General features: G+C 34.8%; 1 pseudogene; it reads left to right on the top strand.

The window, feature by feature from the left end:
* Positions 1-84,119: 84,119 nt before the first annotated feature.
* Positions 84,120-141,857, top strand: LOC114027605 (annotated as a pseudogene).
* Positions 141,858-144,179: the final 2,322 nt, after the last annotated feature.

The following is a 144,179-nucleotide window of genomic DNA, read 5'->3' as shown; positions in this document are numbered from 1 at the left end:
CAAATGACCAGTTTAAAAAAAAATAATGCACCACCAATGAAGCTAAAATTAAAACAATTATTAGGAGTTATGTTGCTTAATCATACAGCAAAAAAATTACAATGTAAGTCAAAGGGATGAACATTTACAAAATAAAACTTTCCCATATTAATGAAAGAGGAAGTAGAATACTTAAGTAAACTTACCTTAGAAAAAGAATTTGCATAAGCTATAAATAGGCTCCTTAATATAAAATTACCAGAATCAGATGTATTAACAAGAGAACTCTACTGAACATTTAATGGGGAAAAAATCCCAATACTATATAAACTATTTGAAAAAAATAGGTAAATTAGTACTATGAAATTCCTTTTATGTCACAGATATGGTTTTGATACCTAACTTTGGAAAAGCAAAAAACAAAGGAACTATAGATCAATTTGCTTAATATATACTGAAGCAAAAATTTTAAGTAAAATAATAACAAGAAAACTATAACAATATACCACAAAAATCATACAGAGTGATCAGATGGAATTTATATCAGGAATGTAGGACTGGTTCAATAGCAGTAAAACTAAAATCATAATTGTCCCTATCAATAACAAGACAACCTAAATCATGTGTGTGTGTGTATATATATATACATATATATGTGTATATATACATATATGTTTTTATCTTATTTTTAACATTTGAATGCTTGTTTTTTTTCAATTACAAGTAAAATTATTTAACACTTTTTTATATTTTGAATAGCAACCTTTGTCAGTATTAGGGTAGTTGGAGGGAAAAATTATATGTATGTAGATAGATAGATAGATAGATAGATAGATAGATAGATAGATAGATAGATAGATAGATAGATAGATAGATAGATGATAGATAGAAGACACAGGGTGAGTTGAAGATGAAGGGGTCATATCTGGAGAATAAAATTAAGGGGTGAGAGAAGATTATACTGGGAGAAGGAGAAAGGGAGAATTAGAACAGGGTAAATTATCTCACAAAAAAAAAAACAGAAAAGAAAAGGCTCTTACAGTGGAGGGGAAACAGGGGAAGGTGAGAGGGAATGAGTGAATCTTATTCTCATAGGATTTGGCTTAAGGAGGTAATAACATACACACTCAATTGGGTATGTAAATGTCTTACCCTACAGGAAAATAGGGGAAGAAGGGGACAAGAGAACAGGGAGTTGCTAGAGGGGAGGACAGATTGGGAAAGGGGATAATGAGAAGCAAATACTTCTGAGGAGGGACAGGGTCAAAATTAAGAATAGAATAAATGGGGGGCAGAATAAGATTAAGGGAAATAGAGTTAGTTTTTCACAACATGACTACTATGAAAGTGTTTTGCATAACTGCACTTGTATAACCTATATTGAGTTGCTTGCCTTTTCAATGAGGGTGAGTGGGGAAGTAGGAAGGGAGAAAATTTGGAATCCAAAGTTTTAAAAACACATGTTTAAAAAAATGTTTTCACATGCAACTGGGGAATGAGAAATACAGGAAATGGAGTACAGAAAAAAAGATTTGGGTTGGATTCTTTTGGGCAGGACCCACATGTCATGATTTTGGGGTCCCAGCACCCCAAACCTCAATATATGGTTCCCTGACTGGGAAGAACTATGTAATCCCAAATTCTTCTCTAGCAAAGACTGGAAAGTATATAAGCTGCCCCCCCCAAGCCCTTTCTTGCCCTGTGGTTGGAGGGGGTGATTTCTAAGCACCTAGGAAGGCTTCGCTTGGAAGCATTTTTTGGGCTTGACTTCTCAAGTCCCATTAGGTTAGACAGCTACAAGACTGTCTGGAATTCAGCCTGACACTCTCAAGCTCTCAGTCCAGTGGTTCCATTTGAGGACATGGACCTGAGCACACCTTCCTTAGCATAGGGGACGGACTTCCTATCTGGAAGCATATACTCAATCCTCTTAGTTCTCTCAGTGCTAGGGAACTGGGAAAACTTCAAGTACTGTTTTTTGTTTGTTTCTTTTTGTTTTTGTTTTGTTTTGTTTTATTGTTTCCTAAGGCTCATTCCCATATCCTCCTTTAAGGAGGGACGGACTTTCAGCCCACAAGCCCGCAATGGGTCAATCCTCTTCATTTCCTAAAAATTCACCTTTGGGCTGTCTTTTACAAAATTGTCCTGTCCCTCCTCAAAAGTGATTTGCTTCTAACCCCTGCCTCTCCCAGTCTATCCTTCTCCTTCCATCAGCCCCTGCTTTTATTGTTTCTCTCCTTTCCTACTGGGGAAGATAGATTTCTATACCCAACTGATAGTGTATATCATTTCTTCTTTGAGACAATGCTTATGAGAGTAAAGTTCAAGCATTGTCCACTGCCCCTTTTGCCCCTCCACTCTAAAAGCTCTTTAATGCCTCTTTTATGTGAGATAATTTGCCCCATTCTATATCTCTCTTCTACCTTCTCCCAGTACATCTCTTTCTCTCTTTAATATTTTTTTACTTCATTTTATCACAATCAAATCATACCCATGTACTCTGTTTATGTACTAATAATTGCCCTAATAATTATGAAATTCTTAAAAAGTTACAAGTATTATCTTCCCATGAAGGAATGCAAACAGTTTAACCTCATTGAATCCATTATGATTTCTCTTTCATATTTAGCTTTTTATAGTTCTCTTGACTCCTCTGTTTGAAAGTCATTTTTTTTTCTATTCAGCTCTTGTCTTTTCATCAGGAATACTTGAAATTCCTCAATTTGGAATTTCATTGAATATCTATTTTCATTGAATTTCAATTCAATTTCATTGAATATCTATTTTTCCCATAATAATTGTACTCTATTTTGCTGGGTAGTTTATCCTTGGTTGTAATCCTAGATCTTTTGTTCTCTGAAATAACATATTCCTCTGAAATTTAGCTATAATATTTCTGGGAGTTAGCATTTTGGAATCCCTTTTGGAAAATTATTGATGGATTCTTTAAATATTTATTTTATCTTCTGGTTCTAGGACATCACGGCAGTTTTCCTGGATAATTTCTTTGAATGTGATACCTAGGCTCTTTTTTTTTTAAATCATGGCTTTCAGGTAGTCCAATCATTCTTAAATTATCTCCCAATCAGTTTTCTAGGTCACTTGTTTTTCCAATGAGATATTTCACAGTCTCTTATATTTATTCATTCTTTGATTTTCTTTTATTGTTTTTTGATGTCTCATGTAGTCATTAGTTTCCATTTGCTCAATCTAATTTTTAAGGAATCATTTTCTTCAGTGAGCTTTTGTACTTTCTTTTCCATTTGGTCAATAATACTTTTTAAGCAGTTTTTGTCTTCAATGAATTTTTGTACCTTTTTTTTTTGGCTAATTCTGATTTTTAAGGAGTTCTCTTATTCAGTAGATTTTTGTGTCTTTTACCATTTGGTCTATTTTCTTCAATTTTCTTTCGTGCTTCCTTTACCAAGCTGTTCATGATTTCTTCTCACTCTCATTTTTTCCCCCAATTTATCTTCTACCACTTTTACTTGATTTTTAAAATCTCAAGACCTGAGAATATTTATATTTTTCTTTTTTTACCAATTCACATTTTTTTCTTTTTTTTCTTTTTTTCCCCAATTCACATTTTTTTTTTAGGGTTTCATGTAGTTACTTCTATATTCTCTTCTGAGTTTGTCTTTTGATCTTTCTTGTCACCATAGTAACTTTCTATGGTCAGATTATTTTTTGTTGTTTGTTCATTTTTCCAGCTGATTTCTTGAATTTCAGTTTTATGTTAAAGTTCAGCTTTGCTTATGAGATAGAAGGCCCACTCTCCCAAGCTTCAAGTTTTTCATGCTGTTGTTTAGGGAGCTAATTCTGGAAGACTAAAAGTTTTCAGTTCTTCCAAGGGGATATGATTGAATGAGAATTATGATCACTTCTCTCCTTGTCTGTGTGTTGGTCTGTGAATGAAAAAAAGCATTCTTTTCTGCCCTTCAATTGTGACCAGGATCCATGCTCTTGTTAGTCTTACTTCTCAGTGTGAAATTGCAACCTAGAACCCTGTATTAGCAATGCAACAGATTCCTTTTCCCAGTGCCAACAAAGGGTCCCCTGTAATCTCTTTCTCACAAGTCATCTTACCCCCTTACTGTGTTTGGACTGAGAGTTCTGGCAGCCACCACTACCAATTCAGTCACCCCCTCAATGACTGCTTTTGGCCTTCCTCTACCCAGCCTAAGCTGATAAGTCCTGCATTAGACTGTGCTTCACTATTACCCCAGTAAGATAGAACTTTCATGAGACTCCTAAGTTGTCTTGGGCTCTAAAATTGTTTTATCCCATCCTTTTGTTGCTTCTGCCATTTCAAAATTTGCTTTGAAATTTTATTTTAACATTGTTTGGAGGGGAATTGAGGATAGCTCAGGGCATTACCTGTCTTTACTCAACCATCTTGGCTCCACCTCCCCCCCACCATTTTATCAATTGATGCAAAAAAAGATTTAGACAAAATAAAATACCCATTCCTCTTAAAAACACAAGAAAGCATAGGAACAAATTGCACCTTTCTTAAAATGATAAGTACTATCCATATAAAACCAAGAACAATCATTTTCTGTAATGGAGATAAATTATAAACCTTCCCTATAAGATCAGAGGTGATGAAAGAAGGTCCATTTTCACAATTATCATTCAATATTGTACTAGAAATGCAAGCTATAGCAATAATACAAGAAAAGAAACATTCAAGGATTAAGAATAGGCAATGAGGAAACAAAACAATCACTCTTGGTTTAAAAAATATGATGTTATATTTAAAGAACACTAGAAAGTCAAGGAAAAACTACTTGATCAATTAACAACTTTAGCAAAGTAAGAAAATATGAAATACTTGGGAGTTTACCTGCTACAGCAAAGCTGGAAATTACGTGAACACGTTTAAAAAAAACATTTTTTACAGAAAGAAATATCTAAAGAATTGGAGAAATATTAATTGTTCATGATAGGCTGGATAAATATAATATAAAATGCAACTCTACCTGAATTACTCACAGCCACTACTAAAGCAGTATTTTATAGATCTATAAAAATAACAAAGTTCTTCTGAAAAAACAAAAGTTCAAGAATATAAAAAAGAATCAATTAAAAATATATAAATGAAGGCAGCCTAGAAGTACCAGATTTCAAACTATATTAAAAAAGCAGTAATCATCAAAACAATCTGATATTGGCTAATGAATAGAGTTATGGATCAATGGACTGGATTAGGTACACAATACATAGTAGTAAATAACCATAATAATCTAATTTTAGGTGAACCCACAGGTAGATATACCACATATTCCACATATATACTGGGAAAACTGGAAAGCAGCTTGACAGAACATTTCATATTATATAATAAGATAATGTCAAAATGTGAATGTGATTTAGACATAACAAATGACAGTTGCTTTGAAGAGGCAGCATAGAAAAATTTACCTGTCAGATCTGTGAATAAGAGAAGAATTTATTAGCAAATCAAATAGAGAAGGAATCACAGAAAATAAAATTGTTAATTTTGAATACATGATATTAAAGAGTTTTTTTAATCAAAACAAAGCCAGTGAATACAAAATTATAAAAAAAGCAAGAAACTGGAGAAAAAATTACAGCAAATTTCTTTTCTCATGTTTCAAATATATAGGGAACTGATTAAGATTTACAAAAATTACAGCCATTCATTAATTAATAAATGGTCCAGGGATATGAACAAATAGTTTTCAGAAGAAGAAATCAAAGCTATCAGTAATCATATTAAAATTATTTCAGATAACTAATAATTAGAAAAATGAAAATAAAAATAATTCTGAGGTACCACCTCACATCTACCAGTTTGACTAATAGGACAGAAAAGGAAAAGGAGAAATTTTTGAGGTGATGTGGAAAAACAGGTACACTAATACATTGTTGGTAGAGTTATGAACTGGTCTACCCATCCTGTAGAATAATTTGGAACTATGCTTAAAGGCCTATCTAACTGTGCATTTTAGTTGACTCAATAAATGTTTACTAGATCTGTATATGTACACACACACACACACGCACACACACACACACATACACATATACAAAAGTGTTTACAAATACATACATATATACTTCATACACATATACATATATACACATATGAATACATGCATTCATGTATATGTGTGTATATGTATAGCAACTCTTTGTGGTAGCAAAGAATTCAAAATTGAGAAGATGCCACTCAATTACAGAATGGCTGAACAAGTTATGATTTATGATGGTGATGGCATAGCATTTATGTATAAGAAATGATGGGCTAGATACTTTCAGGAAAAAAAAAACTGGGTTAACTTTTCTGCAATAATGCAATGTGAAGTGAGCAGAACCTGAAGAACATTGTACATAGTACAGCAATATTGTAACGATGATCAACTGTGAAAGATTTAGCTATTCTAATCAATACAATGCTCCAATACAATTCTAAAGGACTCATAATGAAAAATTCTATCCACCTTCATAGAGAGAATTGATGAACTGTCAGTGCAGATTGAAGTACATAATTTTCACTTTATTTTTTTTGCTTTTTTTCTTTTGCAATATGGCTAATATGGAAATGTTTTGCATGACTTCATATGTACATTGGATGTGTCATATTGCTTGCTTTCTCAATGGGTGGGGGAGATGCTGGCGAAAGGAAAATTGGAACACAAAATAAAATAAATTGTTAAAAAAATTTTAAATAGCATTTTAAAAAATCTTTAGACATTTTTTTTCAGACAAATCATTGGAAAACCATGCCCTCACTCACGATAACTTAAGAAGTATTTTTTTTAAACATTTAGATTTTTTCTCCATTAAATACCATTTTGCTTGATTTAACCTAATGTTAGAATCTTTCCTTATTTATTTGAATCTTGATTTTATCATACAATGGGTCAGGAGGTATTAGATCTGCAGCTATTAAATTCCCAGATTTGGGTAATTTTCATACTGAAGTATGCTTTAACAACTCATTCACAAAGCTGTCAAGCAAGACAGGGCCAATCTTGGATCCCAGGGCCTCTGTAGGAAACTTTATTCTATATTGACATAAACATTCATAATTCTTTGTCCAATCATCAACAAATTCCAAATCCACATAAATATATTATCCCATCACTTCACTTTTTTTTTCTTATGATAAGTTTCTCAAATGCTTCACTAAAATTTAAGTAAACTATATTTAAATTGTTTGCTGATACACTGTTTTATTATCATATCAAAAAATAAATATAAATAAATAAACCAGCAAAATTAGTCTTTTATGACTTCTTCTCAATTAAAAAGCACCTGGTAACTAAGAAATAGAGTGGTGGATCAGTGGAATAGTTTAAGTATGCAAGACACAGTAGTTAATGACTATAGTAATCTACTATTTTATGAACTCAAAGACCCCAGCTTCTGGTATAAGAAACCACTCTTTGACCAAAACTGCTGGGAAAACTGGAAAACAGGATGGCAGAAACTATGCATAGATCAAAATCTCACACAATATGCCAAAATAAAGTCAAAATGGGTTTGTGATTTAGATATAAAGGCTGATACTATAAGCAAACTGGGAGAGCAAGGGATAGTATACCTATCAGATTTATGGAGAACAGAAGAATTCATGACTAAATAAGAGATAGAGAACATTACAAAAAGCAAAATGGATAACTTTGGTTACATTAAATTGAAAAGTTTTTGCACAAACAAAACCAATGCAACCAAGATTAGAAGAAAAGTAGAAAATTGGAAAGAATTTTTACAACCAGATTCTCTGATAAAGGCCTCATTTCTAAAATATATAGAGAATTAAGTCAAATTTATAAGAATACACGTCATTTCCTAATTGCTAAATGGTGAAAGAATATGAACAGGCAGTTCTCAGGTGAAGAAATTAAAGCCACCTAGAGTCATATGAAAAAATGCTCTAAATCACTATTGATTAGAGAAATGCAAATCAAAACAACTCTGAGGTACCACATCATACCTATCAGAGTGGCCAACATGACAAAACAGGAAAATGATAAATGTTGAAGAAGATGTAGGAAAATTGGAACACTTATACATTGTTGGTGGAGTTGTGAAAGGATCCAACCATTTTGGAGAGCAATTTGGAACTATGCCCAAAGAGCTATAAAAATGTGCATACCTTTTGACCCAGCAATAGCATGTCTTGGGCTATATACCAAAGAGATCATACAAATGGGAAAAGGATCCCTATGTACAAAAATATTTATAGTAGCTCTTTTTGTGGTGGCCAAGAATTGGAAATTGAGAGGATGCCCATCAATTGGGGAATGATTGAACAAGTTGTGGTGTATGAATGTAATGGAATACTATTGTACTATAAGAAATGATGAACAGACTGACTTCAGAAAAACCTGGAAAGACTTGTATGAACTGATGCTGAGTGAAGTGAGCAGAACCAGAATGTTGTACACAATAACAGTTGTGTGATAACTGATGTTGATAAACTTAACCCTTCCCAGCAATACAAGGATCTAAGACATCTCCAAAGGCCTCATGATGGAAAATGCTATCCACAAAGAAGAAAGAACTATGGAGTTTGAATGCAAATCGAAGCATACTATTCACTATTTTTTTTTCTTCTGTTGTGTTTTGTTTTCTCTTTCTGGTGGTTCCTCCTGTTGGTTCTAATTCTTACAACATCACTAATGTGAAAATATGTTTAATAGGAATATATATGTATAGCCTATATCAGATTGTGCACTGTCTTGGGGAGGGAGGTGGGAAGTGAGGGGGAGAAAAATTTAAAACTCAAAAGCTTATGGAAGTGATTGTTGGTAATTCAAAATAAATTAACTAAGAAAATTAAAAATCACCTGGTTCTCTGTATCAATGATCTCTTTTCTCAATCTTTACTAACCATTTTTTTAATAATATGCTTTATATTGTCCAAAATCAAACTCATTGGCCTATCATTTGTAGATTTAATTTTCTCCATTTCTTTTGATAATTGGTACCATATTTTTTCATATCCAATCCCATGATGCTTTTTCCATTCTCCACAATCTTTCTAAGATTACTGACATTGACTTAACAATGACATCTGACAATTCTTCAGTATCTAATAGTTCATCTGGAGCAGGTGACTTGAACTCCTGACAAAAAAAGGAGATGTTTTCTCACTATCGTCCTTGAACATTAGATCCCTACCAGTCCTCTTGTGATTGCTGTTATTGTTATTGCAGACCTTTCTAGTCCAAAGTTCTGAGAAAGAAAACTTAAGCATAATCAGTTGAAATGCATTTCCTTCTATATACAAACAGCCCTATATTAGATTCTTTTTGTTATAGCTAAGGAAAAAACAAGAAAAAGTTAAATAAAAAAGAAAATTAAAAGAACAAATGTAATGAACTTCAACTCCATTTTGACCTTATCTTGCTTTTTAATGTCACATCAATTTCTAGATCTATATATATTTTCTGAACCTCTGAAACATTTTGCATTCTTCCCCTTTTCACTAATCACACAGATATCGCTTTGGTCCAGGCCCTCATCTTTGCTACCCTGGCTTATCACAATAGGTTCTTATTTGGTATTCCTGACTCCAGTATCTCTCCAATCAAATACAATCTGCAAGAAACTGCTGAAGTAATCTTCTTAAAGTGCAGTTCTCATCACATTTTACCTACTCAACAAACTCCAGCAGCTTCCTGTTGCTTCTAGAAGAAAATACAAACTCCATTTGACTTTAAAAGTCCTCCACAATCTTGCCCCAAGGTATTTTTTTATTCTAGTCATACATTACTTCCATTTTCAGATTCTTTTATCTAGCCAGAGAAGTCTTCACGCACTAAACCTACCAATCCCCATATCTATGCATGAGAAAAAGAGGAGATGTATAGTGACACAGCTAGATAGGTTGAAACGGATAGCAAAGTCTAATAAAGATTTGTTATTGTTTTATTGTGGCTATAGTTGTTGTTGTTTTAGAATGAATAGGACTTGGGCCAGACTTGCTATAGAAGAGTTGGCCTTAGAGAGAAGTGACACTTTGTTATCAAAGATTTTACTAAAGAAGAAAAGACTTAGAAATAATGTGAAAGGGCTTAGAGATGATGGAAAGGAAAGAAGGAGTGTATGGAGAATGGCTACTTTTTTCTTAGCAAAATATCTCTATAGGTATTTTGCTGACAAGATGAGGAAGAAGGACCTCTGAAAATTTTAGAGAGAGAAGTTTAGAACAGACTAGAGGGTAAATGGAATATAGGGTCAACTAGCAAGGAGTAAAAGATTGCCTAGTTCCATTTGAGATTAGACAACATTAACCTGTTGCTTAATCTTGTCAATTCAGTTGTATTCCACTTGAAGAGAATCAGTGGAGATAATAGTGGGAGTAATATAGGATTTGAGTTTCACAGTGCTACTCATAAAGGAATGAATCAGTATTTGTCAACAATTTGGATCTGAAGAATAAGAGGAGAGCTAACACATTTGTTTGCATGGTTTTCCTAGGTCTTAAAGTAAATCACTTAAGATTTGTGATTTCTATTCAGAACAGTAACAGGTAATAAGGGCAAAGGTTATGCTTTTGGCAAAAGAAGTGAAGACGATCAAAAGCAAATGATATGGAGCAGCTAGGTGGTGTAGTGGATAAAGCACTGGCCCTAAAGTCAGGAGGACCAGAGTCCAAATCTGACCTCAGACCACATACTTGACACATACTAGCTGTGTGACCCTGGGCAAGTCACTTAACCCCAATTGCCAAAAAAAAAATTGATATCTATCTTAAAAGTTATTTTGATATTGTTAGTCTATTCATTAAGATTTTTCTTTGCCTCCTCCCTCTCCCATTTTGGCCACCCATTTATTATGACATTTATATCATAATAAATTCCCAAGGAGTTTCTTACTTTTTAAAATACGTCCCCAAAGTCCCAATATTCTGTTTCCATGTGCAGCTACTTCTATATAATAGCATATTGTGAAATATGACACAGCGGTCAAATACAAGCTTCTTCTTATTGTTTATCCTTCCTTCTAGAAGAGGATCATGACATCAGGGAGGTGATGCCATGACATGCAGGTGAATTGAATTTAAGTGAGGGAGGGCTGTTCAAAGCCACAAGCCTTACTTTCTCCTCCAGAGTCATCTGGGTCCAGTTGCCAGATATAGATCAGGAAAACTGGAAATGGCCCAGGATGCAGTGAGAGTCCTTGGCTTTTCCAAGCTAAGGTCTTGAACAGGTCTCAGTTTCACCGAGGCAATGTCCATTCAGTGATTTAGACTTAATGAGAAATGAGGCAGAGAATGGCTTCTTTATTTAGTCCAAAAAAAAAAAAAAGATCTGGGAGAGGAAGACATTCAGGGTTTCTGGCCAAAACAAAAATAATTGTGATTTACATTCATTCTGAGTGCTATATTTCAACAGATTGAAAAGAGTTAAGAGAAGTTTGTTTTCCCAATGCTTCATGTGTGAAAACAGTCATTTCTTGATGACTCACTAATGCAGGTGACAGATAAGATTTCTAGACTCATTCTTAAGAGAAATGTTCATATCCATTATTGTAAAAATCTTTCTCAAGTGAGCAATATGAAGATAATCATTTTCATTTCTAGCAATAAATAGGGAAGCTAGTAATGGGCAAGCAAAGTATTATCAGTAATGAAAATACCAATCCATTTGTCCTACTAACATATGACTAATCAATATTGCCCCCTTTATCACTGAAGAATGGCTCCTTTTGGTCTCGATGACCTACATTTTCACAGTAGCTTTACTCAGTACTCTCTTATGTGACCTTGAATAAGTCAGTTTTTTTTTTTTCTGAGCCTCAGTTATTTCATTTGTAAAATGAAGGTGTCAGACTACATGATCTCTAAGGTCCCTTCCAGCTCTAAATCTTATGATCCTTTAACCTGTATTTAATGTTATTTACTTTCTTTAAATTAAATCAGGCATAGTTGGAATCAAACTGTTGATGTGAAAGGCATGAGCTTCAGGGTATTAAGAGTTATGAGAATATAAAGGCTATAGGTTAAACATTTTCCCTCTTGTCAAATAAATTGAATACACAAAGGAGAAACAAAATAAAGGTAATTTAATGGTATTTATATGCTACTTATTCCTTACTTTTGAAATATCCAATACATGAAAATTCTGACAAAAATTGATATGTAAGAAGTGATTATTCATGAAGAATTTTTCATTTCATAGGAAAGATTCACCATAGGTTTTCTTCCTATAGTCAATTCCATCAACAGAGAATTTAAAACAGAAACTGATTTCCTAAAAATGTCATTCTCATGCAATTTTGAATTAATTTATTTTATCCTTATATACACACATGTATACATGTGTTTACATATATGTGCATGTGTATGTATATGTGTATATACACACACACAAACACAAACATAAATATGTAGGTATGTAAAATTTATAGATATATTCTACTTATATTTCTGCATGAGTCTTTGGTCTGTTCAGGCATAGGTAATCATAATAATTAGACCAAGATAAAAACCCTGTGCTGTTTAACATTTTTATCAGCTGAATGATGACATAAATAAAATGTTTGTCATATCTGTAGTTGATATAAAGCTGAGGTAGATAGATAGATAGATAGATAGATAGATAGATAGATAGATAGATAGATAGATATAGAGATAGAAATATATCTACTCCCATAGCACTTTGAAGTACACAAAATTCTTCACATATGTTTTCTCATCTAAGACTCAAACAAACTTGAGGTTAGTACTGCAAATATTACCCTGATTTTACAGGTGAGAAAACTATAAGATTAAATGAATTATCTGTGGTCATACATGTAGGATGTTTCAGATTCAAGTTCTGAACCCAAGTCTTCTTGACTCTAGGTACAAAACTATTCTGTACATCTGAATGAGTCTCAAGATATTGAAAGACTGAATCATTGAGTTAAATATAATAGAATAAAATTTAATATTGATAAATATAATGATAAAAATATGCAATGTAATTCAAAGATAAGGAGCATTTTGCAAATCAGTAATTTGTCTGGAAAGATCTGGAAGCTTGAATGGAATGTGAGCTCAATATAAGATATTTGTGTCAACTGGGAGCTAAAAGAGCCACAGATACTGAATCACAGTGTCCAAGGTGACAAAATGAGAATTTCCTTGACTGCCGTAGTCAGAGTATATCTGGTTTAGTGTATTTAGTTCTGGCCACTACCATTTGGGAAAGATATTAATACACTAGAAAGCATCCAGAATAGGGCTGAAAGAAAAAGCTAGGCCCACATTTCACTAGTCTTACAGCTTAATTGCAAAGGGAAAACAGATGCAAATTAGAAGCATAACAGTAATGGTCAAGACACGACACTATGTACATTGGAGCAAGAGTATGAGAACATAATCTATGACTCCAGAGTTAATATAACCTACCTTGAGTTAATATAAACAGCAAAAGAAGCTCCAATTATCCCAAAGGAAAATTTACATGTGACACTGGGCCATCACTAGCATCATACTTTCTTTGTTCTGTTTCTATATAATATCCGACCTGCCCTAAGGGTGGTGCAGAGAGGTGAGGATTCACCATTCTTTACTACTGCCACTTAAGACCAGTTTCATGAGTAAATTCTTCCAATTAACTCATATAAACCCTAATAAATCTACGTGTATTCCCACACTGGCATGGACTGTCCTTCTTTCTTTGGTATTTTGGTATTCTCTTGAAAGCTTTGCCATCCTACAATTGGCATAATCAGTGCAGAACAAATACTATGTCATTACAATTGATGTAGTTCACAGGATATACAATGTTACATGCTAAATACTATGTGACTCAATTCAGCAGTTATTAAGTGCACATATGTATAAAGAACTATGCTGGGCCATAGAGAGGTAAGCATATGATATTGGCCCTGCTCTCAAGGAGTTTATAATATAATGAAGGAACGTGTGCATAAATATCTATGAAACAACATGGAGAGAAATAAGAGCAAAAGAAAAATAAAGGCAAAGTGCTCTGAGAGATTTGAAAAGAGGGAGATTATTGTGCTTTGAGATATATTCTAGCCAAAACTTTTAATGAATCTAGATTATAGTGGCCCCCGGTAAACTCTCCCTTATTTCCCAAAAGTTTCAGTACTTATGTGGTAGGTTCCTTATCTACCTCAAATCTTGTCCTTTAAATAAGGGATTTCAAGATCCATGTTGATATTATCTCAAATATTCTTAACTTCCCAGTTTCTGAACCTATTTACCTATGAGAATGTAGTCTTCAACTCTAGTCATAAGGATAACAATAACCTTGATTTTGTTGTCACATACAACTTCTTCCTTTTCTTGATGAAGAACTCTGAAATGACTTTATCCAATCATGACCTTCAATCATTCCAACTTTCCTTATTCCTTCTAGACCTGCTCTTTGTCATCAGTGTGATAGACACCATGCACTCAAGAGTACTTTTCCTGTTTAGATTTTTTTTCTGGTTAGATTTTCCTCCCTTACAATCCCAATCCTTTGGTAATCAATTCAATTCTATTCAAGTCTCTACTCCCAAATGTCTTCCTCCTAGTCCCCTAAAGAGTTAATCTATCCATATTAAAACTCCTGCCCTGGACCTGAGCTATTTTTATTGCTGAGTTCAAACTCACCTCCCTCGTTACATCTATCTACCTGGCCCCAAAACTAACAATTCCATCCATCTATCTATTCAGGACATTTTACCATTTATCCTGCCTCCAAATGTATACTATACTCCAACAACTTCTACCTTTCTTTCTGAGCACAGTCATTACAGCATTAATTCCAATAAATCTGGGAAGAGCATTTCAAACAACTGCCCAGTAGTAATCTATGTACATATGGTTTTATTGCTCCTTTGTTATATTTTTAATTCAGTAAGTTTTTTTTATTGTTGATTTTTGTTTTGTTTTGTTTACCTATAGGTGACACCCCAAGGAATCATGCAGTAGTTTTAGTTCTTAAGGATTCTAAGAACTATTTCAGTGGCTGTTGGTGGGGAGAAATTAAGTGTTTTAAGGATCATTCAAACCCCAAATGAAATAGGATCAATCTCACCAAACCACAAAGAAAAGTGGTCAAAAATTAAATGCTATGCCAAGATCTGTCAAACTATTGTTGCATGACAGCCTAATTAATTCTCTAAAATAAGCCAAGATTCTCAGAGGGACCTGGCAGCTGGGGAGTTGTTATTGATTGCTTTATTGTATGGCATAAGCCTCTTGAAGTTAAAAGAACATCAAGAAAAGCAATTTAAACATTGCTAATTATTAGTATGATGAAAAATGTTTGTGAATATGCAAAAATTCAAGCCAATGCAAAGACTGGAGTATTGAGGATTGGAAAAAAATATGCTGATGAAACTGAATTTTCAAAATCATACCAAAATAGTTGCCAGAAGAAGTCCAGATTATCCTATAAAAATTAGGTACCTCCATAAAACAGCAAAGTAGTCAAAGAAAATAAATTTGTACCAGCCAGCTTCCAGTATATGTGGGGATATCCAATAAAAAAATGAAAACACAAACCAGGGCTTTAAAGAGATGTTTGGGAGTTTGTTATTATTGTTGTTTGGTTTGTTTTTTTTCCATAAAACTTTTAGCTGAAGTTTTGAGAATTCATGAGTTCATTAAGTGAAAAAGTGGAGAGAGATGTTCTAGAAGAAAATCTTATGGAATATTTTTATTTCATGTATGAAGGAAAGATGAGGGACCAGAAAAAGAAGATAAAGGAAGAATGAAACATCAGAAACATGAAGAAGTTCTCTGAGAGGCAGAAGGAGAATCACAAGAATGGGAAGAGGGATCATCAAGAAGGAAGAAAGCTTGCATAGTGTCAAATTTTGCACATAGATAAAGCAGGATGAGGACAAAAAGCAAGGCAACCCCTGAATTTGGCAGTAAATAGGTTGTTAGTGACCTTGATTATCAAGCCAAAACACATAGATTTAAAGAGTGGATATGTATTGAGGAAATAGGCAAAGACAATACACATTACTTCTAGGAATTTGGTAATGAAGGTTAGAGTAGATGAAGGACCTTAGTTTTGAGGGATTGATACGTTCAGCGTAATGTCAAATTAATGTTCAAAGAAAAATACATTTAAGTATTTTAAAATAATGGAATTGGTTTTCATGAAGATAGAATAACAACGTACTTTCATTTATAATTTTCTACAGTAGTCCTTCTATATCTTAGGATTTCAAAGTTCAAACAGACTCGTAGGTCACCTAGCCAAACTTGTTCCTGAAGTAAGAGCCTTCTCTGAAACACCCATTCAAAAATGGTCACCAACCCCTTGAAAACTTTCAGAGATGGACTTTCCAATTACCTCTAGAATTAAATAGAAACTCCTATCTTTGGCATCAAGGCTTTTCACAAGCTGACTCTAGCCTAAAAGCTTTACAACTTCACCATACATTAGTTCCTTTCACCCACTCTGTAGTTTAGAGCAAATTGACCTTTTTATTATTCTTCATATAACATTTTAACTGCTTTCTCTGTGTCTATGCACTCACTTCTCTCTCTCCCTCCCCCATTCGCCAACCTGCAATGAACATTCTCCTCTCCTTTTTATCTTAGGAATCCTAGTTTTCTTTAAGACTCAGCTAAAGCACAACCCTCTAAGGGAAGGCTTCTCTAATCCTTTCAATTTATAGTTCCTTCTTACCCCAAAATTACCTTGTATTTATTTTACACATATTTTATATATATTTGTATAAGTAAATTTTGTGTCTCCTCAGGTAGAATGTAAGCTCCTCTTGAGGACAGGGGCTATCACAGTTTTCCCTTAATGTCATCAGAACCTAGCACAGAAATATTATAGGCATTTAATAAATGCTTATTAATTTGTTGGTTGATTGATTGTTACTGCTAGATGGCACAATGGATAGAGTGCTGGACATGAAGTCATCAAGACCTAATTTAAAGTCCAATTAAGTACCTCAGAAACTTAATTTAAGGTCCAATTAAGTACCTCACACCTTAGCATGTCACTTATTCTCTGATTCGGTTTCTTCGTTTTTAAAATAAAGTAGTTGGACCGATGGCTTCTAAGTTCCCCTTCACTTTTAAATCTATGATACCATGACTGAGGAGAAATTTAGTACCTCCTGAGTCAGATTTTGTACTTTTGGGTGGTTCTAATTGTTAGGAAGTTTCTTTTCTCTTTTCCCCTTTATATTGAGCTTAAAACTGCTTCTCTGTAATTTTCACCAAGCTTTTCCATCTTTAAGGTTACAGATCTTAAAATACTTGAATTTTAGATGTCCTACAAGCCCCCTTACCCAGTCTATTTTTATTTATGATGAATCAACTTACCATTATAATCACTTTCTTCTGTATATACTCCCTTGGACAATGTCCCTCTTAAATGTGGTGACTACAACTTAACTCAATAACTCATACTTAAAATTTAGGAAGAACATTATGCTTCTATTAGCATACTCTAAAATCACATTCTTGACTCTGACTGTCATAACACAATACAAATAGAATGCACTACTGGTTCATTAAATCCTCTTGGTCTTAGTCACTCAGATTATCATCCTCTACCCTATATCTCAGTAGTTGATTATTTGAACCCATGTTCAGGTTTTTACATATATTTCTATTAGATTTCATCTCATTAGATATGATCCATTTTTTCAACCTGTCTACGTCATCCAAAATGCTAAATATTTTTCCTAATTTCTGTCATCTGCAAATTTGACAAGCATGAGATCTATGCCATCATTCAATGATAACGATGTTGAAAAATATAGCTCAGCAAAAGGCCCTAAGGAATTCCTTGAGATCTTGTTGAAATTTGGCATTGAACAATTAATCACTTCTCTGGGTCAAATAATTCAACCAATTATGATGCCATTTAATTGTTCTACCATCCCATCTAGGTATCTATGTCTTTGTCCAAGAGAGTATTATGGTAGTTTGATAAATGCCTTACTGAAATCCAGGTATAATGTTTCTGAAACCTTCCTGATTAAGTCATCTTGTCAAAAAAGGCAGTGAAGTCCTGCATGACTTATTCTTCACACAGATGCTGGTGTTTAATTATCATTATTCCCTTTGGCATGTGCTGCCAGACCAGTCCTTCTCAGTTGTAGATGATCTTCAATCCTCTTCAACAATATTATTTCTTTGACCAGTTTTTATTACTGACATATTTGTCAGGAACATCTTCATTTTGGAGGGAGTTGCAACATATTTTCTTTTATTTTTCATTGTTTCATTAAAAAGAGCTCAGTTGTAATGTAAAAACATAATGAATCACCATTCCCTAAAGCTGTGGATTATATCATCCTTTGTTCTTCATTTTCAGTGGTAGTTGATTTTAGAAAAAGTAATTTTTTAGTTTAAATGTTGGTAGCAGCATACTGCTTTCACCTGTGGAAATTTCATTTCTTACCAAAAGACAAACTTGGGTTGCTTTTTTTTTCTGTTGTTAGTGTGGTTTCAGGAAATCTTGCTCTGACATTTGGCAGCATATAATATTCTCCAATTTGAAGACAATTCCGCAGGATTTGCAATGCTGTCAGTTGCTAGATTCACTGCTTACATTCCTTAGTAGGGAATAGCTGGGGGGAAAAAAAGATTTATAAGGAGTAAAGTCAACTTTCCATAATAGGTCTTGACACCAATTGGGGCTGTTTGTATCCTCAGCATATTACATAGTGTGTGGCACATAGTAGGTTTTTAATAAACATTTGCTGAATGAATGACTCAGTGGTTGTAAGGCACCTAAAATGGCTTCTTCCCTGAGATAAGGTACACTTACTTCTGAGATTCTTATTTTTCCCTGAGCTGAGATAGTCCAGTTTATACCTGTTGCTTTAAACTGAGTGCTGATGGTCTTCACCATGACTGATCTTCACTTCTGCCTATGAGACTCACAGATGTAATAAGCCAATAAAAATTTATTAAGCACCTACTTTGTGCCAGAAACTGTGCCAAACATTGGGGATAAATTTTAAAAAAAGGAAGAGAACAAGAAAGGGATGTTTAGACTAGAGAACAAAAATTGACAGGGGGACATTATAGTTACTTTCCAGTATATAAAGTGTTGTCACATGGGAGAGGAATTTAACATACTTTCTTTGATCCCAGAGAAAAAGGGTGGAAGTTTCTAAGAGACTTGTGTTGTCTTTTTTTTTTTATTAAGCTTTATTGATACTGTTAGTGTTTTTATCACAGTCATTTTCAGATATGCAACCCAAGCCAGTTGAACATTCCCTTTTAATAAAGAAAAACAGTTAAGTAAAACCTATTGATGAGGGTGGGATCTAGACACCAAAAAGGAAAAACTATGGACTTTCCTATGAACCAAATCTCTGGCATTCCTCTGAGGCGATAGTCCCATCAACTGGCCTTTCTTTGTGGTTCTACCCAATCTCCCAATTCTCTGTTACCCTTAACCTAGCCTAGACCTCCCTATGCCCCTGGCCACGTCCCACCCTTGATCCTATCTAGGATCCATTCTCTCTAGGCCAACCCTGGAGTTCTATTACCTCATAGACTATGTGACCACTCCTATATCCCTCCCATAGTCTTTCTGTATATAAAGTCTCTCTTGTCTCCATTAAGATACTCTAATTCTTACAATCTAGCCACTGCTCAGATTTTTACAATCTAGCCAATACCTCACTGACTCTCAGATTCCTCAAGATTCTGGTTAATATGGCAGATCTTTAATAAAGTTTGCCTTTGGCTGAAAGAAGGCTTGGGTCAAAATCTTTCAGGCAGGACCCATGTGTCATGATTTTGGGATTCCAGTACCCCAAACCTCTAGACCTCATCACTATCAACACAGCAGCTGTATCATGGAGTATGTGCCACATTCTGCACCTATAGTTCTCTGTTCCTGAAAGGTAGGAAGAATATTTCTGTATCTTTTCTCCAGGACTAGTTTTGATCATTACAATCATACTCTGTTTGGTCTTATTAGAATACTTTTAAATTAACATTAATCTGGCCATTGTGTACACACAAGTCTTATTTCTTACTGTGCCTAATGATCACTGAGCCTTTCCATCTGCCTTGAAGCTAATACCCACATTAGGTGTTGTCTTCCTTTATTAGACTAACAACTCCTTCAAAGAAGAGACTACTTTGCTTTCTATTTATATCCTTATATTAAAAAAGGACCTCCATAGCCTCTCTAGGCATACAAACCAACCTTTACTAAAAGAAACAAAGGTGGGGTCTATAGTCTGCCCTGTATGGTCTGAGACCCTGAGATAGAGAATTCACAGTTATTTGTAGATCTTTGATTCTTGTATGGTGCAACAAAGTCCTCTAGAAGCTGATTCATACAAGATTGCATTTTGTAGGTCATTATATCTCAACTTTTGTCAATCAACAGAGTTTGATCTAAGAAAGACAAATGAATTAGGTTGTCTCTGCATTTCTTTTTTTTCTCAAGCTGGCAACTTGCATGCAACCAAAGCTACAGGCAAAGGCTAAACTCTCTTTTGAGTTGGAGTACACAGTTTTTAAACTCTTCCCACAGGGGCTGAGGTCATTCCATGGAAAGACCTCTTCTATCAGATCCCAACCTCCCAAAAAAAATCTGGCTATCTAGACAAAAAGAAATCTGTCTCCACCCAAGTTTGAGTAGATTAAATTCCCTTCAACTTGGGTGGGGGCTCATCAGGATAAGGAAAGTCTCATCAGTAATTATCCTTTTGAACGAGGTTCTGGTTCAGCAAACACTGCCAGGATCTCAGATATGTCTGGTTTGAGGAATGGTCAATCTGCTTCTTGATCAGATCACTTCACCTTCCTCCTCCAAGAGTAAGGAAGCTGAAGCAAATCAAGGTTGTTAATAGAGTCCTCAACCATTCTACCTTCCCAATTTTCATAACTTTTATACTTCGTATTTTCCATGGTATCTCAATTAGCCCTTTTATGTCACAATTAGTCCTTCATAGGACTTTCTTACTTTTATCATATAGGTATGATTATTATGGTCACATTGATAATATATGCACTTTATAATGATGTAGTTATACTTCCAAGGTTAACTAACATAGGAATTTCCTTAGGACTACATTGTAATTTGGTTGCACACAGTTTTTTTTTGTTTGTTTGTTTTTTAACCTGGGACTACATCTTTACTATAAATCACACAATTATTTCTTATCCTAATGATTACAGCTGATCAAGATGAGCTAGGCAGCATGGAACAAAGCACTCAAGGCACTGACTATTGATCTTTTTTTTTTTTCTTTCACTTAGGGCCAAGCACAGTGCTTTGCCCATTGTAAATGCTTGATTTTTTTCTCCTTCATATATGCATACATACATGCATTCTACATGAAAAGTGCTAAATTCCTAAATGTCTATTACACAGAAAAGGCTACCTCTCCAAAGACAGATCTTGGAAGGAAAATTTTGTTAGTAGATGATGATATAGCCTCCACTGTATGTGATGGGGTTGGGATCTGGGCCCCAGAAAGGAAAAACCCTGGACTTTCCCACATGGCCAAATCTCTGGCATTTGCCTGAGGCTATAATCCCACCAACTGGCCTTTCATTGTGGCTACACCCAATCTCCCCTCCATTGTCTTGCCTCCTTAAGGCCCCAGGCCACTTCCCATCTTTGGTCCTATCTAGGCACCATTTCCCTGCAATTCTATTACCTCATAGACTACTTGACCACTCCAAGATCCCTCCCACAGTCTTTCTGTATATAAGGTCCATCTTGTCTCCATTAAAATGCTGGGATTCTTATAATCTAGTCACTGCTTGGATTCTTATAATCTAGCCACAGCTCAGATTTTCACAATCTAGCCAATAGCCCACAGATGCTCAGATTCCTTAAGACTTTAGCTAATATGATGAATCTTCAATAAACCGTGTGTTTGGCTGAAAGAAGACTTGGATCAAATTCTTTTGGGCAGGACCCACATGTCATGATTTTGGAATTCCCGCACCCCTAATCTCTAGACCTCATCATATGTAATATACACTTTACTCCCCCCACCATGTACAAAAACTATGCCAAATTGTTGTTCCTCACACAAGACACTGCATCTCTCAACTCTGCATTTTTATTTTCTGATCCTTCATGCCTAGAATTCTCTCCCTCCTTGCCTCTGCCTCCTGGCTTCTCTGGCTTTCTCTAAATATCAGCTACCTTCTACCTTCTAAAATAATCTTTTCTTATTCTCCATTAAGGGCTAATGTATTTCTCCTGAAGTTATCATTAATTAATCATTTCTAAATGTTGTTTGTACATGGTTGTTTACATATTTTCTCCCCAATTAGACTGTGAACTCCCAGAGTGCAAGACTATATATTTTTAAAAATAATTCTTTCTTTGTATCCCCAATACTTAGCATGGGATTTAGCACATAGCAGGTGCTTAATAAATGCTTTTCAATTAATTAAATTGACTTGACTCCCCTGCCAGAGCCATTATCTGTTGAAATCTCACTGGAAAAGAAGGTGTAATCTTACAATTATTGATTATAAGTTATGGCATATTTATATATGCATAAAGTATTATTAAAGCAATAATGGGTATAGATTGTCATGTTCAGATAGAAATCAAATGGTGTATCAACTAGTTTTGATCAACTTTTTCTTTTTAAATGTACTTTTAAATTGCCTTCAACATACTGACCTTTTTATATGGAATACTTTAGGGCTATAATGAGGATAGATACTTTTGCATAAAAAAAATTAAACCAACTATAAAATGATATAAAGTATTTCTACTGTCATAGATATTTTGATGTCTGAAAGGAAGAAAAAATAATTTTGGTTAAATGAAAACATGTTAGTGTGTTTAAAATATGGGTTCTTAATTTTGAGTACCATGGATCCCTTGGTTGTCTGATGAAAACTATGGAATCCTTTCAAAATGTCTTATTAAAAATTCATAATTGAAGGAAATCTTAAATTTCAGATACAAGTTAGTAAAAAGAAAATTTAATTTTTGCCATCCAAGTTCATAAACTCCCTGAAATCTTAATCTGAGGTTAAGAACCCCTTATTTAAAGAAATATAATTTTCAGATTGATTCTTTTAGAGCAGTTTGGGACAGAAAGTGAATTGTGGTATAAATATAAAGAATTAAAATTATATTATAAATATGATCAGATATGTATCATTTACATATGTATAGTTTTATGTTTAAATAAGCACAAAATTTTTTATCCATTAAAAATCAGAAAAAATATGAATACAAAAAATTTATTTCAAAACATAAAATAAGATTGGATTATCCTGTTCATATCATTATTGCAGGACACAATGGCTCCTTATATCATTTGCATATATTTGCTTTAAGACTGAAGAGAATAAAACTTTTTTTTAAACATAATACACATGACTCTTCTTATTGATTGATGTATAATTGAAAAAGGACATTTGATTTCTTAGTAGATATTTGGTGAACTTTTAAGTGAACTGGGTGATCCAGAGTGGCAAGAAGTTCTGATATAAGTCTTAGAAAAGTATAAGCAATAGAAGACTGAGGCAATGCTGAAGATTGATAGACCAGGCAGAAGACTCAGAAAGGGTTAAAAAGCAGCTTTGCTGAAAATGTTTGAAGAGACCAACAGCAAAATAAATGACATAAAGCTTCAGCTATGTGATACCCCAAATGGTTAGAGAGACTCAATGCCATTGGATCAGATCTTCTTTTCCCAAACATTGCTCTTGTTTGTCACTCCCCTAGATCTTAAATGAGGTGAAACTGATGAGGTTGGGATCTGGACCCCAGAAAAGAAGAACCCTGGACTTTCCCATATGGCCAAATATCTGGCATTAGCCTAAGGCTATAATCCCATCATTTGGCCTTTCATTGTGGCTACACCCAATCTCCCAATTCTCTGTTACCTTTAACCTAGCCCGGCCCTCCATCGTCTTACCTCCCTATGGTCCCTGGCCATTTCCCACCCTTAATCCTAACTAGGCTCCATTCTCCCTTGACCACCTGGTCCAGGTCTCAGGAGTTCTGTTCACCTCAGCTTACTGACCACTCCCATTCAGATCTTCTTCAGACCCCTCTGATGAGGTCTAGAGCTTTAAGGGTGCTGGGACCCTGAGATCATGACATGTGGGTTCTGCCCGAAAGAACTTGACTCAAGCCTTCTTCCAGTCAAAGACAAGGTTTATTAAAGATCTGTCATATTAACCAGACTCTTGAGGAATCTGAGAGTCTGTGACGTATTGGCTATATTCTAAGAGTCAGAGCAGTGGCTAGATTTTAGAAATGTGAGCATCTTAATGGAGACAAGATGGACCTTGTAAACAGAAAGACTATGGGAGGGATCTAGGAGTGGCCAAGTAGTTTGGGGTGACTGGAGGAGGGGTCTAAGGAAGATCTGAATAGGAGTGGCCAATAAGCTGAGGTGAACAGGACTCCTGGACCTGGACAATGGAGCCTAGCTAGGATTAAGTGTGGGAAATGGCCGGGGGCCATAGGAAGGGTTAGATTAAGGGTAACAGAATTGGGAGATTGGGTGTAGCCACAAAGAAAGGTCAGTTGATGGGATTATAGTCTCAGGCAAATGCCAGAGATTTGGCCATGTGGGAAAGTCCAGAGGGTCTAGATCCCATCCTCATCACCTCCCCCAGTCACCCCAAACTACTTGGCCACTCCTAGATCCCTCCCACAGTCTTTCTGCATATAAGGTCCATCTTACCTCCATTAAGGTGCTTAGATTCTTATAATCTAGTCAAAGGCTTAGATTCTTAAAATCTAGCCACTGCTCAGATTCTTACAATCTAGTCAATAGCTTAACTAATGCTCAGACTCTTTAAGAGTCTGCCCAATATGACGGTTTTCTAATAAGCCTTGTCTTTGGCTGAAAGAAGGCTGGGGTCAAATTCTTTTTGGGCAGGACTCACATGTTGTGATTTTGGAGTCCCAGCACCCCTAAACCTCAACAAAACCAATCAGGAGAAATGCCTGCTGCTCTGTGGTCTTCCTCTTTGATAAGAAGGGAAAAAAATATAAAAGAAGTGAAATTGTTTTGAAGATGCTGAGATTTATGAAGAATCCTGGAGAGTAAAATCAGCCTGGGCTTGTTTACCTTGCTCAGAGTCAGCTTGAGCTGTGATGCTGTGAACTTTGTTTACTAAAATTATATTGAACAACACAGAATCCTGGTAAGTGGATTGCTGGTTGGTCTGGTTTATAAAGCCCATAGATAGCCAATCTGGTAACATTTGCGCTCCTCTTAGAGCCAACTGCTACACAAATTAAATCTGTGATACTATTTCAATACTCTTTTAAGAGTGATTATAAGTTGAAAGAGCTTTATAAATTGAAAGAGCTTTAAATACCTCATTGATTTGAGTATAAGAGAGAAACTGGATTAGCCTAGCTAGAGAGCAGGAAGAATTAACAGACAAGTAATTAGCAGAAAAGTGACTTCTTGTGATGCAAATGTTCCTGATTGTCAAAGGCATCAAAACCTATGTTGCAGACCTATTTGTTAACCTAGCTACCATAAGTACATGAAATTTCCTTCCTATGTGTTTTTGTCTCAGGTAAGGGTATGCACAGTTGTTATCACAGATGTGAACTTGGATGCTTCAACAAGGTTCCTACTTATTTCAAGAATCCAGACCTATCTCTTCAGAGATTGAATGTTGAAACCTACATGTATACTATATTACAAGTGCCCTACAACAGTAATTTTGGAATGCTTAAAATGACATTTGATTGCACTGCTAATTCTTAACAATAACTTTCTGGGACAGATTATTATATTTGATTTAATTTTGAGTTTGGAAACTGAGGCAAAGCAAATGATTTGCTGAGCTATGGCAATCCTTTCCTAGTTGAGTTGTCCTACTGTGATTTAAAAGTAAATAAAATAAACCTTCATAATTATTATTTTTTACTCCAATATGTGAACTAGACTTTTTTTTTCCCAGCACTAATCAGTTAAGTGAGGAGGAAAACTTCATTCAGGGTTGTAGTAAGGTTGCATTGCTTGAGGCCAAGTCTCCTTAAACTGTAAGGAAAAAGTTAATTCCTAGTCTTTCTTTGTGCACTGGTGGCATGTAAATCTGAGACACTCAGAATGACAACAGTGTTAGCTAAGTATTTATTACAAAGCAAATTTTGTGTCTTCTCAACTCCTCCAGTTTTAATTTAGCAATTCCCTGAACAAACTAGCAAGGTCACTCAGGTACAGGGGCTTAGAAACTGTATTGGAGGGGAACTACTTTGCATGCTGCCTGAGCCAACAGAGAAATAAATTGTATTGACAGAGACATGGGGTTTTGCTCATTTAAAAAAAGTAAGAATGCCCTATTTGTAATGGCTTTAGGGGGTATAAGGTATTTTGTATTAATGGAGCCTAATTTTAGATTTCAGCATATACACATTTAATTTTGATACAAGAGATTTTTGCCAGCTAAATAATACAATGAACATTAAATATATAATTATTGAGGATTACATGCTGTGTAACATAGTTTCAGTAATCAGTAAATGAATCATATACAGAAATGTTGTTACATGCAGGGCTTCTGATTTAACAAGATAATTAAGACAATGATAAGTCATTAAATTCATGTATGAAGCATTAGAGGTGGTAATCTCAGAAGTTTGGCCAACTTCCCAAAATATTGTTTATATTTGCCTTATGTGATTTTTCTTTCTACTGTGCCAATAGCTATAGGTAGAAGGATGGTATGGGGAGTTGGATGGGTGTGATGTGATTTAGGGGTTCAGGGGTGCTGGGACCCCAAAATCACAATACATGGGTCCTGTCTGAAAGAATTCAATCCAAGCCTTCTTCCAGCCAAAGACAAGGTTTATTAGAACATCCATCATATTGGGCAGACTCTTAAGGAGTCTAAACATGGGTAAGCAGTGGTTAGATTATAAGAATCTAAGCAGTGGCTAGATTTTAAGAATCTGAACATCTTAATGGAGACAAGATAGACCCTATATACAGAAAGACCATGGGAGAGTGGCCAAGCAGTCCATGAGGTAATAGAATGCCCAAGGGTGGGAAATGGAGCCTAGGTGGAACCAAGGGTGGGAAAAGGCCTGAGTCCATAGGGAGGCAGGACAATAGAGGGGAGATTGGGTGTAGCCACAATGAAAGACTGCAGCCACCAGAGATTTGACCATGTGGGAAAGTACAGAGTCCATGAGGTAATAGAATTACTAAGGGTGGGAAATGTTCTGGGGCCAGAGTTTTTCCTTTCTGGGGCTCAGATTCCAATCCCATCAGGTGGAATTCCTTTGCTCTAACTTGTGACTCTTTCTAAAATTGCTGCCCTAGGAGGAAAGAATGCTGGATCCAGAATTGAAGGAATGCATTTAGAACCCTAATTCTGCCAGTTAATATTTGAGTGATGTTGGAGACATCACTTCACTGCCCTGGGTCATATTTTCCTCATCTATAAAGTGAGGGACTTGTACTATCTAATAGTCTAGGACCACTACTGTTCCTTCCCACTCAAAATCTATGATCTCATGACATAAGCATTGCTTCTACATGCATTTAGATAATGAGCATCTTTTATAATCAACAAATATGCACACAAAACTTAATCTCCACTTCTCAAAGTCTAATCTGATCTGGATAAGGTATTTCAAAGGTTTATTTATAGGATAAATGAGAGGTAATATCAGAAAGACAGCACTAGCAGTAAGGGGGAAGGAGGCACAATCAAAGGCCTTTTGCAGAAACTGGCATTTGATCTGAGTCTTGAAGGAAGCCAGGGAAGTCAGAAGCCAAATACATGGAGGGATAGTATTCTGAGCATGAGGGGCAGTCAATGAAAAGACAAGGTAATGGGCAATATAAAGGCTAGTATTGCTAAACTGCAGAGTACATGATTAGAGAACAGAAATGAAAAAGGTCATGAAGAGATTTAAAAGTCAAGAAAAGAATTTTATATTTGATCCTGGAGGCAATAGAGAATCTTTGGTGGTTATTGAATAGGGATTTGACATGGTCAGACCTACACTTTAGGAAAATTCCCTTAGGACCTAAGTGGAGGATGTGTTGTAGTGGGGTGAGATGAAGCAGAGAGATAAACTAAAAGGCTATTACAGTATTCCAGGATGAGGTGACAAGGGTGTGTATCAGGGTTGTGTCTTTGTGAGTAGGAAGAAGGGCACACATATGAGATGTTTTGAAGGTAGAAACAAGACTTGCCAACAGATTATATATGTGAGGTCAGTGTGAGTATAGGGTTGAGGAAGTGAGCCTGGGTGACTGGGAACATAGTGATGTCCTTTACAGTAATAAGAAAATTCAGATGAGAAGGCTTGTGAGGAAAGAAAATAAGTTCAGTTTTGAACATGTTAAGTTTAAGGTGTTTAAGAGACATCAAGGATGAAATGTTCAAAAGGCAGGTGGTGATATGAGACTGGGCATCACAAAATAAGGTAGTGCTACATAAATATAAATAAATCTGAGAATCATTAGCTAAGTGGGAAAAGAGAAAAAGGTCAAAGACAGAGCCTTGGAGGGACACTCACAATGAAGGTATTAACTGGATGAAGATCCAGCAAAGGATACCTAACATGAGGGTCAAAGAGATAGGAGGATACCCAAGAGAGAGAAATATTGTGAAAATCCAGAGAGAGGAATGTATCAAGGAGAAGCGGGTGATCAATAGTTTCAAATATTGCAGAGAAATCAAGATGGTTCAGGAATGAGAAAAAGCCATTAGATTTGGTAATAAAGATATCATTTGAATTTTGGGGGAAAGAAGTTTTAGTAGAAAGACAAGCTAAACATCAGACTACATAGGGATTAGAACAGACTGAAAAAATTGGAAGCCTTGGTCATAGATGACTTCATCAAATACATTAGCCATGATTTAATTAATTGATTCATTAACTTATTAAGCATTTATTCAGCATTTACTGTGTGATAAACACTTTACTGAATCCAAGGGAGAGTTTGTAGGTGATGGCAATATCAAGTATATGACCATCTTTCTTGGTAGCTGAGGTGGAGTAGAGAAATATATCATGGGAAATGAATAAATTAAAGTTCATTTAGTATGAAGGTAATAGCTGGGTTAGACTAGTGAAAGAAAGTGAGTCAGACATTGAACTCATTGAGGATAGAAAGAAATAGCTACCAGAATCTTGCAGGTGATAAATTTTGGATTCAATGAAGCATGAGGAGAAGATTAACCAAAATGTCAATAATCATTTATTAAGTCCTACTATGTGCCAGGTAGCTTAGATAAAAAATTAGCCTTAGAGTCAGAAAGTCCTAGGTTCAGTCCCTACTTCTAACATAGTAGTTGCATGACTTTGGGCAAGTCAGGTCGACTTTCAGTGGCCCAGACAATTCTCAAATACTATATATCACCCAGAAGGAGCTGGATCTGAAATGGTATAGGACATTCCTCAGCTGGAGATCCTTATATAAAGTTCACATAAAGAAAAAAAAAGTGTTAGGCACTTGTTTAGGAGCTGGAGATACAGAGACAGAAATGAAAGATTCCCTTCTTTAAGGAATTTACATTATATCCACAGAGAACTTAAAACATCTCTTTCCCACCTCACATTTTTCTGATCCCTCTATCAGAATATTTTCTATAATGCTAGTCCCTAGACATTGCTGTTCCAAGATGAGAGGCAAGCAATTTAGGGCAGCAATAAAACACAGCTTTTTGTTTTCCTTTTACCATAGTTCCTGACCTTGGGCCTGAAATATATGTAGCTTTTGGATAGGTACGTATATTGGTAGCCACCAAACAATAGATCTAGCTTTCTGTACTTTTTTTTAATATGGAAACAGAATGAAGTATAGAAGCATTTGACTGAATATTTAAAGAAAGAAATGTTCTTTATTGATAAATTATATTCTATGCCAGAGAGCTTATGGTGTGGAGGGATGCTGTGTTTTTTGGGGGAAGATGAAATTTAAGTTACTAGAATGCTATGCTGTGGCTTACTAAATGAAGCATCAATGTAAAAGCAATCAAACTCTCTCTGTCTCTCTCATATATATATATATATATATATATACACACATACATACATGCATACACACATATTCATATGTGCATATGTATCTGTTGTACATATATGGAGATAAAGCTAAAAGACACCCTAAAGATTGTTTAGTCTAACCCCCTTATTTTATAAATGAGTCAAATGTGGCCCAAAGGAAGAACATAACTTGTCTAAGCTCACATAGCTAGGATGTGAATGGAACCCAGAACTCTTGACACTGAGTCAGGTGCTCTCTCCAGTGTCCTTCACTGCTTCATTTTAATACAAGTTAAAACAGTTGCTCATATAGTGGGGAAGATTCTTCAAATTGCTGCAGCATTTCTTTCAGGGAGCACAAATAAGCTGAGTTGTTAAATATCTCAGTTTCATACCCAGCAATTATACCCACCTACATTTTCCATGCTGATTATACTCATTTTCCACTCTCCCTCATTAGAAAGTTTAAGAAAACTTTTCTGCTATGTCTTTTTTTGTCCCTTTTTTTCTTTTGAGAGATTCAAGTTAGAGTTTCTTAACTGGTGTTTTACTCCTTAGGGTCAAAAGACTCCCTTTATTATATGTCTTTCTTCCTTTTAAATTAACATTAAAAATGTCAGGAATTTCTTAGAAGAATTACCTTTGAAACTAAAGAAACAATTTACTTAAGATGCATTGTTCATAGTGTTTAGTAAATAATAATACTTTTACACCTGAATATTAATAGGTAACAATTTCCCAATGTTTAAAGAAGAATAACTTTAATGAAAATCTTGCAATGATTTAGAAAAAATAGTCATTGTATTCCATTACAAATGTTTCTTGCAATTAACTGTTCCATCTGATGCTATTTTAATTAAATATACAATAGACATTGGGACAATATAATTATGAATCAATTCATATTTGTAATGCTTCCTCTGCTCTTTTCTAAAGTAATTTAATGATCTGTAAATTAAAACTCAATTGCATCCTCATGAAGGAGTGTAAATAAGAACTTTAAAGAAATAGGTTTTAGGGACAGTTAAGAGATGTGAATTCATGAATAGAAATAAATGCCATTTGCACCTCACCTCCAAAGTACCATGAAGGGCAAATTTTTACATTTATACATTTTATAAAATTTGTTTTTAAATAACTACCCTACCCTACAAACACACACCCTATTCTTTCCCTCCTCCCCCAAACTGACCTCGTGTTGTCAAGATTAATCACTCAAGATGTAAGGACAAGTGATTTTGATGATTCAATTGAATGCAACACATTTTTATTACGAGCCTTCACAGAAAGTTTTGAAAGCCTTCACAGAAACATGCAAAATTTATAAAAGACACAATCTGTCTTTGACCTCAAGAAGTCTCACAGGATATAAGGCCTCACACATACAAGCAAATAACTATACAAATTCCTAAATCATTACATTATAAATGCATTTATTGGGTAGAAACGAAGTGTTGCATGAAGTACAAGTAAAGTACAAAGCAAAATTTCAGGATGGAGTTTCCATTTGCATTGACATTTTAGAATGTTTAAGAATTCAACAGATGAAGCTGTTAGTAGTGTGACAAGGACAGTTCACATGTGTGGAATCATATGAGGAAAGACACAGAGCTGGAAATCCTTGGGTTTATTTCAAGAAACATCAAGCAGTGTGGCTTAACTATTTATTGGGTACAGTTCACTCAGGGTAATGACATGAAATAAAACTAGAAAGAACCCAATGATAATAACTCACAAAAGTAGAAAGTGAACTTGTAGGGTATAATGAGGTTTTGCGGTTCAGGAGTGCTGGGACCCCAAAATCACAACACACGGGTCCTGCCTGAAAGCCTTCTTTCAGCCAAAAACAAGGTTTATTAGAACATTTGTCATATTGGACAGACTCTTAAGGAGTCCGAACATGAGTAAGCAGTAGCTAGATTATAAGAATCTGAGCAGTGGCTAGATTTTAGGATTCTAAGCAGTGGCTAGATTTTAGGAATCTGAGCCATGGCTAGATATTAAGAATCTAAGCAGTGGCTAGATTACAAGAATCTGAGCATTTTGATGGAGACAAGGTGGACCTTATATACAAAAAGACTGTGGGAGGGACCTAGGAGTAGCCAGTAAATTGGGGTGAACAGAACTCCTGGGACCTGGACCTTATGGCCAAGGGAGAATGGAGCCTAGCTAGGATTAAGGGTGGGAAATGGCCAGGGGTCATACATAGGGAGGTAGCCACAATGAAAGGCCAGTTGATGGGATTATAGCCTCAGGCAACTGCCAGAGATTTGACTAAATGGGAAAATCCAGGGTTTTTCCTTTCTGGGGTCTAGATCCCAACCTCATCAAAGATTTTCTGTTTTATATAGGTTATAGACTCATAGAATTTGTGAATGAGAGGGGGAATTTAAGGTCATCTTGTTTAGACCCCTTATAGAAGGAGGGGGGAAAAAGTAAAGGAAAGAAAAGCCATATGACTTTAAATCCATAATTTTCTTTTAATGAAATAAACTTTTGTTGATGTATTTTCTATTTTTACATTATTTTCCAATTTGTTATCTCCCAAAAAATTCACAAAAAAAATTTTTTTAATAATATGAAATTTTTAAATAGGAATAAAAAATAGTTAGCAAAACTAATTAGAAATCAAAAAGAATTTTATGTCACATATAGTGTTTCACATCAATAGTATCCCACCTTTTTGAAAAAATGGGAGGAAATCTCTTCTAATATCTTTTTGGGGTTGAACAACCTTATTCTTTATAATTTGCCAACATTTAATTTTGATAATTCTGCTATTGTTATTAGCAATTTCCATTTTCATTGTTGTAGTTGTAAGCTGGTAAAACACAGTGTACTTGGTTTGGTTCTACCCTGCCCCAACCAGGGTATATGTATGTTGGTATGGATGCCTCCTAAGGCCTATTTGACCTGGAATTCCCAGACCTGGAAGCTTTTATGCTGCAGCCCAGTCAGAATTAAGTTTTCTGGTTCTCTACCCCCCATTTCTCATTCCTAATTAGCAAATTAAGATAACACTCTGATTTTAGTGGTCTAGAGTTAGACTACCCAATTGCCTGGCCTTGAAGGTGTGGCAATCTCCTATTATTGCCTCATCAGTTTTTGTCTAAAAACTTTAATTAAGTCTTATTCCTAAGTGGCTTTGGGTTTTCTATTTGGGTCCAAATTTAGTCACAAGTACTAGTTCCCAGTCTATTTAGGAAGCTAGTTAAAATGATAAGGGAGGAGGGTATATACTACCTAAGATGTTGCCCGATGACATTTGTTCTCCCATAACTACCATCCCTATGAGGTAATGTTCCTTTGGAACAGCCTCCTTCCCATTTGCACTAGAGTAGCTATGTACATTGGTTTTTCTAGCCAAGGGGGCAGCTAGGTGACACAATGAATAGAGTATAAAGCCTGGATTTAGGAAGACCTGAGTTCAAAAGCTGTCTTCAGAAATTTACAATCTGTGTGACTATAGGAAAGTCATTTAAGCTCTGTTTGCTTTCCTCATCTTAAAATGGGCATAATAATAGTATCTACCTCTGAGGTTGTTGTAAGGGTCAAATGAGATAATAATTATAAAGAGCTTAACACAGTGCCTAGCACAAAGTAAGAGCTAAAGAATTGTTAGCTTGTTGTTGTTCTGATTACTTTGCTTTGCAACATTTTATATAAAACTTATTTTTTTATGTTTCTTTATATTCATTACATTTAGCATTTCTTACTGCACAGTAATATTCCATTAATCTATGTATCACAATTTGTTTAACCATGCCCCAATCAGTGAGCATCTAATTTTTTTCTAGATCTTTACTGACACAAACACACAGACAGATGCGGCTATAAATATTTTAGAGATATGAGACATTTCCTTTTATATTTCACTTTATTTATTGCAGTATATAGCTAGAAGTATATTCTTTGACCCATACAAAATACCACTACTAGTCTTTGTCCCAAAGAAATCGAAGAAAATGGAAAATGACCAATTTGTACAAAAACATTTATAGCAGGTCTTTATAGAGGCAAAGAATTGAAAATAGATGGAATACTTGTTGATTAGAGAATGACTGAATAAGTTATGATATATGATTGTGATGGAATACTATTGGACTATAACAAATGATGAGCAGGATGCTTTTAGAAAAACCTGCAAAGAATTACATGAGCATTTAATGCAAAGTGAAGTGATCTGAACCAGGAGAACATTGTACAAAGTAACAGCCATAATGTATGATAATTAACTATGAATGGCTTAGCAATTCTCAGAAATACAATGATGCAAGTCAATTCTGAAAGGACTCACTATGAAAAATACTGTCTACCTCTAGAGAAAGAACTGACGGTATCTGAATGCATATCAAAGCATACTTTTAAACTTTTTACATTTTCCTTCTTTTTTTGGTCTGTGTTTTCTTTTGAAATATGGTTAATATGGAAATATGTTTTGCATTTCTACAAATGTATAATCTATATCTAATTGCTTGCCATCTCAGGGAGGGGACACCAAAGGGAGGGAAGGAGAAAATTTTAAACTCAATTTTTTTCTAAAAATGAAAAATTATTTTTATTTGTAATTATATGTTTTGCATGTTATATGTGTGTGTGTATATACATACACACACATATATAATATAAAGAAATTTCAAGGTGTGGGCAATTCAATCACATTATCACATCAACATGAAGCACACCATGATTACTGTAAACAAAATACATGGTCAGATTAGTCCTTATGAATGTTTGTGACAGTACACATATACACCAAGACACAATCTCAATGTCTACTTCCTTGTTGCTTGTCCATTTGATATATCTATGAAATAATGTCATTATGGCCAACCAAATCAAAATATGTTTTATATTTCATAGTTGTGGGAACCATCATATATTTCTACTTTTTGAAAGAAATTTGTAACTATGACAGAAGTCCTCTTTAGAGTTCTTATTCATTATCTTCCTACTGGATAAAAAAAAAGTATGACTTTAAATCTAGTGAAAATATTTCTTATAGCCATGAAACTTGTGGATGTGAAAATAATACATAAAATTTGAAACTCTCTCCATTGTTCAAGTAATAGACTAAAAAAGAAGTAGGACCATCACTGGTTAATTGGGACACAATTAATTTTCCATGAAATAATTCATAATCAAATATACACTCAGTGTCAAATCAGATGGACTATATTGGCTCCTTTGGAGATTACGAAAAAAATGAGTAATATACATATATATGTATGCATGTATATACACACACACACAAATCAGTCCAATGAAAGCCATTACTTTGGGGAAGAACAGAATAGGAAGAGATATTGAATACCCTACGGTGACCTCAACTTGGAAAAGAGAATCCAGCTAACTGTGTACATACAAAGGAAAAAATATTGATTTTCTGAAAGACAATATGGGGAAATAAATTTGATTTGCATAATTAGTTTCATATACTATGTTAATGTATTATATCCCTGTGTATATGTATTATGTTTTATGTATATAGGCATATGTACACACATATGCTGCAGAAATATATACATGCATATGCCAATACTAGTTTGTATATGTAAACATGAGTGTAGATGTAGATGCACATATATACATATTTACATACATATATTTACAAATATACACATGAATGTGTGTGTGTGTGTGTGTGTGTGTATGTGTGATTTTGAGCAAGAAGGGAAGGGACCTTATAGATCATTTGGTCCAATTTCTTCTTTTGCAGATGAGGAGAAACCGGCACCCAGAAAGGGAAATTTGTTTTCCTAACTTCATATAGCTAGAACCAAGACTGACACTTAGTCTCTGGCTTCAGACTCAACATTCTTTCCACTGCTTAGGTTCATAATCAGACTCATTCCTAGACTAGGCCCTCTTTCCCAAACCTTACCCTTACATGTAAATGGAGCCTTTACTGGGCCAACATTTTCAAAGGAATACCTTTGAGTAGTAAGGCTGGCTCTGAGTGGAAGTCAACCCCCCTTCCTTTTTCATTCTTTTTTTTTCTTTTTAATGAAAAAGCATTTATTGAATTTTCATTCCTACTAAGTTCCAAGTGCTATGCTCAGTACTGGGGATGGATGACAACTACCGAAGACAGTCTATGGTCAAGTTCACATTTGGAGGGGGGTTGGGGACACAACATTTTAGAAAGTTCAGCTACTCAGTAAATGAAAAGGCTTTTAAAAGTTCTAAGTCCTAAAAGGCATAAGAATGAAGCAGAGGGGCAGATTGCATGGCCCATACAGACATCTTTAGATTGTCAGTAGATCAGATAATAGTGGGATGCTGTAGGGCATACAAGCAGGGCAAATGATAACACCAGGAAGTCCTTAGAAAGCCATCAAGGCAGATGGCAAGGTTTGTTTCACAGTCCATTTTACCTGAAGGAAAAGTTGGTGACTCCAATTAATCCAATTCATGTGAGCAGTTAAGCAGTTTGGATTGGTTTCTTGGCCATCTGGGGCAAGAGTTGAGCAAGTCAGAGTTCAGTTGGATTTCACAGAGATGAGGACATCTGCCTTTCTTTTATTATTAGTACATGTTAACAATTTCTACATTTGTTTAAGGTATTCATTTTTTTGTTTATGGTATTAAAGAAAAATTAAAATAGCATAGAAAATATGAAAAAGCATATAAAAAAAATGGTCAAAGACAGCCATCTAATACAGTTCCCAACACAAGGGGGGGAAAAGATAAAGAGAAAATGACTTGGAGATTATATTGCAGTGTTAAACAGAGTGACACTTTAAATTTCAACATCTACAAGTATTGATTGAGTCTTCTCACTTCTTTCTAGTTGTTTCTCTGGCTAATCTTTGAGAATCAGCATTGTATTCAACTTTTGAACGAGCAGGTTCATATTTTTTGTCAGTTTATTTTTTATTTTAATTAATTTATTTTGATTTATCAATAATCATTTCCATATGTTTTTGAGTTTAAATTTTTTCTCCTCCTGCTTCCCCATCACCCTCCCCAAGAGAGTACACAATCTGATATAGGCCATACATATACATTCCTATTAAACATTTTCACATTAGTGATGTTGTAAATAAGAATTAGAACCAATAGGAGGAACCACCAGAAAGAGGAAACAAAACTCAACAGAAGAAAAAAAATAGCAAATAGTATGCTTTGCTCTGCATTCAAACTCCATAGTTCTTTCTTTGGATTTGGATGGCATTTTCCATCATGACAGGTCCATACTTTCACTCAACATTCATGTCCCAAGTCATATTATCCAGCGTGGTGAATTGGTCTCTGAACACCGTCTTTATTTTTCCTTTTTTTCTAGACATTTTCTTTCCAGATGTTAATCTTTGATGATTAGTTGGTCATTTGTGCACACAACAAGCTTGTCCTTCTTTTGGGACTTTGTTTGCTCAATTGCTTTGGAAGATGCCTCTAATGATGCTCTTTGATTTGTCTTTTGTCCAGAATGTGTAGCACTTATGTTTGGATCATGGTCTGGTCCCCCAATAGACATCAATATCTCCTTGCTCTCCTTCTCTTCCATTTATTTTTGCAGGCAATAGTGTTAGGGTCTGATGCTTGGTGTGGTTGCCTGTACAGACTTCCAGAGCCTCTAGTCTACCAACCAGTCATAGCTCCTTGGATTGTGTTTACAACTCATCTCCAGTCTCTTCAAAGGTTTGGTGGGAAAAGAAAGTTATTTCCCTTCCATTTTCTCTCCTAGATCTAAAATAAACCAGAATTTTCCATCTGATGATGTGGAAGAGGGAGTGAGGGGCAATGAAAAGCATTCTGGACTTTGTATTAAGAGACCGCCTGGATTTGAATGACAATTCTGAGACTCAATGTGTGAAAATGTGGAAATCAATTGAATTATCTGAGCTTTTTTTTCTCATCTAAAATTGGGGATAAAAATATGTACCTATTTTACGTGCATTATTATTATTATTATTATTATTATTATTATTATTATTATTATTATTAGTGGGGGATGTCTGGGTTTGTGATTTAATTAGTTTAGAAAACTCCTGGGGTAAAAAAATCTGTCTACCAAGGCACATCAGAAATTTCCTACAACTTCCAGTCTTTGAGTTACCCGAGGGCACCAAGAGATGAACTGATTTGCTGATGGTCACATAGCTAGTTTGTATCAGACTCTGAAGCTGAATTTATGTTTTCCTGACTTCAAAGTCATTTATTTATTCACTCCACGAGGTTACCAGGATCATTGCATAATGTATGAAATGTGCTTTATAAACCTGAAAGAACTATATAAATGTCAGTTACTGTCATTATTGTCTGTATAGCTTAAAAAAGAAAACCTAAAGAGCAGCAGTAGGTTGCATTGAAAAATATTTCAGATAGCTGAGTTTGGCTAGTTACCTCCCCTACAACTAACCTGCATTGAATTATTGATATCATTTTCTTCAGGAGAAATTTGACCTCAAAATTTATCCAAAGGGTAGCTGAGTAATTGGGGAAGAAATGAAGGTATAACTCCTTTCTGATTCTACATAAATTTGTTTTAGTTGTCACCTACAGGAAAACAAATAAACAATAGAATCAATTTCATATACCTAGCATTCCACATTTGTCTCTGTATTTGATTCAGGGGATTTTTTTAGGTTAGTGAGTCATGCTAGCATGAGAAGAACACAGAGCTGCATTACAAACAGGCTTGAAGCTTGTTTTATTGAAATATGCTGCATTATGTATCACAATAGAAGCATTCTGGACAGCTGGAAATCTGATAAACTAGGTTCTTCACGGAAACTTGTTTTTCTTTATACATCTACTTCTATCACTCCTTATTCCGGTTCTCAGCAGCCTCAGTCATTACTGGGCCTACACATTTTCATTTAAGTATATTCCCATTGAATCTCAAGCAGTCAAGACCCCTGTCTCTCAAAATGGAATGTCTGCCTTTTTGTACTACATTTTTTCTTCAATGTATCAATTTTAGAGAATGAATATGTTTATTAAGCATGCTTCTTTCTCAAGTATTTGAGAAGACTTATTGGAGGACATGAAGATTTATCACAAAATGTACACCTATAGACCAACTTAAAAGCAATGTAACTGGATTTGAACAACAGGTTAATTTGAAAATAATCATTTTGTAATCAGTTGTTAGACCAAATGAATTATTATTTTTACTTATCAAATTCAATCCAATTGAATTTATATTTGTTTAGTGCCTCCTAAATTAAAGGCACTATTGTAGGTGCTAGTGACACAAAGTCAAAAACAAAAACAACTTCAGTAAAATTCTAATGAGGTGTCTAGAAAGTACAAACTTGAATATGTAATGTACTCAGTACATACACAGTCATTTTATTTTTATTTCATTTTTTGGAGGTAATCCGGGTTAAGTGACATGTCCAGGTTCAGACAAGTCATAAGTGTCTTAAGCTGGATTTGAACTCAGGTCCTCCTTACCCCAGGGGCATTGCTCTATCCACTGCACCACCTAGTTGCCCTTACAGTCATTTTAAAAAAGGAGTAAGAGTGTATTAAAGATTTCCAGAGTTGAAAGAGAAAAAATAGATTAGAATAGATGGGGTACAAGAGATGCTCTCTGGACATGAGGAAATAGCTTGTTCAAAGGAACAAGGAGAGGAAAAGGAAATTCACACTAGATCAGCAACTAACAGGCCAGTTTATCTCCAGTGAAGAGCATGTGAAGGAGGGGGAGTAAAATAAGATTAGAAAGTTATGTAGGAACCAGATTATGTCAGGATTGGTAATGTGAGACATACGTGTCTAATAAGGTTGATAGAGAATATAACATGTATTAATGTTTCTAATGGAGAATTGAAAGCCTAGCAAGGTGAACTCAAGGTTGGAAAAAGTGAAGCAAAGCTTGAATACCTAGTTCTCATTTCCTTTCCCAGAGTAAACATTAGCTCTGGTAAAGAAATGAAGATCATATTGTTTTTGTTCCTTTTTTTTTCCCAGATACGTTAGATTTATTTGGAGAGTTTGTTCCCGGGCTATAATGAAAAATTTGGTTATAATTTCTTTGTGTGTGTGTGTGTGTGTGTGTGTGTGTGTGTGTGTGTGTGTGTGCAAAACAAGTTCTATGTTCTATTACTCTACTGCCCTCTGTTGTTATGTGGTGAAACAATAAGGTAGCCCATTAATTCAATATGCTAGAATGTAATAAGAAATGTTATAATACCTTTTGTTTTTGTTTTTGTTTTTTTCTATTGTGGAAGAAGGCACAAGTACCCAACTCATCTATTCATAAAGTGTTATTAAGTGCCTACTATGTTTTCCAACATACATTTGAAGTGTATTCAAGGCATGTGCAGTAAAGAAAATATAATTTTGATAGTCCTGTTTGCATATGACACTACTTATATTTCTATGTACATTTCAAAATGTTCATTAACTTCAAGAAGTAATAGTAAAGCAGCTGCTGTGTATACAACACTGGACATATAGCCACTTAAGGCAGATGACAGTCATCAGAGGGAAGAATCTAGGTATCAGACAATGTAGTTTTAGGCCTGCTTTTACTACTTACTGGTTCTTTGACCTTGGAAAAGTCACTTTGGCTCTATAAGCTTTAGTATCTTACATACATGATACAACAGTTGTAGGGATAAAATTAGATAACATTTTTGAAAATGTTTTATAAACATGTACACAGGAAAAGGATTATGGAGGTAATGAAAATGATGATAATGATGATGGAATTTGTAATCTGGTTGAAGACAAACACATGAAATAAGAAATTCAAATACCTAAGAGATGACAAACTGAAATGTAACATCATGGTCAGTTTGAGATGGAGATGGGGAGCTTCATGTAGGAAATATCAGCTCTTGAATTATGAAGATGTGTTGGATATAATTAGAGATAGAGGATAAAAGACATTCTAGGTTGTGGCTGTGTGCTTCGTCCGTTCTCTAAGAGGACCATGACATCAGGGAGATGATGATATGATTTGCCATTGATTTTGATTTGAGTGAAGGAGGGCTGTGCAAAGCCACCAGCCTCATTTTCTCCTCCAGAGCCATCTGGGTCCAGTGGCCAGATATCAATCAGGATGACTGGAGATGGCCCAGGATGCAGTGGAAGACCTTAGTCCTTTTAAGCTAAGATCTTTCCAGGTTCTCACTAGAAGTAAGGCAATGCCCATTCAGTGAATAGGGCTTTTTATTGAGGGATGGACCCCTCAATAAAAAAATAAAATAAAATAAAACTGGGAGGGAAAGACCCTCAGGGTTGCTGGCCAGAAGATAAACAGTTACTATTTACATTTGCTCTGAGCCAGAAGGGCCCAAAAAATAACCATTAAGTGGTGCTTGGGCCTATTGTTGTCTAATCCATGAGATCTAAAGTGAATCAGGTTTAAGGTATGATCTTTGGGTCACCATTCAGGCAGCTCAGACTACATTCTAGGTAGAAAAATAAGGAAAGGTATAAATATGGGAATAAAAAGGATTTTTATACAGGATTTTAAAGATAATAGCCTGGTTAAAACAAGTAGGAAAGAGGTTATATTTAATGTTGGAGAGTACTGAGAGATTGGGTAAGGGTGTGCATGTGTGTGTGTGTGTGTGTGTGTGTGTGTGTGCATCTGTGTGTGCAAATGTCTTTGTTGATCAGGAATAGAGGATGTTAGCCTGTAATGCTAGAAAAGAGATTTTGTATTTGATCTGTGTGACATCAGGGATTTTTTTGAGATTTCTTGAGCAGGTGAAGAATATAGTGCAATCTGGCTTCTGATCTTGCAACATGACTAGAACTGTTCTTTTCAAAGGGACCAATAGTTTCTTAATTCTCAAATCTACTGGTCTTTTCTCAGTTCTCATGGTTCTCAAGGTATTTGCTATGTTTGACATTCTCTTCTTTTGGATATTCCCCACTCTCTGTTTGCATGACACAATTCTTTTCTAGTTCTTTGCTTAACTATTTGACTCCTCCTTCTCCATCATTTTTTTTTCTGACTTATCATCCATATACTCCTTAACTATGGATGTTCCCTAAGGTTATGTCATAGAGTCTTTTCTCTTGCTACTCTTACTCATAGTAACTTCACATCAGCTACCTTAAGTTTAATTGTCATTACACACACACACACACACACACACACATACACATGCAGCAGCAGCTAGGTGGCACAATGAATGGAAATTGGGGCCTGGAGTCAAGAAGACCTGAGTTCAAATTTCACCTCAATTTCTAGCTGTGTGCCCTTAGGTAAGTCACTTAACCTCTGCTTTCATTTCCTCAACTGTAAAATGAAGATAATAGTGACACTTCTCAGAATTGATGTAAGGATCAAATGAAATAATACTTGTCAAGCATTTACTATTGTGCTTGACACAAAGTAGGTGCTTTATAAATGTTAGCTATAATCACTATTGTTATTATTATATTAACACATTATTCAGCACCAGTTTCTATCCCCCTAAGTTATAATCCCACATCATCAGATGACTAGTAGACATTTAAAAGTGGATATCAAAGAGACATCTCAAAGTCAACATGCCAAAAATTGATCTCATTATTCTGCATCATCTGCTTATATTTCCTCCAAAACTTTGTCTTCTTTCTAATTTTCCTATTCTTGTCAAAGACACTGTGCAAAGGCACTATTCCTCCAGGATCCCAGTGCTGTAACAGCAGAACAAATCCTGGTATCCTGCCTTGGGGAAGGAAAGGATCACCACTCTTTTTGCTCCAAGTTCTTGTTCCTTCCCCTGAATTGCCCAATGCTCTGAAAAGACCCCATTGCCCAATTCTTCATTCCAATTCCCCCACACAAACCCCAAGTCCCAAATAAAAACTATCTACCCTTTACATGCTTTATCCATAGACAACAAACTTGCTTTCATCCTAAATATATTCATTTTATTCTATTTGCATTGTTTGATCTCATTGAATCCTAGCTCCCTCCTGGTGACCCCTTCTTCCTGATCACTCCTTCCCCCACTGGTTACACTTTTACTCATTCCTCTTGAATCACTGTTTGAGATGAGAAAGCTGGAATAATTCTTGCACCCCATTGCCACTTCCAGGTTCTTTTCATAATACCATCACTCAGTAACCTCTGTATCTTTGAGGTTTCCATGGCCCACCTTTATTACCCAATCAAAATCATAGCAACATATCTAAAGAACTCCAGGGCACTCCCCTTACTCCACCATGAATTCAGTATATGGCACATAATGATTCTCTCCTCCACAACTCATGCCCTCATAGTAGGGGACTTCAACACACATATTGGCACTTCCTCAAACATTAGCTTCCCAGGTCCACAACTTACTCATTCCCCATGATTTATTCCTCCACCTCATTTCATCTAGAAACAAAGATCACTATACCCTTCATCTTTTCATCACCCATAAGCACACTGCCCATGTGATCATGAACTCTGAAATTCCTTTGTCTGATCACATTTTGCTGGATTTCCACCTCTTCTTTTGCCTTTCAATATCAAACTGTTCTTCATCTACATTCTGACTTCCAATTTTTCAGCCCCACAGTTTCTCCCAGGTCTGCAAACATACTGTCTCCCCATTCTCCCTTTTCCTCCATGTCGAGACCTTGGTAAACCAGTTCAACTTTATTCTGTCCTCTGCTCTTGAGTCTCTTGCCCTCTTAACATATCATCACTTGTGCTCTGTCAAGCCTCAGCTTTGGATCATTCCCACATTCTGCTGTATTTGCTCCTACACAAATGTTGGTGGACCCTGACTGAGTCTACTACAAATTTATATTACATTGCATTAACTGGGCCCTTACTGCTCCTTAGCAATCTTTCTACAACTGCCTAATTAACTTAATATTTCACTCATCACAGCAGCTCTTCCAACTATTTTTATTCTTTCTCTTACCTGCAATGATTCTTCTTTCCTCACTCTTTTATCCAGGTACCTTATCTCATATTTTACTGAAGAAATAAATTGAGGTCCATCACAAAGAGTCCCCCCTTCTCCATTTCTCCTTATTTCACTTGTCCCAGATGCCTTTTACCAATATCTCTTCTTTCACTGCTGTCTCACATGAAGAGGTTGTGCTTCTCTTTGCTATAACATGTTTCATCATGAGTCCTTTAGAATTGTGTTGGGTTATTGTGCTGATCAGAGTTGCTAAGTATTTTTAAAGTTTATTGCCTTTACAACATTGCTGTTACTGTGTAGATTGTTCTCCTGGTTTGAATCATTTCATGCTATTTCAGTTCATACTGGTTTTCCCAAATTTTTCTGAAACTCTTCCTTTCATCATTTTTTTATACCACAATAACATTCCATTATATTCATATATCGTAACTTCTAATTCTTTGTCATCAAAAGAGTACTACATCTATACACACACACACACATATGTGTGTATGCCCTTTTCCTGTTTCTTTATTTTCTCTGTCATATAATTAATACTATTGCTACATCAAAGGGTGTGCATAGCTTTATAGTTTCTTGGACATAGTTCCAAATTTCTTTACAGAATCATTGGACTAGTTCACAACTCCACCATTAGTGAATTAGTGAATTTCCTTGCCCTACAAAATTTATCATGTTTTTTGTCATCTTAGCAAATCTAATGAATAGTGGGCCCTCAATTTTTTTTAAAAATTTTTATTTCACCAACTATTAGTGAGTAAGAGCACTTTTATATAGTTATTTATAGTTTTTTGTTCCTTCTTCTTAAAACTGCTTATTCATATTTCTTGAGTATTTATAATTTGGGGAATGAGTTTTATTCTTGTAGATTTGACCTTGTTCCCATACATTTTAGCAATGAGATCTTTCTCAGAGCAACTTGCTGCAGATTGTCCCCAGTTTCTGCTTTTCTTCTTTTTAGATGTTTTGGTTTTGTTTGTGCAATTTTTTTTAAATTTTATGTAATCAAAACTATCCATTTTATCTCATGTGAACCTTTTGATCTTTTGTTTGGTCATGAACTCTTGCTTTATTAATAGGTCTTACAAGTAATTTTCCCCTCCAGTGCATTTATTTGTCTATGATACCACCTGTTGTGTCTAACTGATGTATTAATTTTCAGCTTATCTTACTGTTTGATGTGAGATGCTAGTCTTTGCCAAGTTTCTACCAGACTGTTTTCCAATTTTTGCAAGTTGTTTTTCTTTCAAATAGTGAATTATTGCCCAAATAGCTGTGATCACTGGATTTTTCAAACATTAGGTTCCTGTGCTCATGTGCTTTTGTATATTGTGTAATTTACCTGCTCCAGTGATCAAGATATTTCTTACCTAAGCTTTGTAGGATAGTTTGAGATGTGGTACTTCTAGGTTCATTTTCCTATTTTTTTATTGAGTCTTTTGATATTCATAACTTTTTGTTCCTCCAGATGAATGTGTTATTAATTTTTATAGCTCTAAAGTAATTCTTTAGTAGTTTAATTGGTATGGCATGAATAAGTAAATTAATTTAGGTAGTATTCTCTTTTTATATTGGATCATTCTAGCCATTAGCAATTAATATTTTCCAATTATTAAGAATATTTGCATGAAGAGTGTTTTGTAATTATATTTATATAGTTTCTGTGTGTGGCTTTGTAGGTAGACTGCCAAGTAAATTGTCTGTAGTTATTTTAAATAAATTTTCTCTTCCTAGCTCTTCCTGCTGGGTTTTATTGGCATTATATAGAAATGTGGATAATGTGTATGTATTCCTTTACATTCTTCAACTTTGTTAAAGTTGTTAATTGTTTACATTAGTTTTCTTAATTGAATCTCTAAGGTTTTCTAAGTAAGCCGTCTTATTATCTGTATAAAAAAGTGATTGTTTTATAAATTGCCTATGTATATTCTTTCAATTTCTTTTTCTTACTTTGTTGCTATAACTAGAATTTGTAGTACAATTTTGATGAGCAATGATAATAATGGACATAAGTGCTACAGTCCACATCCTTCTGAAAAAGGTTTGTAGTTTAATAAATTATAGATAATGACTGCTCTTGGTTAAAGATAAAAAATGCTTATCACTTCAAGGAAAGTTTGATTTATTCCTGTACTTTCTATTTTTTTTTAAAGAATGAGTGTTGTATTTCATGAAATGCTTTTTCTTTCTCTATTGAAATAAGAATAAAATTTTTGTTGTTTTTGATACTGAGGTGTTAATTTATGCCTATACTTTTCCTAAAATTAAATCAGCTATACATTCCTGATATATGATCTTCATGACATATTGCTGTAATCTCTTTGCTACTATTTCATTTAAAATTTTGAATCAAAATTCTGAAGGGAAATTTGTCTATATTTTTCTATCTCTTATTTGACTCTCTCTGATTTATGTATCACACAATATTTGTGCCATAGAAAGAATTTAGTAGGACTCCTTTATCTACTTATTCAAATAGTTTATGAATATTAGAATTGACTTTCTCTAAGTATTTGGAAGAATTTGTTTATAAATATATAGGCTGGTTTTCTGGTTTTCTTTTCCCTTAAGAAGCTCATTTGTATCTTATTCAATTTGTTTTTTTTTCTTAGATCGGGTAATTTGAATATTATATTTCCTGTTCTGTTATTCTGAGAAATTTATATTTGTGTATATTTATCCACTTCATTTAGGTTATCAGTTTTATTTGAATATAGTTGGGCAAAATAGCTCCTAATAATTTTTTTTTCCTCTTCTTTGGTTGTGAATTTATCCTTTTTTTTTTCTTTTTTGAAACTAGTAATTTGATTTCCTTTTTTATTCAGATTATCCAATGGTTTATTTATCTTAAAGATTAATTTTGAAATCACATAGTTTTATTTATTGGTTCATTTTTTTTACTTTACATTTTATTAATGTCTACTTTGATATTTTATTTAGAATTTCTATTTTAATGTTTAATTGGGGAGGTACTTTTTTGTTTTTTTTCCAGTTTTTTTTAATGCATACCCAATTCATTGTTCTGCCCTTTTCTTGTTTTATTGATGTAAGCACACAGAGATATAAATTTCTCTTTAAGTACTGCATTGGCTGCATCCTACAAATTTATGTATGTTGTCTCATAGTTGTTATTCACACATACTCTTCAATGCAGTGACACTGGTCTCCATGCCATTCCTCACACAAGACACTCACACTCTTAAATCTAGTCATTTACTACTGTTATGCCTAGAATGTTTTTCCTCATTTCCCACTCTGGCTTGCTTGGCTTCTTTCTAACTTAAATCCCACCCTCTATCTGAAGTCTTTCCCAATCCTTCTTAATTTTAGTGTCTGCCCTCTGTTATTAGTCGCTGTTTAATTGGTTTACAGATTGCTTATACATAGTTCTTTGCATGTTGTGTTCCCCCATTAGATTGTGAGCCTCTTGAAGGTTGGGATTGCTTTTTGGCTTTACTTTTATTCCCTGCTATTAGCACAGTTCCTAGCACATAATAGGCATGTAAGAATTTTGCCTGACTAACTATAAAGATAATTTTCTGATTTTCTGAAAGAGGTTGTTTCTGATTCCTTTTGTCTATTGATGGAATGAAATTTAAAATGAAATTCTTTCCATAACACTAAGGGTAATGTATTATCACAGATAGAACAAAGGACTTGTTTGATCCCCAACAGAGCACTAGGCCTGGAATCAAAAAGACTTGAGTTCAAATCTGGCCTCAGACACTAGCTAGTTATGTAACTCAAGGTAAATCATTTAACCTAGGATTATCTCAGTTTTCTCAATTGTAAAATGGGGATATTAACAGCACCTACCATGCATTGTTGTTATGAGGATTAAATGAGATAATATTTGTTAAGTGCTTAGCATAGTACCTTGCATACAGTAGACGTTATATAAATGCTTAATTCCCTTTCTCTTCCTTTTCTGCAGTTTTGTCACTTTTTAGATTAATTAATGATCTTGGGCAAGTCACTTAAATTCTGCAATTCAGTTTTCTCATTTGTAAAGAGATGGGCCCTGATTATCCATAAAGTCCTTTCCTTCGATGAAATTTTATGATACTTTGATTCATATAGCATACACACACACACACACAAACACACATGCAAACACACACACACACACAGACACACACACACACACACACACAGAGTTTTCCATTCAACAGTCACAAGACCTGGCAGGTAGCGTCATTAGATGTAACTGTTAGACATACAGAAAATCAAAATTGTCAGAGATGGCTTATGAAAAGAGTATTGTTGCTCTTATCAGCACTGAGGATTCGGGACAAACAACCAGAACTTAATTAAAGAATCACAACATTGTTGCAGCTGCCTTTGTGTCTGGGAAATGTCCAGAAAATATTTCCTAAAGAGTAATTGTATTCATGATGAATACAGTTAAAAACATTATAAATGTGGGAATAATCATTAATTTATCCTCTGTTCCTTTCACTCACTGTGTCATTTCAGAATAAATACTGGGAAGATAGTTAAAATTAAGCAGTATGCATACCTATATCCCTCCAAACTGAAAACTTACAGAAATATATTTTGAAAACAAATTATCTTAGTTTATCTTTTTTTTTTAATTTAGTGAGGCAATTGGGGTTAAATGACTTGCCCAAGGTCACACAGCTAGTACGTGTCAAGTGCTTGGTCTGAGGCCGGATTTGAACTCAGGTCCTCCTGACTTCAGGGCTGGTGCTCTATCCGCTGCATCACCTAGCTGCCCCCTTAGTTTATCAAAGCAACCATTTTTATAGGTCTAATTAGCTGGGCACCTGGGATAAATATTAGAAAGAGAGATTATCCTGAAAGCATAGAGACAGGAGAGAAATATTGGGAGGAGAATTGTCATAGATTCAGAAAACTTTTAATAAGAAATTTTGATTGATTTTGTTTTGTTTTGTTTCATTCTTAATATTTTCCACATACTCTGTATAGGACTACTACATAATATTGTGGTCTGATATGAGCTCATTGGGATTGATTGTAGAGGGAGAGGGTTGGATATTGTTTTAGAAATGAAAGCATAATTAATGAAGATAGGCTTCCCACTCCCACACCCACTTTATTTTTCATTACAATTTTAACTTGGTGTTCTTGTATTATGCTTTACTTACTTTGATGTACTATTTTTTTCTTACAATTTAATTAAGCCATCTTTAAGCAGAAAAAACACTTCTTATCGGCTAGATCAGGTTTTAATTTATTACAACTTTTATATCTATAAAAAATTAAAAATCAGTCCTGGAGATTTTTCTTAGTGTTTATCTTCTTACAGTGAGCAAAAGCTTAATTTTCCAAAATAAAATCACCTTTCTTAGTTAATAATTAAAAGAAGAAATCATTTCAAATTAATATTTCTACCCCAAGGCCAAAATTTCTATTTTCATTTTTCTTATTTGTATTCACTAAAGAAAATTATATTAAAATTTATTAAATATATTAAAATAGTCTTTTTTAAAAATGTACTTTAAAATGAGGACTTCAATACTGATACATACAAGTAAGAATCTTATGAAGCAATTATTCAGTCTTTTACATTTTCCCATGATACTTTATCATTGCTAGGAGAAAAAAAAGGGGGGGGCTATTTCAGCAGAAAGTTAGAAGGTAGGATGTGAAAAATAGGAGCAAGGAGAAATAAAATGGGTTCTTTTGGACTCTAGATTTGGTAAAGAAAATTTTAAAAAATGAGTTAAAAAAAGAGTTAAGGATTTCAAGGGTCAGTCTTAAAGTGCTCAAGCTTCAGGATAAGACATTATGTGAATGACAGTACATAGAATTTAAGAGAGTATCATGTGAGTGGAATCTATAAGCAATTTTCATGCTGGAATGAATCTTCTAATTGCAAGGTTTTTTTTTCCTTTCTATTCTCCTTGTTTTCCCTCACACTCCCAGAACCCTCCCCTGCTTATCCTTTTCTAAATTCTAAAGGAGGGTGTCTCCTGAAAACAAGGATGTGAGAAACAGACACATAGTTACATAGGAAAATAAAATACTTCCATTAACATTTGATTGAATAAGACATAACAAGACATTTAAGTGCCTCCTCTGAGTGCCTGGCCCATTTCCTGACATACCATAGGTACATCATAGATAAATGATTAATTAATTACTGGTCTCTGGAGATATACTAGCACCAAAGTACATGGGAATTCATTATAAGCACAGGAGGCTCTAGATTCATAAAGGTTATACCAGCTGAGTGAAAACTCTGTCATATTTTTATAGAAATAGGAGGTATTTGTGTATAGGAGGAACACCCATAAGCTGCTATTGCCTAAGAACTAATTTCCGATATCTAATACTGCGGTTACATATATATAATCTCATCACTAGTTGGTTAGCAACTTGTTAATGGATGCTTTGACCAAGGAAGTACATGCACCAGATTACAAATGTTAAATGGTATTCAGTCCTTTGTGGCTGCCTATAGTTTCTACAGTGGCAAAGGTGGAGTTTCAGAAAGAAGAAAATAAAAGATTCTATGAATGAAACCATTTTTCATCAGCAACAAATTTTGATTTAATGTCTGATATTCTACACATGAAAGAAAGTGTGAATTGTAGTAGATAAAGATACATCCTAGAAATCAGGACATGAGTTTAAGTCCTCCCTCTGAAACATGCTGGCTGTGCAGTCCTGGGCAACTCTGTAAGATTATCATTTGCTGAAAAGTCACTATTCTGCATTGGTAAAAAGAGTTTCCTCCTGTAAGTGTTCCCTCAACCAGTGAAATACCAATACCTATCTTTATGCCTATTCTAAAGGTGAAATCCTTATCCAAAACTAGCAAGTTGTTACACTATTAAAGGATTTGAATTGAGTTATAGCCATATTTACATTTTTGTTATAAGAAATAACAGAAAACAGAAAAATACATAATTGGTGTGAGTAGACTATAGCATATTACTTGTATGCAAGGATTAGTGTAACTGGCAGCTAAGATAAGTAGAATATGATTTGAAAATAACCTGGGCCAATCAAGATAAAAAAAATGAAAGGCAACAAAGAGATAATGTAAATGCTTATCTGCAGAAAAAAAAAAAGCGAAACTACCCTTCATCCTTGCCATTCTTCAGTCACATTCTTTCCACCTTTTATTCCTCTCATATCCAACTCACAATTCCTAGTTGATTCATCAGCAGAGGTTTTACCTTCTAATCACAATTCTCCTCCTTCACACTGGTATGGAGTGAGGGATCAGTAATACACCTTATTCCTCCCACTGTCACTTCCATACTCTCTCTTTCTCTCCTTCACTCAGGAACTTTTCCTCCTTTGAAATAAATTCAAAGAGTTTTATACTCAACCCAAATTATAGTAGTTATATCATAGTGCCCCCTGGGTCATCTTCCCTTGTTTTACAAGGAATTGTTCACCTAACTCACACTCTTCCTCTCCTTTTCATCTCCTGACCTTATGCTAGGGAACTATAATTTCAACATAAATGCTCCATCAAAATCCCTAATCTGCCAATTCCTAATCTTCCTTAAATATTTTATTGTCCACTTTCACTCCACCTCAAAACATCTAAAGATGATCATTTACCAGATTCACTTTTACCCAACTATGCTCTATTTCCCTAATTAAAAAATCAAATATTCCCCAATCTGACCACAATCTCCCACAGTTCCACCTTTTCTTCATCCCACATAGCCAATCAGTTAACAAATCTTACCATTTCTATCTTCACAACATCTCTCAGATCAGACCCCTTTTTCTTCACTCACAAAGTAACCACCTCTGAACTAGATGTTTTCCATAGGATGCAATTTGGTCTCCCTATATCAAAGTTCACATCACTCTAGTCCATTCTATCCATTGTTCTCAAAATAGTTTTCTTTAAGCATCTGATCATGTGATTCCCCTGCTTAATAAATTCTAGTGAGTTCCTATTGATTTTAGGATAGAATATAACCTCCTCTAGTTCTGGCACAAAGTCCCCATTCCCCAAAATATGGAGAAATGAGCAAGACAAACAGTAAAAAAAAATACAATAGATGTATAAGTTCTCCCAAAGAAGAAGAGAATAAATCCATTACAGCTATACCACAGAATCAAATATTTGTTTATTTTAGACAAATTTTTGTCTAACCAAAGCTCCCCAATACTTTGATTGTGAAGTTGATTTTTGTCCACAGAGATGGCTATCCTGCTTGAATTCCATCATCATGTTATTATTACATAGGAATGGTTTTGTCTCCTCTTTACATACACTCAAAATTTTTGTTTATTTCTCTTCTCCTATTGTTATTAGTCAAATTTATAGAACTATGTAAAATAAGTTTTGTTCTTTTGCTCCTTTTTGGTGGGAAAAATATTGTTGTGTCAACACTTCGTATATTTTTAGCATAATTTACTATTGAATTTTTTCCAGATACTTTTTCTCCATCAATTGATAGAAACATTTTGTTTTGGAATTTTTTTTATAATATGATTAATTATGCTCATTGTTTTTATAATTTTGAACTATCTTTGAATTCCCAGTATGAATACATCTTGATTATAGTGAATGTTTTAAATATAAATTTCCTTAAACATTTTGTTAGGAAATTATTTAAAATTTTTGAACTGACATTCACTGATGATATTTGTCTATGCTTCTCTTCTTTTGCTTTATTTTAGGCATCACAACTATATTTGAATCACCAAAGTAATTTGATACAGTGCTTTGTAATTTTTGAGATATAAGTATTAATTGTGTCATAAGAGATTGATAGGCTTTTCCTATAAATGCATGTTCACTAGGTCTCATCATACACCCATTCCTTTGATGGTTCTTTTGAGACTAGCTTAATTTCCTTTTTCAGAAATAAGATTGTTCAAGATTTTGTTTGTTATGATATTGCTTTGAGTATATCACATTTTTTGTAAATAACCCTGTATTTCTTTTGTATTCTTAGTTTTTAATATAAATAAATATGGTAAATTTTAATAATTATTTTAAATTTATTCTCTTTACTGACTTCTGTTTATTTTTAAATGTATTTATCTTGTCTCTTCTTTTTTAATTAGATTAGCTAAAAATTTAGCAATTTTGTTACACTTTTCAAAGAACCAATATTTAGTTTCACTTATCAGCTCTACAATCTTTTTGATTTCCAATTTATCTACTTTTCTTTAACCTTTTTCAGCTTCAGTTTTCTCATCTGTGTTATGTAGACAATTATAGCAACTATGTCACAGAGTAAAATGGAAAGAGCCACAGCTCTGGAATCAGAAGACCTATGCCAATCCCACTTATAATACTACCTGTGACTTGGGTGAGTCATTTAGCCTCCTCAATTTTTTCATTTCTAGAACGAGAAAGTTGGACTAGATGGTCTCTAAAGTCCTTTCCTTCTCTAATTCTATGATTTTATAAAAGTGATATTATGTATTTAAAGGGTTTCTAACTTTAAAACATTATATAGCACATAAATGTTAGCTACCCATTCCAGCTTTTGGCCACAGCCTTCCTTTCTATCTTTATTTTCTACTAATTCAATCCATATGATATATGATCTAACTAAACTATGTGTAGATAGAAATAGGTGTTCTCCAGCATACCCTATACTTTTTTATACCAATTAGTTCATTAAAGAAATATTTATTAAGCATATACTATATGCCAAACACTGTGCAAGGTACTGAAGAGATAAAGACAATGAATGACATTCCCCACTCCCTTCAATGACATTACATTTTATTGTGAGTTGGGGGGAGAGGAGATAAATAACATTAACAATAATAAACAAAGACAAATATCAACAAAATAAGTACGTGCTTCACTTAAGTATTATTCTTCCTCCTGGAATGTCCTTTCCTAGGTATGACAGTTGAATCCCTTCCATACTCAGGGGTCAAACTCAAGTTCTATCTCCTCTGTAAATTGTCTCCTGATGATTCTTGTGGGAATTAGTTCTCTTCCCTGATGTGTAAATATTGTATCTCTGCTACTGGATTACCACTCTGTCTTGTTTTATAGTTTTTTTTTTTTGTTTACGTAACTCCTCTCCCCTAAAACAACAAAACAAATTAAAAAAAAACATAAAACCTTCTAAACTCCATGAGAATAGTGGCTGTTCCATTTTCCTCCATAATGATTTGCATATTGCCTTAAAAATGTTTGTTGAACTGAGTTGAAATATCATGTCGTGGAAAGTCTTTAAAGGCTGGAGAATGATAACAGAGAATAGGTGCGTGTTCATTCATCTTCCAGTTTCAATCATGTTTGTGGTGTAGAGAACATTTGCAGATTACTTTCCCAGCCTAACCTCAAATTCCCCATTGTAAAGGTCAGAGTACACCTCAAAGGTCATTCCTCATATGGATGCTCCTGTAGACTCATCAAATATTCTATAATGAATATTTTCTATCTTCTTCTTTGCTTCAGAAAGTAGTGTTGGAGTTTATGTCATTCCTGATTAAACATATCACATATTCATATTAATGGACCTCAATAATAGGAATTGATCTTAGATGCACAATCTTTCCCAAATCAAATAATTTGGAATGGAGAAAAATTAAGCACACTCAGTGTGAACAACAAAGAGATTTTCAGAAGGATAAAGTACAATATTTAATTGTGTGCATGTGTGTGTGTGTGAATAGACTCAATTTAAGTGAACATCAGTACTTGTATATTTTAATAAGACTAATGGAAAATTATACTCATGATCAGAAACACAAATTAGAACTTGCTGAAGTGTTGTGTACTTGAATGCAAATGTCTCTCACATTGTAATGTGTATGACTGAACTGCTCAGTTTTGGCAAGAGTGGAATGCTGATCATTGATTAAAAGAGTTCTTCACATTTGCTTTGGATAAAAATAAAATTTCTATGTGAGATAAAGCCAGGGTTTTGGATGATGTAAGTTTTTCTCTGGTACCAAGGAGAAAAATCAGATTTTCTTGGAGAAGTCTACAGAGCCAAAGATGAGATCATCAGACTTAGATTTCACATTCTATAAGCTAGTAAACAATAGCTGAGATCTTGGCTTGAAGGCTATATTATAGGTAGAAGAAACAGAATATTTAAACATTTTATGCCAGTTTTAATGAATACAACTATAATGACATAGTTGAGAGCTCATATCTACATAACAATGGAAAATAATGTTTTAAAAGTGAAAAACTACTTAAATGTGACGATTTTGCAATTCATTTCTACATCTTTATTTTTTAAGTTTAATGTTGACTCAATCTGATATTATTTGTCATTAACAAGTTGTACAAACTTTGCAGATATGCTGTGCCTCAGCTTCTTCATCTGTAAAATAAGACAGTTAGATTTAATGATTGCTGCTATCCTAAAATCTCAGAATCTCAGAATTAGTAGGAACATCAGAGATCATCTGGCTCAAACAACCAACAACCAGTAACCACCACAAGTTTTCTCCCTGACAAGCTCTAGAATTCAGCAACAGTTCAATTCTACTACCATTTTTTTCTCTTCCTGCCCAACTTTTTTTTCTTTTGTCCTAGATTGTATACTCGGTATCTAAAAAACTAATATCTGAAACTAATTGAGGGATGAAGTAATAGAAGTCCAAACAGTAGCTAAACTCAATGAAGAAGTTCTTTGGTGGAACAACCAGAAGGTATAGACACTAAAAAGTAGGATTTGGAGACAGAAAGACCTGGTTTCAAATTCTACCTTTCCAGTTTTACTGGATATATGACCATTGACTCACAAATTTTCTAAGTCTCAGTTTTTTTTTCCCATTCTGTAAAATGAGGATAATAATATCTATAGTTATTCTATTAGCAACATTGATAGTGTGAGGTTAAAATGAAATGCTTACAAACGAGATAATGTTTGTATTTTGAAAGGATTACAGCACCATACAAATGTCAGCTATATTATTATCAGTTAGATTCATCATAATGTATACTTCCTAACAATTAGAAATTACTTGAAATGCAATTGGATGCCTTATGTCATAGTGAGTTCCTCATCAATAGAAATGTTCAGTCAGTGGCAGCTAGGTGGCTAGGTGGATAGAACACTGGCCCTGGAGTCAGGAGGACCTGAGTTCAAATTCAGCCTCAGACACATAACAATTACTAGCTGTGTGACTCTGGGCAAGTCACTCAACTCCAATTAAGCCTTATCAAAAAAAAGGTGTTCAGTCAGAAGGTAAATGACCATTTGTCAGGGATGTTTGCATTAAAGTTCCTCCACTGGGTGAAAGGAGGGACTAAATGACCTCTGAGGTCTTTTTTTCACTTTCTTTTTTTAAATTCATTTTTAGTTTTCAACATTTACTTCCACAAGATTTTGAGTTCCAAATTTTCTCCCCACTTTTCCTCTACCCCCACTAAAAGACAGCATGCATTCTGAATACCCCTTACCCTAATCTATCCTCCCTTCTATCACCCCCTCCTGATTTTCATCTCGCCTTACCCTTCTATTTTCCTGTAAGGCAGGAGGGATTTCTATACCCCAATTCATGTATATCTTATTTCTAGTTACATGTAAAAACAATTTTTAACATTCATTTTTTAAAACTTTGAGTTTCAAATTTTTTCCCTTCCTCCCTCCCCACCCACCCTCATTGAGAAGGCAAGCAATTTGATATAGGTTACACATATGTAGTCATGCACAACACTTCCATAAGTCATGCTGTGAAAGACTAACTATAATTTCCTCCACCCTACCCTGCCTACTATTTATTATATTCTCTCCTTTGACCCAGTCCCTCCTCAAAATTATTCGCTTCTGATTATTCCCTCCCCCAATCTGCCCTCCCTTCGATTATTCCTCTCTCTCTTATCCCCTTTCCCACTATTTTCTTGCTGGGTAAGAAAGATTCCCAATCCCAATTTACTGTGTATGTTATTCCTTCCTTAAGCCAAATCTGGTGAGGGTAAGATTCACCCACTTCCTCTCACCTCCCCTGTCTTCCTCTCCATTGAAAAAGGTTTTCTTGCCTCTTTTATGTTAAATAATTTACCCCATTCAATCTCTTCCTTTCTCCTTCTCTTAATACAATCCTCTCTTATCCCTTAATTTTATTTTTTAGATATCATCCCTTCATATTCAACTCACCCTGTGCCCTCTGTCTATATGTATATTCCCTCCAACTACCCTAATAATAAGAAAAGTCTCACGAGGTACAAATATCATCTTTCCAAGTAGAGATGTAAACAGTTCATCTTAAGTCCCTTATGATTTCTCTTTCCTGTTTATCTTTTCATGATTCTCTTGAGTCTTATATTTGAAAGTCAAATTTTCTATTCAGCTCTGGTCTTTTCATCAAGAACACTTAAAAGTCTTCTATTTCATTGAATGTCCATTTTCCCCCCTGAAGAATTATAATAAGTTTTTCTGGGTAGGTGATTCTTGGTTTAATCCTAGCTCCTTTGACCTCCAGAAGACCATATTCCAAGTCCTTTGATCCCTTAAAGTAGAAGCTACTAAATCTTGTGTTATCCTGATTGTGTGCTCACAATACTTGAATTGTTTCTTTCTGGCTGTTTGCAATATTTTCTCCTTTACCTGGGAACTCTGATATTTGGCTACAATATTACTAGGAGTTTTCCTTTGGGGATCTCTTTCAGGAGGTGATTGGTGAATTCTTTCCATTTCTATTTTCCCCTCTTGTTCTAGAATATCAGGGCAATTTTCCTTGAGAATTTCTTGAAAGATGATGTCTAGGCTCTTTTTTTGATCGTGGCTTTCAGGTAGTCCAATAATATTTAAATTATCTCTTGTGGATCTGTTTTCCAGGTCAGTTGTTTTTCCAATGAAATATTTCACAATGTCTTCTATTTTCCTTCCTTTGGTTTTAATTCCTTGGTGTCTCAAAGAGTCATAAGTTTCCATTTGCTCCATTCTAATTTTTAAGGAATTCTTTTCTTTTTTTTTTTATATGAGGCATTTGGTGTTAAGTGACTTGCTCAGGGTCACACAGCTAGTGTTATATGTATGAGGCTGGATTTGAACTCAGGTCCTCTTGACTCCAGGGATGGTGCTCTATCCATGGTGTCACCTAGCTACCCCAAGGAATTATTTTCTTTAGTGAACTTTTTGACCTCCTTTTCCATTTGCCCAATTCTGCTTTTTAAGGCATTCTTCTCCTCATTGGCTTTTTGAACCTCTTTTGCCATTTGGTTTAGTCTATTTTTTTAAGGTGTTATTTTCTTCAGTATTTTTTGGAAGTCTCCTTTACCAAGCTGTTGAATTGTTTTTCATGATGTTCTTGTATCACTCTCATTTCTCTTCCCAATTTTTCTTCTATTTCTCTTACTTGCTTTTCAAAATCCTTTTTGAGATCTTCCATGGCCTGAGACCAATTTATATTTTCTTTGTTGTTTTCTTCAGGATCACCACCTAGGTTTGTGACTAGGTTTGAGATCCAAACAAGAGAATCTTGCCTCAGCATCAGCAAAGGGATGTCTGAAATTCCCTTCTGATCAGCTGATTGATCTCCCCACTGACTGAGGGCCAAGAGTTCTGGAAGTAGCTGCCACTGCCACCCTGGGGCTGTGCCAGGGCTGGGGCCAGACCATATGCCTCTCTCACTCACTTCCGATAGATCTTTCCTACTGCCCTTCTAAGTTGTCTTTGGCATTTGTGGATTGAGAAGTCTGGAAACTGCCACAGTTGTCAGTGATATAGTCTCTTGAGGCCTGCTCAGGGTTTGCTGGAGCCCCATCTTTGCTGGGGCTCTCTCCCAGCCCAGTGCAATGGATCTTTTCTATCAACTATCCAGGTTGTCTTGAAATGGAAATTTGTTTCACTCTGTCTTTTTTGTGGATTCTGCTGCTCCAGAATTTGTTTAAGTCATTTTTGTAGGTATTTGGAGAGGTTTGGAGGAAAACTCAAGCAAGTCACTGCTTTTACTCTGCCATCTTGGCACCACCCTGTTCTGAGGTTTTTTTCAACTTTTAGAGTCTATCATTCTAAACACAATATTTCCATAAGCAAAAAGAACTCAAATTTAACTATATCTAGGCTTGAAAATTTATTCAGAGATGCGAAAGGAAGGATCATTGCTGCTTTATTTGAAAAATCAGATATGTAGATACTCAAAGAGACATTTACTTGCTAGAGAAACTTTTTTATTGCTAGCATGTAGTTAAGCAATGAAAAAAAAGTTTAACTGAGATATTTAATTCAGTGGTTCCATATAAATATGGACAAATACACTTCTCTGACAGAACAGAAAATTGGTACGACTCTGCTTAATGACTAAGTTAAAGGTACAATGTTTATGAATTAGTAAAGAGGGTAAGGAGCTCAATATCTTTCAAATGTAGATTTCAAAATTTTATGAAAGATAGAAGAAAGAAAAACATGCCAGAAAAATAAGTGTGAGTAGGGAAAGAAGATATCTCTAGGAACTGAAGCTAAATTCTCAGATCAAGTGAACAAATATGTAATGAGTTAATCCTTTGTTATCAGCACTTTGTCATTGTGTGATGGGTATGAAAAGTTAAGTGACATATCCAAAGTCACACAATGTGTTTCTGAGGAGGATGGAATATAGTAATAATAGTAATAGCAATAACAACAACAATAACTTTTATAAAGTACTTACTATATGCTAGGCACTGCACTAAGTATGTTACAATTATAATCTCGTTTGATCCTCACAACAACTCTGGGAAATAAGTGCTATTATTATCCCAAAGTTACACATGGGAAAACTGAAGCAAAAAGAGGTTTGTTTTTTTTTTTTAAGTTATAGCCCAGAGTCAAAGAGTTAGTAAGTGTATGAGGCCAGAATTGCACTCAGATCTTTCCTGATTCCAGGCCTTCAACTCCATCCACTATGCCACCTCACTGACAGGACTCTATGTCTTAATTCACTATACTAACTTAGCTCCCAATGAAAATATCAATTTTTTTTTTAAAGATAGGGAAACAAGGATTAGAGACCTTGCCTAAGCTCATGTTTCTAGCAAGTGGTGTAATCAAGTCTTGAATCAAAATATCCCTATTCTACACTCACTACTCTTTTCATTGTCTTGAAAAAGAAAAACAAACAATATATGGTTCTTACCCTCAAGAGTCTAAGGTTCTTACACTCTTATTTCTTCTTTTCCCGGCTAAAGACCTTTAGGACCCAGGTGGCTTTAAAACATACTACACATAGTGTTGCAATATAATAATGAAGGAATACATTTTAAAGATGCTTTGGTAATCTCTCTTTCTAAAAATAGATTTCCCCCCCACATCTCACAGTGCCTAAAATTTCCCTATTAGAGATTAATTTCTCTTGCAAAAACATTGCTCTCTAGGCTGATTATTTTAATTAAAAATATACATAGGAATTATAACAAATGAAGACAATAAGTTATTTGTGTTTCAATGTGAACTCATTTTTCATATCACTGTATACTCCTTTTGAGGAATATTCAGGAAAATGGGAGTGGCAAGTGGAGTGATCCTGCCTAACAGCTCTTGAGTCCAAGGATTAGTCTACCTTCTACTCCTAAGTAAATGAAAAAATAAACAAACAAACAAAAAAAAACCTATTATCTGATCCTACATCAAGGGTAAGAAATGAGAGACTAAAATAATAATTTTATAAGATAGTAAGGTTGATCATGATGTTGATTCAGTCTAATGATATTATAGAACATACCCCTTTTTTAAAGGCATTGTAACAACTCTCCATGGAGAATCAATGCACACACATGAATTTCTGTAGGGACACTATGACCCCCTATGATTCATTCCCAATCACTGGGGCCACCTCTAAGATGAATGGAGTAAATTTTTATGAGGATAGCTACCCATTCCCATTCCAAATCCACTTCCATTTGTTTTAATAACAATAGGCAAAGATCTATCTCTTTATCTCATTTGTGCTTATGGACAGGAATGGAGCAGATCAGAATAATCTCTATGATGAGGGGGAGGAAATGTAAGTAATGTTGATTTATAAAAGAAGGAGATGGCTTGACCAAGTAGTCTGAAGCTTCTGAATCTCAAATGCCTGATGCTTTCTCCTCATCTATTCCTTTTTTGAGCAAAGGTCAGAGACCTGAGTGTTCACTCCTGAGAATGGACTTCTTGTTCCCCTGCAGCCAAGGTATTGATGTATAAGTGTTTGGTAAAGGTAGACAAATGTTTGCAAATGACCTGAGAGGATAAATTTTAAGATGAACTTTTTGAACACAGGAGGATACATCATTAATTAGCTTAAATTCTTGACTCCCAAGGTTTTAGAGTTTGGGCACCAGTGTAGCAGGAAAAAAAAATATTTTGAGCAGCATGCTTCTTGGAAAAGCATAAGCATCACCAGCATAGGATTTCTTAGTAGCTAAAGTTATGCCATGGGATAAGAGGTCTGAACCATGCAAGTCCCATCATTGCCCTGAATTTCTCAGGGAGTGTGGAAAAGGTGATTCTTGTCTAGCAACCCTTCAAACAATATTTATTGCCTTGGGAGGAATCTATTCATCTACTTAAACATTTTATTTCTGCATTTGTTAATGGGTATTGTAAATCAATTGTGTCTTATGTACTTTCTGAAAGGTGGAAATCAATTGATCAATAAGAAATTATTGTGTCTACAATGGGCCAAGTACTGCGCTAGGTGCTGGTGATATAACTATAAAAATAAATGAAATAATTTCTACTCACAAGTAGCTTATATTCTATGAAATAATGATCATCCTATAACCGGTATTCAGTTAGTGGACCGAGTGCCTAGGCAGGAGTCGGAAAAGCTGTTTTCTGACAGAAGTTAATCTTGTTTGGTGAGTGACAGAAAATCACTTAAACTACTAAATCTAGCCAGCCAGAGTCTATGTTTCACATTCTAGTCAACCATCTATCCAGGCTACATACAGACCAATAATTTTGCCATCATCACACACACACATGCATGCACACATACACACATGCACACACACACACACACCACTCTATATTTGACCTCTTGCTCTTGCTGTGGTAATAGCAATTAGGTAAATAATACCTTTGTTACAAGAATAGGAATGAAAATTGGCTCCACTCACAAACTCTGTAGATGTCCTATCCAAAATTCCTTTTAATGACCATTACCTGCACCTTCTGTGTTATATCCTTCCATATAAACATAAGTTCCTTCAGGGCAGGTTCTAGCTCACTTTTGTATTTGTACCCCTGCACCCAGCACCATGCTTAATCCTTTTATGTACTTGATAATTCATCTCTCTCTCTCTTTCTCTCTCTCTTTCTCCCCTCTCTTTCATCTCTCTTCCTTCCTTCTTTCCTTCTTTACTACATTTAGGAAAACTTGGACACAGGCTACAGAATGAGTATATTTAGAGATTTTCTCAGGGGAGGCAATGAACCAAAGAAAGAGAAATTTAGCCTTTAGCATAAGATCATCAGAATTAAAACTGGCCTGCATGAACCCAGTTTCTGGGGCTTCCCAGTCTATGGGACACACTTCAAATTAGGAGAACATTATAAATTAGTATAAACTTTATATAATATGTTTTATTTATAATACTGTGCATTAAACATAATGAAGGAGGTATTGAAACTCACTAGGAGTTATAGTGTCTAATTCATTATAACTGTTCATTTAAGCCTGTTTATAATGGTTCATACTGTAAATAATCAAATTTCATTAAATGATTATCTTATATAATGAACTCATCAAAAATTTGACATGTTCAGAAATGGGAAGATTGGTTTGATTAAATCTGAGCCTTTTACCCAGGTATTCTCCATAAAGAATATATCTGAATGCTGATACTTGTGCAGCTTAAAGAATACTTTGATCTCCAATATGACTGAACTTCAAAGTGCATTCCTTATTTGCCATAGCATTCCTAATAACAAAGATACTTAGATGTTAGGATAAATCGTGGTCCAGAGCTTAAATTATAGTCTTCATGTTTTTGTTTTTGTTTTTATTTTGATATCCAAATCTTGTCAAAAACCTGCATTTGAAAAGAACTTGATTGTATCAATCCCTTAGTTATACTTTTGCATGAAAGAATGTATTCCTTAAATGTGACATCATTTATCTCTGTTTTCTAGTACATCAACATGTTTCAGCAGTTTTCTTTGCAAATGTGTAATGCATCTTAAGATGCTAATTAAAGAGGTGTTTTATGCCAGTGAGGAAATTAAAACACATCAGCTTTCATATCTAATTATCAGGCAAATGGGTGAAGGTTTTCATTACATTTTTGCAGGTCCAGTTCCAAGCATCTCTAAGGTACTGATGATTTTACTAAACTTTAACAGGGTCCTGACATTAAGAAAGGGAAGATAATATGTTCTATTAATTTCCTAGGGGATAAAAATTTTCCTGTGTAATAAGGGAACTAGTTGATGAGGTACCATTCTTATGCACAATATTCCCTTTCTCCTGCATATCCATATGCAAGTTTGGTGAGCCAGCTTACTTTTGAGTAGGTGCATGCATTTTCTAAGTTTTCTTCTGGTTCATTGCATGGTGATGAAATTCATTTCAAATGGACAATGAGCTAGAACTGAATATGCATAAAAAGACTTGAATGGAGAGGCCCTCTTTTTCCTTATGAAGAACAAAGCAAGTGCTACTGTAGACCTCTGGATAGATGGAGAAGTGTCAAAGAGAGTAACAGCAGAAAAGATGCTGTTTGTTTGTTGTTCATCCTTTGTTCTCAAAGAAGACCAGTGAGATCATAAAGTGATGTATTGACTCGCAAGTGATTTGGATTTAAGTGACAAAGAGCTGTGCAAAGTCATCAGCCTCACTCTTTCCTTCAGAGTCATCAGAGTCTAGTGGTAATACATAAATCAAGATGACTGGAGATGGCCCAGGATGTAAAGGAAGATCTTGGCCTTTTTAAGCTAAGATCTTTCCCAGATCTCAGTCTGTCTGAGGTAATACCCATTCAGTGAATGAAGTCTGCCTTAGAATTAAGACAAAAGATAGCCTAGTTTGCCCTCTCAAAAGAATCAGTCTGGGAGGGGAACATCTTCAGAATTTCTCACCAGAATAGAAAACAATTGCTATTTGCCCTCACTGTGAACCATCAAAGCTCAAATAATGAGCAAGTGAGGCTTGGGATGGGACTTATTATTGTCCAATCAGTAAAAATCAGAGTGATTTGGGTTTAAAGGAAATAGTCGAGTAGCTTCATTTGAATCACAACGGGCTTTTTCAAAGTTTGATATTTTTTTTCAGAGCTCTATCAAAGAATCATAAATGAAAATACAGGAGGGAAAAGAGTTAATTGTCCCAGCTTTTTGAAAAGAATAATGATAGAATAAATAAATAATAAATAGGGAAGAAAAAAATCTAGCGCCCAAACCCCAAGATATCTTATAAAGTATAAGTAATCAAAATTATATTACTTTAGACATAACATACATGTAAGAGTATTACTCCCCATATGGACAGAGGGACAAGAACAGGAGGAGAAAGAGGAGGAGGAGGAGGAGGAAATAGCAGCATTGTCCTACTGAAACTAGCCAGTTCCATCCCAGCTACTACTACTCACAGATTGTTGTTCATCCTTCATTTAAAAAAATCTTTATTTTTAGTTTTCAACATTCATGTCCATAAGATTTTGAGTTTTAAATTTTCTCCCCCTCCCATGTCCTCCGCCCTCTCCCCCTGAGACAGCATACAATCCAATATAGGCACTACATACACATTGATGTTAAGCATATTTTCCCATTAGTCATGATGTAAAGAACAATTAGAACTAATGGGAGGAATCACGAAAATGAAGCAATAAAATAAAACAACAAAGGAAAAGGAGAGCAAATAGTGTGCTTCCATCTGCATTTAGTCTCCATATTTCCTCCTCTGGGTGTGAATAGCAATTTCCATCATGAATCTTTCATAGTTGTCTTAGATTCTTATGTTACTGTGAAGAGCCAAGTCTATTAAAGTCAGTCATCCCATAATATGGCTGTTACCGTGTACAGGGTTCTCCTGGTTCTGCTCATTTCACTCTGCATAAGTTCATGTAAGTCTTTGCAAGTTTTTTTTTTTAATTCTGCCTGCTTATCATTTCTGATAGTACAACAGTATTCCATTACATTCATATACAACAACTTGTTTAGCCATTCCCCAATTGATGGGCATCCCCTCAATTTCCAATTCTTGGCCACCACAAAAAGAGCTGCTATAAATATATTTGTACATGTGGGTCCTTTTCTCATTTGTATTTCTCTTTGGGATACAGACCTAGAAGTGGTATTGCTGGGTCAAAGGGTATGCACAATTTCATAGCCCTTTGGACATAGCCCCAAATTACTTTCCAAAATGGTAGCATCATTTTACAACTCCACCAACAATGTATTAGTGTTCCAATTTTCCCACATCTACTCCAACATTTATCATTTTACTGTTTTGTCATGTTAGCCAATCTGATAGGTGTGATGTGGTATGTCAGAGTCATTTTGATTTGCTTTTCTCTAATCAATAGTGATTTAGAACATTTTTTCATATGACTACAGATAGCTTTAGTTTCTTCCTCTGAGAACTGCCTATTCATATGCTTTGACCACGTATCAACTGGGGAATGACTTGTATTCTTATAAATTTGATGTAATTCTCTATATATTTTAGAAATGAGGCCTTTATCAGAGACACTGGTTGTAAAAAGTATTTCCCAGTTTTCTTCTTCCCTCTTAATCTTGGATGCATTGGCTTTATTTCTGCAAAAACTTTTCAATTTAATGTAATCAAAATTGTTCATTTTGCATTTCGTAATGTTTGCTATCTCTTGTTTGCTCATAAATTCTTCTCTTCTCCATAGATCTGAAAGGTAAACTATTCCTTCTTCTAGTTTGCTTATAGTATCAGTCTTTATATCTAAATCATGTACCCATTTTGACTTTATCTTGGTATGGGGTGTAAGATGTTGGTCTATGCCTAGTTTCTGCCATACATTTTTCCAGTTTTCCCAGCAGTTTTTGCTAAATAATGATTTTTTATCCCAGAAACTGGGGTCTTTGTGTTTATCAAATAACAGATTACTGTAGTCATTGACTACTATGTCTTGCATATTTAACCTATTCCATTGATTCACTACTGTATTTCTTAGCCAGTACCAATTAGTTTTGATGATTTTGAGGATGCTACTTCATTTTTGAAGAGGACCAATGACATCAGGAGGATGATGTCTTCATTTAAAAGTGAATTGGATTTAAGAGAGGTATGCATTTTTAGACTGGAGATGGCCCAACAGCAGGAAAGAGACTGTCTTCTGCAAGGAAGAAAGTAAGTCATTCTTTGGCATTACCACATTGAGAAATAAATAAAATTAGTTGGGACATTTTTAAGGTAGAAAAGAACCACTAATAGTCCAGAAAATAATTCCTGCATTGAGGAGGGGGAGAATGAATTGTAGTAATCACTTTAATTATAAATAAAATGTACTTTATAAAAGAACTGCTATTAATTTGTCAATTGGAATTGCAAATTATTAACAGATCAACTAATATGGGGGCATATATGAGGGAGCTTATAGGAAATATTATTATAATGTATTGACAAAAGATGTGGACCACTGGAAATCCAACCTGCCACTCTGAGTGGTGATTGGAAGAAAGTGTCACAAAATACACACTGTATTTGAAAGAATATAGTTCCTAAGTACCTTTGTATAGGCCCATATATACACCATGCTTACTACTCATACAAAATTTACCCTGGTATGGGCCCTGGGAAAACATCAAGAATACATCACTGTGGAGACAAGGAGAAAGGAGTGACCATAACACCAGAAGTATGGCCATCATTCACATCCACATCCCCCTGGAAGTAGGATTCTACCCTGGGACTCTGGGCTCTGAAAGATGAACTTTTATGTTCTCTTGCCTGGGATCAGGCCTCAATGTCACTTCTGAGTATTTCCAAATTTTGCTTCCATGTGGGTACCCATCTCCCTCTTTAGTTTACCTTTATGTGTTGCCTTCCCTTATAGCACACAACTTACTGGCAGGTATTACCTTCCCTGCTTGTAATTTGTATTCTTAGCACTTAGCATAGTGCCTGACACTCAGTTTTTTTTTTTTTAATTCATTCAGGGTGAAAAGTATTGAATTAATCCATTAAAAATTTGGAAATATTTGAAAATAGTGGAATGGTTTTTCCCACTCACTTTTGGGATGCAGCATCTGACAGATACCCAACTTTCAAGTAGCTACATTGAAAGACTCAGGGATAGGAGAGCTGGGGATAGAGTGAGTTGTCTTGGTATATTTGCATTGCACCTTTTAAGAAAAATTACGTGGAAAAAAGGAAGTGAAAAAAGAATATTCACATTCTTTTAAAGAGGAATAATTTATACTGATTACCCCCTCCTTTACATGGATCTTCTGAATTGCTAACCTCAAACTGAGACATTCTCTGTGTTAGTATTCACTCAAAACATAGTTTATCAACTCCCACCAATATTTGTATGCTGACGTGTTTAAAGAATGCATTAATACAAGGCAAAATATATTAAATCAAACAAAAGTTAAGGGAGAAGAAAAGATCCCTAAGTCTCCATAGAAACAGGGTATACTATTCCACATTTTACTACATGACTAGGAGATATGTCACACATAGAGAATACATGTGACCAGAATATGGAGACCATAATCATAGAGATACTTAGCAAAGGCATCTATATGGCAGTAAAAACTTGCATGTTTCATGATGTAGGACTACTTCTGGTGATGTCACTAGTTGTGATATCACGATACTATCTAATAAGTTTCATGTACTCTCTACCGGGTTTGACATAACCATTCTGTGCTTTACATATCTGCTGATCTTGTGGTTCTCTGCTATCAATTTACAACCCTCAAACCCTCAATCACTTAAAGACTATTTGTTGCTCTCTGTGATCATCTGTGATATATTTTATCAGCTGGTAAACCTCTTTTCAGCAAAGAAGGACTAAAACAACTTTAGTTCATTGTGTACTGATACAAACTATCATACATATTCAGGCAGCCAAAGGCAGAAAACTATTTTATATTGTTAATTCCTAACTCCTTTCTCTGATGCTAATTCAAAGTCCCATGCCCAAGTTATCTATCTTGGGATCAGAACATTTCTTTTAAACTCTGTCAAATCCTAAAGTTTTAGAATGTACAACCAAAACAAAACTCATAGGCCCTGTGTGCTTGTTAGTTTGAGAAGTTTCTCTTTGATTTCCATATTGATCTCTAATTGGCATGTAAAAAGAAGGCTAAAAACAAGAACAAAAGAGCTGGGTAAAGATGGAAGATGCATTTACTTTTGTTTTAAATTCTTGGCTTTGTTATGAATATCTAGTGACAACAACATCTCTAGCTGTTTAATATTCCAACTAGTATACAAGTGTTAATGTCATTAGAATACTAGGCCAGAAAGTGCATTTTTTTTCAGCTTAGTAAAATGAGCTTTTCATTGTAGAATGATAATATGGGAGAAAGACAGACAGAAAGAGGGAGAGGTAGGGGAGAGGGAGAGAGGGAAAAGAGGAAGGAAGGAATGAAAGAAGGAAGAAAGGAAGGAAGGAAGGAAAGCAAGAAGACAATTAGAGTAGAAAAAAAAACTAATGATGGAAACTCAGAATAAATCTTAACAAATCTAATAATGTATTGTAATACAAAAAAAGTAAAAGCACAAATTATTGTATTATCATATAAATGGTCATAATGTATCATGTCCTAATAATACACTTTTAAAGAGATGACATTTTTATCATTTTGTTAAAAGAATTTGTGAAATATGCTTAGACAATAGGGATGGGAGAATATCAAATTTAGATTTTAGTTCAGTTCTAAAATTCTGACCTGTCATTTTAGAGCAGGACTCCAAATATTTCAGTTTCCAATTTTGTTTCACCTCAAAAAATAATTTACTTAAGTTTTTTTTCCATGTTTAAGGATATAATTGTTTATTCATTCAACTCAAAATATTTGCATCCCAGAATGAGATGAAAAATATATTCAAAACAGCTTTTAAAATTATGAATTAATTAAAGTGTTTTCCCCCATAAAAAGTTATTTAAATTAAGGAAAATGATATTACACTTTCCAGATCACAATTTCCATTGAAAGCTGTCAAAGTATTTTATGAAAATTAATTGTTTAAGCTTCACTGATCCTTAATGGGATGAAATAATTTTCAGTTTAAATAGAACAGTTTTGTCATTATTAAAAAATCATAAAAATATTTGGGGATTATGTTTTTGCTACTTAAAATGAAATAGATTTTCTTGACTGTAAACTACTCTGAAAAAAATCAAGTAGATTTATTTTTTTTTAAATTGACATTGTCTTTAAGTCAATGAGGCTATGAATTGCTTGTTTATAAAATTTATAAAAATTATAAAATTATAAAATTCTAATGGCTCCAAAATGCATAAACTTCTGAAATACTCTGACCAACTTTCTTGGTTAATTTGCATACTTAGAGAGCATTTTTCTTGCTAGTGGGACTTTCCAAATCTAGGTAAAAGGAGCATGATATTGTATGAAAAATGTTGAATTTTGAGTCATTAAATGTGGGTTCAAAAAGTGCCTTTCAGTAAAATTGAAAAACAGGGCAAGACACTTTACATGTCAGAATATCAGTTTCTTCATCTGTAACATTTTAGTAATTATAATTGTTTTGTAGCTTTTAAAATGTATTATTTATTTTAAACAATTTTAATTGAGTTATAAATTCTCTCCCAACCCTCCCCCACCTGCTAAGAAGGCAAGAAAATATCAATTAATTATACATATGAAATAATACAAAACATTTCTCTATTAGTCACGTCACAAAATAAAGCAAAAGAGTGATAAAATTATGCTTCAATTTGCACTGCAAGTTCATTAGTTCACTCTCTGGAGGTGGATAGCATGTTTTCATCATGAGTTATTTGAATTGTCTCAAAACACTGCATTCACCAGAGTAGCCAAGTCTTTTACAGTTGACCATTATAACATTGCTGTTGTTGTGCACAATAATCTCCAAATTCTTCTCATTTTACTTTGTGTAAGTTCATATAGGTCTTGCCATTTTTTTCCTGAAACCACTTACCTCAACATTTCTTATAGAACAATAGCACTCCATCATAGTCATATGTCACAAGTTATTCAGCCATTCTCCAGTTGATGAGCATTCCCTCAATTTCTAATTCTTTTCCACCACAAAAAAAGCTATTAAGAATATTTCTGTATATATAAGTCCTATTCCTCTTTCTTTGATTTCTTTGGGATATAAACCAAGCACTGGCATTCCTTGATCAAAGAGTATACAGAGTTTTATAACTCTTTGGGCACAGTTACAAATTGTTCTCCAGAATGGTTGTCACAGTTCACAAATCCACTATTTGTTAATGTACCTACATTTCCTCATCCTGTCATTTCTGATAGGTATGAGAGTGTATCTCAGAGTTGTGTTAGTTTACATTTCTCTAATCGATAGTTATTTAAAGCATTTTATATGACTATAGATAGCTGTGATTTCTTCTATTGAAAACTGCCTGTTCACATCCTTTGACAATTTTTTCAGTTAGCAAATGACTTGACTTTATAAATTTGACTCAGTTCCCTATGTATTTGAAAAAATGAGGCCTTCAGCAGAGAGCTGATATAACAGTTATTAATAGTACTTCATCGTCTGTGGTATCTTTTAGCAAAATGTAGTTTCTCTTTTCATCTTTCTTAATTAGGTCTATTTTTGCGTTTACTTTATATGAAAACATGATTGCTACCCTTGCCTTTTTTTCATACTTCAGCTGAAGCATAATAAAATTTACTCCAGCCCTTGATTTTAACTCTGTGTGTTTTTGTGTTTGAAATGTGACTCTTATTAACAACAAATTGGTAGATTCTGGTTCCTAATCCATTCTACTGTGTGCTTCCATTTTATGACTTAGCTCATCCCATTCTCATTTCCTTCATAATTTTTTGACATATATTTCTAAACTTTTTTTAGATCATGGCTTTAAGGTGTCCAGTAATTCTTAAATGATTTATCCTTGATCAATTGTTTTTTTCAAAGAGATAATTAACTTCTTTTTTCATTCTTTTGACTTTGTTTTATTGTTTCTGGATACCTCATGTAGTCATTAGCTTCCACTTGCCAGTTCTAATTGTAAGGAATTATTTTCTTCAGTGACCTTTTTTTGACTCTTTTACTAGAAAAACCTGGAAGGACTTACATGAATTAATGCTGAGTGAGTAGAACCAGGAAAACATTGTACACAGTAACAGTCACATTGTGTGATGACTAACTTTGATAGACTTAGCTCTTCTCAGAAATACAAGGATCTGGGGCAGGTACATGGCACAGTGGATAGAGCACTGGCCCTGAAGTCAGGAGGATCTGAGTTCAAATTCAGACCAAACACTTGACGCTTACTAGCTGTGTGACCCTGGGCAAGTCACTTAACCTCAATTGCCTAAAAAAAAAAAGAAAGAAAGAAATACAAGGATCTAAGACAACTCCAAAAGACTCATAATGGAAAATGCTATCCATATCCAGAGAAAGATCTATGGAGTCTAAATGCAGATCAAAGCATACTATTTGTTCTCTCTCTTTTTTTTGCTTTTGTTTTGTTTCTTCTTTCTCTTGGTTCCTCCCATTAATTCTAGTTCTTCTTTACAACATGACTAATGTGAAAATATGTTTAATAATAATGTATATGTAAAGCCTATATCAGATTGCACACCATCTGGGGGAGGGGCAAGGAAGGGAGGCAAAGAAAATTTAAAAGTCAAAAGTTTATGGAAGTGAATTTTGAGAGCTAAAAATAAATAAATTAATTAAAAAAATTCTAGGATTTTGTTTTTTGATCCACTCTGCTCTCTACTTCCATTTTATGAGATAGTTTATCCCACTCACAATCACAGTTATGATTACTACCTATGTATTTCCCTCCATTCTATTCTTCCTCCTGCCTGTATTCTCTCTCCTTTCACCCTTTCCCCCCTCACCAGTGTTTTGCTTCTAGCTAGCACTTGCCCTGATCTGCCCTCCCTTCTGTCAGTCTCCACCCCACCTTTTACTTGATCTTCTCCCCTCCTACTTCCCTGTCAGATAAGATAGATTTCTATATTCAACTGATGGTGTATATAATTTCCTCTTCGAGTCAATACTGATACAGTAGTAAGGTTTAAGTGATGGCCATAGCCCACCCTCCCACCTTCCCCTCCATTGTAATAGGTCTTTCATGCCTCTTCATGCAAAATAATATAGCTCATTCTACTTCTCCCTTCCTTCTCCACCCATTGTGCTCCTCTTTCTCATTACTTAATTTTTTTATGTCGTTCTCTCAAATTCACCTTATACCCATACCCTCAGTCTATGTATATTCCTTCCAGCTGTACTATTAGTGATACAATTTTTAAGAATTACAAGTATCATCTTCCCATATAGGGATATAAATAATTTAGCTCTATTGAACCCCTTGTGGTTTCTTTTCTCTTTTTACCCATTTTGCTTCTCTTGTTTCTTGATATTGGAGGACAAACTTTTGGTTTAGTTCTGATATTCTCCTCATGAAAGCTTGCAATCCTTCTGTTTCATTGAATGAACACTTTCTCCCTTGATGTATTATGCTTAATTTTTCTGGGTAAGCAAGTTTTGGTTGTAGTCCTAGTCCCTTTGCCTTCCAGAATATCTTGTTCCATCACCTTCAGTACTTTACTGTTGCAGCTACCAAGCCCTATGTAATCCTGATTGTGACTCTCCAATATTTGAATTGTTTCTTTCTGTCCATTGGGAGGATTTTTTCCTTGACCTGATAGTTCTGAAATCTGGCAATAATGTTCCATAGAATTTTTATTTTGGGCTCTCTTTCCTGAGGTGATGGATGGATTCTTTCAATGCCTATTTTACCCTCTGGTTGCAGGACATCAGGGCAGTTTTTCCTTGATAATTTCTTGAAAGATGTTATATAGGTTCTCTTTTTGATTATACCTTTCAGTTAGTCCAATGATTCTGATATTTTCTCTCTATGATCTTTTTTCCAGGTCAGTTGTTTTTCCCATGAGGCATTTTACATTTTCTTCTATTTTTTCATCTTTTTGAATTTGTTTGATTCTTGATGTATCATAGAATCATTAGTATTCACTTACCCATTTCTAACCTTTAAGGTGTTGTTTTCCTCACTTGACTTTTGTACTTTCTTTTCCATTTGGTCAATTGTACTCTTTAAGGAGTTGTTTTCTTCAGTGGATTTTGTGATTTCCATTTCCATTTGGCCAATTCTACTTTCTAAGCAGTTTTCTAAGCTGGTATCACTTTTTTTATTCATAATTCTCTTCCATCACTCTCATTTCTTCTCCCATTTTTTCTTCTGCCTCTTTTATATTATTTTAAGCTCCTTTCTGAGTTCTTCCATGCATTCTTTCTGGACTTGAGACCACTTCCCATTTTTCTTTGGGGTTTTGCCCAAAGGTGTTTTGATATCGTTGTCCTCTTCTGGTTTTGTGTCTTGATCTTCCCTGTCTCCATAACAACTTTCTTTGATCAGATTCTTTTTCATTGTTGTTGTTCCCTCCCCCTCTTCTTTTGGCCTTTTTTCCCCTTTCTTTTGATTTTGAGCTGTGCTCCTGTAGTGGAAGTGGCACCATCTCAGGCTTCCTGTGCCAGTGGGTGCAGGCTCTAGCTATTTCCCTGGTATTGTGCTGATGTTACCCTGAGGCCTGAGGGGGATGCTCATTTCTGGTGCTTTGCTAAAGAAGTGGGGTGGGAGGTGGCTGATGCTTTTAGAAGCTGTAGAGGTCTTGCTGCTTACCTGTTGCTGAGCTGGGATCACAGTGATGTGTCCTGAGGCCTGATGAGGTGTTTCTGCATTTCCCCAGGTCTACATGGAAGCATGTGAAGGTCTGGTTGCTGGACAATGCCTGTATGCCTAGGCCTGTGATGAAGCACCAGCAGGGCTGGCCTATTTTCTTGTCATGCTGGAAGATGTCTGTTTGCCCTGGGCTGTGCTGAAGCACATGTTTATTGCTGCTGTTGGAGTCTTCTCATTCCCCTGGCTATGATAAGGCATATGGGGCATCCCGGTATTGGTGTTTGCATGCTCCACTACACTGGGGCTCAGTAGCTCCCACTGGTTTCCTGAAGTAAGGCTTGCTGTTGATTTGCTGGGGTGCTTCCTGTCCTGAATGCACTCCCCTTTTATCCAAGTGAGACAGACCTTTCTTGCTGATCTTCCAATTTTCTTGGGCTAAAAGATTGTTTTTCCCCCTCTTTTTGTTGGTTCTGCTGTGCCAGGATTTGTTTTGGGATGCTATTTTATGGTTGTTTGGAGGTGAATATGGGAGAGTTACATTGATGTACTGCTTACTCACCATCTTGGCTCCTGCAAGTTTGAGATTTGTATTTCTCAGATATTGAATTGTAGAAATCATTTTTCTGAATCTCTATCACATCACTTGATCAAATGGATGCACTGAAAATATGCAATATCACAAGGTTTTTATTTTTCTTTTACTGTAGTCCAATGACATACTCAGCCATAATGTTTTAGATTTTGTCTCTACTTTCTTCAAGTCCCCATTGGATGTCCCCTTGAGTGAATTTCCTAATAACAAGATGTAGCTGCAGCAAGAATATATACATACACGTATGCATATACGTATACATTTGTGTGTGTGTAACATACCTATTTGTCTATAGTTATTTGTGTGTGTGTATGAAAGAAGAAGAGAAAGAGAGAGAGAGGGAATACATAAATTTAGAATATGCAAAAAAAATCTGCTTTATTTTCTCAGTAGTTTAGGATATGGGAAATGATGTTTCATTTTAAGTGTCAACAATATAATTTCCAAATCTGTTTATCTTTTTAAAATGGAAAATTGTTATACATATATACATATATGTGTGTGTATATGTGTGCATATATAAATATTCTTATCTGTATTGTCAGTTAGATGACCAATGGTGTGATATATCCAGCTTGTACTAACTTACAAACAAAAATTGTTGGAGGCAAAGCCAAGATGATGGAGTGGTAGAAAACAGTACAGTGAACTCCTTTTCAGAAACTTTTCCAAATAGATCAAGAAAATGTACTAGATCAAATCATGATGGTGAAACCTGGAAAAAAGTAACATGGAGTCATTTATCCAGCCCAGTTTGGAATCAGGAAAAAGATGGGGAATTGTACAAGCACTGTGTACTAGGCTGTGTCAAAATCCTGCTCTGGGAGTAGCCTTCCAGTGCTCTAAAAAGCTGTGTACTGGGGTAAAAGGCGGTCCCAAAGTAATACAAATCACCATCAGAGCAAGGCCAATGCACTGCAATGGCGAGAGATGTGAATTGGTAGTTTTGTTCATCATTACCCAATACTGACTCATACATCTAGCTTGAACTGAGAGAGGGAGATACACAAAGCAGTGCTTTTACTGGAAGGGCCTTGGGCTATCAATGAAAAAAAAAAGGTGAAATTCAAAAGCCAGCAGCAACAACAGCAGAAGCAGTTGTGGTGGTGGTGTGGCTCAGATTCAACATACAGAGAGAGGTTCTCTCATAGCAATCATCCCAGTCTTCAGAGAAATCACAAAGGCAGGAATCCCAGATGACCAGGGAGCTTAAAATTCTGCCACTCTGAGCCAATAGAGCTTTCTAGATACAAGAGTGCCCCTCTTGTGGCAGTCTACTCTGGCACAGACCTAAAACCAAGTCAGGAACTGGTAGGTAGCTCAGATCATGGGAAATTATCAAAATTTGCCCTGCTCCAGACCCCTTGCCAGGCACTGAAATTTTGCAGGTCCCCAACCAGTCCCTGTGATCCTGTAATAATACAATACTCAATACCACCACTTCACAAGAAAGCAGCAACAGGACATCCCAGGACTTCCCTCCAGGAATGTAGTAAATTCCAGTCCTAATATCAAGTCCAAAGTTGGGAAGTAGACTAGAATAAAGGGCAAAAAAAGGGAGAACCTCACCATAATAGTGAGCATTAAGGTGGCAGGAATTCTCAAAACATAAACATAAGAAGATAATGATTCTAAAAATATCTACAAGCAATTAGAAAAAAAACTTCAGCTTGGGTACAAACTCAACTAAAATTCTTGAAGGAGATGAAGTAAAATGTAATTTTTTTTAATAAATGAAATTAATGTTTAAAGAAAAAAATGGAAAAGAAATGGGAGCCATAGAAGAAATAATTTGAAAGAGAATTAATAGTTTGACACAGGAGGTACATAACCTTGCCCAAACATCAAAGTCCCTGAAAATTAGAATGAACTAAATAAAACCAATGACTTTATGAGGAAAGAAGAAATATTAAAATAAAGTCAATATTAAAAAAAAATCAGGAAATATAAAGTAGCTCATAGCAAAAACCACTGATCTGGAAAACAGATGAAAAAGATGAAAACTTGAGAATCATTTGTTTATCTGAATGTTAGGATAAAAACAAAGTACCTAGACATTATATTTAAGACTTAAAAAAAAGAGAAAACTGCCAAGATCTCTTAGAACCAGAGGGGAAAGTAGAAGTAGAAAGTAGAAGTAAAAGTAGAAGTAGAAGGTACTGTTTACCTTTTGAAAGAATTCCAAACTGTAAACTCCCAACCTCATCATAGCCAAAATCTAGAACTTCCAAGTCAAAGAAAAGTTCTGCAGGTAGCCAGAAAGAAAGAATTCAGGTACTGAAGAGCCACTGTCAAGATCACACTTGATTTAGTAATGACCACTATCAAGGAATGAAGAAAACAGAAGATAATATTCCAGAAAGTGCAGCAAAGGGATGTACAGCCAAGAATATGTACCCAGCATAAATGAGAATACTGGTACAGGGGGAAAATAGACCTTTCATGAAATGGAAAACTTTTAAGTATCCTGATAAAAACACCAGAACGCAGGAGTGAATTAAAAAGGATAAACTGTTTATATTCAAATACAAGAAGATGACAGATGTGTCACCACTGAAGTGATCATCATTGATGTTCATAGAGGAGTCCAATTAGACTAGACCTGGCATGGTTTTGTTAGGCCTTAATGATCTTAAGAAAAGAATGGAAAGAGAAGGGATAAGGAATACATTGTTGGGGGAGGAAAAGGAAAGTTAGGGAAATTATATAATTAGGGTACACAAGTAGATTTCTACATAAACAAGGAAGAGGGTATAGAGGGACACAGCAATCACTTGAACCTTACTTTAATGTGACATGGGCAAAAGAAGGAAGAAAAGACATACATATGCACACACATACACACACCACAATTGGGTAGAGAAATACATTTTACTCAAGAGAGAAATATATGGGAAAGACAAGGGAGAGGGTGTATTAAAAAGAGGGTAGATTAAATGAAGGATTAGTCTGTAAGCAAAATAAATTCTAAAACATTTTACCACTTTTGAGGTGACAAAGAATGGGAATCTGAGGAGATACTCATAAATTTGAGAATAGATGAAAAAGTTATGTAGTAGAAATGTGATTAAAAAAACTATTGTGCAAAACTCTTCTCTGTATAATGACCAACCAGGATTCCAGAGGACTAATGATGAAACATACTAGTTACTTCCGGATAAAGGGATGAAGACTCAGAATGAAGAATGAGACAAATTTACTTCATACTTGGCCAATGTGGAAATGTGTTTTCAATGATTGTGCATATTTGCCTTTTGTTTTTCTTGTGTACCAAAAGAAAGTGAAAAGGAAGATTTTGCCAGATTAAAACAAATTGTATATATATGTGTATATATATATATATATATATATATGTATATACTCCAACATACAACTGGGGATGATCGAGATATTTGGCAAGGTATTTTCCATTGACTATTGATATAACAATGATGCTCTTATGTTACAAATATTCCAATATACCATATTCCAATACCAACAACTCAACTATACCATGTGGGTTATAGTAATCTGCAATTTGATCAACCAATGATCACAATTGAAAAATCATACTATGTGCCAAGTATGGTCTCAGTCCTAGGGATACAAATATGAAGTATTAACAGTTCCTGACCTCAAGGAACTTATATTCTAATCAGAGTGACATAAGAGTTTAGGACGATCCATTGACCTGCCTTTTCAAAAAATCAATAATGGTATGGTTGATTTTTTTTGTTATTGTTGTTCTCAGCAAAAAGCGGAAGGGGGAGGAGGAGGTCCATCAATGGAGGCATGGAAGGAAGAAGATAATAAAGCATGATTGGGTGTCTGGGACTGACTAGATATAAAGACCTTTCAGCAATCAGCATAGTCAAAGAGTAGAAACTGGAAAACATTACAAATATTTACAATGGTCTTGAAAAAGAAGGGTCAAAGAACAAGGAAACAGACATGATACCTCAAATGCTGCATTGCACTAGGAGACTGAAAACCTAAGTTATCTTGCATCTGCCACTAACTAGGGATATAGATACAAATAGTTCTGCCACTAATCCTTCTTCCTGTTATTTTCCTCGGGGTTAATTAAAAGGATTGAGGCAACATGGTATGGTGGAAAGTGCACTGTTTTTATAGAGTCAGAGTATATTTAAATTAGGTTCAAATCTTGCCTCTGGCTCTGATTACCTTTGTGACCTTAAGAATTTCATGTAACTTCTTTGGGCCTCAGTTTTTTTGTTTTTTTTTGTTTGTTTTTTAAAATTATGGAGTTTGGAGACTAGGGTCCTGGAAATTAAGGTTGTAGATTTAAGAAAGAAATTTCAAGGTAACAATTTCTGGCTTCATTTCATATAATATATAATGAAATGGGTCAGATCTATAGTCAGGTGATGAAATGTGAAAGCGCTAATGTTACTAAGTAGATGAGGTCTTATTAGTACTAAGCCCTCAAAGTCAGTCATACATGAATCTGAAAGCTGAATCCTCCATTAGTGTACTATTTCTTTCAGTTCCTTTCTCCTTTTTATAGTAAGAAACACCAAGGCAAACATAATAAAAGAAACAAGGGAGCACAGCAGGGTACATATGAAAATAGATCCTGTGGGCTATCTTATTTTTAGCTATCTCTTCACTGAAATGTAGTCACCCACCAATTCCTTAACTCCTAAAGATATTTTGAAACAATTTTGTAATAATTAAATTAACAATATCTCCATCCTCACACCCCTGTTCTGTAAGCAAGATCAAATAAAGGAAATAATCTCCCCTTTTCCAGAGGAGGAAATACTAAAGAGTCATTGTTGAAAGTCACATGGTCAACCATTGCTTAACTGGAAATAAAATTTAAGTGGTTACTGAATGCTCAGGCCTTGAGAATACTTGGTCAAAGACAGACATCCAAATCTACACTGTCTCCTCCTAGGTCCTTGGCCCAGCATATTAAGTCCTCTTCCAGAGGTACTTCACAGGGACAACTTAGAAAATGTGTTTGGATATTATTTCAGTAAATAAAATTTTAAAATGAAAAAAGCCTGATGTCGAGGAAGATTCTATTTTTTTTTATGGGAATAGATAGTATCTAAGTACTTTTCAAGCAAGGGGCTCAGACATTGTGACAGAATCACAAAAGCTTTTCTTTTTTTTTCCAAAATATTTTTATTTATCTCATTAAATGTTTCTCAATGACATGTTTTTTAAAAAAATCTTAACCATTTTTTAAGTTCCAAATTCTCTTCTCCCCTCTCTCTCCTCACATCTTCCTGGTAAAACAAGAAATTTAATATAGATTATATATACAAAGACATACAAAATATATATTTTCATATTAGCTATGTTGCAAAAGAAAACACAGACCAAAAAGGAAAAAAAAAACAGAAAAAAATGTTAAAAGTTTTAATCAAGTGTGCTTCAATCTACATTCAGACTTCATTAGTTCTTTGTCTGGAGGTGGATAGAATTTTTTCATCATGAGTCCTTTACAATTGTCTAGGATCATTGTATCAATGAGAAGAGCAAAGAAATTCACAGTTGATTATCATACAATATTGCTATTACTATGTACAATGTTCTTCTGGTTTCACTTTGCATCAGTTTTTGTTAAGTCTTTCCTGGTTTTTCTGAAAGTATCCTGCTAATCATTTCTTATAACACAATAGCATTCCATTACAATGATGTACCACAACTAGTTCAGCCATTCTGCAATTAATGGGTGTTCTCTCATTTCCATTTTTTGCCACCACAGAAGAGTTACTATAAATATTTTTGTACACATAGGTCCTTCCCCCGCCCCTTTTCTTTTGTCTCTTGGGATACAGACATAGTTGTGGTATTGCTAGGTCAAAGGATATGCAAAGTTTTATAACCCCTTGAACATATTTACAAATTGGTTGAATCAGTTTACAATTCTACCAATTCTGCATTGGTGTCCCAATTTTTCCAGCCTCAGACACTTACTAGCTGTTTGTCCCTGGACAAGTCATGTAACCCTGTTTGTCTCAGTTTCTCCATCTGCAAAATGAGCTAGAGATGAGCTAGAGCAACCAGGGTTGCTGTCAATCTGGGTGCCTGCCCTTTCTCCACTGACATTTCTGAAGCTGAGAATTAAGCTGGAGATTCTATGTCAATAACATAATAAAAAAAAGCAGCATACCCTATTGTCTACAATTTTTTTGATGGATAGGAAAACAAGGAATGATTTGTGTTTTATAAAAATGTAAACTACACTAATATCTTCGCCAAGAAAACCCCAGTCATCTTAAGTACCACCTCTTCCATGAAGCTTTTTGTTTAAATCACACTAACTAGAAAGAATCCCTCCTTCCCTCAATTTCTCAAAAATTCTATTTGACTTCTCCTGAATAGCTATTCATTGAAAAAAAAATTCCTTTTCTATCATCTTAGCCAATCTGATAGGTATGATGTAGCACCTAATAGTTGTTTCATTTCGCATTTCTTTAATCAATAGTGATTTAGAAATTTTTTTGGATAAGGTTGTAGACAGTTCTGCACAGCCAGGTGGTGAAATGGATAGAATCAGAAGAATCTGAGTTCAAATCCAGTCTCAGACACTTAGACTAGATTTTGACCCTGGGCAAGAACCCCTGTTTTCCTTATTTTCCCCATCTGTAAAGTTATCTGTAGAAGGAAAAAGCTAATGACTCCAGTGCATTTGCTCCCCCCCCCAAAAAAAACACAAATGGGGTAACAAAGAATCAGACAAGACTTAAAAATGACTAAATGACAACAAATAGATAACTTTGATTTCTTCTTCTGAAAATTGTTCATATCTCAATACTCTTTCCTTTCACCAATGTTCACCCTATTCATTTCACCACCTAGTTGCCCAAAGCTATTTATTTGGATTTTTCTCACTACAGCCAATAAATTATAACTACAATGGGGGAAGTTAATTTTCTCCCTGGACCCCACAGTTTGCATAACAAATCTAATACTATGAATCCAAAAATGAATTTACAACACCAGCTCTCATGGACATTTACTTTTGGAAGCACTTCAGAAGTAAAAATTATAAGATTTCACAAATGTTGTTTTCTAGAACTCATGGGTATATTTGATTGAAAATCATTTGAAAAAAGATTATATTGGCCATAGAAGGTAAAGACTAAATCTTACTATTTAAATTCAACTTAATTAAATTCAACATATTATTATGAAGTGCCTACTATATTCAAGGCACTTAACCCACAGACAAGGATACAAAAATGAAAACAAATGAGGCTTTGACTTCTAGAGGAGTACAGTGTAAAAGGAAGTTGGGACATGGACAAAAATTAATTCTAATAGAATTGAGAAAATGAATAGCTATTCAGAAGAAAAATAGAATTTTTGAAAAATGGAGGGAAGAAGGGATCCTTTCTAGTTAGTGTGATTTAAAAAAAAGCTTCATGGAAGAGGTGGAACTTAAGATGACTATTGAAAGTGATGAGGGATTTGAATAGATAGATATGGCAGCAGAAGGAAACCATTCCATGAATAGGAAACGGTGTGCATGCAATGACCCAGAGATGAGAGAGAGAGAGCAATATGACATTAGAAAATGATAAATATACAAAGGGAATTTAGAGCATTGAAGCAAAATAAGATGGGAAGAGGTAGACTACCAAATTATAATACATAATATGTGTATGTGTATGTATACATATATACATACAATGCATGAATACACACAAAAACATACATGTATACATGCATATGCATATGAATATTTATAGCTACTTAGCTAAGATAGATAGATAAATGATAGATAGATGGATAGATAGATAGATAGATAGATAGATAGATAGATAGATAGATAGATAGATAGATAGTTTTAGGGTAAAGAGTAGTGGTTGCAAGAGAGCAAGAACCTAACCTGGTTAAAAACCAGAGCACAGACTGCAAAGCCAGAGATCACACTTCTTCCTGGATCACATTACCTTAGAAACACTGAAAATTAAAAGGCCCTCAAACTAGGTGCAAAAATAGCAAGAAATGAAAGCTTGAAGCTTAGGACAGGGATCTTCCCCATTCCTCCCACACCCAGACATTAGCAAAGGTCAACTCAAACATAAAGTACAAAATCAAGAAATAGGTTGGAAAAATTAGCAAATAAACAGAGGAAGACAAAGATATAGAACATCTACAACCAAAGTTTCAAAGAAAAATATAGCTGGGCTACAAGACCAAAAATAATTTCTTCTTTAAAAATATTTTTAAATGAATTAATTTATTTTTAGTTTTCAACATTCACTTCCACAATATTTTGAGTTCCAAATTTTCTCCCCATCTCTCCTCTCTCCCACTCCAAGATGATGTGGACTCTGAATACCCCTTCCCTTAATCTGCTCTCCTTTCTATCACCATCCCTTCTTCTCCTATCCATTTCCCCTTCTATTTTCCTATAGGGCAGGATAGATTTTGATACCACTTTGCCTGTATATCTTATTTCCCAGTTGCCTGTAAAAATATTTTGTAACATTCATTTTTAAAACTTTGATTTCCAAACTTTCTCCCTTTCTCCCTCCCCACCCACCCTCAATGAGAAGGCAAGCAATTTGATATAGGTTATACAGGTATATTCATGCAAAACATTCCCATAATAGTCATGTTGTGAAATACTAACTACAATTCCCTCCATCCTATCCTGCTCTCCCTTTTATTATGATTTTTCCTTTGACACTGTCCCTCTTCAAAAGTGTTTGCTTCTGATTACCCCATCCTCCAAGATGCCTTCTCTTTTATCATCCCCCACTCTCTTATCCCTTTTCCCCCTATTTTCCTGTAGTATAAGATAGATTTACGTACTCAATGGAGTGTGTATGTTATTCCCTTCTTAAGGCAAATCCAATGAGAGTAAGATTCATTCATTCCCTTGTACCTCCTCACTCTTCCCCTCCACTGTAAAAGCTGTTTCTTGCTTCCCTTCCCTTCCCTTCCCTTCCCTTCCCTTCCCTTCCCTTCCCTTCCCTTTTTATGTGAGATAATTTACCCCATTCTATCTTTTCCTTTCTCCTCCTAGTACAATTCTCTCTCCCTCTTTAATTTTATATTTTACATATCATCCCTTCATATTAAACATGAGTTACAAATATAGCCTTTCCATGTAGGAATTTAAATAGTTCAACTTTCATAAGTCCCTTATGATTTCTCTTTCCTGTTTACCTTTTCATGCTTTTCTTGAGTCTTGTATTTGAAAGTCAAATTTTCTTTTCAGCTGTGGTCTTTTCCTCAAGAATGTTTAAAAGTCTTCTATTTCATTGACTATCCATTTTTTCCCCTGAAAGATTACACTAAGTTTTGCAGGGTAGGTGATTCTTGGTTTTAATCCTAGCTCTTTTGACCTCTGGAATATCATATCCCAAGCCCTCTGATCCCTTAATGTAGAAGTGCTAAATCTTGTGTTATCCTGATTGTGTTTCCACAATACTTGACTTGTTTCTTTCTAGATGCTTGCGGTATTTTCTCCTCGACCCAGGAGCTCTGGAATTTGACTATAATATTCCTAGGAGTTTTTTTGGGGGGGATCTCTTTCAGAAGGTGATCGGTGGATTCTTTCAATTTATATTTTACCCTCTGGTTCTAGAATATCAGGGAACTTTTCCTTGATAATTTCTTGAAAGATGATGTCTAAACTCTTTTTTTGATCATGGCTTTAAAGTAGTCCAATAATTTTTAAATTCTTTCTACTGAATCAATTTTCCAGATCAGTTATTTTTCCAATAAGATATTTCACATTTCCTTCTATTTTCTCATTTTTTTGGTTTTGTTTTATAATTTCTTGATTTCTCAAACAGTCATTAGCTTCCATTTGCTCCATTCTAATTTTTAAGGAATTATTTTCTTCCTTGAGCTTTTGGACCTCTTTTTCTATTTGGCCAATTTTGCTCTTTAAGGCATTTTTCTCCTCATTGGCTTTTTGGACCTCTTTTGCCATTTAGGTTAGTCTATTTTTTAAGGTGCTATTTTCTTCAGTATTTTTTGGGTCTCCTTTAGCAAGCTGTTGACTTGTTTTTCATGATTTTTTTGCATTACTCTCATTTCTCTTCCCATTTCTCCCCTCTACTTCTCTTACTTATTTCTCTTACACTGACAGTGTATGTGTTGGGGATCAAGCAGCTGGTCAGAGGGGGACTTTAGGAATCTCCTTGCTGATGCTGAGGAAAGATTATCTTGCCTTCCGCATGCTTGGATCTGAGTCTCAGTCCTCGGTGGGGGTCCTGAGGTGAGGAGGAGTAATGGCATGGCAGAGCTTGTGGTGGCAGTGGAGAGGGAATCCTCCTCACAGTTCCAAGGCAGAAAAGAGTGCTTGTGGTCACTCATAGCCCAGAGCAAAAGCCAGGATAAGAGTAAACACCTCTCCTTTGATCATATTACCTTGAAAAATTGAAAATTTACAGGTTCCTAGAAGTATCTCTGAAAACAGCTGCACAAAACTCCTGAAGCTTGGAACAGTACACTCTCCACACTAGAAGCAGAACTGCACTTTAAGAAAGAGTTTAAAAAGTCAAGTAATCAGTTGGTAAAATAAGCAAATGATAAAAAAAAACTCTAGAATACTCTAGACTATAGAATTTTACTTAGTTTACAAGGAAAATCAAAACATACAACCAGAAGAAGATAGCAAATTCAATGCTCCTACATTCAAAGTATCCAAGAAAAATATGAATTGGTCTCAAGCCACAGAAGAGCTCAAAAAGGATTTTGAAAAACAAGTAAGAGAAGTAGAGGAAAAATTGGAAAGAGAAATGAAAGTGACTTAAGAAAATCATGAAAAATGAGTCAACAGCTTGCTAAAGGAGACTCAAAAAAATACTGAAGGAAATAAAACTTTAAAAATAGACTAACCCAAATGACAAAAGAGGTCCAAAAGGCCAATGAGGAGAAGAATGCCTTAAAAAGCAATTGACCAAATGGAAAAGGAGGTCCAAAAGTTCATTGAAGAAAATAATTCCTTAAAAATTAGAATGGAGCAAATGGAAGCTAATGACTCTATGAGAAATCATGAAATTATAAACCAAAACCAAAAAAATGAAAAAAAAATTGAAGATAATGTGAAATATTTCATTGGAAAAACAACTGACCTGGAAAACAGTGTTGTGAAAGAATAATCAGAACAAAAGGGAAAAACCATGAGAAAGAAAACAAACAAACAAACAAACAAAAGAAAATAGTATGTTTCAATTTGCATTCAGACATCAAATTTCTTTCCCTAGATGTATATCATATTTTCTACCATGAGTCTTTTGGAATTGCCTTAGATCCTTGCATTTCTGAGAAGAGCTAAGTCTAATAAAGTTAGCCATCACACAATGTTGCAGTTACTGTGTACAATGTTTTCTTCATTGTGCTTACTTCTCTCACCATGACTTCATGCAAGTCTTTCCAGGTTTTTCTGAACTCCTCCTGCTCAACATTTTTTTTTTTTATGGAACAGGAATATTCTATTACATTCATATGCCAAAACTTGTTCAGGCATTCTGAAACTGAAGGGCATCCCTTAAATTTCCGATTATTGGCCACCAGAAAGAGGGATGCTGTACATGTTATTGTACATGTGGGCCCTTATCTCTTTTTTGTGATCTCCTTGAGATACAGCCCTAATAGTCATATTGCTGGATCAAAGGGTATGCATGGTTTTATATTCCTTTACACATAGTTCCAAATAACTCTCCAGAATGGTTTGATCAGTTCAAAACTCCACAAACAATACATTAGTGTTCCAATTTTCTGACATCTCCAACATTTATCATTTTCCTGTTTTGTCATGTTAGCCAATCTGATATGTGTGATGCAATACCTAAGAGTTGTTTTGATTTGCATTTCTCTAATCAATAGTGATTTAGAGCATTTTTTCATATGATTATAGATAACTTTAATTTCTTTACCTCAAAACTGCCTGTTCATATCCTTTGACTATTTATCAATTGGGGAATGACTTGCATTTTCATACATTTCATTCTGTTCTCTCTATATATTTAGATATGAGGCCTTTATCAGAGATGCTGGTTGTAAAAAATATTTCCCAACTTTCTGCTTCCCTTCCAATCTTGATTGCATTGGTTTTGTTTGTGCAATTTTTTAAAATTTAATGTAATAAAAATTATCCATTTTGCATTTTATGATGTTCTCTGTCTCTTGTCATAAATTCTTCCCTTCTACATAGATCTGACAGGTAAACTATTCCTTGTTCTCCTAATATGCTTATACCATCACCCTTTATGTCTAAATTGTGTACCCATTTTGACCTTATCTTAATATTTGGTCTGAGATATTGGTCAATGCCTAGTTTCTGCCATACTATTTTCCAGTTTCCCAGCAGTTTTTGTCAAATAGTGAGTTCTTATCTGAGAAACTGGAGTCTTTGGGTTTATCAAACAGTAAATTACTACAGTTATTGACTACTGTGTCTTACATACCTAACCTATTCCACTGATCAGTTACCACTCAATTTCTTAGCCATTACCAAGTGGTTTTGATTATTGATCTATAATAATATAGTTATATATCTGGTACAGCAAGGTCACCTTCCTTTGCATTTTTTTTTATTAATTCCCTTGATATTCTGGACTTTTTGTTCTTTCAGATGAATTTTGTCATTTTTTTCTAGCTCTATTAAGTAATTTTTTAGTAGATTGATTGGCCTGGCACTGCATAAATAAATTAAGGTAGAAATATCATTTTCATTATTTTAGCTTGGCCTGTCCATGAGCAAATGGTATTTTTTCCAATTGTTGAGATCTGACTTTATTTGAGTGAAAAGTATTTTGTAATTATTTTCATAGAGTTACTGAATTTGTCTTGACAGGTAGATTCCCAAATATTTTATATTGTCTGCAGGAACTTTAAATTATATTTCTCTTTCTATCTCTTGCTCCTGGGCTTTGTTAGTAATATATAGAAATGCCAATGATGTATGTGGGTTTATTTTTATATCCTGCAACTTTGTTAAAGTTGTCAAATTATTTCAAGTAGTTTTTTTTTTAGTGGATTATCTAAATATACCATCATATAATCTACAAGGAGTGATAGCTTTTTGTTCTTCTTTGCCTATTCTAATTCCTTCAATTTCTTTTTCTTCTATTATTGCTAAAGCTAACATTTCTGATGCAATATTGAATAGCAGTGGTGATAATGAACAACCTTCTTTTGCCTTCATCTTACTGGAATGCTTCTAGCTTATCTCCATTACATATAATGTTTGCTGATAGTTTTAGATAGACACTACTTCTCATTTTAAAGAAAACTCCATTGATTCCTATGCTGTCTAGTGTTTTTAATAGGAGGGGATACTGTATTTTGTCAACAGCTTTTTCTGTATCTATTAAGATAATCATGATTTCTGTTAATTTTGTTACTGATATGGTTAATTATCTTGATGTTTTTCTTAATACTGAACCAGCTCTGTATTCCTTGTATAAATCCCACCTGGTCATAGCATGTTATCTTCATGATAAGTTTCTGTAATCCTTTTGTTAATATTGTATTTAAAAATTTTGCAACTATATTGATTAAAGAAATTGGTCTATAATTTTGTTTTTCTATTTTGGCTCTTCCCAGTTTAGGTATCAGCACCATATTTGTTTCATAGGAAGAATTTGATATGACTCTTTCTTTGCCTATTTTTCCAAATAGTTCATATAATATTAGAATTAATTCTTCTTTAAATGTTTGGTAGATTTCACTTGTAAAATTTTTTCCTAGGGAGTTCATTGATGGTTTGTTCAGTTTCTTTTCCTGAAATGGGTTTATTTAAGTATTTTATTTCTTCCTCTCTTAATCTGGGTAATTTATGTTTTTGTAAATATTCTTCCATTTCACTTAGGTTGTCAGATTTATTGGCATACAGTTGAGAAAAATAGCTCCTAATGATTGTTTTAATTTCCTCTTCATTGGTGGTGGATTCATTCATTCATTTTTGATACTGGTAATTTGATTTTATTTAATCAAATTAACCAAAGGTTTGTATATTTTATTGACTTTTTTCATAAAACCAACCCTTAATTTTACTTATTAGTTCAATAGTCTTCTTAATTTCATTTTTATTAATCTTTCCTTTGATTTTTATAATTTATGATTGGGTATATATTTGGGGATTTTATTTTTTTTCTTCTATCTTTTTTAGTTGCATGCCCAATAAATTGATTTCCTTTTTCTCTATTTTATTCATGAAGCATTTAAGATATAAAATTTCTTCTAAGAATTGCTTTGATGCATCCCATGAGTTTGTTATATTCTCTTATTATTGTCATTCTCTTGGATGAAGTTATAGATTGTTTCAATGATTTGTTGCTTGACCCACTCATTCTTTAAGATTATATTATTTAGTTTCCAATAATTTTTAGTCTATGTTTCTATGGCCTTTATTTCATGTATTTTTTTTTTTTTTTGCATTATGATCTGAAAAGGATGCATTTAATATTTCTGCCTTTCTACATTGGACTGGGGGGTTTTTATGCCCTAGTACATGATCAGGTTTTTTTTGTTTGTTTGTTTGTTTTTTTGTAGGAAGGTATATTCCTTTCTATCACCATTCAATTTTCTCCAAAGGTCTAAATATCTAATTTTTCTAAAATTCTACTCACCTCTTTAACTTTGTTCTTGTTTGTTTTGTGCTTAGATTTGTCTAGTTCTGAGAGGAGGAGGTTGAAGTCCTCTACTAGTATAGTTTTACTATCTATTTCTTCCTGTAACTCACTAATTTTATCCTCTATGAATCTGGATCCTATGCTACTACTTGGTGCCCATATGTTTAGTATTACTGTAACTTCATTGTCTATGGTACTTTTTAGCAGGATATAGTTTCCTTCCTTATCTCTTTTAATTAGATCTATTTTGTTTTGCTTTGTCTGAGATCAGGATTGCCACTCATGCTTTTTTCTTTTTTCACTTCATCTGAAGCATGATATATACTGCTCCAGTCTTTTACCTTTACCCTGTGTGAATCTCTCTGCTTCAAACTTGTTTCTTGTAAAGTAGGATTATGGTTTTTAATACAATCTGCTATCCTCTTCTGTTTTATGGGAGAGTCCATACCATTCACATTCACAGTTATGATTACTAACTGTGTCTTTCTCTCAATTCTATATAGTCCCATTTATGCTTTTCTTTCTCTTTTCTCCCTTTCCTTCCTCAACAATGGCTTTTTTTTCTGATCACTGTCTCCCTCAATCTGCCTTCCCTTCTAGTAGCCCCCTCCCTTTTCTTTCCACTTTCCTTTACCATTTCCTATAAGGTCAGATAGGTTTCTATCTCCAATTGAGTTTGTATGTTATTCCCTCTTTGAACCAAATCTGGTAAGAGTTAGATTCAAACAATGCTCATCTCCCTCCCTTCTTTCCCTCTGCTGTAATAGGTCTTTCTGCCTCTTCATATGATATAATTTATCCTTTCTGTCTCCTCTTTTCCTCTTCTCCCAGTAGAACTCTTTTTCAACCTTTAACTAATTTCTTCATTGTCACATCAAAGTCAACTTACACCCACACTGTCTATGTATACACTTTCTAAATGTCATAATAAAGATACATTTCTCAAGAGTTACAAGTATCATCTTCCCATGCAGGGTTGTAAAGAGTTTAACCTTATTGAATAACATAGTTTTTCCTTTCCTGTTTACCTTTTCGTGCCTCTCTTGATTCTTGTATGTGAAGATCATATTTTCTGTTGAGCTCTGATCTTTTCATCAGGAAGGTTTGGAAGTCCCCTATTTCAATGAATATCCATATCTTCCCCTAAAAGATTATACTCAGTGTTACTGGGTAGTTGATTTTTGGTTGTAATCCAAATTCCTTTGCCTTTTAGAATATCATATTTTAAGCCCTTTGATCATTTAATGTAGAAGCTGCTATAACCTGTATAATCCTGATTGTATTTCTAAGATATTTGTTTTTTCTTTCTTTCTGACTGGTTGCAATATATTCTTATTTATCTGATAATTCTGGAATTTGGCTACAATATTACTTGCAGTTTTCATTTTGTGATCTATCTCAGGAGGTATTAGATTTATTCTTTCAATGACTATTTTACCCTCTGTTTCTAGGATGTCAGGGCTTTTTTCCTTGATAATTTTTTGAAAGACATTGTCCAGGCTCTTTCTTTGACCATGATTTTCAGGTAGACTAATGATTCTTAAATTATCTCTCCTGGATCTATTTCCAGGTCATTGGTTTTGCAAATTAGGTATTTAAATTTTTTTGTTGCTATTTTTTCATTCTTTTGATTTTGTTTGACTGATCTATGATGTCTCATAGAGGCATTAGCTTCCACTTCCAGAATTCTAATATTTAATGAATTGTTTTCTTCAGATAGCTTTTTGTACCTATTCTTCCATTTGGTCAATTGTATTTTTTAAGGAATTGTTTTCTACAGTCATTTTTTGTTCTTACTTTCCCAAATTGCTGACTTTCTCTTGCATACTTATATTTTTCCCCCAATTTTTCTTATTCTTCTCTTTTTTTCACCTTAAAAATCCTTCTTGAACTCTTCTAAGGAGGCTTTTGGGGCTTGATACCAGTTTGTATTCACCTTTGAAGTTTCAAATGTAGGTATATTGACAACATTGTCCTTTCTGAATTTGTGTTTTAATGTTCCCTGTCACCACAGTAATTCTCAAAAGTCAATGTTTGTTTTTGCTTCTTGCTCATCTTGTTTGCCTATTCCCTGGTTTTTATAGTTGAATTCTCCTGCTCGAGCACAGAGGCCACTGTCCCAAACTTCTTACATTGGGGACCAGGGGCCTGCTCACTGCTTTTGTGTGCTGAGTCTTCAAGTACTGGCAGCTGGAGGGTGTAGTGGTCTGACAGCTTACCTGTTGCTGAGCTGGGGTTCTAGTGGTGGTGTCTGGCATGTGCTTAAGTCAGGTGGTGTTTTTTCTGCATTTCCCCAGTGCTACAGTGAAGCACATGTAGGTCTGGCCACTGGAGGACACCTGTCCATCTGGGACTGTGCTGAAGCATGGGGGGATCCATTGCTGGAGGACACCCACTCACCCCAGGTGGGGCTTCACTAAAGCACAAGTGATTGTCTAAGCAAGAGTCTACCAATTTCCCCAGCTATGCAAAGGCACATGGGGATTACTAGTGTTAGTGTTTGCCTGCTCCACCATCCTGGGGCTCAAGATGTCCTGATGGTTTGCTGAGATGAGATTTGTTGCTGGCATGCTGGGACACTTCTTGTCTGGACTGTGTCCCCCTTTTACCTGAATGATACAGAACTTTTTTGACGACCCTCCAAGTTTGCCAGTCTAAAAGACTGCTCCATACCATCTTTCCACTGACTCTGTAGTTCCAGGATTTTGCCTGGGGTGCTATTTATTTTTATTTTTTTTTTTTTTTTTATTTTTAGAGGTCAATATGGGATAGTGACAGCAATTTACTACTTACTCTACCATTGTGACTTCTAGAAGTTTGTCTATAGTACATTTTAGCAAAATATAGTTTGTCTGATCATCTCATTTAATTAGGTCTATTTTTGCTTTTGCTTCATATGAGGTCATGATTACTACCCCCTGCCTTTTTTATTTCTGCTAAAGTATAATAGATTCTGCTGCAGTCCTTGGTTTAACTCTCTGTGTGTCTATTTCAAATGTATCTCTTATAAACAACATATTGTTGGATTCTAGTTTCTACCACATTTTGATATCCAATTCTGTTTTATGGATGAATTTGTCCCATTCAAATTCAAAGTTATGATTGCTAACTGTGTATTTCCTTTCATCCTACTTTCTTCTTTTTATCCTTCTCTCTCTCCTTTTATCTTGTCCTTCCTCCAAAATTTGTTTTGCTTTGCACCACTCCATCCCTTAGTCTGAACTCCCTTTTATCACCTCCCTATATCTTTTATCCCCTTCCCCTCTCTATTGGTTAAGATAGATTTCTATATCCAACTGAGTGGTGTGTGTTGTGTGTGTGTGTGTATATATATATATGCATGTATGTTTACATACATATAGGCACATATGTATATATGTGTATGTATGCATATATACATACATACATATGCATGTGTGTGTATCCCAACACAACAAACTCACACTGATGCCTCTAATATTGCCCTAATAATGATAAAGTTCTTTGCAACTCCATTTATCATCATTCCATATAGGAATGTAAGCCATTTAACTGTATTAAATCACTTATGATTATTCTTTCAACCCTAACTTTTTATACTTCTCTAAATTTTATGTTTGAATGTCAGATTTTTTTCTCGATGCAAGTGTTTCCATTAGGAATGTTTGAAAGTCCTCTATTTCATTAAAATATCTATTCCCCCTCCCAAAGGATTACACTCAGTTTTGTTGGGAGGTTATTATTGGTTGTAATCCAAACTCCTTTGCCTTCCAGAATTTCATATTCCAAGACCTCTGATGCTTTAAGTTGGAAGCTGCTAAAACTTTTGTGATCCTTGATGTCGCTTTATGATATTTGATTTTTTTTGCTGGATGCTTGCAATATTTTCTCTTTGAACTAGGAGTTCTGAAATGTGTCTATAATATTTCTGAGAGTTTTCACTTTTTGATTTCTTTCAGGAGGTGATTGATTATTTCTATCAATTTCTATCTTTATCTAAGATATTGAGACCATTCTCCTTGATAGTTTCTTGAAATATGATGTCTAGGCTTTTTTTTTTTTTTTAGAACATGACTTTCAGGTGGTCCAGTAGTTCTTAAATTATCTCTCCTCAAAGTATTTTCCAAGTCAGTTGTTTTTCTTATGAGATATTTCACATTTCCTTCTATTTTTAATTCTTTACACTTTGCTTTAATTTTTTTTGATGTATCACGGAATCATTAACTTGCACTTGCCAATTCTAATTTGTAAGAAATAATTTTCTTCAGAGAGCTTTTGGACCTTTTTTTTGCCATTTGGTCTACAATTTTTTTTTTTTTAGTGAGGCAATCGGGGTTAAGTGACTTGCCCAAGGTCACACAGCTAGTATGTGTCAAGTGTTTGGTGTGAGGCCGGATTTGAACTCAGGTCCTCCTGGCTTCAGGGCTGGTGCTCTATCCACTGTGCCATCTAGCTGCCCTGGTCTACAATTTTTTTAAGGAGTTCTTCTCTTCAGTGATTTTTTTTTTTTGCCTCTTTTATCATTAGGCAACTTTCATTTTTAAAAGTACTATTTTCTTCAATTTTTTCATTTTCCCTTTTAAGCTGTTAATTCTCTTTTCATAATTATCTTTCATCACTTTCCTTTCTTTTCCTAATTTTTTTACTCTATACCTCATCTCTTTTTCAAATTCTTCTAGAAATTCTTGGGTCCAATTATCATTTTCCTTTGAAGCTTTAGTTGTAGCTGTTTTCACATTGTTGTCTTCTTCTAAGATTGTATCTTGGTCATCCCTGCCACTGTAATAGCTTCTTTTTTTGTAAGGTAGTTGGGGTTAAGTGGCTTGCCCAGGGTCACACAGCTAGTAAGTATTGTGTCTGAGGCCAGATTTGAACTGAGGTCCTCCTGACTCCAGGGCCAGTGCTCTATCCACTGTGCTACCTAGCTGTTACTGAAAGAGGTTTTTATGGTCAAGTTCATTTTGTTTTTGTTGTTTGTTCATTTTTTCAGCCTATTTCTTGACATTGAACTTTTGTTAAAATAGGGCTCTGTTTACCTGGGGTTGAGGAGGTGCTGTTCCAAGCTTCAGGTTTCTTCATGCTAATCTTTTTAGAGCTAGTTCTGAGATTTTACAAGTTTTTGGTGTTGCCAACATAGTGTGATCTGAGGAGAGGTGTGGTCACTGCTCTTATGATATGTGTTCTGGCATTTACTCAGGAAGGGCCCCTGATCCCTCGCTGCTATACATGTAGATGGACAGGTTGACACACATATTACTAGAGCCACTTCAGTGTTTGGGACAGTCCAAAGGAAAGTGTGGGAAAGATGTTTTAGACCACCTAAGAAACTGAAGATCTACAGAGTCATTTTTCTGACCTCATTATATTGTGTCATGAAATCTGGACAGCATACCAGTGACATACCAGGAAACTGAATCACTTCCATTTGAATTGTCTTATTAAAATTCTAAAGATTGTCTGGCAAGATAAGGTACCAGACACTGAAGTTTTTTTTTTTTCCAGTTAAACTGCTAAGCATTCAAACTCTTTTACAGAGAGTACAATTCCAATGCCAAATGTATGTTTGACTAAAAGACTATTTTACAGAGAACACACACAAGGCAAGTGCTTTTAAGAAGCATTTTTGCATTATGGGGAAAGAGAGATTTTTTTGTCTTAGAGTTGAAAATGACTTTGTAGTTACTTTTTAGAACCCATTATCCCTAAACTTAAGGTATCCCTGATTGTTTAACTTTAATTTTTTCTCCCTTATTCCCTGACACATAACATCTATTCAGTTTCTGCTTGTTGTGTTAGTAACAAATTTCATCCTTCTAATTATCTATGAGAATGATGTATTAAAGTGATTAATACCAAAAGCTGACATAGGTGCATAAGCTTACTACCAAATCTAACTTGTCACTATTGTACTAAACCTATTACTCACAAAGAGTAGCTTAGATTTTGGGAGTGAATGTTACACAGTGCCTTCTTTTCCTTGCTACTCATGCAACTTCCTTTCATATGTGGGGAGTTTCTTCCACTGCATATATAACTTTACCTCTGTATTTAGAAATTGACAATTTTACCCTTGCTTTATTTCTGTTTTGATATCAAAACACATTTTAATTTGTGTGACTAAGTGCTCAATGAGTTATAGGCAAAACAAAAATTGGTTATCAATTTTAGACATTTGCATAAGAAATTAGTGTAATGATTTTAAATTGCATTCCATGAAATAACTCACAACTTTTTCCCCTTATATGAACTGTGATGACTACGTATTAGAATAGTCTCTGCTATTTAATATAGAGCTGCTATTTAGAAAATTTTAAAATATATATGTATATTCAATTAGACTTCATACCTAATTAACCTAGAATTGCAAATAGTTTTTTAAATAACATTAATATTCAAATATTTTATTCAATGCAAACAATTTATTTTATTCTATTCCTTTCATATCCTAAAACCTCTTCTTACTCTTCTGTAATTCACTTTACTTAGAGAACACAAATATCCAAAAGGAACAACATATTATGAGTCATCCACAAACATATTTCCATTAATGAAATTAAAAGATCAAATAAGTAAATAGAAAGAGAAGAAAGACAATTCATTGTTTCTTTAAGGCCCGCTGACCAGTTTTCAAAGCCTCCTTTTTTTTTTAACTTCAGCAGTGATTCAAAGGATCTCTTATCTCTTCATGAAAACTTCCTTCCAAAGGTGCAGACCAGAACCCATACAAATCCATATGAATTGTCTGCTTTACCTCAACACCATGTCTTCTCTTCAATTTTTAACAAGAGATCTTCCCAACTTGCTGGCATCTTGCTCTAGTTCTCTTGAAATTATGTAGTTACCAGTATAGCACAGAGGATGCCTATCAGTTCCCTCTTACTCTGGCTTGCTACATTAACAGCCATTCTCCTTTTATGATTATTCTTTGATGAAATTCTTTATATCAGTTCTTGAACATTTTATTATTAAGATGCTACAGTTGGTGAATAGATTGCACAATAGATTTCTCCTTTGGTCTTTGAGTAACCAGACACTGTGATTTTTTGGAAGCTATGGTAGTCATGAGATTTATTCACATAGAATCACTATATGAATATGAATGCTATAAAGTAAAATTTGTGTGACTGTTTTAGGGAACTGAGAGTTCAGCACCACTGAAAATTGTGCATCATTTCACATATTCAATCCAGCCTACTTTATCCTATTGAATTTTGGACCAAGATCATTGCTCATTTTCAGGTTCTGAGATATTAAAAATAAACACAGATGACGCAAGAGTTTTTCCATTTCTCTATTGTCTCATCAAATGCCCTACAGTGACAAATCTGTACATTAGTAGTCCCTATGGTAAATTACTGCTTCTGCTTTAGTTATCTTACCTTTAAAAAACATAAAGCTATGATGTACTCATTGTAGTTATACTTTGTTACTTAGTATCCTTTCTAAATATTGATCAGAGGCCTTAGTTTTGTAGGGAATCCTTTCGTTATCAGAGATCAGAATCTCTTGTCATTTTTACTTCCTGTCAATTAGTTGGGGGAAAGTCTACATACAAATACTGGAAGGAGTCCTGGCCAAGATGACTATGTGAACTGAGGCAGTCTGATTAGCATACCAAAAAAAAAACTTAAAAAACTAAAATCACACCAAATCAATGAATGATTAAGAAATATAATAAGAAACTGCAGTAAATGATTTCTACATAAGAAATGCACAAAAAGTCAGCCAGAACCTTATGGACAATAGGATTATGGGCTACTAGCAAAGTCAGTGCTAATATAAGTAAATAAGTCCACAGCCTCCAAGTGAGACCAAAGAAGGGACAATGACTTGTGTAGTGTTCTGTGTTCAAATGAAGCAAAAGTGAAGAGGGTCACACAAGAAAGCCCTGGGTAGTTGGAAATTCACAGAAGAAACTTTAGAAGTCATCAGTAGCAACAACAACCAGTTGGGGTGAGATAATTCTCAGGTAAGGATATTCAGGACTCTGAGATTAGAGGTTAGTAGAAGCTTTGAAATACAAAGATAAGAGTTAAGGAAAACTTAGAAAGATAAATTTATTTGGGCAGTTAGAAGGGGATATATCAGAATTCAATGCCAATGTAACAATGAGAGAAGAGTCCAGAAGTGTCCCTTCAGAATATTAATACTTTCAAAGAGTATTTATGGAGTTAATTTAAAAAAAAAAACAGAAGACTAGGGGCAGTATTGCTTCAATTTTGAATGCTTTAAGCAAGGAAAGAGGAGCAAAGGTAAAATTAACATGGTAGTGTGGAATACAGCATGATGGAAGTGGAAAAACGGTGTTTCTCAGACTGAAGTGTATGAGAATAGTACACATACATGGAAAAAGGGGTAGAAGAAGTGAACAACAGAATAACCTCACTCTTATCTGAACTAGATAAACAAGGAGTGAACTAACACACTCACAGTTTGGTGTGAAAATACATCTTACTCAACAGGGCAAAGGGAGTTGGGTGGGTAGATAGAGCAGAAATTAAAAAGGGAAATAAGGTCAAGTGAAGTGTAGTCACAAGCAAAGCAAACTTTCTGATCCACTGAAGTAAGGATTAAGGGGGGGAGGTAGAATTGGAATCTAAAGGGGTGCCCATCAATTGGATAAATGATAAAAAATTTGGTAGATGAATGAAATAATGGAATATACTGAGACATAAGAAATGTTAAAAAAAGGAGATTTCAGAGAATGCTGGTAAAACACTGATTATTATCCTGTCTCCCATTGCCTGAAGGCCAGGCACGTTACATTTCACCTTTCCCCTAGGCTTCTCCAGGAGAGAAGTATATAGTCACTGCCACTGGTTCTATCCTTCACTTACTGTATTCTTCAAATTTTAAGAATCCCTGCAACTCAGGTCCATTTAAACTCAACAGCAAGATTGGCTTTTACAAAAGAATAACAATACCTCATAGGTATAGCAAGACTAAGTACGTATATGTGTGTATTATGAATATATATATATATGTGTGTGTGTATTATGAATATATATATGTTCATACATATAAAATGTGTGTGTGTGTATGTATACACACCTACATATCCACAAATTCTCCCTTCAATATGTGGAAGATACAATTATAGCACCTTAGTCTCTGGGGAAAGAAGGAGGATCAAGGTCACAATTTAACTCAGTTTCTATATATCATGGTCCTACCAGGTTCTTAATCCCAAGTACTGCGCTTCTATCCATGGAAAAAATGTACTGAGAGTCTGGAGAAAATATTTTCTCACCAGAAAAAAAAAGTAACCTAAGTTATCAAAAACACCGAGCTACAGGATTTGGGTAACCAGACACTAATTTTTTGGAAGCTACAGTAGTCCATGAATTGTATTCACATAGAAACACTTAATAAAAATGAGTGCTAAAACAAAAAGGTTTTGTCATTTTTGGGGGAAGTGAGAGCTCAGCGTTACTGAAAGTCATGCACCATTTCCCACATGCAATACAGTCTATTTTATTCTCTTGGATTCTGTGTAAACAGAGACTCTCAGTCTGCAATTTATAAGATTAGCCCTCTGGTTCTATCTTGAATGAATTGTCCACTATTTTAGAGACCCCTCAGCCTGCCCAAAAAAGATATTCTGATGAGATTAACTACAGAGAAAACAATCCCACTAGAATAAACCTGATCTTTGTGACTCCTAAATGTCAAGATTAACATATTCTCCTCAAGTGACATACAATCCTTCCTAGATCACTGTCATATTGTGGCAGAGGGGCTTGTGTAGTTCAATGAAACTATGAGCTATGCTGGGCAGGATTACCCAAGACAAACAGGTCATTGTAGAGAGTTCTAACAAAAGGTGATCTACTGGAGAAGGAAATGGCAAAGCATACTAGTATCTTTTAAAAGGATAAAAGATATGACACTGTAAATGAGACCTGCTGGTCAGAAGGTGTCCAACACACTACTGGGGAAGAGCGGAGGACATCTACAAGTAGCTCCAGTACTAAAGAAGTGACTGGGCCAAAGTTAAAAGAGAGTTCAACTTCATATGTGTGTGATAGTGAAAGAAAAGTCCAATACTGTAAGGACCAGTATTGCATAGGAACCTGGAATGTAGGATCTATGAACCAAAGTAAAGTTCATTTGGCCAAATAGGATATCGAAAGATTGAACATCAACATCTTGGCTGTCAGTGAACTTATATGAATGAGAATGGATGAATTTAATTCAGGTGAGCACTACATATACTACTGTGGGCAAGAATCCCTTAGAAGAAATAGAATAGCCATTAAAGTCAATAAAAAGGGTGAGAAAACCAGTATTGGGGTATAATCTCAAAAATGACAGAAGCATATCTGTGAATCCAAGGCAAATCACTCAACATCACAGTAATACAACTCTATGCTCCAACCACTGATGGCAAAGTTGTTCAGTGCTATGAAGACCTACAACATCTTCTAGAAACAACACTAAAAAATGTCACATTCATCATAGGGGATTGGAATGCTAAAGTGGGAAAACAAAAGATAATTGAAATAACAGGCAAGTTAGGCCTTCAATTACAAAATGAAGAAGAGGAGAGAGTACAGTTTTATCATGAAAATTTACTGGTCAAAGCAAACATTTTTTGTCAACAATTCCAAAAGTGACTCTAGATGTGGACATCATAAGATTGTCAAGATGGATACGAGACTGATTAGATATTTTGCAGCCAAAGGTGAAGAAGCCCTATTTAGTCAATTAAAACAAAACCTGGAGCTGACTGTGACTCAGATGATAAGCTTCTTATTGCAAAATCAGATTTAAATTGAAAGAAATAGGGAAAAAATCATCTTAAACATATGAATATGAAGGTGATGAATAAATTTAAGGAATTCCATCTGGTAAACAGAATGTCTGAAGAACTATGGATAGAAGTTCACAATATTATACAAAAGAGAGCAACAAAAAATGTCACAAAGGAAGAGAAAAGCAAGAAAGTAGTATAGCTATTTGATGAGGTTTTAAAAATAGTTGAGGAAAGAAGGAAAGAGAAAGGGGAAAATATTCAAATGAATGCAGAATTCCAGAGAATAGCAAAGAGAAATAAGATTTTTCTTAAATGACCAATGCAAAGAAATAGAAGAATGCAATAGAATGGGAAAGACAAGAGAACACCAGGAAAATTAGAGATATCAAGGGAATGTTTCACACGAAAATGGGCATGAGAAAAGACAGTAGGAATTTAACAGAATAGTTTTAGTAGTACTAGATCTTAAACTATATTATGAAACAATAATTATCAAAACTATCTGTTACCAGCTAAGAAATAGAAAGTTAGATCAATGGAATAGATTGGACATAGATTTTACAGCAGGAAATAAATATAATAACTTGCATTAAACAAGTGTAAAGACTTAAGATTGTGGGATAAGAATTCTTTATTTGGTGAAAAATTGTTGGAACAACTAGAAAGCAGTATGGCAAAATATTTTATACCATTTACCAAGATAAGATAAAAATGAATACATGACCTAGATATAACGAGAAATTTTACAAGAAAATTAGAACATGGAACATACTTATCAGACTTACGAATAGGTAAAAATTTATGAACAAACAAGAGATAGAGGGAAAAATTAGGTATAAAATGGATCATTTTGATTACATTAAATTAAAAAAGATTTTGTACAAATAAAACAAATGCAGCCAAGATTAGAAAGAAAGGAAACAATAGGGGCAGGATTTATAGACAGTTTATCAGACCTTTGTCTTATATCTCAAATATATAAAGAACTTTGTCAAATCTACAAGAATACAAGTCATTCCCAATTGTTGAATGGTCAAAGGATATGAACAGGCAATTTCCCAAGGAAGAAATCAAAACAATTCAATCATATGAAAAAAATGCTCTAAATCATTATAGATTAGAGAAATGCAAATTAAATCAACTTTGAGAGTCATTTTACACCCACCAGATTGGCTAAAATGATAGAAAGAGAAAGTAACAAATGTTGGTGGAGATGTGGAAAAATGGAACACATTCATTTTTGATGGAATTGTGAACTGATCCAACTATTTTGGAAAACAATCTGGAATTATGCCAACATAGTTATTAAACTACCTACACCCTTTGACCCAGCAATACCACTACTTGGTCTATTTCCAAAGATGATTAGGGAAAAAGGAAAAGAACCTTTATGTTCTAAAACTTTTATAACAGCCCTCTTTGTGGCGGCAAACAACTGGAAAATTCAGGGATGCCTATCAGTTGGAGAATGGCTCACCAAGTTGTGGTACATGATCGTGAGGGAATACTATTGTGCTATAAAAAATGATGAGCTCAATGATTTTATAAAAAAGATGGAAAGACTTGAACAAAATAACCAAGAGTGAAATGAGAAGAACCAAGAAAATGTTGTATACAGTAACAGCAATGTTGTTTTAAGAACAACTTCGAGCAAATAAATTATTTTGTCTATTATGAATACCCAAATTACTGTAAAGGCCATATGAAGGAAGACTCTGAATTCAGAGATAGAACTGATAAATAGAAGCATGTATAGAATGATTTTATATACGTGTGTGTGTGTGTGTGTGTGTGTGTGTGTGTGTGTATACGACCTATTTGTATCTAATGACAGTCATCTGTAGGGCAGAGGAAAGAAAAAAAGAAATTTACATGATTATTTTGTTGTATATTTGAAAGGAATAACAAGTTGTACATAGTAGATGTACAATTTCATATGCAATCATCTTTTTTATTGTACTATGTCATGGAAGTTGTTTTTTTCCATATATTAAAATAAAATAACTCTGGGCATTTTCACTAGTTTCTACATCTCTTCCACCTCAGCTGGAACTCTCTCCTTCCTCATCTCTGTCTATCTTTTTTTTGTATATATTTTTGTTGTTATTGTTGTTTTCTGTGTTGTCTTCCCCGTGAAATTGTGAGTTACTTGAAAAGATAGGCTATATTTTTTGCCTTTCTTTATATCCTCAGAACTTAGCACCATACTTGGAACATAGTAGGTTCTCAATAAGTGCTTGTTGTCTGGCTAAGAATTCAAAACAATGTGATGACCAATTACGTCTCCAGAGGACCTGGGATGAAATATATTAGTCACCTCCTTAGAGTTAGATGGACTCAAAGTGAAGAAAAGGACATATATTTGTCACATGGCCATTGTGTGAATTAGTTTTGCAATATTATGCGTGTTTGTTATAAGTATCTTTTTTTAAATTAAGATGGGGAAATAAAGGGTAGAAATTGTGGTGCCCAAAAAAGAAGATCATTTAAACATTTTTAATTGTTTTATGCATAGAACAGAAGGAAGTTCAGAACAAATACAGATATGCAAAATGGTTTTGAAATATGTGGAATTTGTTATATTTTTCTTTAGAAAAACAAGTGGCATGAAATTGAAACATTATTTTATGGATACCCTTTGTGTTTTGCTGTATATATGAAAATACTTGTTGTTTTTGTATTTAAGTTCAGGATAAAAAAATAAAAATCCAAGTAAAGGGATTGTATAATCTTCTTGCCAGGTCACTACAAGGTTTAATGTCCTTAATTTTCAATCAGCACTTCCATAAAACTAACTGGAATCTTTTTATTTAAATCTTGACACAATGCTTAGCATATAGTAGGTATTTAATAAATGACTGCCTGCTTGTTGACTGTTGGCTTACTGCTACATGAAGTTAATTTGCTCTTATCTATTCAGAAAGCAAGCTAAAAAGTGCAAATCATAAGTCTCTGGGTAATTAATTGTCATGTACTCTATATTTAAAAGCTAATATTCAAATTGTGCCTACACAAAGCAAGGCATTCAATAAAATGTTTTGGGGTTGTCGTTGTTTTAATGTGATTGTTTAGAAACAACAAATGCAGAGAGAAGTTATCAAAATGCTTCCAACATAGAAAAATTATTAAATTCTAAATTGAACACTTGGAATCAGTATACTAGAATTCCATTTCAATTCCATTACTTACTAGTTGTATGACTAGTCACCGTTTCATCTTTCTGGTTGTCTCTCTCTGAAGCAAAAAAATATAAAGGCCAGACTACACGATCTCTAAAGTTCCTGCCCATTTCAACATTTTATGACTCCATTTTCCCCCTTTTCAACCAAATATATTGATATTACTCTCACAAAACCTACAAATTTGCTTCTCCAATTTTATAAGCTAAATTATTCACTTCCTTTCATAGAACTAAAGATAAGTGTAGGGGTTTAATATGCTGCCTTGCAAATCAATTATTTTTCACAAAAGCAATGGAAATGTTAAAAATAAATATGGGTAAAATTGATTCCTCTCATTCCTACATATTATGAATAATTTATTAAAATTTAATGGTTTGTAGATTTCATAATTGAATAATTTGTATTATTTACATTTTCATACTGAGATTATCCAAAAGAAGCATCCCCTCATTTGAAAAAAAAATTTTTTGACAAAATATGAGAAACTAAGTAAGCAAATTCTGTTTAAAAAAAAAAAAGTATTAAAGGGGAAGGAAAGGAAACCAATCTCATTGTATTACAGTTAAAGGCAACCCACTAAAGCTCATGAGCTTGCCTTCAGATTTAATTCTAGATGTCCTTTTCCTCCTGCACACGTGAATAAATAGTAAAATGATTTCCGTTAGCTAGATCTCTGGTTTAAGCAGAAATGCAATCATCGTGGTTTCTAAGTGTTGTGTGTACACTCTCTAACTCAATTTTCTCAGCATTATTTAGACATGCTTACTGCTTAAACCTGATAGGAAGCCTTCCTGCCCATACCAATTAACCTAACCCTGCAATTTAGTTTTACCCAGTCGGCCTTGAATCCTCCCTTGTTCTCCTCTGTGCTGCTTATTCGAATTAGTTTGAATCGTTTCCCAGAAAGTGTTTATAATCTAAAAATTGTCTTAATCTCTCTGGTCCTATTTTTCCTGCTTTTTAATTTCCCATGGGACCTAAGTGGATTTCCAAACTTTTCAGTGCATCACATGGAATGCTACTTTTTAAGTACAATTTGCTTTTGAGTGCTGCTTTTTCAAAGCTGCAGCAAAAAGGCAATATGGGCCAAGCGCTAACAAAAAACCCTTCTCCTTTCTCATCTTGTGATGGTGTTTTCACTTTCCAGGAGGGGAAGCAAGCCCTAAAATGGTCCTCTAGCTGCACAAATAATGCCACCTTTTGATAGATTTAGACATTACTGAGCATGAAAATAATTAATGAACAATTCTGGGGGTTTAAATTGCACCTTGAATAACAAACAATTGTGGCAAATTAGGGAATTGTATAAATGAGTGAGTGAAGTTTGACATAAGCCTTGAGAACTGGATGGAATTGATAATGAATCTGGGTACCTGAAAATATCAGTTCCTTTTCATAATACCTGGGATTAAAAGCTATTAGATTATACTTTCACCAAAATAATTGTGGTTGAATGCTCATAGATCTCTTTGCAACTTCTGAAGAGAGAGAGAGAGAAAGCAAGAAGAAAGCATTTATTAAATGCGTACTATGTGCCACACAATATGCTAAGTACTAAGTCTATACAAAAAAAAGTGGGGGAGGGAGTCCCTGTTCTCAAGGATCTTATACTCTAAAGGAGGAAAGTCAATACATAAAAGGGAATTGGAAGGAAGGTGGATGGAGGAGGAAAGAACTGGAGAATTGAGTTAGGAATGAAGTGAAGCATGGCTGGGGCCCCTTCTGAATTAGAGATCTAGGCAAGTAGTCATCAATAAGGAGAGTTTTAAGTGGCAATTGATTGCCATTTTTCCCAGATTTTGAAATTAGATATCAACTAATTGCTTAAATGACACTCCATGGGTGAGCTGTGGAAAATAATTAATTTTTACTCTAAAGATTTTGCATAAAAGAAACACTAGCAAAATGATTCTATCATATCGGAGGCTGCATGAGGATGTGATAATATATCCATTTTTTTCCTTGTAGTATCTTATTTAAGCAACATATAGTTCTAGATTTGGAATTAGGTTAGCTCTGGGTTCAAATTCTGCCTTTGCTTCTTACTAGCTGTGTAGCCATGCACAAGGTCTGACCATGGTATTGCTCCACTTAATAAACTCCAATGCCTGTTTATTACTTTCAAGATCATATATAAAGTCTTCTTTATATGAAGGGCAAATATATTTATTTTACAATTTGACCTTTAAGATTCTTCAGAGCATATACTTTCCTATCTTTCCAGCCTTTTCACACTTAATACTTTTTTTTTGGAGTTTTTTTGGGGGGGACAATTGGGGTTAAATGACTTGCCCAGGATCACACAGGTAGTGTCTGAGGCCAGATTTGAACTCAGTTCCTTCTGACGTCAGTGACATACTTACTTTGAATCAATCTGCAATCTAGCTACACTGGCCTACTTGCTATTCTCATGCATCACTCAATCTCCTAATTTAATGTTTGTCCGGGGTGATACTCATGTCTGGAACGCTCTGGCTCCTCACCTCTACACCTGCATTCCTGGATACTCAAAAAGCTCAGTTCAAATGTCATCTTCTCTAGGTGGGTTTTCCTAGGCCTCCCAGTGACTTGAGCCTTCCCTCTGAGGTTACCTTCCCTCTACACTGTATTTATCTTACATATACTTTTTTGGTTACATTTTCTCTCTGCTTATTAGCATGTAAATTCCTTGAGAGCAAAGATTGTTTTTTGTATATTTGTCCTACTTTATCATTCTAATTCTTAGTGTAATGCCAGCACGAGATAAGCATTTAATAAGTACTTATTGCCTAACTGATTGATTAAATCCTCCTGAACTTCATTGTCCTCATCTGTATTGAGGCTAAAGACAGTAGTGATCACCTTACAGAGTTGCTGTGATAATATAATTTTATAATGTTACTATGCATTAGGGGCATAGTGAAGAGAGCACCAGACTTAGACAAAGGAAGTCCTGAGTTCAAATATGACCTTCAACACTTACTGTGTGACCCTGGTCAAGTCACTTAACCTCTGCCTCAGTTCCCTGATGTATAATATGGACATAATAATAACATTTACTTTCCAGGGTTGTTGTGAGGATAAAATGGTATAATATTTATAAAGCACTTTGCAAAATAAAAAGTGATATATAAATGCTAGCTATTAAATGCTAGTTAACATTATGTAAAATGCTTTGTAATCCTTAGGAATGTTAAAGAAATAATTGATGTTAGTATCATTATTAATAATAAGTAATACTAATAGCTATTTGATGTAACTTTAAGTTTCTAAATTTTAAAAAATCAAAGTTCAAGAAAGTGAGGCTTTTTGTTTTCTTTTTAAAAACAATTTTCTTCTTGGCTCTTCTGGCATGCAAAATGACACTAATCTACAGTTCTCTTTTCAATGGAGAGCTACATGTGCCAGCATCCAAAAGTGAATCAACCGACATCCTGTGAGCTAAAATTTCCTCTGAGAGCAATTGCAACATCAGGAATAAATGTGCATCTACTGATGCCCTTGGCAATAATACCCACACTTAAAATATGCAAGAGAAGAAGTGATTCCCAAATGGTGTGAAATATTCTTTCTGTACATTAATTATTTGCACTTCTTCACAAAAAAGCATTGCAGATGAAAAGTTCCCTCAAAGGATGTTTTCATGAATAACAATCAGAGCAGAGCTCCCTGCTGAAACTAAGATTTTATTCATCTCTCTCTAGCGATTTTATTCATCTCTCTCTAGCATTAAAAAGACCAAACTTTAGAATTCAGGGCTTGATGACATTGATTTTTTTTGGTAGACTGTTTGGAGAACTACATATGTCTGCAACTATAGGGCAGGAAGTTAAAGGACAGTGGATTTCATTTTTCTTGACATCAACATTATTCAAAAGTCAAGGGAAAATAGCAAGATGAAAAGATGCTATTTGATAGCTACTATTAAATAAGCATATTTTATATGATTATAAAATGAGAAACATGTGGTACATAGGGCATTGATGAGTGGCTAATTTTACACATCCACTTTGAGTGTATTAAAGAATTCATGCGTCAAGTTGATAATACAATTTCACATCTTTTCTCTAATTTCAATACCATTTAATTTTTTTTTGTTCAGACCTAGATATTGTGACTTTTTCGTATTTGAAACCTCTTCTACCAAGTACAAATTAGCCACTCTTCAAACATGTGCTCTTAGACAGCTGTGTGGGGACACTGAGAAGCTAAGTTATTGCCCAAGGTCAAACAGAGTATAAATCAGGACTTGAACTCAGGTCTTCAAAGCTTTGAGGCTACCTCTCTATCTTGTATTACCTCTCACGACTTTCATATACACTTGAAATATAGTAAGGAATATAGTGGAATAATAGTGAAAAAAAATTGAGAGACTGAGGTTTTAATGATAGTTCTGCTACTAACCATCTGTGTGACCTTGAATAAATCATTTCACTTTTCTGGATGTCAGTTTTCTTACCTACAAAAATGATAGGGCTATACTAAAAAGTTTCTGAGGTCTAATAAATAAAATTTACCATTCTATCTTTCATCCATAGCTTACATACTTGTTAGAGAGAAAACATTAGGATTTGTAACTCAATCAGTATGAATATTCCTACTTACACTAAAAATAAAAACCCATCCATGTCTTTTCAACTTATTAGATTCTTGTCCATGTTCCTCAATATAATGCTCCACAGAACATGATCACCATCTGGATGTCTTCTTAATCATTTTTTTTTTTTTTTGTTTCATGGATAGAGTACAGCACTCATACCTTTTGTTAATCCTAATTCTCACTAAATTGGTGGTCCATGTCTTACTTCAATTATATATTTCCACAATAATGGTCCTAAAGTAACATCTTAAATGAAGATCACTCTCACAAGAGGCAATGTGTTATAGCAGAGAGAGAGAGAGCATTTTCCTTAAAGCTAAAGAATGCCTGGCTTCACATTTCAACTCTGACATATATTGACTGCGTGACTTTGGGCAAGTTGCTTAACCTAAAGATCTCAATACATTAAGTTGCAGAGAAGATGTTTACTTGAATTGACAGGGTAAGTTTCTTCACTTAACAATTCCCTGTGAAATCACAAGCCGATTTCCTATCCATCATCTTTTTTCCCCTCTGGATCACCTGAACTCTGGTTCTTTATTGGTATTTAGTGGTATTCTAAGAGTTTCAACCATATTACATCTCCAGGAAAACCTTTGCATTAAAAAGATGGATTTTGGTTCTAGATAGCAGCTTGGAATAATTAAAGGCACTGAACAATTAACCAAATGCAATCCAGCTCACTTTCACCTTACTTCTTAGTCCAACTCATCAATCTATAGAGTGTATCTAGATATATGCACTAATGTATTAACTCAATGAACTGGACATCCAATGCCATACTACATTGTCTGGCAGTAGATATTTTTATCAATTCACATTTTCTGTATGATTGTTAAGTTTATCACTTTTGGAGGATCATGGACCTCATTTAGAGGCTCCTATACTGGCATAAGACTTTACACCTTCAACACAATTCCTTCTTTTTTGGAAGGCAATTGGGGTTAAGTGACTTGCCCCGGGTCACATGACTAGTGAGTATCATGTGTCTGAGGCCAGATTTGAACTCAGGTCCTCCTGAATCCAAGGTTGGTGCTCTACCCACTGCCCCTAGCACAATTCTTTACACAAACAACAGCATGTGGGTCACTTCACATTTTACACAGAATCCCTCTTCTATATATTTAAACAAGATGAACTTATGGAAACACAGAATCTGAGTTCTACCTGTACCTCAAGAAAACTCTGTTCCATGGTACACTTTAAAGTGATCTAACTTCCTCTTGGAGAACTTTAGTAAGGAAGAATCCACTCCTTCCTAAATCTGTCCCTTTCACTTTTCAACAACTCTAAGAGCTAAGAATTTGGGGTGGCTCACCTTTACATTGAGCCTAAATTTCCTTCTCTGCTACTTCTACCTATTATTCATTGTTCTATCAATTGGCATCAAATTAAGGAAATTTTATCCTTCATCTTTATGATATTCACTCAAATACCTAAAAACAACTAACTCATTCCTTCTCAGCTCTCTCTCCTGTAGGTTCTAGTTCCATCAAGCAAGTGTCATATGACAGATGTAAGTTTAAAGTAAGGAAAATCTTCCAAATAGTGTTAGAGATAGCCCAAAGTGGAATGGGTTACCTCAACAGATAATAAGTTCCTCATGTTCAGAGCTGTTGGGTTTTGTGTTAGTGTGTTTGTTTGTTTGTTTGTTTTTTTCAAATGGTTTAGATGTGCATTTCCCAGGGATGTTGATGTAGGAATTTTTGTTGAGGTGCATATTAAACTAGATGTCCTTTGATATCCTTTCCAGGTCTAAGATTTTATTATAATGTGACATGTCTATGGCATTCCCTAGCATTTGACATTTTCATTATTATTACTATTGCTGTTATTATTATTATCATTTTCCTATCAATGTTTTAAATACTTTTATCTACAGAAATACTACTTACTCTACCCCTTCCCAAAGTTTAAGGAATAGAAGCATTATTGAAGTGTAGTGGATAGAAGGTGAGCCGTGGAATCAGGAAAAGCTGGCTTTAAATCTCACTTATAATATACTGGCTTTGTGACCATAGACAAGTCTTTAAACATTCAGTAGTCTAGGCAACTAAGAGTATGAATCACTGATCTGCCTGAATGAAAGGGACTTCACAAATTAATGGAATTTCAATTCTTAACCAAATACATATTTCATGTCCCTTTCATCCCTCCACTTCACAACATGTTCAGTTACCATTGCTGTGAGGTATCTGGACTGGGGGTAGGCAATGAAGGGGGAAGGTCATGTCTTCCATCTCTGTATGATTCATCTGTCTCATCTGTTAAGTCCCTTAATTGGCTGCTAGAAACCAGAATAGTTGGTGTTTCTGCATTCCACGATTAGGAAAAAAAGGAAGTACCTTTACGTTATAAGACCTCTTCACTTCTGTACTTCTGCACAGGTAGCAAGATGTGATTTCAGTGAAGGGTGGAGAACAAGAATCTAATAATAATAATAATAATATATGAAATTTCAATCTTTTAATCATATGAACACATTTTAATTTACATGCTTCCTTTTTATACCTACCAGTATGTATAAGGAGAGGAGAGATAAAGGTATTTTGAGGGGTAGCAGTTGAATTTCTGTATTCTTTCTCCCAAGTATCTTCTCAAATGATGGAGAATATGATGATCATGGACAGCTAGATAGTGCAGTAGATAGAGTGCCAGCCCTAGAGTCAGGAAGACTCATCTTTCTGAGTTGGAATCTGGCCTCAGATACTTACCAGTTGTGTGACCCTGGGCAAGTCATTTAACTCTATTTAATTCAGTTCTTCATTTATAGAATGAACTGGAGAAAGAAATAGCAAGCCACTGCAGTATCTTTGCCAAGAAAACCCCAAATAGGGTTACAAAGTGTTAAACCGATTTAAAAAATAACTGTACAAACATGATGATCACAGTCAATATAGAAATGTAGACAGCAGAAACAGCTGAACAAGGTATCTGAGTATGTGTTATTAGTAAATTGTGAGTACATAACTAGTTTGATATTTGGTTAGATGCATGCTTCAATATTTCAAAGAACTGTTATTCAATTGTTGTGGATTTTTTTTCTACCAATTCACATTACAACCTTTCCCTTCAATAACTTAGAAGATGATCTCCAAGAATTGTTAAGGCCCCAAACAAAAGCCATCATTCAATGGCCAACATGGGAGTGAAGCTCTTATAATATAATTAATCTCTTTCCAAATAAAAGATAGCTAAACCATCACTGAGCCCAAGTGAGGTCATACTATGCATAAAACAAAGTAAAACAATGTAAAGCTAATCAACATCATCCTAACCTTGTACTAATTCAGTTTAGCTTTATTTCCTTGATAATAAAAGTAATAACATTATTAACTTCATGATGTTCATCATGCTAGGTTCTGGAGCTTTTTGTAATGTATATAGTTTCAAGATCTGGAGCTATTCCTACCCAGTAACTTCATCTCTGACTCTCTGTCTTTGTCTCTGTCTGCTTTATTCTCTACGTTGTTCTGTCTCTATCCATAGATAACATACATACATACATACATACATGCATTTGTTGTTGTTTAGTCATGTCCAACTTTTTGTGTTCCCATTTGGGGTTTTCTTGGCAAAAATACTAGAGAAGTTTGCCCTTTCCTTCTCCAGCTCATTTTGTCAAGGAGCAATAAGGGAAGATTCTAGGAAATCTTCATGAAGAGGGTGACAAGTTAACTGAGTGTGTAAATGAGAGGATTTTGATTGCAAGCATATGAAGGTAGTAAATACCAGGCATAGAAGACAGCATGTTTCATTGTACAGAAGTGGAAGGAGATAAAGACTGGGGAAGCTAGCAGCTTGATTTTACTACAATTCCCAATGCATAAAGGGAGGTAGTCTGTAATTGGCCTAAAGTGAGTTGGAATAAGATTGTACAGAGTTTTAAGTGCATGTCTAAGAAGTTTGTGTTTCATTCTATTGGCGATGAGGAGCCAACTTACTTTCTTTTTTTTAGCAGGGAAGGGGCACATCCAAGCCTGTTTATTAGTGAGATTATTTTGTCAGCTGTGAGAGATATACTGGAGAGAACAGATTGGAGACTCTAATGAGGGCCTTAACTATGGGCAGTGTAATGTAGAGGAAGACATGGATATGAGAGAGCTTTCAGAGATAGAGTTGACAGGAGTCCTTAGCTCCTTTGGATTTAGTGATGGGGAAGCGGAAAGCATCAAAAGATGTCCCAACAATTTCAAGCCTGGATTGCTAGGATGATAGTGCTATCAAAAGAAATAAGAAAATTGGGAAGAGAAAAAAAAGTTTTCAAGGAAAAAATTAGCTTAGTTTTAGATATATTGAGTTTGGCAGGACATACATGAGGAGATATCCAACAATACATTCCAAAGAACAGTATTATCTGGGAATATATTTTCCTAGGCAATTGGAATCACATTTAATCCCATCACTTAACCATTCAAACTAGAGTAGTATCCTTATTCAGAGGACTCAGCTTGTCAACAAATGTTTTAGGCTGTTGGGGAATCACCAAGGATTCCCAGGCTTGTTTTCCTACAATGTTTTCCAAGATGCTAATGCATACTATTCTAGTATCAGCTACAGAGGATATAAGCCTCTGTTTTGTCCCATCTAGGTTAACTCTTTTCAGAGTGCTTGAATTATTCCATGCTCTTCATTACATAGCTGTTTGAATACTTCTAGGTCTCCTGCTTGCATAATGGCAACTATATTGTTATACTTCCTTTTTTTTAAAGTTTCTTAATTTATTTATATTTAGTTTTCAACGTTCACTTCCACAAGATTTTGAGTTCCAAATTTTCTCCCCATCTCATCCCTCCCCCCATACTAAGATGGGGTGCATTCTGAATACCCCTTCCCCTAACCTGCCCTCCTTTCTATCTCCCCCACATTCTCTTATCCCCTTTCCCTTCTATTTTCCAGTAGGGCAGGACAGATTTCTATACCCCATTGCCTGTAAATAAGAGTACTTTTATTTATTTATTTAGGCTAGGCAATGAGGTTAAGTGACTTGCCCAGGGTCACACAAGTAGTAAGTGTCAAGTGTCTGAGGCCAAATTTGAACTCAGGTCTTCCTGATTCCAGGGCTGGTGCTCTATCTGTGCCATCTAGCTGTCCCTTTTTAAAGAAATTTCTGCTAACATTTACTATGACTAACCTCAGTGTGGTTTAAGATTTTTTTCACACTGATTCAGTAGAAAATGAGCAACAACCATAACTGTTCTCACTATTCTAACTGTTATCTTCTCCTCCATTGTCTCCCTAGTTCTATTTAATGTGAAAATTAGCATATACTTTTCTACTTTTGTCTAGTAAAGGCTTTCATATCCAGATGAACTATTCATAATGCTGAAACAGTATATGCTTCCCTTTCAGTTTTTTAAGTTTTATACATTTTTAGTTTAGTAAGTTTTAGTTTTCCTCTTCATTTTTTAATATTTATCATATAATTTAGCTATTTCATAATCAAATATGAAACTGTCAGATTACCAGGATGTTCATGAAGCGAATATTCTGTTTGACCCTATAGGGCAGAGCAATAGGTGGAAGAAATTTTTATAAAGGCAGACGTAGGGGCCAAGTAAAAGTGGGGGAAATCCTTGAAAAAAGACCTTTCAAAAAATGAAACTGTCTTCAAAGGTAGTAGATTGCTTCCTTATCTCTTTATTACAGCCTTCAAGAAAATGCTGAATGATAACTTGTTGGGGATTGCATAGAGGGGGTTCTCAATCAGATGTGACTTGGACTAGATATCCTCTGAGGTTCTGTCTGACTCTGGGATTCTGTGAGGTAAAGCAGATGTTGCTAAATGTGGGACCAGTGCTCCTGAAAGAGGTCAGGCCTGGATTATGTATACTATCCAGCCCAGTACACTGAAAAGTATAGATTAACTAGTCATCCACAGAGAAGTGATAACTGAAACAATTGGAATAGATGATATTGTCAGAGCAGATAAATTAGAAAGAGGCTGAGAACAGGATCTTGGAGGACACCCACTTAATAGAAATGAGAAAGAAAGTGAACCAGTGAATGAAATTAAGAAGTATCTACATGGATAGAGAAATAGGAAAGAAATATCCCAGACCTTAAAGATCATTATCTAATGGCTGGAAATTGCAGAAAAGATGTGTGTGTGTGTGTCTGTGTCTGTGTCTGTGTGTGTATGATGTATATAATTTCAACAAAAGGAAAAACTCACTAGTAATTAGAGCTTCCCAAAACTGCAGTGGTAGTGAGTTTGCTGGGGAGGTGGTAGACTTGCCCTAATTAAAGATCTTTAAGAAAAAGGCCCAATGTATATTTGTCAAATATGTTGTAGACAGTTTTTCAAGTATAGGTTGGACTAGATGTCCTGTGTGGTCTCTTTTAACTCTAAGATTCTGAGATACTGTCAGGAGAGGGTAAGGAGAAACAATAAATATATTTTTAACCATAAGATGAGTGATAAAGGGAGATTGCAAAGGATAACCACAGTCTTCACAGTGAAGTGGTATCTTAAGTCATCTGCTGAGTGAAGTATATGGGGATGTAATTGGATATGGAGAATTCTATGTTGTGGTCATCTTTCTGATAGTATCTGAGGTAGAACAAAGTCATATTTATGGAAGCTGAGGAGCTTGATGAACTAAGAGAACTTAATGTTACAAGGAACATCAACAAGAAAGCCCCAAAGACAATCAGACACCAAGGATAATGGAAGAGATTAAGGCAGAGAGGAAGAATGTCAGCCAAGGTGACAATATCATTGGGGGAAGGGGGGCACAGTGGAGGTTGGGATAGCTTTGGAGGTTGGAAGATGGTAGCAACAAGGTTTAGAAGAGAGTCCCTTCAAATTCCTTATACCATGATTCTAGGTGACTTAATACTGAAGCTGAAAATGACCATTGATTTTTCAATCACTAATTGAACCTTTCTAACACTAACTAAAACCTTTATATATCTTAACTGTTTGGACAGAGAAAATTTTTGGCAACTTCTTAAGCATATATCTGAGGCAGCTAGTGTCTCACTGTATAGAACACTGGGCCTGGAGTTAGGAAGATCTAAGTTCAAATCCAGCTTCAGATACTGCCTCTCTGTGTGACCCTGGGCAAGTCACTTCTGATTGACTGGCAACAGCAAATCACTCCAGTATATTTGGCAAAAAATTCCAGGGACAGTTGGCCCACACAATCAAGAAAAGTCAGACATAAGTGATCCACTGAACAACACCAACAAAAAGCACCTATCTACTAGTGTCAATATCCCTGTCACCCTAAAGATGTAAATAGAATCTACTGTTTCTGCTCACCCAACCCTGTGTCTCCCCTTTGGTTCTTATACAGAAGTCTCATTTGGTGCACTCATTTCAATATTAAGTCATATGATAAGGATCTGAAATGAATTAGGGAGCAGACATTGCTCTGCATTAACCTCTACCCCAGCATGGTGAAGGCTAGGATTTTTCCATTTTTCCTTTCATGTAACAGGAAAAGCTTTAAAACTTTCTTTCTTGTCCTTAAGATGCTGGCTCCTCTGGTGAGGCAATAATAGAAGAATAAATTGTTGAAAGTTGGAAAATTCTTCTCAAAATTAGGCAGATTAATTGAAATGAGAAAGAAAAGTTAAAATACTAATATCTAAGTACTTGTCTCACCAATTTTGATGAAAATTGAGACAATTGAGAAAGAAAGTTAGGCTTCTGAGCCTGAAGGACTTGGCAAGATATAATGTAGATTCCTGCAGTCTTATGACATTGTTCTAAAAAGGATATAACATACAGTTGATGACTAATTATGCCACTGTCTGAGTAGTTTTTGTAGTCTTGCTGTGCCTACACAACATCTGTCCTTTGTACTAAAGTAACCATAATACATCTGCTGACAAAGGCCCATATGTGTAAATGCATTCATTTGTGTGCATGTGCATAGCACACTATTTACAGTTATGTCTATCTCTTTCCTCTCATTAAAAGACCAGGAAGAATTGTTATTTAGATTTAAATGAATTACTTTTCAGGATACTTTCATTTTCAAATATGTATGTTTGCTAGTTGTTCCTTAAATAAGCCATTTACTATGTGTTGACTGACAGATTTCATATCACATTGACTGAAAATAATTATTAGAATATAAATTTGCTACTCCTCATTTCAAATGCAGATAAACTATGAAAATAGTGTGTAGGTAATGAGAATGAGTATAAGAGGCACTTTAAAAATTAGTTTTGATATTCATATGCCTGGGAAGTTTTGAATATAATCTTGAGTGATGTTAGGGAGGACTATCAGACTTTAGGGAGCAGTTTCCAAGCTTAGAATCAAGCAATTTTGCCACTGGCTACCTCCTTAGTCATGATCATTCTTGTCTTTGTATCTTTCCCTATGCTATTATTACCCAGAACACTTCTACCCCAACACACATCTCAATTTCACCTATCCCTAAATCCAAGTCATTTTTTAAATTCTAATTCAAATCCTATCTCCACTGTGAAACATCTCATACTACCCCTAATTAATCCCTTCTATCTACTATATATTGCTAAATGCTGACTTTGCAAAGATAATGTACTCAGTCCCTCCTAGGAAGAGGCCTTGGAAAGCTGCTGTTACTGAAGAAAACTTGTCTCATTACAGCCATCCTGAAGACAATTCCCTTCAAATTTCCATAGTCTAGCCTAGGACAACATTTACTATCGTTGGACCAGTAATTAAAGTCTTTACAGCTGGGAAGAACCCGCCATAGTCTTTGCTCCACTGGCATATGTGAATTCAGTTTACTACTATACTACTATGTGTAATTTGTTTCAGTGTCCTTTGCTTTTTATCAAATAAATCAGGGTTATTTTTTCTTCCATACAAGAAAGTTCCCATCTCTGACATACACACAAGCCTCCTCCATCTCCCATTTTCTGGTTTCCGGAAATTCTATGATAATAGTTATCTGAATGGTGAATGGGATGGTAGGAGTGAGACTGGAGGACTCATCTTTTTAATCTCTCTGTAGAATACAGAAATTTGTTAGGTAGGTAGCACAGTGAATAGAGCACTGGTCCTGGAGTCAGGAAGACCTGAATTCAAATCTGGCCTCAGATACTTCCTAGCTATGTGCCCCTGGGCAAGTCATTTAACCTCTGCTGCATCAGTTTCCTCATCTGTAAAATGGGGATAATAATAGCACAAACCTCTCAGGATTGTTGTGAGGATCAAATGAAATAATGCTTTTAAAGTGCTTAGCCTAGTCCCTGGCACAGAGTAAATACTATATAAATGTTAGCTATAAGAACTGGGCTGCTACTGAGAAAACTACTTCACTTGGACGGAATGTAGCAATTCTATATTATTTCTGTAATACCCAGAATATTTATAATTAAGATGAATATTAAAAAAAACCATTCTGGATAGATAAATATTAATACAAATATTCAATAATAAGATAAATAAATATTAAGACCAATCTTGACACCAGAATCTAAAAGAATTGAGAAGGAAGTAAGAATATGCATCTTTTAAAATCAATTGCTCTATGCCTGATGCCAAAGACTAAAGACCTTTCACTAGGTATGGGAAAGTGAGAGTGAGCAGTCAGTACATTTCAGAAAGGTGGCCAGAGACTGTACATGATCACAGCTTTCATAATAACTTATTCTGATTTAGAGCAGCATACATATTATATGACCCTAGATCAACACTTATTAACATTCTCACCCACTACTAGGGGAAAAAGGCCCAAGGGCAGGGTTCAGTTGAAAGCATGTCTATTCTGATGTCAGAGGCCCTCTGTTCATCTTCCACCTCTGATGCATATGAGCTATGTGACTTCAGGCAAGACATTTATTCTTCCTTATCTGAAAAATAACAGCATTGAACTAGATTCACACTGATATCTCTTCCATCCTTAGATCAATGATCATTTAATTCTGTGACCAAACATAATGGTACCACATTGCCTCGTATCCTTAACTATTTTTTCTTTGTATTCCTTATCTCTTTCTACCATGTACATATAGGCTACTTTGGTCAAACATACTGTCTTCTTCCCTTTATTTGTTTCTACTTAATGGCCTGGCAACAGTCTTGCTACAACTAGACATACCTGACTTGAGTATTTGTTTTGTTTTGTTTTCCCCCTAGCAGTATAGTAAGGTACTATCTTGTATTTTCTTCTGTGTCCATGTGCCCACAGTGTCCTATTCTCTGATAATTTCATAAAACATGCATATTCTCTGTCTCTGTTTCTGTCTCTGACTCTGTCTCTCTCTGTGTCTCTGTCTCTGTCTCCATCTCTCGGTCTCCCCCCCACCCCACACAAACATCCAGCTTCAATTATCATTCTTTGCTTCTAAATAATCTAATTTTTTAGGAAATGTATCTGACAAGACTGAAGGCCTAGAATACACATGCTACTAGATAGTAAGATGCCATCAGAGACTTAAACATTCCTTGGTTGTCCAACAAAACATACAAAAAAGACATTTAGCATTTTGCCCCCAGCCATTCAAGATGTAAAAATACTAGTTAAGAAAGTTTCCCTAGTTTGTCTAGTGAATAACTTGTGAAACTGTTAATCAGGAAGAAACTGATTACTTTTGCCATCTAATTAGTGAAACAAACCTTCACTTAGCACCTTGTTTTTGGAATATGTCAGCACTTCATTATGCAGATATTGGAAACTGTGATACAGTTGCTATGGATACGACAAGCTTCCCATAGGGAGTTTTGAGTTTAGCTGACAAATCTAGATCACACAGAATACTAATAAAAGCAAAAAAAAATCATCTTAACAGTAGTTTTTCTAAGAACAGACATATGTGAAATTACATAGTTGAAATAATTCAGCTGTAATGACTGTGTGTCAACAAAGAAATAAATTCCTTTTAAAATATATCATTAGTGCCCACTTTTAGATTTGTTGTTTTTTTTTTTCTTTGGATAAAAATCATTTTTGTGTGGGACAAACTCAGAGAAAAACCCCTGTTGTTTCAAAATTTATTGATCTTATAAATGGATGAATTTTGTTAGAAGTTGCAATTAAGTCAATTAAGTTAAAGACAAAAGAGCAAAAAAAATAGAATAACTGTGGGACAACTGGTGAATTGGAAATAGACACCCTTTTGAATTCATCTTATATGGTGAAGAAAACTAGCAGGGATGTACACTAACAAAACAACATGTTAAATACCATAGTTCAGTTTCATAATAAGTTAAACTTCATTCCATAGTGACCTTATTTTAAGAAGTTTTTGTGGCTTAAAATGTACATCTGTTTATGTATTTTGCAATAATAGACATACCTGTCTATTAGACTGTGAACTTCATGGAAACAGGGATTATCTTTTGCCTTTCTTTTTATCACTAGCACTTAGTACTATGCCCAGCATATAGAATGTACTTAATAAATGTTTGCTGACTAAGTATACTGTATTTGAAGTATTTGGGATATTAACATTCAATTAATAATCACACTGCTTGGCTCAGATTCTTAAAATCTAGCCACTGCTCAGATTCTTATAATCTAGCCAATAGCTCAGTCATGTTCAGATTCCTTCAGAGTCTGGTCAATATGGCAGATGTTCTAATAAGCTTTGTCTTTTGTTGAAAAAAAATAATCACACTTTTTCTGTCATCTCATCCTCTGCTGCAACTCAAACCCTTAAAACCCACTTTTACACAAACACTCTTGCACCCTGAAACAATTAAATGAAAAGTTTTATTGCATCTACTTCCCTACTCTTAGTATAACAATAACAGCACATCAATATTTCAATAGATCCATGACCATATCAGTGAGAGCACTCTCTCAACTGGTGCTCATTGTAATTCATTCATGCCTTCACATACTGCATCCACATCACCCATTTGTTTTTCTTTAAATTTTCCACAAAGGACACAGCCAATGCACTTAATGTATATCTTCAATGAGTTATTTTAATATTATCTTCCTTATACTTTAGTTTTCAGGGTGATATGAATTAGGTGAATCTTGCACCAAGTTCTCTATAGGTATATATATCCCTCTTCTTTCTTTTAATGTTTGGAGGAAATACTATACATAACATCTTCCAATCCTCCTCTACAATATTTTTAAGGTGTTCTTCTCCTCATTGGTTTTGTGGACCTCTTTTGCCATTTGGGTTAGTCTATTTTTTAAGGTGCTATTTTCTTCAATATTTTTTGGGTCTCCTTTAGCAAGTTGTTGACTAGTTTTCCATAATTTTCTTGCATCACTCTCATTTCTCTTCCCAATTTTTCTTCTACTTCTCTTCCTTGCTTTTCACAGTCATTTTTGAGCTCTTCCATTGCCTGAGACCAATTCGTATTTTTCTTGGAGGCTTTGGATATAGGAGTTTTGACTTTATTTTTTTTTGAGCTTTGACTTTATTGTGTGGATTTAAAAACCTACCTTTGACACCTATTATTCAAATAACTTAACAAATTAGGTGAGTAGGCAAGTCTCTAAGATCATAATTTACAGGTGAGATGTAAAGGAAGTTTCTATGGTGATTTCAATATACCAGTGAAATCACATCTTGAGATAAAAATAAACCCTAAACAATCTATGTGTACCATTTAAGTAGTCAGTAAGCTTTTTATATCATTCAGTGTCCATCATTTCAAGTAAATTAGTGAATACCCAGATAAATATTTGTTTAGTTTGGTGGATCTTGTAATATTCTTTATACATTTTCTCTACTTCTATTTCTATAGTAGATACTTCTCCATAAAGTAAAATTATCTTCATGATCGCCTTTTTTCTTTTCTTCTTCATGAATACTGGAAGGTGAGATAACCAAGAATCCTATGGGATGATCATTTTTGTCATCTTTACTCATTATCCTTATGATGTATGATGCATTAGCAAATCCAATATGAAGAAGAGTAGTGAAGTGACTTGTCCAGAGTCACAGAACTATTAAATATTGGGACCAGATCTTTTGAATCTAAAACATTTCCTTTCTCTTCTCTACTACTCCACTATATCTGTGAATTTGATGTAAATTCACAAAGTTTAGAACATCTTAGGCACAATAGGATTAATTTAGTTTTTGAGGTTACAGTATGATATAAAAAAATTACAGGGTCTATCTATGGAAATTAGGTCAGCTGGGGAGAGAGACAGAGAAGCAGAGACATAGACTGACAAAGAAGGAGAGACAGACACACAGAGACAAAGACAGATGTAAAGAGATAAAGACAGAGAGAGAAGCAAAGAGTTACAGAGACAGAGAGAGACAGAGACAGAGATAGAGGAAGAGAGCCAGAAACAGAGACAGAATCAAAGAGATGAGTAATTTGAAAATTTTTGACATGCTACTGTTTATTTGTAGAATATTTTCAGAAAATATTCTATCATATTTTTGTTAAAATCATGTGTATGTTTTGTTCATTCAGTGACAACCTAGAAACCTAGCACCTTCCTATATTTCCAGTCTTAGCATATTTCCTCATGATCCAATCATACCAATATACTTGCTCTTCCTCACAAAGGATGCTCCATATCCCATCTCTGTTCATTTTTACTGGGTATTCTGCATTCCTGAAATGCTCATCTTCCCAATCTCCAACTCTTACAATTCTTGACTTCCTTGAAACTCATTTAAAGTGCCATGTCTTCCATGGAATCTCTTTGACCACACACCAGGGTGTTAGTGCAATGCATTCTAACATTCCCTACCCTTCATTGTCTCTTCCATTGGGATTTTAGACAGTTTTTTTTATTCATATTCTCAACATTTAGAATAGTGTTGGGCATATACTAAATGCATAATAAGTGTGTGTTGATTGATTGACCAAATAGTCATCCAATTTATATTTAGAAATACACATTTATATACACATATATAATTTATACCATGAATAATATAAAATGATTTATACCCTGTACAACATGTTATGACATTGAATATATAGTTCAAGTAAAATTGTCATTTGTATTATATTGGCCCTGCCTACCCATGAACAATTAATATTTCTCCAACTATTTAAATCTTATTTTATGTGTATAAATTTTTAAATATAGTTTTTATATAGTTCTTGGGTTTGTTTTGGCAGGTGTACTCCCATGTATTTTATGCTGTGTACAGTTATTTTAAATGAGGTATCTCCTACCATACTTCTTGCAGGTTTTTTTGTGTGTGATATACAGGAATGTTGATGATTTTTATGGATTTACTTATATCCTGCTACTTTGCTAAAAATTATTGTTTTAACTAAATTTTTAGTTAAGTCTTTGGGATTTTCCAAGTATATCACCATATCATCTGTGAAAAGACAATTTCATCATCTCATTTTCTATTCTTATTCCTTCTAATTTTTTTTCTTCTCTTATTGCTATTGCTAGGATTTCCAATACATTATTGAATAATAATGGTGACAGTGAACAACCTCGTTTCATCTCACTGGGAAGGCTTCTAACTTATCGCCATTACAAATTACAAATTATCCCCATTACAAATACTTGTTGACATTTTTAGGTAAATGCTTTTTATCAAGTTAAGGAAAAATCCATTTATATCTATACTTTCAGGTGTTTTTAATAGAAATGAGTATTGTACTTTATGAAAAGCTTTTTCTGCATCTATTGATATATCATGACTTTTAAACTCTTATTATTGATATAATCAATTATGTTAATCACTTTTCTTATGTTAAACCATCCCTGCATTCCTAATACAAATCCCATTTGGTCATAATGTATAGTTTTTATAATATGTTGTCATCTTTTAGCTAGTATTTTATTTAGAAATTTTTTTATCAATATTCATTAATGAAATTGGTCTATTTTCTTTTTCTGTTTTTACTCTCCCTGGTTTAGGTATCAGGATCATATTTCATAAAATGAGTTTGGTGAGATCCTTTCTTTGCCTATTATTTCACATAATTTACTTAATATTTGAATTAGTTGATCTTTAAATGTTTGAAAAAATTCCCTTGTAAAATTTTCTGATCCTGGTACATTTTTATTAGGGAGTTCATTTATGACTTATCCAATTTCTTTTTTCTAAAATAGGCCTATTTACATATTTTATTTCCTCTTCTACTAATTTAAACAATTTATACCTTTGTAAATATTCTTCCATTTCATTTAAATTATTAAATGTATTGGCATATGGGCAAAATAACTCCTTATAATTGCTTTAATTTCATCTTTGTTAGTGGTATATTCGCCTTTTAATTTTTAATACTAGTGATTTAGTTTTCTTCTCTCTTTTAAAAATAAATTTAACTAATAGTTTATTTATTTTATTGTTTTTGCAATAAAACCAACTCCTAGTTTTATTTATTAATTCAATTTTTACACTCAATTTTATTAATCTCATCTTTAATTTTTAGAATTTCCAATTTAGTGTTTAATTTGAGATTTTTAGTTTCTTTTTCTAGTTTTTTAAATTGTATATCCAATACATTGTTCTGCTCTTTCTCTATTTTATTGATGTAAGCATTTAGAAATATGCATCTTCCTCTGATTACTGCCTTAGGTGTATCTCATAGGTTTTGATACGTTTTCTCATTTTTATAATTCTCTTTAATGTGATTATTGATTGTTGCTATGATTTGTTCTTTAATCCACCAATTCATTGCCATGAACTGCTGAGGAAAAGGTATATTCCTTTTAATTCCCATTCAGTTCTCTCCAGATATCTATCATATATAGCTTATCTAAAATTCTATTCATTTCCTTGACTTATTTGTTATTTATGTTTTAGTTAGTTGTATCTAGTTCTGAGAGGGGAAGATTAAAGCTCCTCCCCCATTATAGTACTGTCTATCTCCACCTATAATTCATTTAACTTTTCTCTTCAAAATTTAGATCCTATAATATTTGGTGCATATAGATTCAGTATTAATTTTGCTTTATTGTCTATAGTACCTTTATCAAAATGTAGTTATTTTGTTTATCTATTTTAATTAAATTTCTTTTGCCCTTAACTTTGTCTGAGGTCATGATTGCTTATGGTAACTTAGGTTAAGCTGAAGAAATAAGATGGATGGTAGGGGTAATGTCTTAGACAATAGTAATGCAGGTCCAAAAAATAAATTCTATAGTACAGGGAAAACAAAACAAAACAAAGGAACAACACCAAAAAACAAAACAAACAAATAAACAAAAAAAAAACCTTTGTTGCTTCTAATGCACAAGTTTGTGGTCCAATCTTGATTGGGTCCTTACTGTTGCATATCAATCTTTTTATTCTACTCTGATTTACTTTCTTTTATGCATGTTCCAAGACTTCTTCTTTCTTCTAATGTTCCTATAACACCCCTACCAACTCCTCTCCTTCAGTATAGGGCTTTGACTCCTACTTTATGAAAAAATCACCTATTTACCACGAACTACTTTTCCTGATCACAATACTCCTCTACATCTTTCTCAACTCCTTTGTTTCATTCTATTCTCTGAGGCAAAGAAGGCATTTCTTTTTACCAAGACTAGGCCATCTACATGTTCCCCTAATCAGATTCTCTCCTATCAACTCACAGAGCTTGCAATTTATTATTCTGTTTCTCTGTCTCTGTCTGTCTCTGTCTGCCTCTCTCTCTCTCTTTCTCTTTCTCACACACACACACACACATACACATCTGATCTCTTCTTATTTACTAACTTATTTCCTACTGACTATAAGCATTTATAAGACTCACTCAGCCTTAAAAATCTTCAATTAAACGTTCTAACTTTTCAAAAACCAATCCGTTTTCTTTCATTTTTCATAGTCAAACTCCTAAAAAAAGTTATCTATCCATGTTGGATCCACTTTCTCACATATATTCATTATTCAACTCCTTGCAATATGAATTCTAGAAACAATTCTAATGAAACTACTTTCTCCAAGTTTTCAAGTTATATCTTTAAAAAGTTATATATCCTGTCATTTAAAAAAAATTCCCTCACTTGTTCTTTCTATAGCTTTTGAAACTATTGACTTTTCTCCCTTAATGAATGATGTCTCCTTCTATATAGTCCAAGATGTCACTCATTCTGGAATCTCTTCCTACTCATTTGACTGGTTCTCTTCAATACATTTTGTTGCATTATAATCTATCTCCCACCTTCTAAATATAGGTGGCCCCCAAGGTTCTGTGTTGGCTTTCTTTTTTCATCCTATCCAAGCTTTTTCACTTGATATTCTCATCTACTATTATGGATTCAATTCTAATTCCTACACTATTAGATGAGTTCTACACAGACAGCCCTGATTTCCAATCCCACATTGACAACTATCCACCTAGCTGATCTATTTATTCTTGAACTCAACACACCAAAAATGGAACTCAATATTTCCTACATGCACACCTATTCCCTCCTCCAAACCTCCCTGTTAAAAATACCACAAGCTCCCAGTCACCTAGGTTAGTACTACCATGTTGCCATGTTCATAACTTCTACTTCAATCCCTACATCCAACCAGTTACCAAGTCCTGTTGGTTATACCTCAGTGATATATCCCACATTTGTTTTCTCCATTCTATCCATAATGTAAACATCTTGATTTAGATACTCAACTCTTCTTTCCCAGGCTCTTAAAATAGCCACCTAACTTGTCATTTGATTTTCATGCTGTCTTCTTTCTAATCTATCCTACACATTTAATGCACAATTCTGATCACATCATTTCTCTAGTAATACATTCATACACACACATACATACACACATAGGTTGTTGTAGTTGTTCAATCAATAATGTCCAACTCTTCATGACCTCATGGATCATACTGTTGATGGGGTTTTCTTGGCAAAGATTTTGGACTGGTTTGCCATTTCCTTCTCTAGTATACATAAATTAGATAGATATACTTTTAACATATACACACACACATGTATGTTTGCATGTATGTGTGTATGTATGTATATATATGTATGTACATATATGTATGTGTATATATATACATATATATATCTATATTCAATAGGCAAGGAGGAGCCATAGATGGACAGATAGATAGTAGATAGATGTATGTGCTCTAAAAAGATAATATTTTTACCACCTTCTGCTTCTTTTTCAACCATTCCAACACTTTTAGAAAAGGATATCTCACAACACTTCCTTACTTCTTCTTCCTGGCTTCCCTGTCTTTCCTTGAGGCTCAGCTGAAATGTGACCTTTTGTTGGACCTTTCACGGTCCCATCCATTTCATATATGTGTGTACACACACATGCACACAGATGTATATACATACACACTATACACATGCATGCATATGTATATGCATACATATAGATACACACGTGTATATATATATAGCTCCCCCTTGCCTGTGTGTGAATATTCATATATGCATACATACATATTTATTTTTATGTGTGTGTGTGTGTGTGTGTGTGTGTGTGTGTGTGTGTGTACATTCTCCTTGCCTATTGACTAAGGTGCTATAGCCCAACACTGAAGAACCTCCACAGTGAGTCTCTACGCTACTTCTCCAGGCTTATTTCCATTTCATGGAAAGTGCATTGCAGCTAAACTGAATTTCTTCATGATCTGGCATGACTAGATTAGACCTTTCCTGTATCTCAGTCTATTAAAGAACATTTTTCTTTCCTTTAGAGCTATTGGGTTTTCTTGATAGCCCTGATCAAATTTATTTCTGCATCCTCAAGCTGCCATAGCATGTTTCTGGACATTTTATCTGCACTTACTACGTTTTCCTTAATTTTAGTTATTCATTGCAATAGCCTACTCCACCCTACCCCCATTAGATTGTGAGTTCCTTAAGAATAAGATCTCTAGCATCTATATCTTTACATCTTTAATGCCAGTTGTAGAGTCTTCAACATCAAGTATGCTTAATACATAATTATGAAGGTCCTTAATAAGTGTTTGTTGAAGTGAATTCAGTGCTATTTTGAGTTTCAAAGAAGTGGTCTCAATTTTAGATATCCTGATGCTGCATACTCTATTAAAGTTCACCAGGAGACCCCTTCTTCCTCTGCCCTCCCCCACCTTCGGGAATACAGCAGTCATGGTAGCTTAAAGAAATGTAGTAATTTAAGATTTTGTGCATGACTTACTTAGAAGTGGTTGAGCTTTAAAGTTATTGTTATGCCACCTACTGTTAAACATTCATCATATCTTACATTCACTCATCATGGAGGAAGTTTGGTAGATGATTTGAGGACATGTTCCCATATAGGATATCAGATTTGTGTGTGTACAGATTTGTTTTCTGTACTAAACTGATCACAAAATTTGTATTCACGATTTTATTTAAATATAATATGAATAAAATAAATATCTATAAAAAGTGCATTTGAATAATGATCTACAAAACTCACATAAAAATCAGCAATATACTTTTATTCCCTAAGTATATTCAAGGATGTAGGATAACACAATACATCTCTGAATGTCATAGTTGGAGAGTTCTGTTTATCTTCTACATAGATTTGAGGTTTTTGAGCTGTAGAAGGATCCATGGATAGCTTAATTATAACATATTTTGCTCCTTCCCTAGTAAATGATACATCAGACTGTCCCTAATAACACCCCCAACCACCAACTTAGCAACATTCTTTACCCTTTCCACTCTCTCAGAATTGCCTGCCATACTAACTTATTTATTTGGGGTTATTAGCCTTAAAACAGACCCAAGGATTTAAGGTTCAAAGAATAAAATCATATTATGCATATGTAAGAAAAATTTTAAAAGACACATAAAATAGCTTCTCTACTACTGTCAAAGCTAGGGGGAAGGGTTATACTTGGAATGGAAGTTATTCACAAGAAATCATACTGACAGAATGCAAAAGCCTGAAAATGAAAGGAAATTCTATGCAATCAGATATAAAACAGGCTAAGACTTTTTTTTTTTTAATGGTAGAGTGAGACTCATCTTTACATTCAGGAGGAGAATTCTGGCTCAAAGAAAGGAAACCAAAGCAATGCAAACCAAAAGATGCAAAAATGATTTCTATACCACACTGATGCATATCACATTTCTGGCATATCAACATTTTGGTGTTGTTTAGTTTGCCCTTACTAGGACAGTATACAAAGTTGGAAAATAGGGAATTGACGTTTTAGGAGATGTTATAACTCCAGGTTGTAAATCAAGCAGCTGCTAAGCAACATTTAAAGTGCTGTCAAGAATCTCTTTATCTTCTGTCAAGATCATTTTCTGCATTTTGTACATTTCATTCAGAATGACATACTTAGGCAACAGCAAAAACTGAATAGACTACCAATGATATTTAGTGTAGATCCTGGGTGATAAAATAACTACTCTGCACACTGCATACTGACCACATTTGTTTAACAGAATCATTTAATCTGAGATTAGGGTATAATTACTGACTATTCCATAGTCTTTTCAAGGACCTTTCCATGAAGTTTAGGCAAATATGTACCTTATGACACCCTTCAACCCCATCATCTTCCCTAAGACTTGGATCAAAATTCATCTTCTCTCAAAATCCTATGAAAAGATGCAAATTAGAGTTAGGTCAGTGAAAATAGAAGGCAATTAATCACTCAGACCAAAAAGTTAGGAAATCATATTTGAAATACTTAGAGAGCCATCAAGAGAAATAATATACATATACATATGTATATGTATATACGTAATATGTGTGTGCTTGAATTAGTAGATCACTTAGATAACTGATTTTAAAAAATCCTACTAGTTTTCACTATGTGCATCAATCATCTTCCTCCTAAAATGTCAAGAGTTGAAGTTATGAGATTAAGAATAAAGAATTTTATGTGTTCACAATGTTTGCTAGACATATTTAATCCATTTGAGTCCTTTTTATAATGCCTAAAAACAAAAGCAAAACATATAATGAAATCTACTGATTATACAATTTAGTTAGGTAACAGTAAATAGACCAAGGGGAATCACGACTTGAAAAAATAGTATTTTCCAACTGTGAGACTACTATAGAAAGTCTAAAAATTACTATGAAATAGAATTGGCTCTAAGGGACCTTACAGGAAATATCATCTCATTGAGAAAATGCATGATATAGTGGATAGAGTACTGGACTCAGAGTCAGTAATTCAAACTCCACTTCTTACACTTACTGGTCATTTGACCTTGGGCAAATATCTTAGCTTCTTGTGATCCTCAGTTTCCTCACCTATTAATTGGGGTTATATAACTTAAAAGCCTTTAAGATCCCTTTTAGCTCCAAATTTATACTCTCTGATCTTAGACCAACTCTCTCTTATTTTATAGATTCAGAGTAAATCAAAACAAAAACAAAATAAGCAAAAAAAAAAAAAACCTGAGGCCCAGAAATGGGAATTCATTTGCCAAATGTTATGCCAATTATAAGTGTCAGAGCAGTGGTGTGAACAAAGATGTCCTGACCTTAAATCTGGAGCTCTCTCCATTTACTATAGCCCATTTTATTGCTGTTCCAAACTTTATTGTTATTATTGTATAGAACTCTAGGTAGAAAAACTCCCTCTTCTAATGAATGACTGAAAATTATATCTACCTACCTGTGGTATGGATGGGTCAAAGGGAGTGTATTTATGATTTAGTGATGATTGTAGCATATTTCCAAGTTATTTTCTAGCAGGATTTGTTCTTTCTCATTTTTACTGCTACCACCTTTGTTTTGGCACTTCTGCTTGCATCATTGCGATGGCATCTAACTGATTCCTTCTTTCTCTTTTCCTTTTCCCCTCAAATGCTTCCTGAATACTATAAGCATATTAGATGTAGGGATTAGACCTGTATTTTCATTGGTATAGAGAACTACTGGGTGAGGAAACTCCTTCAACCAATACAGGCTGATACCTCTGCAATTTAGTATTCAAGTATTGATTGAGAGTATTGAGAAATTAGATAACTTGCTTAAGGTTAGAAAGCCAATGTTTGTCAGAGGGACTTAAATTTAGGATTTCCTGACTCTGAAGCCACTTCTCTGTTCACGATGTCATGCTGCCTCTCATCCTACAACTATAGGAACTTAGAAGAGCAAAATGCCAGAAGGAAATCAAAAGGAATAAAACACTGATACTGCATCAAAGTGATTCACCGCCCCCCATAATCACATTCCTAAAAAGAAACAGAAATCACATGACATTCTACTGAAATACAAGCCTAGCTCAATGATTTTCCATGCTGAGTCAAGTCTGAATCCTTTTAGCTTTGGTGTGAAAGTGAAAAATGAACATATGAAGGAATTTATGCAGTTTAATTTGTTTCTCCTAATTTAATCTGTAGATGTTAAAATCCAGGACAAAATGACATATTACTGTGCTGGGGATAGCTTAATAGAATTGTCCTTGCTCCCTGGAAGAAGTTATGATTATTACATAGGTTATCATTCCTTTGACCTATCAAAATTTAGAGCTTGATTGGTTTAAGTATTTCAAAATGCAATGACTGAGGGATTGCTTTCTTTCCAGATTTCATGGTACACACTCTCTCTGTCTCTCTTTCTCTATCTCTCTATCTCTATTCTGCACCCCCTTTGTCTATCCTTAGTGTCTATGTTTAAAGGTTTGCATATAATGCAAAAGTAAGAAGTAGAAAGCATATTCAGCAACTTCTTTTGGTAAAAGGAAAGAGTGTCTGCAAATGGTTCTCTGGGGATTAGACTTTCCTTGAAAAAGATCCCACAGACTCAATCAAATGAAAGTAGAAATAAATTACATTGATGGATCAAAGAATCAAAGGAGAGCAAAAACCAAGAAAAAATTGTTTTAGGAAATGGTTTGGAGACCTAACAAAGACACACAAATTTTCCTCAATGAAAAAAAAAACAAATAAGCACAATATATAACCAACATGTTATCTGGGTCTTAATTTTTTGCATTCATTTTGACCCCAACCAGTTTGATCAATAAGTAAAACAAAATAAAAGTGATGTCCTATTGGGAGATTTTAAAAGTTCCCATCCATCAACCATTCATAAAGGCATTTCATTTTCACTAATCTTTTGTTACAAATATAATCTAGCCTAGACTCCCTGCTCTGAATTTCCTTTGACTATTTTACTATTTGCACTTTGATAAAATAGAAAGTAAATAGAAAAATCTTCATCAAATACATTTTCATTCATTATTGATTGTTATTTGTCCTTCTCTCAAAGAGGATCATAATATCAGGAGGGATAGTGAGGCAGGGCTGTGCAAAGTCACCCTCACTCTTTCCTCTGAAGCCATCTGGGTCCAGTGGCAAGATATAGATCAGAACAACTGGAGATTATCCTGAATGCAGTGGGAGACCTCGGTATTTATACATTTTAATTCATATTAATTAAGCAGTCAATATATGCAGAATTTAGATTGAGGGAACAGAAATATAGTATTTATACATACAAGCTATATTCAAATGGGAGGATAGGCCAGTTCCATGGTCACAAAATCTCAGAATTTAAATAGAAATAGAACTCTAGGTTTTAAGTTCCTTGAAGGCAGGGACGATTTCATTTTAGTTTTTCTATAATCAGTGCCTAGAACAATATTCTATATATTAAAAGTGCTTATTAGTACTTGTTAAATTGAATTGTACAGATTCCATCTCAGTCATTCTGTATTTAGACATAAAATCACTATAAACTTTGATGCATCTTATGTAAAAGAGTGTCTCTTTTTTTAATTCATGAGAATTTATTTTCTCCTTCTATCTAACCCCTTATATTGTGAAGGAAATGGGAGAAGGAAGCCATTGTAACAAACATGCATAGTTAAGCAAAACAAATTCCTGCATTGTCTATATAAAAAAATTGCCTATCTTATTCTATATTTTTATCATCTATATCAAGAGGTAGAAAGCAGAATTCATCATTAGTCCTCTGGATTCATTGTTGGTCATTGCACTGATCAAAATCCTTAGATCTCAAAATTATCTCTCATTACAATGTTGCTGTTATTATAGAAATTATCCTCCTGATTTTACTCACTATGCATATCGTCCCAGGTTTCTTGGGAATTGTCCATTTCGTAATTTTTTTTCCCCTCATATTTGTATTCATGTACCATAAATTGTTCAGCCATTGATATTCTGTCCCCTCCCCCCTTACAAGTTTCCAGTTCATAGAAACTACAAAAAGAGCTGGAAGAAATAGTCGAATACATATGAGACATTTTTCCTATTCATTTGATCTTCTTAGGGTATAACCCTACTAGTGGAAACACTGTATCAAAAGGCATTCACGGATTAGTAGGTGTTTATGTGTAGTTCCAAATTGCTTTCCAGGAGATCTGAACAAATTCTGGACTCTGGCAATGGTGCATTAATCTTCCTATTTTCCCAAAGCTTCTGCAACATTATTTTGTAAATTTTACCAACTTTGTTAATTTTCTAGCTACAAGCTAGAACCTCAGCATAGCCTTAATTTGCATTTCACTAGTTATTAATGATTTGGAATGTTTTTTACCTAGTTCTTGATAGCTTGGATTATTTTCCATTGAAAACCACCTGTTCATATCCTGTAATCATTGATCAATTAGAGAATGCCTCTTATTCTTACAAATTTGCTGAATTTTTTTCAGTTACCTACTTTCCTGTCTTATTGATATAATAGCATATCTAACACTGATATAACAGCATATTCCAAAAATGATAATAATAACACTAGACATTTATTTTACTTATGATCTTGTTGAAAAAGGCTCTTCCATATGTCCATTACATGTAATTCTGGCTATTCATTTTATAGAGTTGCTACTTATGATATTGAGGAAAATTCTACACATTCCTAATTTTTCTAGTATTTTTTGAAATTTGTTAAAATGTAATTTGTTTATTTTAAACTTTTTTTCTTTTTAAATTTTTAGTCCCAAATTACCTTTCTCTCTTTCTCCCTCCAACTCCTCCCCCATCCACTGAAAAGGTAAGAAAAAAATGATATCAATTACACATGTGAAATCATTTAAAACCTATTTCTATATCAAACACATCACACAAAAAACAAGAAAAAAAAGAAAGTGAGAAAATTGTATTTCAATTTGCACACAGATTTCATCAGTTCTTTCTCTGGATGTAGATCATATTTTTTTTTATCATGTGTCCTATTTTACATCATATTGATCAGATAAATTAACTTTTTCACAATTGATTATCTGTTAATGTGCATAATGGTTCTTTTCACTGTACTTTGTTTCAATTCATATACAGGTTGCCCTTTTTTTTCTGGAACTACCTCCTTCATTATTTCTTATAGCACAATAGTATTCCATCACATTTATATGATATGACTTGTTCAGCCATTCCTCAATTGATGAGCAGCCCTCAATTTCCAATCCTTTCCAAAAACAAAAAGAGCTGCTACAAATATTTTGGTATATATAGGTATATGGTACATTTTTTTTTTCTTTGATCTCTTTGGAATACACACCTAGTGGTGATATGGCTCAAAAGGCATACACAGTTTTATAGCTCTTTGGACATAGTTCCAAAATGTTCTCAGATTGGTTGGACCAGTTCACAAGTCCACCAACAATTTGAGTACTTATTTAGCCTCATCTCCTCCAACATTTGTTATTTCTGATAGGTATGTTTTTTTTATTTTTATTTTTCTAATCAATAATGATTTAGAGCATTTTAGTATGACTATAGATAGCATTGATTTCTTCTTCTGAAAACTGCATGTTCATATCCTTTGACCATTTATCAATTAGAGAATGGCTCTTGTTTCTTTATGAATTTGACTCAATTCCTTATATATTTGAGAAAGGAAGCTTTTAGCAGAGAAATTTACTGTAAAAATTATTGATATTTCATTGTCCATGATACCTTGTAACAAAATGTAGTTTATCTGTTTATCTCTTTTAAATAAGTCTATGTTTGCTTTTGCTTGTCTGAGATCATGATTATTTCCCCTGCCTTTTTCACTTCAGCTGAAGCATAATAGATTCTGCTTTAGCCATTTATTTTAACTCTGTGTGTGTCTTTTTGTTTCAAGTGTGTCTCTTGTAAACAACATATTATCAGATTCTGGTTTCTAAACCATTCTAACATCTGCTTCCATTTTATTGGTGAAATCATCTAATTCACATTGAATTATGATTACTGTTTATTTTCTTCCATTCTATTTTCTTCTATTTATCCTTCTCTCTTTTCTTTTAATTCTGTTCTTTTTCCAAAAGCTGTGTGGTCTGAAACACTGAATCCCTTTATCTGCCCTCCATTGTATTATCACCTTCCATATCCTTTATCACATACTCTTCCTCTTCCCTTATTGGGGAAGATAGATTTCTATGCCCAACTGAATATGCATGTATGTATGTATGTATGTACGTGTGTATGCATGTATATAAATATACATATATGCACACATACATATGTATTACATATGCATGTGTGTGTGTGTGTGTGTGTGTGTGTGTGTGTGTGTGTGTGTATTCCTTCCTCTTGGAACCAACTTTGATTAGAGTGAGGTTCAAATATTGCCCAGTAACTCTCTCCCCATTTCCCCCTCCACTATAAAAGTACTTCCTTGTATATTTCTTTCATGTGAGAAAATTTTCCTGAGTCTACCTCTCCCTTCCCCTTTCTCCCAGTATATCCCTGTTTGTCACTCTTTCATTTTTATTTTGGAGATCATCCTAGCACAATCAACTCATACCCATATGTGCTATTTATATAGAATCTTTCTAAATGCCCTATTAATGATAAAGTTCTTAGGAGTTATAATTGTCATCTTGCAATATAGGAATATAAACAACTTATCTTTTTTGAGTCCTTTATCATTTCTCTTTCGTGTTTAATTTTTTATGATTCTCTTGCATCTTATGTTTGAATGTGAAATTTTCTCTTCAGCTCTGATCTTTTCATCAGGCATGCGTAAAAATACTCTATTTCCCACAATACACTCTTTTTTTTTGCAGAGTAGCTTATTCTTGTAATTCTAGCTCCTTTGCCTTCTGAAATATCATATTCCAAGCCTTCTACTCCTTTAACTTGGAAGATGCTAAATCTTGTGTAATTCTGATTGTGACTCCATGAGATTTGAATTGTTTTTTTCTTCATTCTTGAAGTATTTTCTCTTTGACCTGTGAGCTCTGGCATTTGACTATAATATTCCTGGAAGTTTTCATTTGGGGATCTCTTTGAGGAGGTGATGAGTGGATTCTTTCAATTTCTATTTTATCCTCTGGATTTAAGATATTGGAATAGTTTTCCTTGATAATTTCTTGAAATATGCCATCTAGACTCTTGTTTTGGTCACAGCTTTCAGGTAGCCCAATAATTCTTAAATTATCTCTTCTCAATGTATTTTCCATGTGAATTGTTTTTCTTATGTGATAGTTCACATTTTCTTCTACTTTTTTCATTCTTTTGATTTTTTCAGTGTTTCTTGATGTCTCATGGAGCCATTAGATTCCACTTGCCCAATTCTGACTTTTAAGGAATTATTTTCTTCTGTGATGTGTTGTAATTCCTTTTCCATTGGGCCCACAATTTTTAAAGGAATTCCTTTCTTTAGCAAATTTCTATGCTTTTTTTTTTTTACCATTAGACCAATTCTGTTTTTTAAGGTATTATTTACTTCAGTATTTGTGTGCCTCTTTTACCAAGCTGTTAATTCTCTTTTCATAAATTTCTGGCATCATTCTCATTTCTTTTCTCAATTTTTGCTCTGCTGCTTTTATCTCTTTAACTTTTTCAAGAATTATTGTTGGAATAATGTCCAGTTAGTATTTTCTTTTGAGGCTTTGGCTGTAGCTACTGTAGCAGCTTTTTATGGTCAAGTTCTTTTTCTATTGTTGGCTCATTTTTGCAGCCTATTTCTGGACTTTGAACTTGATGGCTCTGCTCACCTGGGGGTGAGGAGGCTTTGTCCCAAGTTTCAGGTTCTTTGTGTTGTTTTTTTGAAAACTAGTTCTGGGGATCTACAAGTTTTTGGTGTTTCCAAGATAGTGTGATCCAGGGAGAGGTGTGGTCACTACTCTCTGTGTCTGCATTCAAGTTTTTATTCTGCTTCATGCATCTGCCAATGTTAGTACTCCTCTTCATTCTGGAACTACAACCCAGAACTGTGTATACATAACGGAGTTAACAATTATTGATAGCTGCACCCAATGCCACCAAAGGGTCCCCTTTCATCTGTTTCTGACCAGTTATTTGACCCCTTTAACATCTCTGGGCTGAGTACTTCTCACTGTTGCAATTGCCTCCAAGGTCTATTGTTGGCATTGCTTCTCCTGCACTCTGAGCAGACTCTTACCTGTTGTTACAGATCTCTTTTGCCAAACTCCTAAGTTGTGTTAGCCTGAAAAAAATTTCTCCCTCTGGCCTTTTGTTGCTTCTGCTGCTCCAAAATTTGATTTGAAGAGTTATTTTAAAGTTCTTTGGAAGGGAATATTGGGAGAGTCCAGCTTGGTGACTACTTCTAACCCATCATCTTTGTCCTGCCATATCCTAGTTGCTGTTTTTTTTTTCAACAGAAATGTGTTGTATTGTCAAAAGCTTTTATTCAGAATAGATATATGTATGTGAGTGTATGATACATATATATATACATATACACAAATATGCATACATATACATATGTATATATATATATGTGTGTGTATATATATATATATGCTTATGTTTTTTCTTACTCCTGTTATTATTGTCAGGTATTATGTTTATAGTTTTCCAAATGCCGAACCAACTCTGTATTTCTACTAAAAAACAATCAACCTGGTTATAATGTCAAATAAAAGAAGATGATGAAGGATAACAAAGGCTAAAGTCAAATTAGTGAATGTTTTATATATAATCTTTCAGATTCATGATGAGCATAATTTTCCGTGGTCATCACAACTTGCCATTTCTGTGTCAGACCATAGAATCTTTCTTTGATAACAAAGAAGATCAAAATATACAACCAGAAGAAGACAACAAAGTCAAAGCTCCTACATCCAAAGCCTCCAAGAAAAATATGAATTGGTCCCAGGCCATGGAAGAGCTCAAAAAGGATTTTGAGAAGCAAGTAAGAAAAGTAGGGGAAAAATTGAGAGTGATGCAAAAAAAATCATGAAAAACAAGTCAACAGCTTGCTAAAGGAGACCCCCCAAAATACTGAAGAAAATAACACCTTAAAAAATAGCCTAACCCAAATCACAAAAGAGGTCCAAAAAGTCAATGAGGAGAAAAATGCCTTAAAAAGCAAAATTGGCCAAATGGAAAAGGAAGTCTAAAAACTTTCTGAAGAAAATACTTCCTTCAAAATTAGAATAGAGCAATTAGAAGCTAGTGACTTTATGAGAAATCAAGACACTGTAACAAAAAAAAAAAACAAAAGAATGAAAAAATAGAAGACAATGTGAAATATCTCATTGGAAAAACAACTGACCTGGAAAACAGATCCAGGAGACAGAATTTAAAAATTATTGCACTATCTGAAAGCCATGATCAAAAAAAGACTCTAGACATCATTCATCTTTCAAGAAATTATCAAGGGAAACTGCCCTGATATTTTAGAACCAGAGGGCAAAATAGAAATGAAAAGAATCCACTGATCTCCTCCTGAAAGAGATCACCAAAGGAAAACTCCTAGGAATATTGTAGCCAAATTCCAGAATTCCCAAGTCAAGGAGAAAATATTACAAGCAGCCTGAAAGAAACAATTCAAGTATTGTGGAAACACAATCAGGATAACACAAGAGTTAGCAGCTTCTACATTAAGGGACTGGAGGGATTGGAATATGATATTCCAGAGGTCAAAGGAGATAGCATTACAACCAAGAATCACCTACCCAGCAAAACTGAGTATAATCCTGCAGGGGAAAAAATGGTCATTCAGTGAAATACAGGACTTCCAAGCATTCTTGATGAAAAGACCAGAGCTGAATAGAAAATTTGACTTTCAAATACAAGACTCAAGTGAAACATAAAGAGGTAAACAGGAAAGAGAAATCATAAGAGACTTATTAAGGTTGAACTGTTTACATTCCTGCATGGAAAGATAATATTTGTAACTCATGAGACCTTTGTCAGTATTAAGATAGTTGGAGGGAAATAAATTATATGTAAATAGATAGATAGATAGATAGATAGATAGATAGATAGATAGATAGATAGATAGATAGATGGATAGATAGATAGAGGAAACAGGGTGAGTTGAAGATGAAGGGGTGATATCTGGAGAATAAAATTAAAGGGTGAGAGAGGATTATACTGGGAGAAGAAGAATGGGAGAGGTAGAATGGGATAAATTATCTCACATAAAATAGACAAGAAAAGGCTTTTACAGTGGAGGGGAAGTGGAGGGAGGTGACAGGGAATGAGTGAATCTTATTCTCATTGGATTTGACTTAAGGAGGGAATAACATACACACTCAATTGGGTATGGAGATCTATCTTACCCTACAGGAAAATAGGGGGGTGGGAAGGGGACAAGAGAGCAGGGGAATGAAAAAGTAGAGGGCAGATTGGGGGAGGGGATAAACAAAAGCAAACACTTCTGAGGCAGGACAGAGTCAAAATGGAGAATAGAATAAATGGGGAGTGGGATAGGATTAAGGGAAATATCCTTAGTTTTTCACAACATGACTACTATGTAAGTGTTCTGCATAACTACACATGTATAACCTGTATCAAGTTGCTTGCTTTTTCAATGAGGGTGGGTAGGGAGGGAGGAAGGGAGAAAATTTGGAATCCAAAGTTTTAAAAACACATGATAAAAAATGAAAAGAGGAAAGAACCTACATGTACAAAAAATATTCATAGCAGCTCTTTTTGTGGTGGCAAAGAACTAGTAATTGAGGGGAGGCCTATCAATTGGGGAATGGGTGAACAAGTTGTGGTATATGAATGTAATAAAACACTATTGTTCCTTAAGAAATGATGAGCAGGTGGATTTCAGAAAAAACCTGGAAAGACTTACATGAACTGATGAACAAAGTGAATAGAAAAACATGGTGCACAGTAACAGCAACATTGTGCAATGACCAACTTTGATAGACTCAGCTTTTCTCAGCAATGCAATGACCTAAGACAATTTCAAAAGACTCATGATGGAAAATGCTATCAACATCCAGAAAAAGAACTATGGTGTCTGAATGCAGATGGAAGCATACTATTTTCTTCAGGCCCACAGGCTAAGGGGGAATTGAGTAACTGATCAGAAGGGGATTGCAGGGATCTCTTTGCTGGTGTTGAGGCAAGATTCTCTTGCTTTGCCCGTCCTTAGATCTAGGTCACAGTTCTGGCGATCCTGCGGCAAGGAGGAGTGCTGGCTTGGTGGAGCTTGCAGTGGTGGTGGAGATGGAAACCTCCTCACAGTTCCAAGGAAGAAAAGAGTGCTTTTGGTCACTCATAGACCAGAGCACAGGCCAGGAAGGAAGTAAACACATCGCCCTTGATCATAGTACCTTGGAAGAACTGAAAATTTACAGGTCACTTGAAGTATCTGCAAACAGCTGCACAAAACCCTTGAAGCTTGGGACAGTACTTTCTCCACACTAGAAGCAGACCCCTACCTTAACAAAGAGTTTAAAACTCAAGCAATTAGCTGGAATCATGATCAAGCCTCATAGAAAAGTCATAATATAGAATCTTTTTTGGTGACAAAGAAGATCAAAACATACAACCATTAGAAGAAAAAAAAAGTCTTACATCCAAAACCTCCAAGAAAAATATGAATCAGTCCCAGCCCATGGAAGAGCTCAAAAAGGACTTTGAGAAGCAAGTAAGACAAATAAAGGAAAAAATGGGAAGAAAAAAGAGAGTGATGGAGTGATGCAAGAAAATCATGAAAAACTAGTGAACAGCTTGCTAAAGGAGACCAAAAAAATACTGAAGAAAATAACACCTTAAAAAAATAGACTAACCCAAATGGCAAAAGAGGTCCAAAAAGCCAACGAGGAGAAGAATGCCTTAAAAAGCAGAATTGGCCAAATGCAAAAGGAAGTCCAAAAGCTCACTGAAGAAAATACTTCCTTAAAAATTAGAATGGAGGGGACAGCTAGGTAGCACAGTAGATAGAGCTCTGTCCTTGGAGTCAGGAGGACCTTAGTTCAAATCTGGCCTTAGACACACAACACTTACTAGCTTTGTGACCCTGGGCAAGTTACTTAACTCCAATTCCCTTATCAAAAAAAATAAATTAGGATGGAGTAATTGGAAGCTAGTGACTTCATGAGAAATCAAGACATTATAAAACAAAATCAAAAGAATGAAAAAATAGAAGACAATGTGAAATATCTCATTAGAAAAACAACTGACCTGGAAAATAGATCAAGCAGAGATAATTAAAAATTTATTGGATCATGTGAAAGCTACAATAAAAAAAAAAAGACTAAACATCATCTTTCAAGAAATTATCATGGAAAACTGCCCTGATATTTTAGAACCAGAAGGTAAAATAGAAATGAAAAGAATCCACTGATCTCCTCCTGAAAGAGATCACCAAAGGAAAACTCCTAGGAATATTGTAGCCAAATTCCAGAGTGCCGAGGTCAAGGAGAAAATACTGCAAGCAGCCTGAAAGAAACAATTCAAGTATTGTGGAAACACAATCAGGATAACACAAGATTTAGCAGCTTCTACATTAAGGGACTGGAGGGATTGGAATATGATATTCCGGAGGTCAAAGGAGATAGCATTACAACCAAGAATCACCTACCCAGCAAAACTGAGTATAATCCTGCAGGGGAAAAAGTGGTCATTCAGTGAAATAGAGGACTTCCAAGCATTCTTGATGAAAAGACCAGAGCTGAATAGAAAATTTGACTTTCAAATATAAGACTCAAGAGAAACATGAAGAGGTAAACAGGAAAGAGAAATCACAATTGACTTCTTAAGGTTGAACTGTTTATATTTCTACCTGCAAAGATATTTGTAACTCAGGAAACCTTTGTCAGTATTAGGGTAGTTGGAGTGAAAAAAAATTATATGTATAGAATAGATTGATAGATAGAGGCGCAGGTTGAATTGAAGATGAATGGGTGATGTCTAGAGAATAAAATTAAGGGATGAGAGAGGATTATACTGGGAGAAGGAGAAAGGGAGAGGTAGAATGGGGTAAATTATCTCGCATAAAACAGACAAGAAAAGGCTTTTACAGTGGAGGGGAAGAAGGTGAGAGGGAATGAGTGAGTCTTTTTCTCATTGGATTTGGCTTAAGGAGGGAATAACATACACACTCAGTTGGGTATTGAAAGCTATCTTACCCTACAGGAAAATAGGAGGTAAGGGGATAAGAGAGTAGGGTGATGATAGAGTGGAGAGCAGATTGGAGGAGAAGGTAATAAGAAGCAAACAGTTCTGAGGAGGGACAGGGTCAAAAGAGAGAATAAAATAAGCGGGGGGGGCAGGATAGGATGAAGGGAAATATAATTAGTTTTCTACAACATGATGACTATGAAAGTGTTTTGCATGACTACACAAGTATAACTTGTATCAAGTTGTTTGCCTTCTCAATGGGGGTGGGTAAGGAGGGAGGAAGGGAGAAAATTTGGAACTCAAAGTTTTAAAAACAAATATTAAAAATTATTTTCACAAGCAACTGGGAAATAAGATATACAGGCACTGGGGTATAGAAATCTGTGCTGCCCTACAGGAAAATGGAAGAGGAAGAGGGTAAGAGGGGAGAGAGATAGAAAGGAGGGCAGATTAGGGCAATGGCTATTCAGAATTCATGCTGTGTTGGGGTTGGGGGAGGAATGAGAAGGGGAGAAAATTTGGGACTCAAAAAATCTTGTGGAAGTGAATGTTGAAAACTAAAAGTTAATAATTTAATGAAAAAGAAAAAAAAGGAATTCAGACAGGTGTTATTTGAAAATATAATGGCATCTTGTTTACATGTCTGTCATCAACTGTAGTTATTTGTTTGACTTGAAGCCCTCTTACTTCATTACATTCACGGCTACTGGTTAGGTAAAAAAATATATTTGTATAAACTGGACATATCTTTAATTTGCTATTATTTTCTAACTTGAGTGATTATTTTCTCACCAAAGAGAAGTTCTCAGATCAGGTGTTTTTAACATAACACAATGTTCTTTTCAAAAAAATCTATGATGTAACACTCTGATATGTTTGTTATACTGTTCTCTATAGATGTTATCAAATGTTGGAATCTGAAGACATTAGAAACATTTCAAGAGATGCCAATGGAAGAAATTAAGAACAGTGATATTCATTACCTCTCACTGAAGGGTATAGAAATTTTCTTAATAGTACAGAAGAAGAAAAGCGACAGCAGCACCCAGCGGAGGAGGCAGCAGGCGGAGCAGGAGCTGGAACGGGGCGAGCACCATGGCTGGTTATCACCACCATCGAGGCGGTGAAGCGCAAGATCCAGGTTCTGCAACAGCAGGCTGATGACGCCGAGGAGAGGGCGGAGCGTCTCCAGCGGGAGGCGGAGGGGGAGACAGCGGACCCGGGAACCGGCTGAGGCTGAGGTGGCTTCCTTGAACCGTCGGATCCAGCTGGTTGAAGAGGAGCTGGACCGTGCTCAGGAGCGCCTGGCGACTGCTCTGCAGAAGCTAGAGGAGGCAGAGAAGGCAGCCGATGAGAGTGAAAGAGGTATGAAGGTCATTGAAAATCGGGCCTTGAAGGATGAAGAGAAGATGGAACTGCAAGAAATACAACTGAAAGAGGCCAAACACACTGCAGAAGAAGCAGACAGGAAGTATGAGGAGGTCGCCCCGCAGGTTGGTGATCATTGAGGAGAACTTGGAGCGGACAGAGGAGCGGGCCGAGCTGGCTGAGTCCCGTTGCCGGCAGATCAGACTGATGGACCAGAACCTGAAGTGTCTGAATGCTGCTGAAGAAAAGTATTCTCTGAAAGAAGACAAATATGAGGAGGAGATAAAGATTCTTACTGATAAACTCAAAGAGGCAGAGACCCGTGCTGAGTTTTCTGAGAGATTGGTAGCCAAGTTGGAAAAGACAATTGATGACTTGGAAGATAAACTGAAATGCACCAAAGAAGAGCACCTCTGCACACAAAGGATGCTGGGCCAGACTCTGCTTGACCTGAATGAGTTGTAGAAACTCCTTTCTCCCCAGCCCCACCCTGTCACTGCTCCTTCCACTGACTCTGGCTTCGCTGGAGGCGAGCCTGCCTGAAGCTGACCTTTAACCGGAAGGCTGCTTTCTTCTCTGGGTCCTTGCTTACCCTCTCCCCACCCCACCCCTACCTCCAACTCCCCAAGCCAATTTCACCAAACTGTCTGCAGCTCTCCTCTAGAGATCTCACATGGACTAAGGGCTGAGCACTTTTGGGAACAACATTTAAGGGAACGTAAGCACAATGCAATAGTGTCTTTAAAAGCATGTTGTATGATGTATACATTTTGTAATTACCTTTGTTGTTGTTGTTGTAGCAACCATTTGTAAAACATTCCAGATAATTCCCTAGCTCCTTTTAGGCTACATCTAATCACTTTTCTTCCTTTTGGATGGTAAATCTTTCTACCTAAACAATGCCCCTTCTCCTTAGAAGAAGGAAAGAGGTGTTAGCATGCCCTACTGAGAGCTGACCATAACCCAAGAAAAGACTCCACCAAGAGAAACCTCGATGCTCTGTACCACGAACCAGCCAAACCAGAAAGGTCATTCCAGGAGGAGTCTGCCAAAAAAGAGTGCTGTTCAGGTTTTCAGCTTTAACGTATCTTGGTGTTTTTTTTTTCTTTTCCTTTTTTATCTCTTAAACATTTACATCAGTAGCAAATAAGCAAATTACACAGACAAGACCTTTTTGAGACCAAATTGTCCTCCCTCTCCTCATTCATTCACAGAATGGATCATGTGCCCCAGAAGTTGGGGTGTCTACTCCTATTCCCACTTCACCTTCTTTGAAAAATAACGTTTTTTTGTGCCATTGATTAGCCAAGTGAAATTCATCTCATTACCTGTTCCTGGTCTGAAGCTGCTGCCTCTAAAAGTGCCATCTCATTATGCTTTGTATCACTCAGTGCTGGAGAAATCTTGAATAGCTTGCGTAGGAAACTTTTTTTTAATTTTATATGTATTATTTTGGACAGCTTTATTTCTCTTAGGTGGGAACACCAGGACCACCCGCACTCCACCTTCGCCCCTATCTGGCTGTGAGTGCTCTCTGTCTGCACTCCATGAGCTGCCAGTTTGCTGATCTTTTTGAATTCCTTTTTTTTTTTTTTATTTTTTTTTATTTTTTGGGGGGGGTGAGGTTTCTGTGAGGTCTGTGTTAGGTTTGCATCATGCAGCTTATTGGCTTAAATGTACTCTCCTTTGGTGTGGTCTATTTGGGAGCTAATCTGGAGAAAGAAGAACCAATAGTGCAAGTGTTTTGATACTGAAAATTGACAATGTCTTTTGAAATAAAGAACCAGTCCCTCCACCCTCAAAAAAAAAAAAAAGTACAGAAGAAACCTCTCCATCTCCTTAGGTTCTGTGATTTAACGTTACAAAAAATAATTAAAAAAAAACAAGATATTTAGTCAAATGGTATATAAAGACAAATCACAGAGTCTGTGGAATTTTTCTTTAGTTAAATATATGTGACTTCCTTAGTGACTGGTATAAAATGAAATGTCAAAGGATGTAGAGGACTTTTAAAACTTTTTGTTTACATGTTAATATTTCATGTTGGAGTAAAAGAATACACTGTCAACTAAGAGTTTTTACTCTGTTCTGTGTTTTTAGTTAAATTTTAAAAAAATAAAGTAAGCTGAGAGACAGAAACAGAGAGCATGAAAGGAATTTGTTCTAGCTTACACTCTATGAAAATCTGAGTGTTTTTATAAAATGAAATACAGACTCAAAACTGGACAGGATGGCTGATGGCTGGACTTCTTTAGTTACGTTTCATCAGGAACCAAAAACACCAAGTTTTTATATGAGTTTTTAAAATTCAATGTGCTTTTGCAAGTACATACATTAATTCATATAACCACTTTAACAGTTTTGCATGCCACTTAATATCATAGGCAGTTGGGTTTTCCTCCAATTATGCAATCAGTTCTAATCAGTGTGGCCTACTCACAGTTTGATTTGGAGACATTTGAGAATATTTTATTCAATTTTTCATTGACATGCAATACTTAGATACATATAGTATATTTTACAGAATAATAAGAACATACAACCTTTAAATATTACAATTTGTAAGTTGATTCTATAACATATGGTGGAATGAAAAAGAATTGAAAATTTCCATTTTAATTCCAGTTTTCCTGGGAACTTTTACATGGTCACCAGCATGGTAGGGAGATATAAATACCAACTTTGCCACTGCTGGTGCTACCAAATAATCTATCACATGTTGGGCAGAATAGTCACATAATCCCCAAAGAGTTTCAAAACATTTCAAGTCCCGGTTATTGTTATTCA

This window comes from Vombatus ursinus, unplaced genomic scaffold (assembly GCF_900497805.2).
Source record: "Vombatus ursinus unplaced genomic scaffold, bare-nosed wombat genome assembly UNPS02014863.1, whole genome shotgun sequence".
In the NCBI taxonomy this organism is placed as follows: Eukaryota; Metazoa; Chordata; class Mammalia; order Diprotodontia; family Vombatidae; genus Vombatus; species Vombatus ursinus.
The sequence above is the reverse complement of the archived record's forward strand: the minus strand, read 5'-3'. Positions and strand labels throughout refer to the sequence as shown.